The 140451-nt window shown below is 38.7% G+C and overlaps 7 protein-coding genes, 2 long non-coding RNA genes and 1 pseudogene across 12 annotated transcripts; 3 read left to right on the forward strand and 7 right to left on the reverse strand.

Annotated features, from left to right (window-relative positions):
* Positions 1–3797: 3797 nt before the first annotated feature.
* Positions 3798–6476, reverse strand: LOC121763634 (plasmodesmata-located protein 7-like). The gene is made up of 3 exons (XM_042159694.1): positions 5644–6476; positions 4207–4320; positions 3798–4043 (listed from the first exon to the last, which is right to left on the reverse strand). The coding sequence occupies exons 1-3, from the start codon at positions 6380–6382 to the stop codon at positions 4036–4038; spliced, it is 861 nt and encodes a 286-aa protein (XP_042015628.1). The 5' UTR covers positions 6383–6476; the 3' UTR covers positions 3798–4035.
* Positions 6477–10929: 4453 nt separating this feature from the next.
* On the reverse strand, positions 10930–13604 carry LOC121763841 (nudix hydrolase 18, mitochondrial-like). Its single transcript, XM_042159929.1, has 5 exons — positions 13321–13604; positions 12015–12129; positions 11667–11750; positions 11471–11599; positions 10930–11388 (listed from the first exon to the last, which is right to left on the reverse strand). Exons 1-5 carry the CDS (start codon positions 13434–13436, stop codon positions 11272–11274), a joined length of 561 nt encoding a protein of 186 aa, XP_042015863.1. The 5' UTR covers positions 13437–13604; the 3' UTR covers positions 10930–11271.
* Positions 13605–34642: 21038 nt separating this feature from the next.
* LOC121765078 lies at positions 34643–35212 on the forward strand. The gene is made up of 2 exons (XR_006042714.1): positions 34643–34760; positions 34904–35212. It is a non-coding gene; the product is annotated as an uncharacterized LOC121765078 (long non-coding RNA).
* A 14725-nt stretch (positions 35213–49937) lies between these two features.
* Positions 49938–56637, reverse strand: LOC121765017 (annotated as a pseudogene).
* Positions 56638–61319: 4682 nt separating this feature from the next.
* Positions 61320–81072, forward strand: LOC121765152 (protein SPIRRIG-like). Of its 4 annotated transcripts, none has more exons than XM_042161190.1 (19): positions 61320–62037; positions 64343–64412; positions 64531–64616; positions 65066–65201; positions 65290–65346; positions 65873–66046; positions 67229–67420; positions 67543–67608; positions 68388–68502; positions 68783–69948; positions 70068–70767; positions 70852–70954; positions 71055–72157; positions 72283–73933; positions 74084–77134; positions 78041–78349; positions 78510–78816; positions 78911–79057; positions 79517–81072. In XM_042161190.1, the coding sequence occupies exons 1-19, from the start codon at positions 61841–61843 to the stop codon at positions 80693–80695; spliced, it is 10809 nt and encodes a 3602-aa protein (XP_042017124.1). In that variant the 5' UTR covers positions 61320–61840; the 3' UTR covers positions 80696–81072. The 4 variants fall into 4 exon arrangements, with proteins under 4 accessions (XP_042017124.1, XP_042017127.1, XP_042017125.1 ...); XM_042161193.1 differs by having other exon boundaries at positions 72283–72724; XM_042161191.1 differs by lacking the exons at positions 61320–62037; positions 64343–64412; positions 64531–64616 and having other exon boundaries at positions 65067–65201; positions 65962–66046.
* Positions 81073–82665: 1593 nt separating this feature from the next.
* On the forward strand, positions 82666–85827 carry LOC121765118 (pentatricopeptide repeat-containing protein At3g63370, chloroplastic). Its single transcript, XM_042161155.1, has one exon. The coding sequence runs from the start codon at positions 82689–82691 to the stop codon at positions 85482–85484; it is 2796 nt and encodes a 931-aa protein (XP_042017089.1). The 5' UTR covers positions 82666–82688; the 3' UTR covers positions 85485–85827.
* A 119-nt stretch (positions 85828–85946) lies between these two features.
* On the reverse strand, positions 85947–94290 carry LOC121765117 (protein transport protein Sec24-like At3g07100). The gene is made up of 14 exons (XM_042161153.1): positions 94154–94290; positions 91775–92947; positions 91549–91684; positions 91200–91390; positions 90302–90409; positions 90019–90222; positions 89591–89822; positions 89279–89428; positions 88901–89057; positions 88495–88622; positions 88013–88335; positions 87761–87934; positions 86490–86730; positions 85947–86366 (listed from the first exon to the last, which is right to left on the reverse strand). Exons 2-13 carry the CDS (start codon positions 92909–92911, stop codon positions 86497–86499), a joined length of 3174 nt encoding a protein of 1057 aa, XP_042017087.1. The 5' UTR covers positions 92912–92947; positions 94154–94290; the 3' UTR covers positions 85947–86366; positions 86490–86496.
* Positions 94291–97407: 3117 nt separating this feature from the next.
* Positions 97408–99071, reverse strand: LOC121764108 (pectinesterase inhibitor 10-like). Its single transcript, XM_042160180.1, has 3 exons — positions 99052–99071; positions 98412–98903; positions 97408–98312 (listed from the first exon to the last, which is right to left on the reverse strand). Exons 1-3 carry the CDS (start codon positions 99069–99071, stop codon positions 98252–98254), a joined length of 573 nt encoding a protein of 190 aa, XP_042016114.1. The 3' UTR covers positions 97408–98251.
* A 10335-nt stretch (positions 99072–109406) lies between these two features.
* Positions 109407–113227, reverse strand: LOC121765736 (calcium-transporting ATPase 12, plasma membrane-type-like). Its single transcript, XM_042161945.1, has 2 exons — positions 111341–113227; positions 109407–111251 (listed from the first exon to the last, which is right to left on the reverse strand). Exons 1-2 carry the CDS (start codon positions 112803–112805, stop codon positions 109672–109674), a joined length of 3045 nt encoding a protein of 1014 aa, XP_042017879.1. The 5' UTR covers positions 112806–113227; the 3' UTR covers positions 109407–109671.
* An 8562-nt stretch (positions 113228–121789) lies between these two features.
* On the reverse strand, positions 121790–125317 carry LOC121765724. The gene is made up of 2 exons (XR_006042857.1): positions 124811–125317; positions 121790–122268 (listed from the first exon to the last, which is right to left on the reverse strand). It is a non-coding gene; the product is annotated as an uncharacterized LOC121765724 (long non-coding RNA).
* Positions 125318–140451: the final 15134 nt, after the last annotated feature.

Consider the following 140451-nt stretch of genomic DNA (forward strand, 5'->3'; position numbering starts at 1 on the left):
TGGATTAAAACTATAATCATCTTTTTAAGATGTGGTTTTCAGTCCCATTCATTTTAGCAATTTATGCATTTGATCACGGTTTAAACCTTTCGTTAACGGATCCGCTAAGTTATCCACTGACTTTACATAGTCAACTGAGATAATGCCACTTGTGATCAACTGTCTTACGGTATTATGTCGCCGACGAATATGTCAAAATTTACCATTATAAAAGCCACTTTGTGCTCTACCTATAGCTACTTTGCAATCACAGTGTATCAATACTGCTGGCACTGGCTTCTTCCAACATGGAATACATTCTAGGAAATTTCTGAGCCACTCGGCTTCTTCCCCTGCTTTATCCAATGCGATAAACTCAGATTCCATGGTGGAACGAGCAATACACGTCTGTTTTGTTGATTTCCACGAGACAGCACCACCCCTCACAGTGAACACATACTCACTTGTCGAAAATGAGTCTTTTGAATCAGAGATCCAATTTGCATCACAGTACCCTTCAAGTACTTGGGGATATCTTGTGTAATGCAACCCAAAGTTAATAGTATACTTCAAGTATCTCAAAACTCTACACAGAGCTTTCCAATGTTCCTTGCTTGGGTTGCTCGTAAATCGGCTCAACTTGTTTACAGGACAAGCAAGATCAGGTCGAGTACAGTTTGTGATAAACATCAAACTTCCTATGACCTTTGCATACTCTTCTTGAGCAACAGAATCACCCATATTCTTGCTCAGATGGACATTGAGCTCCAAAGGAGTCTTTGCTGGCTTACAATCAAACGAGTTGAATTTCTTAAGCATTTTCTCAACATAATGAGATTGCGTTAAGGCAATTCCCTCATTTGTCCTCAATATTTTGATTCCGAGAATCAAATCAGCTAGACTCATATCTTTCATATCAAAATTTCTTTTCAACATGTTTTTTGACTCGTTAATAATGGCACTATTGCTGCCCATTATCAACATATCATCAACATAGAGACACACAATAACAAACATGTTATCTGTGTTCTTATTGTAAACACACTTATCACACTAATTAATAGTGAATCCATTTGCCAACATCACGTTGTCAAATTTCAAATGCCATTGTAACGGTGCTTGCTTCAACCCATATAATGACTTTACCAGTTTGCATACTTTACGCTCTTGCCCAGGCACAACAAGCCCTTCGGGTTGTTCCATATATATTTCTTCTTCCAGATCACCAATCAGAAACGCAGTTTTCACATCCATTTGGTGAATCTCAAGATTGTGCAGAGCAGTAATTGCAAGAAGTTCCCGAATGGAAGTGATTCTCGTAACAGGTGAATAGGTATCAAAAAAGTCATACCCTTCTTTCTGCTTAAAGCCTTGGACAACTAGGCGAGCTTTGTACTTATCTATAGTACCATCGGGCTTATATTTCCTTTTCAGAATCCACTTGCACCCTAAAGCCTTACAGTCTTCAGGCAAGTCTACTAACACCCAAGTGTTATTTCTCATGATGAATTCAATTTCACTGTTGATAGCTTCTTGCCACCACGCTGCGTCTGGGCCAGACAAAGCTTCCGCCAATGACTTTGGTTCACCATCCAACATGAAAGTTATGAAGTCTGGACCAAAAGTCTTAGCAACTCTAACTCTTTTACCACCCTTGGTTCTTCATTCTCAGGACTTGACCTCGTTTCTTTTGGAGAATTAGAACTAGTGGCTTCATCCACCATTCTATCACTAGAACGATCATCTTGCTTCTTGCAAGGAAACACATTCTCAAAGAATACAACATTTCTAGATTCAATTATCGTTCCTTCAGCTACATCAGGTATAGCTGACTTATGAACTAAAAAACGACAGGCGTTGCTGTTAAGTGCATATCCAACAAAGATACAATCCACTATTTTAGGACCAATTGTAACTAGTTTTGGAGGCGGCACTTGTACCTTCGCTAAACACCCCCACACTTTGAGGTATGTATATGAAGGTTTCTTTCCCTTCCACAGTTCATAAGGAGTCACATCCCTATTTTTGAGTGGAATTTTGTTCAGGATATGATTCACTGTTAACACAGCCTCCCCCTACATGTTCTGGGATAAACCAGAATTAATCAACAGAGCATTCATCATCTCTTTAAGTGTTTGATTTTTTCGTTCAACAACTCCATTAGATTGGGGAGAATATGGAGCCGTTGTTTGGTGAATTATACCACTTGTATGACATAATTCTGCAAACGGGGCTACATACTCAACACCTCTATCACTTCGAACACACTTAATTCGACAATTAAGTTGATTTTCGGCTTCATTTTTGAAGTCTTTAAACACTTCAATTGCCTCATCTTTACTTCTTAATAAGTAAAGGTAACAATACCTTGTGCAATCATCTATAAATGTGATGAAGTACTTTTTACCACCTCTAGTTTGCACAAATTTACCACCTCTAGTTTGCACAAATTTTAAATCACATACGTCTGTATGGATTAACTCTAGAGGTTTTGTGCTCCGTTCTACCGAGCGAAACGGTAGCTTGGTCATTTTTGCTTCAACACAGACTTCACATTTCTTTTGTGAGTTAAACTCGTGAACTTTTAGTAAATCAAGATTCACTAATCTTTTTATAGCATTTAGATTTACATGTCCCAATCTATTATGCCATTCAAGCAAATAAGAGGATGCGTCATCTTCCTTATTGCTTATTCCTTTTCCACGGTGAATGACCGTAACATTTAGCTCAAAATCACATTCACTAGGTGACCTTCACCTATGAACTTTCCATACTTGGTCAATATAACCTTTTCACACTCAAATTCTAGTGAAAATCTATGATTTACTAGAAGTAAGCCTGACACCAAATTATTTCGGATGTCTATAACATGCAGCACATCCTTAAGGGTAAGAACCTTTCCTGATCCTAATTTTAGGAACACATTACCCACACCAACCACCTTAGAAGAGGCTTGGTTTCTCATACGTACTTTTCTACCTCCAACAGATTTGTAAGTAGAAAAAACGCTTCTCTCGGAGCACACGTGACATGTGGCACCAGTATCAACAAACCATTCATTTGGATTATTACCATGGTCCACGTCGGAGACCATTGCGATCACCTCGTGATCTTTGTTGTTTATAACAACACTTCAAATAATTTGCACAGTTTTGTTTCCAACAATAAGTACACAATTATATTGAAACAAATGTGCATTGATATATTCATCAACCCATGCATCCCAATTACTACTACCAAATCTAAATTGGTCTTACTTGTTAAATGACAAACGATAAACACAATTCTCAAGAGAATGGATCTCAAGGAATTAACCATTTCGTAGCCCATGAACATTGCGACTGTTCGTTTCTTCATTCCAGCTTTGGTTGACATGATTTCAGCAAGAGGACAATATCTCGTCTTGCGATTGTTGGAAATATTGTAGCGTTTTACACGGGCAAACTCTTGCTATTACAAAAGAACCAAAAATTAGAAGGGAAATAAAACAAAGTAAATGCAATAAAAGGAACAAGATGCAAACTATAGTCTTCTTTAAGTCGAGTCGAGGTATCCCTCTCTCCGCAAGACGAGATACGCCCCGGCTAGTGCTCACGGATTGGCGCAACGTCCCCAAAGATGAAACGACATTCCTCCTATCGAGTTGAAGCACCTCAAACTCGTAGGCTCCGACGAACTTGAATTGGAGGCGAGAACCGAGCAATGCACTGCTCCTAATGATGCGAACTAGAATGCTTGAGAGCTAGAGAGAAGAGAGAATGATTTGTTGGTGTGTCCTTCCTCTCTACAACTCTATGCCTTATATAGGCACAAAAGAGGACATGAAAGGTCTTGATAATAATTCACCATTAAGCAAACCATTATACAAAAGGTGGTTACAAGGGATGGAAAGCCAAAGGATTGGCCACATCAAAAGTTTCCTCATGTTACACGTTTCTTACAAGTTTTTCATTAATTAGACAACACACACTTTGGAGTTTGTCCTTAACTGGAAAAGTAAAATGGCCATCGAAAAGCAAATCCACATAGCAACTTTGGGATCCCTTAATTTATCACTTATTTCCCTGTGATGAAAAAGAGAATTACAGTTTAATCAGTGTTAGCACATAAATAACTAATAAGCCTATTATTAAAAGTAGCGCTTGATTAATTAGAAGATTGAGTTAAAAGAGAGAAATACAGTAGTTTAGAGTAGAGTTTAATTAAGTTATATAGAAATATCCTCACCATTTCTACTAAACAATCGGCCGAGGAAAGTGAGGAAGATGATTAGCAAAGCAACACCAGCTAGTAATCCAATGATCAGAGCAAATGTCTTCTCCGACTCACTATGTGGGGATTCTGTGGAAGACAAATATTATACTCTTTTCTGTTTTCTAAAAACAGAAACTTTTGAAATAGTACGAATTTTTAAAAAAATTTAGTAAGTAAGAGAGATAGATAAAAACGGACTAAATATTATACTTTTCCGTGTGAGAGACAAATGAGTCTCACCTAATTAGCGAGAAAAAAGTTTCCTAAAATTAAAAGATCTATTTTGAAAAAACGGACTAAAAAGAAAAGTTTTGAATTTTAAAAACTGGAGGTAGTAGTTAATATGCATTAGAAGTTTAAAAATGGCAAGTCGCAAGAAAAATCATCAAATTTGGTCAATTTTTAGTCAATCTTGTAGTAACTTTTAAAAATGGCTAATTATATTACTTCCTCTGTCCTATAAAAACAGTACACTTCTATTTTTGGCAACAATTCTTTCTCTCTACTAAGGTGAACTTCATTCTCCATTAATATACTCAAATAACTTTTTCTACTAATTATTATGCATTAAAACCCGTGTCATCTCAAATGTCTCTATTTTCATAAGACGGAAAAAATATTTTTGATATATTTTTTATTAATTTTGAGAGAAGTTATGTATAATGTGGCAAATAAAAAATACTCCCTCCGTCCTTCAAAAATTGACAAATTTGTATATGTCATGAGTTTTAATTTGCAATTGGTAAAGTAAGCAAGAGATCGAAAAAGTAAGAAAAGAAAGAGGGAAAAGGTAGTGGAAGTAATGTTAGTGAATTGTGGGGTCCATATTATCAGTGGTGTAATTGGTTAAAAACTTTGCATATTTAGACTTTGTCTAATTTTGTCTAATTTTAAAGGACGACCCAAAATGATAAAACTAATCTATTTTTTGGGGACATAAGGAGGACTTATTAAAACATAATGCATTGTCTTATGTGCATAGTATTGATTGTTTCAAAGACGAAGTTAACACAAACCAAGTAAAGAACTTAGGATAAAATGTAGACTTCTCCCTAGTTAAAATGACATACTCTCTCTGTCACGGAATAAGAGTCCTATTTAGTTATAACACGAATTTTAAGAAATGTAAAGAAAAGTGAGTTGAAATATGACTCTTCTTGTGGGACGGAACGAAACGACAAAATATGACTCTTATTATGGGATGGAGGGAGTATATCACATTTTCTCTTTCCAATAAATGCATTAATTAACAATTCTTAAATTTTTTTTGAGTTAAAATGACACATTACATTTTCACTTTCCAATAAAACACATTAATCAACAATTATTAAATTTTTATGACGCTGGAGAAATTCGTTATTTTAGCTGGGATAAAGAGATTGAAAAATAAAATAAAGGTTTCCTTCTTACCATGGTTGGATCTTGCATAATTTTGGGCCCCACTAGTGGTGTACCTCGCATAACACTTACCCAAGAACATATCCCCAAACACAGCCCCGCCGCACTCCGCCTTCAACCGCCGTATCGCCTCCTCCACGCAGTCCTGACACTGCCCCGCAGTCAGGTCTCCAACGCACTGCGCCACGCCACTCACACCCTCAGCACCCCCGACCCGATACGGCCCCCCGGACCCACCACACATCGCCGCAAGCACAGTGTCTCGGCTGCCCATCCGGTCCGCGTCATCGCCGTCAGACGGACGGCACTTCCTCATCGCGGGCGACTTGTCCTCGGTCCCGATGAAGGAGGCGTTGTCGTACTTGACGAAGCAGCCCTCGAGCTGCATGGAGCCCCCGCAGGCGAGGGGGCACGTGGAGCCGAGGCGGGTGACGGCCCGGGCGACGCAGGTGGCGCAGTCGGGCATGGAGAGGTCGGAGCGGCACTGGTAGAGGCCGTAGACGACGTCGTCTTGTTGCGGGCTCGCGCCCGTGATGGTGAAGTGGTTGTAGGAGGAGTATGTGGCGGAGTTGAAGAGGGATGTGATGAGGGAGTTTAGGTTGGATTGGTAGGGTGAGTTTGGGGTGTATTTCATCAGAGAGCACCCGCTGTAGAGGAACGAGTCTGGTGAAGAATCTGCAGTAATCAGAAGTAGGAAATGCAAAGGGAGTAGAGATGCAAACCGGCCAACTGTGCATACATATTTGGCCATGTTTAAGCTCAATACTACTACCAGTATCTCTATGTCTCTGTGTGAGTGGAGTGGACAGAGAGAGATGTGTGATCGATGAAACAATAATGTTTCGAGTTTTATCTTATTCTAACTTGAATATTGACTTTATATACTAGTGTTTATTGTCAAATAACTATTATGTAACATGCGACATTTAATCCAGTTTTTTTTTAAAAAAATTTATCATTTATTAATTATCTCACTTTATTTTTACCATATTAGTAGCGGACAGCACATTCCATCTAACTCATGTTCCTTGCATTTTGTTACAATACTAAAATACTTATATCATCATCCACTAACTTTTTCAACATATTTTTCTTTATATTTTTAAAAATCCATGTTAGGTCAAAGTGGGACGCGTATTGAGGGATGGATGAAGTACATTCCTTAAATACTTCATCCATCCGCCATTATATGTCTCATTTTAACTTTTTCATTCATCCGCCATTAAATGTCTCATTTTAACTTTTTCGTCCACCGCCAATAAATAATTTCACTTCTACTACAATATTTGATTATTTGGTAAGTGGTCCCTACATTCCATTAACTCATTCTACTTACATTTTATTACAAAACCAATATATAAAAGTAGGCCTACTATCTACTAACTTTTTCTCCCACTTTACTTTATAAAGGCAAACAATTTCTTAAAACCCGTGCTGATCAGATATAGGATATTTAATCATGGACGGAGGGAGTACACATATATAATCAAAATTAGATTATATGAAATATGCATGTCAAAATATAACCATATATATCAGATCTTTACTCCAATGTCAGATATCAGGTGAATGGAACAGTGGATCAATCAAGTAAATGATATTAGATATTGGAGTAAAGATTAATACCAAGTTACTGTCACCGGTTCCAACCATGCATTATGGCCTTTGCTCATGTTTACAGATGCCTGGAAGGTCATTTTTCTGTACTATTTTTATGTCCTTGATTGCCTCGGCCGATGTTTCTTAGGCTAATTAAGTTGTTAGCATTGATTTACTTTTTGTTGTTTGGTTGGGATGTTGTGTTTTTTTCTAATTGTAGTTTTTTTGTTTGGTTTTGACTGTTTGTCTCGAACCTTTATTCACCGTATATGCTGGCTCGAGTCTATTTCTATTAATATAAAATATATTTCGTGCATATTTCGATGCACATCAAGAATACATGCATCAGTGCACAGTGCACCACACCTGTTTTGGTGATCAACATACATACACTACAATTTTATAAATTAAGTATGTTCATCTACAAACCTAAGAAATGTCTCAAATTCATATCCCATCAATATCAATATTTCTATAAAGTTGAATTTATTGCATATGATTCTTCAAGTACCATGATTTATATGACATGGCTGATTAAGTGGTGGAGTGAGTATAGTTGTAGTTAATGCTAATAATACTACTCCCTTCATCCCATTTTAGGAGTCGGTTATCTATTTTAGTCCGTCCCACTTTCGGAGTTCATGTTAGAATCATTCATAATGGGTAATAGGTCCCCACATTTCACTAGCATCATTCCACTCACATATTATTACTATAAAACTACTCCTAATATATAAAAATGAGACTCACATTCTATTATCTTTTTTACCAACTTTCTTATATATTTCTTTAAACATGTGTCAAACTCAATTGGAACTTTTAAAATGGGACGGAGAGAGTATTATACTAATTGAATTATAGAATCCAATCTACATAATCATACGTTTAAGTTGTCTCAATTGATTTACCTCTTTTGCGTGATTAGTAAGAAAAAGGTTAATCAATCAATATAAAGTTGTAAAGCTTAGACCTTCAAAAGTCATATTTATTACCTCTCATTATTTATGGTCCACATATAGTACTAGTATATATCTACGTCACCCCATTTTCGATCTGTTGTTTCAATCAAGCATGTATTGATTCCTCATGCAAAAAAGAGTCCACTTACATAGACTACCTTTCCCATTGTAAATAAGTACTACATCCGTCCCCCAAAATTCGTCCCAGTTTGACCGGGCACGAGTTTTAAGAAATATAATGGAAAGTGAGTTGAAAAAGTTAGTGGATTGTGGGACTTACTTATATATATTAGTTTTATAATAAAATGTGAGTATGAATGAGTTGGTGGAATATGGGACCCACTACCAAAAATGGTAAAAGTGAAATGGGACAAATTTTGGGGGACGGACGAAAATGGAAAACTGGGACGAATTTTCATGGACGGAGGTAGTAACAAACTTTGTTGAGTAATGACAAACATTACCAACTGTACCATCGCACATTAACAAACTTATCACGTACGTTTTTTCAGCTGGAATTCCATTAAAACAAATCGAAAAAACAAGTTGACACCAAAATCGATTATCATCTAAAAAGAAGAAAATTATATCAATATAGACACTCTACCAAAATGTTCATTTATTATTTATTATATCTGTATTTTAAAATGTAAAAAATCTAAACTTTTAGAATTTCACAATAAAATGAAAATTTGCAAAAGAAAATAATAAAGTGAAAAATTACATTTATTTAATGTGATATAAGCTTTATATGCAAAGTAGATTTATTCAGGAAAGTTAAGGGAAATTTAAAATTTTCAGTTGTAAATTGTAATAGATGAAATAGTGGTTTGTATAGTGAGATGGAAATGACTAAAACATAATTGAATGTATGAAGACATGAAATTCCAAGAGTACTACATATATTTGAAGCAATTTAACTCATACCACCACCCTTCATTTCATAACGACTTAGAAATACATGCATGACTGAATATGAAAATACTCATTTGACACTGTGCGAACATATACAGATATACTCTGAAATATTGTGAAGCCATTATAGTAACACATGTTGATTTTCTTTTAAAAGACCCTTATATTTTATGAGCTAATGTTCAACTGATCATTCTAAGTTCTCTCATAATCCACCATAGTTGAATATTGTAAGATCATCCATAATCTTCCGCTCATGTCGGGGAGATGACTACCTCCCACGATCACTCATAACTTTATCGCACCGGGAAGGTGGCCTCCTTCCACACACATTTAATCGGCCAACTCTAGGAAGACCGCTAGTCTATTGTATACTAGTTCAAGTAGGATTTGTCACCATTAATAAGCATCTATGACAAGATATGTGCACCGTGAACCCTAAATATCCTTTGAGTAAACAATGGACATGTGTTTGAATTCTTATAGAAAACTTCATATAAATATTTCCTTTTGAAAATATTTTAGATTTTTATCTACATCTTGGCTAGAAAAGTCTAGCTAGTATGCTTTTGAATTTAATATAACAATCTTCACTTTTGAGTTCGCCTTTCTTGTGACCACCCTAGCGTTTCGAAGAAAAATGTAACAATCTATTTAGCTTCAAGGTGAATTCTACAATAGTATGATGTGTATCTATCCTTCTGGGGATATGCGTTCTATACTTTCCCTGGCTTAGACAAGCTTTAGTTATTGCGCTTTAACTGATTAAGAGATTTAATTTATAGAGCAATTATTTCATGGATTAATTACTTACGACTTTTAATTAAATTGGAATATTTGAATACTTAAGGAAAAATTAATCAAGGGACTGACTATACCAAGCCTATATTATACTAAGTCAATGGGCTATATTTAATTAAACAATCGTCATTAATTTAATTTCAAGCCCATAACTTAAAAGTACAGGCCCAAATAAAAATTTCGGCCATCAAAGAATGTTTCTTGGCCAATTCGAAAAATTAAATCATGGGCCCAAAATACTAAATTCAGTGGAAGCAAAAATAAAAGGCTTTGGTTCATGCCCAAGGCTGCCCAGGTGATGGCATAAACTGACTCATCCTATTCATGGCACAAGAAAGTTTTATCCAGAAAATGTAACTAGGTTAAGGATTTAACCTTTGTAATAGATGTATCAAGAGACCAAATATTATAAAATAAAATGAGTATTCCTTACTAGAGCATTAACATTTGCCTAGACCATGTTAGATTGCTAACTATCTTAGATTGCTAATAGCTAACAATGTCAAGTTGTCAACGGTCTATGTTATACTCTCTTCGTCCGCGAACAGGAGTCCCGATTCATTATTATTTTAAATATAAAGAGATCTCACGTTCCACTCACATATAATTTAAAACTAGTATATACAAATTCCTATTCACAGACGGAGGGTGTAGATGTCTAACATGAAGACATTTGTATGTCAACAAAATTTAATTGATATATACAAACCTCTTCGTGTTGACAAGTAAAAGTTCTGGTTGGAACAACATGGCCGTTATTCTATCATTCTCCCGGTTAATTTTCCATCATAACTTCTTTCAAAGAAATAGAAAAAACAGACAACAGTTCTTCATCACATTATTAGGATAAGACAACTTACCACAGAGAGGAACAAATCTTACATACTTTTGCTCATAATTGCATTAACAGAATGTTTTAACGAACATAAACAACAAGTTAATCATCACCATGTATACACATTAGCAGCAATTGTAAACTAAACTCCATGGAAAGAGTTAACATGGGAGACCAAACTCATGAGCCTTGTATTGGCTAAGGACGTGTTCATCGCGATTGTTCGCCCGAACATAGACATTGCTTTCATCACTGCCCTTGTCATGATACTAATGCAACCAACAAGGACAATGATGATAAATGATGATGTAGTTCAATTACATTTGCTTCGATGAAGAAAACTTCTCGAAGACTCATTGTACATACCATAGGTTAGAATCGGACTGTAAAGAAATTATGTCGTTCGACCAAATCTCGTTTCATTAAAATAGAGCAAACACGAAGCATATCATCTAGAAAAAAGGGGGTGATAGACATAGAGCTTGATTCTATACAAGATTCGAAGACAATGAAACGAGAGTTAGCTCGCTACTACAAGTTAGATTTCGTGTCTGCTTTCGCTTGCGCTGAAAGACGACTAACTAGCAACTCCAACGCCTCCTTCATCCACCAGTACTGGCAAACCTTCTTGGCTTCCCTCACACTAACCTGTTTAGTACATCCATTCCATTATGCGTCATAAAAAGTTGTTTCAGAGAATATACACGAACGAAGGTGTAGACGAGCATACCCATAATCTTTGACGAACGTCTTTCTCAGGCCAAAATTCGAGCTGCTCTTTCACGAGCAACGGAAACATGTGACCCTCATAACAAGTCTCACTGCTTTTGCTCTTGAAATTCCACTTCCCCAACTTACACTGAGCAATCCTTCAACGTTTCAATAAAACATCCAATCTATTTAATCTGATTAAGCGAAGAACTAACCTCAACATCTCCGACCACGCCTGCCTCCTCCACTGTCTCGCGCAGCGCTGCAGCCTCGATCGATTCATCTATCTCCCAACCTCCCTGAGATCACAAGCTTATCCAATTCAACATCAACTATGTGATTAATCAACTGAAGACGGTCACTTCTTCTTTGCACTCGTTTTAGGAAAATCACAATAAATAGTTAAAATAGATAAAAAGTAAAACAAGAGAGAGAATAATATAGAATAAAGTCTTATCTACGTTATTCTCTCTCTTACTTTACTCTTTCTCCAGTCTTAACTATTTATTATGATTTTTCCAAAACGAGTGCAGAAAGGTAGTACAAGAGTATGAATTAATAACCTTTGGAAACAACATCCCTTTTTCCTTTCTCTGAGAAGTGATGACGAGAACTTCGATCTCTTCCTCGTCCACCACACACGGCGGCTTCTTCCCGCAGTATCTGTATGGAATGCATCTGCATAATTACTACCAAGTCAGTTCCAATCAATGTTTTAAAAACCGGATCGGACCGGCCGGTTCAACCGCGAACCGATAGGTGGTCCGGTCCGGTTAGCACTATAAAACCAGTGACATGTTCAACCGCCATGAACCGTCGAAACCAGCCGTCGGACCGGTCTGGCCGGGAACCGGAAACCGGTTCAGATGCTTTTCAAAATTTTATTCTAAAATTTTGGTCTTAATAGAGGTCGAACTCAAGACCTCCCGGTGAACTTACCAACAATTCTACCACTACACCACAAGGACTTTTTGGTAGTAATATGAACATAAATTATTTTCATATGTTAAACACGAAATATTTATCTATATAAACTAATAATTCGTGTTTAATACGTATATATGTATATTAAGAATATGTGATTAATTATATTAAAAGTTTGCTCCTATTTGATTATATACTAGGAGTATTTACTAAATATATGTTTTTAATTTATGTTTATTCATATATCGTTGTGTATAATATTATTTTGCCGCATTACTTTTTGAAAATAATACTATGAACTTATTTATTTTTATACATAAATATTAATATTTTTTTACAATAACTTACTACTAGTATAATTTATATATTTAATTATATTTGTTGATAAAAAATTAATAAAATTCTATCATTCACTAAAATATATTCTTTTTAATTTTATATTCTTTTAATATAATTCATTTTAATTTTATATATTCTTTTAAGAAATTGTTAATTTTAATATATTTCTTATATTTTAATTATACTTTTACAATCACTAATGTTTTATAATATAAGAGTTTATAATTATACATAGAGTTTAATACTAGTTTTTAATATTGTGTATTATAATTTATTATTGTATTTAAACTTAATGTCAATAAATATTCTAATATACTAGTACAAGACTTGTTTTCTATAATAATACTATTAAATGTATAATACTATAATATTTATTGATAAAACATTTGATTAAATTTTATTATTTACTACTAAATAAATAAATATATATATAAACAGTATTCCGGTTCAACCAATGGTTCGACCAGTGAACCGGTTGAACCAGTGAACCAGTAATGACGCTGGTTCGCTTGCCGGTCCGGTTTTTAAAACATTGGTTCCAATCCAGTAGATGGGTGTATGCAATTATTGTATGTTCTTATATGCACAAAATATAGAGAGGCTGACCCGACAACTTGGCGGTGGCCGAGAAAGTTGTAGCGCTGCATATGGCGGCCGGTGCGGGAGACAAGAGCAACCATGTGCTTGAGTTCCATGCTTGGTGGCTCTTGTTCTTTTCCCATTCCTTGCAACTATTAAAGTGTAAACCAAATTTAACTAACTAAATGATAACAACATGCATTTTGGGAAAAAGTTATCCAACAAAAGGAAAAGGGGGGGAGAAATTTGTTGGGAATGAAGTTAGTTCGCAGAAGGCACAATATATTGAAGACAGGACAAGAAGACTTTGCCTTCACATTTATTGTTTTACTCGGAGACCGTTGGATGATGATATAAAGACAGTTTTAAAGACTTCCCACCCACGAAAAAAAAATTGAAAATAAATTACTCATTATAAAAAAAAAAGGAAATGAAAAGGCTCTAACCCGATTGTCACGCTCACACACGTGTCAACTTCTGTTCATTCTTGCAGCGACTCTGAAAAACATTACATTTAGTCATTTTCGATATTCACATTTACGAAGAGAAAAATCATATCATACCAAAATTTCCACCCAGATCTTTTGTTCCCATGTCTATCGTATCCTTTTTTTTGTTATATTTGACTCTTATTAGAAGATATTCTCTTTTACTATTATTTGTTTAAAATACATGCGAAAATGATATGTCTTGCTTAGGGCTAAGAAAATATACCGAAATACCGCACTTACCGTACCAAAAAAATACCGAAAATACCGAATTTTCGGTATACCGTACTTTTCGGTACGGTATCATACCGTACCGATAGTTTTAGGTACGGTAAAGGTATGCATTTTGTATATACCGCGGTATACCGCATCATACCGCAATTGCGGTATATACCGTAAATAATACGGTATACCGCAAATACGGTATATACCGCGGTATACCGCATATTGCGGTATACCGAAATCACGGTATGGTATACCGACAAAAGCGGTACGGGAACGATATCTAAATTTTGGTATACCGACTTTTGCGGTATACCGACAAAAGCGGTATGGTAAAGGTATGGTTTTTGGTCATACCGCAAGGTACGATACGGTATGCGGTATGACCATTTCGGCGCGATATACCGTATCGTTCCAACCCTAGTCTTGCTTAGTCTTGGGACGAATGGAGTATCTCTTTTTTCAACGTTTTAGATTAGATGACTTGTCCCGATTGATAAGTTTGTCATCTGCAAAAGAATAACCAATGATTGAAACTACGCACAGTCGTTTGGGCCAATCCTATCAATTTAAGGGCTAATCGAGTGTCGAATTTAAATTTAGGTATTGAGTTAGCTCATAGGTTTTGGGGTGTATTTCATTTGTATTTTAATTAATACGTTGCATATATATTTATTATTTAATATATATAAATGTTATGAGTTGTAGAAATTTTAATTTTACATTTTCAATGTTTTAATTATATTTTTTCATTTTATGATATAACTATAATAATTTTTAATTATATATCATTATTTTTTAAAAATAAATAATTTTTTTTAATTTATTAAAATCAAAATATAAATGCAAAAACTGATATAAGTAAATTTATACTACTATTGTAGATATCAAACAACAAGGTAAAAAAAATTTGTTTGGTCTTGGTTTTGAAGAAAACAATTTTATATGAGGGCATTAAAGATTATAGTGAATAAATAAATTTAATGTATAGAGTGAGGATGAGTTATAATCATATTATATTATAAAATTAATATTATCTGTTATTTTGTAGTAGAGGAGTTACTTTTAAGCATGAAATTTAAGAAGTTGTATTAAAAATGAGTTAAAGACTAAGGTAGGAAAGGAGTAATAGAGAGAAAAAATATGTTATTTTTACCAAAAATAGAGTATTTCTTTTTATTTTATTTCATTTTTTTAGTTTGTTTTCTTCCTTTAACATACATTTTTTTATTTATTTTCTTCATTTAGCATGCAAAATAAAGCAGTGCCTAGGACTAGGAGAGGATTAGAGTGTGGAGTAGGTGTCGCTGACGCGTCAATTGTGGACTACATTTGCATTTCAACGAGAACTTATCATCTTGTGGTAACATAGCATCATCAATCACTATCAAAATTAAATCATCAAAATTTGACGATATTCGCTCTCTACTTTTCATGGAAATAAATTTACAGGCATGTAATAAAGCACACACCGCCCAACCTATTAATAATAAGAAACCCTCTTTTATAACCAAACAAGCGACACAAAGTTTGTGAAGTATAATTAAAGTGTAAACAAATTTGAAAAATTAGACCTTATTCACAATAAAAGGATACACGAAAATCGGGTTAGAAATACTAGGTTGTGACTGTATTTCGTTTTCACTTCTACATGAAGCCAAACTTATTAGATGGAACAAGGTACTAGTAAAATATAATACTCTGATCTTATGTAGTAGAGGTATTTTCATTTCAATATCAAATTTAAAAAAATTGTTCAAGTGATTTAAATAAAAAATGGATAAAGCAGAAATGAAAGAAGGGTGAAGAGAGAATAAAGTAAGATAGAAGAAATATATTGCTTTTTACTAAAAGAAAATGACTCGGCTACAGTGGGACAACAAAAAAATAATACTCCCTCCGTCCCATGCTACTCGCACTTTTCATTTTAGGCCGTAAATTTGGGATTGATTTTTTTGTGTAATTAAAAAAGAATTTTAGGTGTAATGAGACATCACTTAATAAAAGAGCTCTTAACTTAAACTAACATATTAATTAAATGCATTAATTCTAACTTAAATTATAAATAGTGTAAGGACTTTGTGACGAGCCGAAAAGCAAACGTGCGAGTAGCACGGGACGGAGGGAGTACAACTCAGCTGTATAGGAATGGAAGGAAGTATGAGTTACTTTAAAATATGATTTATCTAAGATTAATTAGTCTAATATGAGAATGTGAGATGGATAATCATGAAATGTAATCTTAGTTCTATGAAGATTGATCAAGATATATTGCCATTGCCCAAATTTTTAAAAGAAAAATCAAGCAAATGTAATTTTAGTACTATAAAGATATAAAGATTGATCAAGATATATTGCCACGGACTGAATTTTTAATAGAAAAATCAAGCAATTGATAAAAATAGACACAACTCTCTAGTTAATTGTGCATAAAAGTGATAATCTAACGACCTCTTAGTATATACAAATAAATCGTGCTTAGTGATTGCATTTTTTTGTCTTTTACTCATGAACGCAACTTCCTTTTTGGCATTATTTTCTCTTTTTAAAAATATAATACTACTACTACTGAATTTTTATATAGAGATATGTGGATACGTCATTTTTCTTGAATAGGGAAAAGATTTGAAAAGAAATGACAGCATGTGTGGACATATATTGAGTTAAAGGTACAGGTTTATTTACATTAATTTCAATTTATGCAATATAGTATTTAATATATTTTGATCGTGTTATCTTATGTCATATTTTTTTGTTCCGTTATTTGCCTCATTAATTCAGCCACAATTTCATTCACTTTTCAGTTTTCACCATATTTTTAATATGTTGGGATTCGCACACACAAGGCTTTCACACACTCAAGAAGATCACACACACACTCACTGTTGTATGAGATCACACAATGCAGAAACACACACACTCACACTTTGAGTATTGAAGATGATAATCTTGGAGAGAAACTGGAAAACTCTTTATTGATTAAACTCTTACTCAACTACATACACGGTTTATGAGCTATTTAAAGCTCTACAATCAAGTAGCAACTGCTACTAACTAACTACAAGAAGAATCAAGAAAGCAAGAAGAATAACCGCTACACCTCGGCTAACTAACTGCTTCTTCCTTCTCGGCTCAAGACCGAACTCCCTTTTCGGCTCAAGACCGAACTCACTTCTCGGCTCAAGACCGAACTCACTTCTCGGCTCAAGAACCGAACTCCCTTCTCGGCTAGTTCCAGCTCAAAGCCGAGCTTACCGAACTCTGCCTTCTTCTTCCAACTGAAATGAGCACTCCATTATTACAATTCTCCACCTGAGGGCTCATCTCAGTTCTTGCACAAACATTGATCAACTTCTTGCAATGATCAAACTTGTCTCTACCTAGAGACTTTGTTAGCATGTCAGCCGGATTGTGCAAGGTGTTAATCTTAATCACCTTCACTCTCCCCTTCTCAATCTCGTCTCTAATGAAATGCAACTTTATGTCTATGTGCTTGCTCCTTTCATGAAAACCCGGATGTTTAGCCAAGCACATAGCTGAGCTGCTGTCACAATGAATCACCATTGTCTTTTGGTCAAAACCAAAGTCAGAAATCACTCCCTGAATCCAAAAACTCTCCTGTACAGTTGCAGTGAGAGCTATATACTCTGATTCTGTTGTTGAGAGAGCAACAACACTTTGCAAACCTGATTTCCAGCTGATTACAGTTCCAAACATGGTGAAAAGATAACCTGTTTGGGACTTTCTGTTGTCCAGGTTTGCAGCATAGTCTGCATCACAATAGCCCTGCACAACCTCCTCAGATTCACCTTCCCAGCCATTGAAGACAATTCCCCAGCCACTGGTTGACTTCATGTACCTCAATATCCACTTAAGAGCATTCCAATGCTCCTTCCCCGGGTCAGCCATGTATCTGCTAGTCACTGAGATAGCATGTGCCAGATCTGGTCTGGTACAGATCATAGTATACATAACACTTCCAACCACACTAGCATAAGGAATAGACTCCATCTCCTCAGCCTCTTGCTTAGATTTAGGGGCCTGCTCCTTTGAAAGCTTAAAACTCTGGGACAGAGGAGTTGATGCAGCTTTTGCATTTTCCATTTTGAATCTCTGCAAAACTTTCTCAATATAGTCAGTTTGCAGCATCCACAGCTTCTTGCAGCCTCTATCTCTCTGAATATGTATGCCTAGGATCTTCCTTGACTCTCCTAGATCCTTCATTTCAAAGCTTGACTTCAGATCTTGTTTAACTTTCTGAATTTCTGTCATAGAAGGCCCTGCAAGTAGCATATCATCCACATAGAGTAATAGGTAGGCAATGGGAGTCCTGCCTGCCTTCTTGATGTAAATACAATCATCATATTCTGACTTGGAGAAGCCAATCTTCTTCATCTGTGCATCAAACTTCTTATTCCACTGTCTAGGACTTTGCTTAAGTCCATAAAGACTTTTCTGTAACAGGCACACCTTGCCTTCTTCTCCAATCTTCACATAGCCCTCTGGCTGTTCCATGAAGATAGTTTCCTCTAGATCTCCATTGAGGAAGGCTGTCTTCACATCAAGCTGTTGTAGCTCCCAGTCAAGCTGATTCACCACAGCCAATAGGATCCTAATTGAAGTGTGCTTCACAACAGGTGCAAACACTTCATTGAAATCGATTCCCTCCTGCTGTGTAAAGCCTCTAGCCACCAGCCTTGCCTTGAACCTGACTCTATCCTTATCAGTGGTCTCAATCTTTCTTTTAAACAACCACTTACAGCTTACCAGCCTCCTTTCCTTACCATCTGTACTCAGCTTGGATTTGTCCACCAAAATCCATGTTTTGTTCTTGAGTAAAGACTCTATTTCCTCATTCATGGCTTCAATCCATCTTTCTCTATCTTTACTCTGCATAGCTTCTTTATATGTGAGTGGATCTGCACCATCAATACTTTCAGCTGCACACAGAGCATAATACACAACATCAGAGAACTTTGTTGGTGGCCTTGTTTCTCTTCTAACTCTGTCCCTTGCAAGCTGATAGTCTCTGATAGAGTCTGATATAGACTCACCAGCCTGGTTGCCCTGAGTTGGAGCCTCTTCTTTATCTGAATCAGACTCACTCCCTGAGTCAGTGACTCCACCTGCTCCTAGGCCAACCCCCACAGGCTCCACCTTGAAGAAATCACCCTCATCTTCACTGGAGTCCAGCTTATCTTTCAGGTATGGCATCTGATCCTCCAAGAACACCACATCCCTACTCACCAAGACCTTCTGCTTACCGGGCTCAATACACCAGAGCCTATACCCCTTAACACCCCTCTGATACCCCAACATAATACATTTCAGAGCCCTAGCTTCAAGTTTGCTTTGCCTAGCATGAGCATAGGCCACACACCCAAACACCTTGTACTTTGAGTAGTCACTATGAGCTCCATACCACATGTAATCAGGAGTTTCAGATTTCAGGGCAGTAGATGGGCATTTATTGATGAGATAGGCTGCTGTATACACAGCCTCACCCCAGAACCTGCTGCTCAAACCAGAACCAAGAAGTAGGCACCTCACCCTCTCTAGGATTGTCCTATTCATCCTCTCCACAACACCATTTTGCTGAGGATTACCAGGAACAGTACGGTGCCTCTTCATACCCTTCTCTTTACAAAACAGATCAAACTCAGCAGACAAGAACTCTAGGCCATTGTCTGTTCTTAAGCATTTAACACTTCTACCCTTCTCTAGCTCAACCTCCTTACACCATATCTTGAACTTTGTGAGTGTTTCAGATTTTTCTTTAAGAATATATACCCACAACTTCCTTGTATAGTCATCAATGATAGCTAGATAATACTTTCCTCCACCAATTGAACACACCGGTGAAGGCCCCAAAGATCACTATGTATGTAGTCTAAAGGGGCTGTAGAAGAGTGAATACCTGTAGGATAGGGTGCCTTCTTTGCTTTTCCAAGTATACACTGCTCACAGGGGTCCATCTTGTTGAAATCTCCAGAGATCAGGCCCTTCTTGATGAGTTCTTTCAAGCTTCCTTCTGCTGGATGGCCCAGCCTCTTGTGCCATAGCATTAGGGAATCATCTGACACAGCATTGCTTTCTCCATCAACAGCCTTAGCCTTCAGATAATAGAGAATATGCTCTCTGTCAGCCTCCATCATCACTGCATCTCCAGATTTAACAAACAATTTTCCTTGACTCATCAATATGGTGAACCCCCTCTGCTCCAGCATTCCCAATGAGATGAGGTTCCTCTTCACTTCTGGAATATACCTCACCCCAGTCAGGATCTTCACAGAGCCATCTTGTAGGCTTAGCTTTACCTTCCCTATTCCTCTGATCTGACAAATGTGATTATTTCCAAGAACAACCGTACCCGATGCTTCTTGAAGATCATGAAACCAGCTTCTATTGGGGCACATATGGAAGCTGCACCCCGAGTCCATTATCCACCTGTGACTGACCCCACTGTCACTAATATTCATGAGTTGAGCCGGGGGATCAGCACTCTCCACACAATCAGATTGGTTGTGTCCCTCAGAGGCTATCTTTCTCTTCCATGCATGACAATCTTTCTTCAAATGTCCAGGTTTCTTGCACCAATAGCAAGCTCTGGTTTCCTTCTGAGCATCAGAACTTGAGGGTTTAGGGCCCTCAAACTTCTTATTGAAGTTCTGCTTCTTGAACTTCTTCACATTCAAGGCCTCTGCAGCTTGAACATTGGAGCTTGCAGAGCCTCTGTTGGCTGTCTTCTGGAGTTCTTTGGCCATCAAGGCTGAATAGACTTCTGCATAGGTGATAGGTTTATCTCTTCCATAGATAATTGCATCACTTAACTGGTCATACGAGCTAGGCAAGGCATTCAATGTGAGAATGGCCTTATCCTCATCTGAAATCTTGACATCAACAGATCCCAGGTCATCAATGATCTTGTTGAACTCCTCTAGCTGCTCAATGATGGACCTATCTCCAGAAAAACTATAGGCATACAGCCTCTTCTTGAGATACAGCCGGTTAGCCAAGGATTTGGCCAAGTAAACTTCATCCAACTTGTCCAAGATCTCCACCGCAGTCTTGGCTTCTTGAACATCTCTCAAGACCTTATCTCCAAGGCACAGAATCACTGCAGAATGTGCCTTGAGCTGCATCTCCTCCATCTTTGCCTGAGCTTTATCATCAAGCACTGGAGCCTTTCCTTTCTCCTCTGGTTTTGCAAGAACTGCGGCCAAGCCTTGTTGAATCAAAACCGCCTTCATCTTCATCTTCCACAGGCTATAATCATTCTTGCCTGTGAACTTTTCTGCATCAAGCCTTGCTGCCATCTCTGAAACCGTTTGATCCTCTGCAAATCAGCTTCAATATCCCTTCCCGCAGACGGCGCCACTTGTTGGGATTCGCACACACAAGGCTTTCACACACTCAAGAAGATCACACACACACTCACTGTTGTATGAGATCACACAATGCAGAAACACACACACTCACACTTTGAGTATTGAAGATGATAATCTTGGAGAGAAACTGGAAAACTCTTTATTGATTAAACTCTTACTCAACTACATACACGGTTTATGAGCTATTTAAAGCTCTACAATCAAGTAGCAACTGCTACTAACTAACTACAAGAAGAATCAAGAAAGCAAGAAGAATAACCGCTACACCTCGGCTAACTAACTGCTTCTTCCTTCTCGGCTCAAGACCGAACTCCCTTTTCGGCTCAAGACCGAACTCACTTCTCGGCTCAAGACCGAACTCACTTCTCGGCTCAAGAACCGAACTCCCTTCTCGGCTAGTTCCAGCTCAAAGCCGAGCTTACCGAACTCTGCCTTCTTCTTCCAACTGAAATGAGCACTCCATTATTACAATTCTCCACCTGAGGGCTCATCTCAGTTCTTGCACAAACATTGATCAACTTCTTGCAATGATCAAACTTGTCTCTACCTAGAGACTTTGTTAGCATGTCAGCCGGATTGTGCAAGGTGTTAATCTTAATCACCTTCACTCTCCCCTTCTCAATCTCGTCTCTAATGAAATGCAACTTTATGTCTATGTGCTTGCTCCTTTCATGAAAACCCGGATGTTTAGCCAAGCACATAGCTGAGCTGCTGTCACAATGAATCACCATTGTCTTTTGGTCAAAACCAAAGTCAGAAATCACTCCCTGAATCCAAAAACTCTCCTGTACAGTTGCAGTGAGAGCTATATACTCTGATTCTGTTGTTGAGAGAGCAACAACACTTTGCAAACCTGATTTCCAGCTGATTACAGTTCCAAACATGGTGAAAAGATAACCTGTTTGGGACTTTCTGTTGTCCAGGTTTGCAGCATAGTCTGCATCACAATAGCCCTGCACAACCTCCTCAGATTCACCTTCCCAGCCATTGAAGACAATTCCCCAGCCACTGGTTGACTTCATGTACCTCAATATCCACTTAAGAGCATTCCAATGCTCCTTCCCCGGGTCAGCCATGTATCTGCTAGTCACTGAGATAGCATGTGCCAGATCTGGTCTGGTACAGATCATAGTATACATAACACTTCCAACCACACTAGCATAAGGAATAGACTCCATCTCCTCAGCCTCTTGCTTAGATTTAGGGGCCTGCTCCTTTGAAAGCTTAAAACTCTGGGACAGAGGAGTTGATGCAGCTTTTGCATTTTCCATTTTGAATCTCTGCAAAACTTTCTCAATATAGTCAGTTTGCAGCATCCACAGCTTCTTGCAGCCTCTATCTCTCTGAATATGTATGCCTAGGATCTTCCTTGACTCTCCTAGATCCTTCATTTCAAAGCTTGACTTCAGATCTTGTTTAACTTTCTGAATTTCTGTCATAGAAGGCCCTGCAAGTAGCATATCATCCACATAGAGTAATAGGTAGGCAATGGGAGTCCTGCCTGCCTTCTTGATGTAAATACAATCATCATATTCTGACTTGGAGAAGCCAATCTTCTTCATCTGTGCATCAAACTTCTTATTCCACTGTCTAGGACTTTGCTTAAGTCCATAAAGACTTTTCTGTAACAGGCACACCTTGCCTTCTTCTCCAATCTTCACATAGCCCTCTGGCTGTTCCATGAAGATAGTTTCCTCTAGATCTCCATTGAGGAAGGCTGTCTTCACATCAAGCTGTTGTAGCTCCCAGTCAAGCTGATTCACCACAGCCAATAGGATCCTAATTGAAGTGTGCTTCACAACAGGTGCAAACACTTCATTGAAATCGATTCCCTCCTGCTGTGTAAAGCCTCTAGCCACCAGCCTTGCCTTGAACCTGACTCTATCCTTATCAGTGGTCTCAATCTTTCTTTTAAACAACCACTTACAGCTTACCAGCCTCCTTTCCTTACCATCTGTACTCAGCTTGGATTTGTCCACCAAAATCCATGTTTTGTTCTTGAGTAAAGACTCTATTTCCTCATTCATGGCTTCAATCCATCTTTCTCTATCTTTACTCTGCATAGCTTCTTTATATGTGAGTGGATCTGCACCATCAATACTTTCAGCTGCACACAGAGCATAATACACAACATCAGAGAACTTTGTTGGTGGCCTTGTTTCTCTTCTAACTCTGTCCCTTGCAAGCTGATAGTCTCTGATAGAGTCTGATATAGACTCACCAGCCTGGTTGCCCTGAGTTGGAGCCTCTTCTTTATCTGAATCAGACTCACTCCCTGAGTCAGTGACTCCACCTGCTCCTAGGCCAACCCCCACAGGCTCCACCTTGAAGAAATCACCCTCATCTTCACTGGAGTCCAGCTTATCTTTCAGGTATGGCATCTGATCCTCCAAGAACACCACATCCCTACTCACCAAGACCTTCTGCTTACCGGGCTCAATACACCAGAGCCTATACCCCTTAACACCCCTCTGATACCCCAACATAATACATTTCAGAGCCCTAGCTTCAAGTTTGCTTTGCCTAGCATGAGCATAGGCCACACACCCAAACACCTTGTACTTTGAGTAGTCACTATGAGCTCCATACCACATGTAATCAGGAGTTTCAGATTTCAGGGCAGTAGATGGGCATTTATTGATGAGATAGGCTGCTGTATACACAGCCTCACCCCAGAACCTGCTGCTCAAACCAGAACCAAGAAGTAGGCACCTCACCCTCTCTAGGATTGTCCTATTCATCCTCTCCACAACACCATTTTGCTGAGGATTACCAGGAACAGTACGGTGCCTCTTCATACCCTTCTCTTTACAAAACAGATCAAACTCAGCAGACAAGAACTCTAGGCCATTGTCTGTTCTTAAGCATTTAACACTTCTACCCTTCTCTAGCTCAACCTCCTTACACCATATCTTGAACTTTGTGAGTGTTTCAGATTTTTCTTTAAGAATATATACCCACAACTTCCTTGTATAGTCATCAATGATAGCTAGATAATACTTTCCTCCACCAATTGAACACACCGGTGAAGGCCCCAAAGATCACTATGTATGTAGTCTAAAGGGGCTGTAGAAGAGTGAATACCTGTAGGATAGGGTGCCTTCTTTGCTTTTCCAAGTATACACTGCTCACAGGGGTCCATCTTGTTGAAATCTCCAGAGATCAGGCCCTTCTTGATGAGTTCTTTCAAGCTTCCTTCTGCTGGATGGCCCAGCCTCTTGTGCCATAGCATTAGGGAATCATCTGACACAGCATTGCTTTCTCCATCAACAGCCTTAGCCTTCAGATAATAGAGAATATGCTCTCTGTCAGCCTCCATCATCACTGCATCTCCAGATTTAACAAACAATTTTCCTTGACTCATCAATATGGTGAACCCCCTCTGCTCCAGCATTCCCAATGAGATGAGGTTCCTCTTCACTTCTGGAATATACCTCACCCCAGTCAGGATCTTCACAGAGCCATCTTGTAGGCTTAGCTTTACCTTCCCTATTCCTCTGATCTGACAAATGTGATTATTTCCAAGAACAACCGTACCCGATGCTTCTTGAAGATCATGAAACCAGCTTCTATTGGGGCACATATGGAAGCTGCACCCCGAGTCCATTATCCACCTGTGACTGACCCCACTGTCACTAATATTCATGAGTTGAGCCGGGGGATCAGCACTCTCCACACAATCAGATTGGTTGTGTCCCTCAGAGGCTATCTTTCTCTTCCATGCATGACAATCTTTCTTCAAATGTCCAGGTTTCTTGCACCAATAGCAAGCTCTGGTTTCCTTCTGAGCATCAGAACTTGAGGGTTTAGGGCCCTCAAACTTCTTATTGAAGTTCTGCTTCTTGAACTTCTTCACATTCAAGGCCTCTGCAGCTTGAACATTGGAGCTTGCAGAGCCTCTGTTGGCTGTCTTCTGGAGTTCTTTGGCCATCAAGGCTGAATAGACTTCTGCATAGGTGATAGGTTTATCTCTTCCATAGATAATTGCATCACTTAACTGGTCATACGAGCTAGGCAAGGCATTCAATGTGAGAATGGCCTTATCCTCATCTGAAATCTTGACATCAACAGATCCCAGGTCATCAATGATCTTGTTGAACTCCTCTAGCTGCTCAATGATGGACCTATCTCCAGAAAAACTATAGGCATACAGCCTCTTCTTGAGATACAGCCGGTTAGCCAAGGATTTGGCCAAGTAAACTTCATCCAACTTGTCCAAGATCTCCACCGCAGTCTTGGCTTCTTGAACATCTCTCAAGACCTTATCTCCAAGGCACAGAATCACTGCAGAATGTGCCTTGAGCTGCATCTCCTCCATCTTTGCCTGAGCTTTATCATCAAGCACTGGAGCCTTTCCTTTCTCCTCTGGTTTTGCAAGAACTGCGGCCAAGCCTTGTTGAATCAAAACCGCCTTCATCTTCATCTTCCACAGGCTATAATCATTCTTGCCTGTGAACTTTTCTGCATCAAGCCTTGCTGCCATCTCTGAAACCGTTTGATCCTCTGCAAATCAGCTTCAATATCCCTTCCCGCAGACGGCGCCACTTGTTGGGATTCGCACACACAAGGCTTTCACACACTCAAGAAGATCACACACACACTCACTGTTGTATGAGATCACACAATGCAGAAACACACACACTCACACTTTGAGTATTGAAGATGATAATCTTGGAGAGAAACTGGAAAACTCTTTATTGATTAAACTCTTACTCAACTACATACACGGTTTATGAGCTATTTAAAGCTCTACAATCAAGTAGCAACTGCTACTAACTAACTACAAGAAGAATCAAGAAAGCAAGAAGAATAACCGCTACACCTCGGCTAACTAACTGCTTCTTCCTTCTCGGCTCAAGACCGAACTCCCTTTTCGGCTCAAGACCGAACTCACTTCTCGGCTCAAGACCGAACTCCCTTCTCGGCTCAAGAACCGAACTCCCTTCTCGGCTAGTTCCAGCTCAAAGCCGAGCTTCCTTCTTCTTTTTCTTCTCGGCTAGTTCCAGCTCAAAGCCGAGCTTACCGAACTCTGCCTTCTTCTTCCAACTGAAATGAGCACTCCATTATTACATAATAAATGACCAGTGACCACCTAATTAATGATGGGCCTATTTTTCAACCACTTCGACATTACTGATTTTACAATTTCTTACTCGTTCTGTCTCATATTACCTGTGCCGCTCTTTTCGACACGGAATTTAAGAGAGTTGAATTTTGGTGATTTAAATAAAGTAAATGAGAGAATAAAATAAGAAGAAGAGAAAGTAAAGTAAAGTAAAGTAAAGTAAAAGAAAGAATAAAGTAGGCGAAATTAGATTTTTGTTTTTAGCAAAAAAAAAGACTCAAATAACTTGAGACAATCCAAAATGGAATATGATTCAAATAACTTGGGACGGAGGGAGTATTAAATATATATCGATGGCTTATTATATGATCGAAGATTTTATACTTCATCCGTCCCACAAGAATATGCATTATTTCTTTTTTAGTCCGTCCCACAAGAATATGCATTTTCTAATTTTAGAAATTTTTTTCTCTCTAATGAGGAGAGACTCATTCTTCACTGACAATACTTTATTTACTTTTTTCTCTACCTCTCTCTCTTAGTAAAATTTTACATTAAAACTTATGCCGAACCCAAAATACATATTCTTTGAGGATGGAGGGAGTATATCCTCTTCATTTATTTAAGAGTAAAGGTCAAAATTGGTCCTGGACATATAGCCATTTTACGATTTTGGTCCTAAACATTATCTTTTGGATTTTTTGGTCCTGCACATATGGACATTTGATCATTTTGGTCCTCCGTCAATATTTCCGTTAAAAACTAACGGTCAACATTATCTTTTGGATTTTTTGGTCCTGCACATATGGACATTTGATCATTTTGGTCCTGCACATATGGAATTTTGATCATTTTGGTCCTCCGTCAACATTTTCGTTAAAAACTAACGGTCAATGGCCGATTTTTGACTAAAACAATGGGTTGGGTCGGGTCGTGTTTGGGTCGGGTTTGGGTTATACGTTAAGAAAAAAATAATATTTTCTTAAAATCTAAGCATAATATTTTCGTTAAAATCTAAGCATAATATTCTTAAAAAATTAATTAATATTTTTTAATTAATAAAATTAAAGTATAGTATTTTTTAATTAATTTTTTCATGAATTTGAAGAAAATATTATGCTTAGATTTTATTAGAAATAATTTTTTAATTATTTAATTTTATTATATAGATTTAATATTAATATACTTTAATTTTATTATTTTGATTAAAAAATGATTATTTTAATTTGGTAATTTTTTATTTTATTGTGTAATATCATGTTTAAATCGTATAATAACATCATGTTTTAGTCGTTATAATATTTTTAATCAACAAAAATAACTAAAAATTAAAGTTTTATAATTTTTAATTAATAAAAGATAATTATTTTTTTCTTAACGTGTAACCCAAACCCGACCCAAACACGACCCGACCCAACCCATTGTTTTAGTCAAAAATCGGCCGTTGACCGTTAGTTTTTAACGAAAATGTTGACGGAGGACCAAAATGATCAAAATTCCGTATGTGCAGGACCAAAATGATCAAATATCCATATGTGCAGGACCAAAAAATCCAAAAGATAATGTTGACCGTTAGTTTTTAACGAAAATGTTGACGGGGGACCAAAATGATCAAATTTCCATATGTGCAGGACCAAAATGATCAAATGTCCATATGTGCAGGACCAAAAAATCCAAAAGATAATGTTTAGGACCAAAATCGTAAAATGGCTATATGTTCAGGACCAATTTTGGCCTTTACTCTTTATTTAAATATCAAAACATACAAAAAGGTTTAACAAACTAATGCTTTTTTAGTATGAGGGACACCATCCAACATGCATGATATATTGGAATAGTTAACTAAAATATTATTGGCAATTTTGTCATCAAATTCGAAATAAATTATAGTTAATGAAATACCAGGCATATTCCTTTACAAATCTCCTTTTCTATATGGTGGAGATTGGGTTGTGATTTATATATAGGGACGAGAAAAAATATCGAAATGCGAAATGCCGATCTTATCGTATCGAAAAAATACCGAAAATACTGAATTTTTGGTATACCGTGATTTTCGGTACGGTATGATACCTTAAGGTAAAGGTATGAATTTTTATATACCGGCGGTATACCGCGACATACCGAAATTCGGTATATACCGTAATTTAAGGTATATATTGTAAAATATGAATATAATAATATATAAAATATAGTATTTTATGGAGTATATTTTTAAATTATAAAATTTATTGTGAAATATAATATAATATTAATACAATATACTAGTATTTAATACCGCGTATATTATTTAAATTACTATAAAATATAAATAGTATTCTAAAAACTCAAATATTCAATTTTAATTGATGTTGAAAGTAAGGTATACCGCAGAAGTATGGTATACCGAACTTTGATACGGTATGCCGAAAATGAGGTACGATATCGTTATGAAAATTCTCCATACCGAAAATAAGGTATACCGAAGTTCGGTATACCGAAAATTTTGGTAAGGTAAAGGTATAATTTTTCGCATACCTAATTTACGGTAAGGTATACGGTATGATGATTTCGGTAAGGTATAACGTACCTACCGAGTCCTATTTATATCTGTAACACTTTAGTTGAGCTTTACTGTTTGGTGGAAAAATGTTACCTACCCAATCCTATTTATATCTGTAACACTTTAGTTGAGCTTTACTGTTTGGTGGAAAAATGTTACTCCACGTGAGTAAGAAATTATATAGATTTGTCTTTTATCAGAAAAATGACACAAATTGAAAATTCAGGCAAAACAAAAATCCAAGGGTCGACCCTTTTTACAAAAATTCTTACAAAAATCTGAAATAATCATCAGTAAAAAAGAGTGCTTGCCTTGTACTTAACATTATGATACTTAAATAATCTCTCATTCTTTACGCAAAATAAGGATTTGAGTATTGAGAAAACTCTCCATATTTCAAATTTGATTAATTTGCATTGATTCATGGGCAAAAGTTACAATGTTGAGCCACTAATTGTATATTTTCCACCAAAACTATCCAAAATTGTTAGAAGAGTCCATGGAACTCATACATATATCACTACAACGAAAAGAACAACTAGAGATATTAATTAATGGTATTAAAGATGCTAATTTATGCTTCTAATTATACCACTAACACTTTATAAAATATCCTTATTGTTAATGTCCAACTAAAATTAGGGGATGCAAATAGACATGCCCACCGGTTCCGGTTCCGGCGGTTAACCGCCGAACCGGAACCGGCGGTTCCGGAACCGGAACCGGCGGTTCCGGAACCGGAACCGGAACCGGCGCAATATTCCCGAACCGGAACCGTCGCAATTCGGTTCGCGGTCCGGTTCAGGTTCAAGATATTTCGAACCGGAACCGTCACCGAACCGGCGGTTCGGGACGGTTCGGAACCGGCGGTTAACCGTGGAACCGCCGGTTCCGGCGCTTAAATCGAGGCAGGGGGATGGGGGCCGGTGGTGATCTTCAAAACCGGTCGAAACCGCCGGTTTTTTCGGCGGTTAACCGGCGGTTAACCGGAAAAACCGGCGGTTAACCGCCGGTTTAGTGGCTTTCGAGGAGGCGCGGAGCACGAGGCGACAATGGAGCAGCTTTTGCAGACGGTTCGTTGACCGAACCGGCGGTTTTATTTCGGAAACCGGCGGTTTTGGCCCGGAAACCGGCGGTTCCGCCGGTTCCGGCGGTTTTCCGCCAAAACCGCCGGTTTTGTGAAAATTCAAATTTTTTTTTTTTTTAAAATTTCAAATTCGAATTCTTCCATTTTCCCCCTCATTTTTTTCTATAAATACCCCCCTCTATCCTCATTTACATTCACCCCACTCTTGTGTTAATAAGAGTTTCTCTCTTCAATCTCTCAATTCTCTCTCTTTGTCTCCAATTTCTCATTTGTGCTATTGTGCTTCCATTTAATTACGCAATTGCTACTCTTATTACGCATTGTTATACACTTATACAGTTATACTTGTTCCCGTAGTTCTATAAGTTGTCTTTCTTTCTCAATTACTAAAACAAAAAAAAATATATTATTCCATATTTCTACATTTCTACATACCATTCCAATATGTCTTCATCCCGAGAAGGTCGTGTTGATAAGGGAAAGGGAAAGGCCAAGAGGCCATCTCGGAGATCCGTTATTGATGAAATTTCTCAAATGAACATGGATGAGTGGCAGGTTAATATTTATTATCTACTAATTTCATTAATTTTGAATTACATTTCATTATTGTTCATAATTTTATTTTGTATTTACAATACAAATATTATTTTGTAGGCTCGAGAAGAGCAAGATGTGGCACATGCTATTGCTCTCTCTCGCTCTCAATACCAAGGCGATGCTTATGTTGGTACCGGTAGTGGTGCTCCCGGTCGCGGTGCCTATTCCCAACAAAGTCCAACCCCCGTGAATGTTGATGAAGACGATGATGATGATGATGATGATGATGAAGACGATGATGATGTCCGAACCGGAACCGCCGGTTTTCGAACCGTGGACATCTCTAGATGCAAATAGAAGTGTACTAAAAAGCAAAATATTAATATAATTTGAACTCAATTTAGAAATGATTTTTTTACTAAATTATAATTATTTTTAAAAAATTCATATAATAGTAATTGCGTCTCAATTTCTATTTTTTTTAAAATAATAAATTTGTTTAGAGGTATATTCTGCTTGGGATTCATTACTTATTTAATATGGAATAATACAATTCAAAAGGAAACATTTGAACAGCATATATACTAGTGCAATATAGATTGAAAATATGATATGGACAAAAAATTGTTTTATACAAGAGATTGGGGTGATTTTAAACTTCTCGCTTATGTCCAAAGTATCTGCCAGAATCCATATTAATACAAAGTAAGAGCATCTGCAATAAGAATGCACCAATTACAGCTTAGCAACAATCTAGCCTAAAATTCCTCCTGCTGCAACATTAAACCCTCCCATTTATTCATTTTATCAAATTAAAAGAACAAATACGAAATTAAATTGGATAAAAAAATTAAGAAAGTTCAAACATAATACAATAAAAAAACAAAAAACAATTCTACAACAATTAAAAAAAATCTACTACAATTCAAAAAAAAACTTTCATCTTCAAGTTTGAAAACACTGCCCGGCTCACTCAACGGAGCCCTCTCCACCATCCCCAACGGTATCCTCAGTGGCATCCCCGACATCGGGTTCATCATCGTTCACGACGTGGACTTCATCACGTGTCAGCCATGTAGGCTTTACCGCGTCATATTGACGAGGTGTCATTCCGCTTGGCTCGCTGATATGGAAACGTTGGTGCTCTTAAAAGATCTAGACCAACCAACCTTGGGTCGAACCCAAGCACCGATCCCCACGACCAGGCCCAAAGAACAGTCCAAAGACCACCCAAAGACCAATTGTCAAGATCCAATGACACGGTCACGAGCTCGGGCTCGAAGCTCGCGGCACGCGGCACGCGGCACGCGGCTCTCGGCGGGCTGTCGGCGGCGCGCGCGGGCTCTACTGCCCATCTTAGTGTCACGACCCAATTCTCATTAAGGATAACAAGAATGGGTGATTCGCGACTAATGGGGGATTAAAGAAACGGGGATAGAAAAAGGGGTAAAATCTGAAGAACTTATCGAAGGACAACTGTGATATTACCAAAATAACAGTCGAGTATTTGGTACAATCTCAAAATAGAATGTTTGATATGTCAACTGAATCAGAGTTCAATGATGAGACAAATACTATTCTCTTTCAACAAAACACAGTGGAATAGGTCCCAACTGAACGACTTCGTGTATGAAGACACGAATCGTCGAGATATCCACAGGCTTATTTAATAGCATCGACTCCGATCAATCTTTTCTACATCCTGACGTTCAACCTGCACGTTTATAAATACATGCAGGGCTGAGTACAGGAGTACTCAGTGAACACGTGCCGAAAACAAAACATACAATATAAGTTGTCATCCATCCACAGTATCACCCGGGGGTTTTTCTTAAAAGGCCCGAGCATACTAAATTCTTTTGTGATCTTAAAAGTCCGACTACAGTCTAAGTTCTTTTGTATTCTGCCATGTCTGAGAAACTAGTGTGTCGTGAAGGTGGCCACCTTCAACGAACACCCTCGCCGGCCAACCTCTCTCTAGGATGGCTCACAGCTCTTGTGCACTTAATTCCGAATAGGATTTGCGGTCCTATTGGGAACCGAATTCGTTACTAACCTTTTGGCATCGCCAAAAGTCTCGGCATATAGCCCTATCAGACAGGTCTCAAAAACAAATATTTTCTGGCATGACAACAACTTTAAAAGAGATGATCACATTCTCATTTTTCAGAAAAGATATTTCATACTTCAAAACATTTGCTTTATATCCACACTATAGTGCTGGATATTAAAAGAAAGCCCACCTCTTGTGCTTATCTTCACTTAAATTCCTCGTTAGGCCTCTCTTGCCCTTGACTGTTTTCTCCCTTGAAAATAGCGTAACACGCTAATTAGTACTTGAACTGTTTTTCTGAAAAAGAATGCATGCATCCTACAGGATAGCATCTATATCTTAGTCTCGGCTTATAGGATTTTTCCTTAAATCCTAACTCGGCTTTACTGCTCTGCAGCACTTAATCAATTTCTTTTACTTCTTTTGGAGAAATTCTATTTTCTCAAATAATATGGATTCTTAAAATCCCTCCTTAAACTCCTTTTTCTTTGGATTTTTCTTAAGGCTTCTTAAGACCTCTTAAGGCCGCCCATGGCGTCGCGGGGCAACGCCGGTCGGCCCTCGCTTCCCAAATTTTAATATCTCCCTTCCTCGGAATAAATTATCCGGAAATTAAATCCTCAACTTTCGAGTCTCCCACATTAATACTTTCTTTCCTCGAAACTCAATTTATTCGGAAATTAATTTAATTAAGATCCAATCTCAAACTTTAAATTAATTCCACTCTAACAATATCTAAATCTCTTCCCAAGACAATTAATCGAAGCCCTCAAGTTAATGGCCCAACTATCAAATTATTCAAGAGGCCCAAACAAAAGAAATATGGAAGCCCAAAAATATACTCCCTTCTCCATCGACATCATCCCTCTTCCCAAATCACTTTCCCAAATCAAATCCCTAAAAGAAAAATTGAGGAGAAACGGCGGTTCCTCCCTTCTTCTTCCCTCTGCGACATTATCACTCCCGACGGCTTCCGGAGTCTCATCGGCGTATGCTGCCCCTACCTTGATGGATTTTCAGAGTCCGTCGGGTGCTCCCTCCTCAATCGTGTTCTCTCCCTCACACGAGTTCAGGGAGTCCTCAGCCGCTCGACGAGCAGGGCTGCCGCCTGCTGCGTCGCCAGCCATCGCCGCCTCCGTGTTCCTCCGAATTGCTCCGTCGGGTTCCCCGGGAGGCAGCGTCTCCGGCCCGCTCTCGACCTCCCTTCGATGGTGTCGACACTGGATGCTCCATCGCGCTACTGCTCCGGCAGTGCCTCCGTCCTAGCCGGATCTCTCGGAGCTCGTCGTTGCTCGTCCGCCGCCGGACAGCCCTGCCCACCTAAAGCTAAGTCCTTCTCCCCTACCCACGTTACTTAGTGTTCTTTACTGGAGTTAGCATTTCTCACTTTTCCTTGGTTATTAGTGTTGATCTTCTCATCTTGGCAGTAGCTATGTTTTGAGTTTCAACGATGAAGTCTTAGTATGCATAGCTCACTGGATTGAGCAATAACTTTGGTATTTTGCAAATTATGATGAGGTTATACTTGGTTGATTGTTACCGCCGATGTTGATACTCATCCTATGTGCTACTTACTTGGGCCATTATTGTGAGGATCCTAATTAGCTTCTATGTTCTTGGCTATCTACTTGGTCTATATGATGCGATGGTGTGGTGTTGTGGGGATTACCTCACTTGGTGAATCCTCGGTTTGTGCGGCTGTTGTTTCGTATTGCCGCTGCTCCGCGCCGCCGCTCCTCACTCCGCTGCACTCCCTTGCCTTGCGAGAAATTTGCAAAATATGTGTGTGGAGTGGGAAGGGGAGGGCGGTATTTATAAGCCATTCCTTTGGCTTCTTGTGGCAGCTTATGGGGCATTGAGCTCCTATTTTCGGTATCAAGCTCAGCCCCCTTTTAAGATGGATGATTGTGCTCTTTATGCTATTTTGGTGATTGTTTTGGTTGCTTCCTCAGGGCTGCTACATCAGCCTCGGATGGTGGGAAAAGAGGGTTCTAGATCAGCTTATTTTGAGCATAAACATTGGCTCCATTTACCATGCTCATTTGTTCTAACTTGCACTTTGGTGTAAGGTGGAAAAGTGATAAGGTGGTTGTTTTATAGTCTATTGTGGCAGCCTCTTGGCCGTACCATTCGGCTGGCTCCTTCTCCATTCCCAATCGAGCTTGCCTCTCCTTTTTCTTTTATTTTATGTACCAAAATTTGATACCTTCTTTGGTGATAATTTGTAGGTACCATGGCTACCCATGTTTGGACTCTTGTGGGTGCCAAAATCGAGGGGAGGAAGAGGAGAAGATGGAAGTAGGAGTTGACTAGTATACTACTTGTCCCTTTGCCAAAATAGTATAATTGCTAGAGTGTAGTGATGGAATCTTCAAAGTGAAGATATTGCATTCCAAAATTGTTATGCCTCATGGTGAAATTCTTATATGTATAGTCCTTTTCCCAATGTACTCATATACTACTTGTAATTCCATCATTCTTGTATATCTTGTACTCTTCAACTTGCTTATTAAATCGAAGTATAACCTCCACTTTTACTCTTTGCTTAAATTCTCCTTGTATTTCGTTTCCTTCAAAATCGATACACTTTATTCCAACGTTTGGAATTACAACAGAAAATCCTACGTTCACACGCTTTCTGAACGAGAATTTCTCGAGCTAGTAAATCCGACTCAATCCAATTAAAAGGAATAAAATCTGGGGCGTCACATTCCACCCTCCTTAAATGAAATTTCGTCCCGAAATTTGTACGGCTTCACTCGAACAACTCGGGATATCGCTCCCTCATCTTGTCTTCCAACTCCCACGTGGCCTCCTCCTGCCCGTGGTGTTCCCAAAGTACTTTCACTGAAGAAATGGATTTATTTCTTAACTGCTGCACCTTCCTGTCCAGAATTGCCTTCGGTTTTTCCTCATAGCTCAGATCCGGGTTTAATATCATCTCTTCCTGATGAATCACGTGCTTCGGATCAAACACATATTTCCTAAGCTGGGATACATGGAATACGTTGTGAACGTTTCCAAAACTCGGTGGTAACGCCAATCGATAAGCCACGGGTCCAACTGCTTCTAGGATTTCATACGGTCCTATGTATCGGGGTCGGAGTTTTCCCTTGACTCCAAATCTAGCTATCCCCTTCGAGGGCGATACTTTCAAGAAGACTTTATTTCCCACTGAAAATTGCAAGTCAGTCCGTCGGACATCCGCATAGGACTTTTGCCTGTCCTGAGCCTCTTTGATTCTTTCTCTGATCTTTCTGACGATTTCTATCATTTCCTCAATTACTTCCGGACCCAAAATTTTCCTCTCACCGACCTCGTCCCAATAGAGGGGTGATCTACACTTCCTCTCGTACAGTGCTTCGTACGGAGCCATATCAATCGTTGCCTGGTAACTATTATTGTGGCAAACTCTATTAGTGGTCGTACTTGTTCCCAATTGCTTCCTCTATCAAGCACTACTGCTCTCAGCATGTCCTCGAGTGTCTGAATTGTTCTCTCCGATTGTCTGTCGGTCTGTGGGTGAAATGCCGTGCTAAAATTCAATTGTGTCCCCAGCTCTTTCTGTAAGCTCTTCCAAAATCGGGATGTGAATTTGGCATCTCTATCCGACGTGATCGTTGCCGGTATACCGTGCAGGCGAATGATTTCCTTCACGTATATCTGGGCTAACTTCTCTGATCCGTACGTGATAGGGATTGGTATAAAGTGAGCGCTCTTAGTGAGACGATCGACTATTACCCAAATTGCAGTATTTCCTCTCTGAGACTTTGGCAGTCCCGTCACAAAATCCATGGCTATGTGTTCCCACTTCCATTCGGGAATTTCCAACGGCTGTAGCTTTCCATATGGTCGCTGGTGTAGTGCCTTAACTTGTTGACAGGCAAGACACCTCTCGACGTAGGAAGCTATATCTCTCTTCATGCCGTCCCACCAGAATTTCTTCTTTAAGTCTTGATACATTTTCGTACTCCCTGGGTGGGCGGTGTATGGGGTATCGTGCGCCTCGCTCATTATCTCATTTTTGAGCTCCTCTTGGTCGGGCACACACAGTCTCCCTTCAAACAGGAGCGCATTGTCTGCCTCCTCCTGGAAATTCTCTTGTTTGCCTCTTCTCGATTTCAAACGCCACTTCTCTAGAGTCTCGTCCCGTCTCTGGGCCTCCACAATCCTGGCCCTTAAATCGGGAACAACTACTAGAGTCGAAATTATACTTTCCGTCGTTTCGGGCGCTTGCACCATCTCCAAACTCATCCTGTCAAATTCTCTTAGCAGTTCTTCTTCCTGGGTGAACAGGACTGCTAATTGGTGCTGACTTTTACGGCTCAACGCTTCTGCCACGACGTTAGCCATGCCCGGGTGGTAGTTTATGCCACAGTCGTAATCTTTTACCAGTTCGAGCCACCTTCTCTGTCTCATGTTCAAGTCCTTTTGCTCGAAGAAATATTTGAGGCTCTTGTGGTCCGTGAAAATCTCACACCTAACTCCATATAGATGGTGTCTCCAAATTTTCAACGCGTGAACCACTGCTGCTAGTTCTAGGTCGTGTGTTGGGTAGTTGAGCTCGTGTGGTCTAAGCTGTCGTGATGCATAAGCAATCACCTTTCCATTCTGCATCAACACACACCCAAGACCGCTCTTGGAAGCATCCGTATAGACAACGGAATCCGTCCCTGATTCGGGGACTGCTAGTACGGGTGCACTGGTCAATTTCTCCTTTAGTAGTTGGAAGCTTTCCTCGCACTCGGGAGACCATGAGACTTTGGTTCCCTTCTTGAGTTGCTGAGTCATTGGCCTGGCGATTTTGGAAAATCCCTCAATAAACCTTCTGTAGTAGCCAGCTAGTCCGAGGAAACTTCGGATTTCGTTAGGCGTTGTCGGCGCCTTCCAATTCCGTACTGCCTCTACCTTGGCAGGATCCACTCGGATTCCTTCTGCTGTCACAATGTGTCCGAGAAAATTCACCTCTTTGATCCAAAATTCGCACTTGCTGAATTTGGCGTACAGCTTTTCTGCCCGTAGCGTTTCTAGGGCAAGCCGCACGTATTCCTCGTGTTCCTTTTTGTTTTTTAGAGTATATCAACACGTCGTCAATGAAGACTAGGACAAACTTGTCAAGATCTGGGTGAAAAACGCGGTTCATCAGATCCATGAATACTGCTGGTGCATTCGTTAGTCCAAATGGCACCACAGTAAATTCATAGTAACCGTATCTAGTTCGGAAGGCCGTTTTGGGCACATCCTCTGGCTTAATTTTCAGTTGGTGATATCCTGACTTCAGGTACATTTTGGAGAACACACTGGCTCCCTTGAGCTGATCAAACAGATCATCGATCCTAGGTAACGGGTACTTGTTCTTGAGAGTCAACTTGTTAAGCTCTCGGTAATCTACACACATTCTCATGGTTCCGTCTTTCTTCTTGACGAACAGCACAGGTGCTCCCCATGGTGAGACGCCGGGTCTGATGAATCCCAGGTCCAGGAGTTCTTGCAATTGCACCTTGAGTTAATCCAATTCCTTTGGAGCCATTCGATACGGTGCTTTCGACACCGGGGCGGATCCTGGTCCTAGATCTATCGTGAATTCCACTTATCTGTCTGGCGGTAGGCCAGGTAGAGTGTCAGGGAATACGTCCGGGAATTCACGAGCGATCTCGACTTCCTCCAATTTTCTGTCATCTTTCTCTTCTTTGTTCAAGTAAGCAAGGTATGTCGGGCATCCCTTCTTTATCAACTTGCTGGCTTGCAGCATTGATACTACAGACTTTCGGGTTCCCATGGAGATTCCGTGAAAACGAGTGGTTTCTCCTTCGGGGTTTCTAAAGGAAATCTGCCTTTCCTTGCATAAGATGGTGGCATGGTTTTCAGCCAGCCAGTCCATTCCTAGGATTATGTCTACATCCCACATAATCATAACACTGAGGTTGTTTGCTACAACCTTAAGTTCACCCAGAGAGATTCTAAGTTCGAGCAAGTACGAGATATTTCTATTCTTCCTCCTACTGGGGAAACTACTTCCATCCTATGTTCAGATTCTTTTGTATCGAGTTTTAGAGTAGTTACGCAATGAGCAGATATAAAAGAATGCGAAGCACCAGTATCAAACAGAAGCATAACGGGTGTGTTGAAAAGCTTACCCATGCCTGCCAAATTTCCCTGGTTCAGCTCGGGCTGCTTCTGCCTCATTGCATAAGCTCGAGCCTGTGTTGGGAGTTTCGGCCTCTGCTGTTGATTCCTTGGTATCTGCTGTGAATTTGATCCATCCTGGACATTCATTGCGCGCAGTTGCGGGCGCTGAGCTGACGGGTTAGGTCTTGCTCCTGTCCCTGAGTTCTTGCTTGGACAGTTCTTAGCAAAATGTCCAGCTCTCCCGCAGTTGAAACAGGTATCAGCCCCTGCCTTGCAGGTGCCTCCATGCAGCCTGTTGCATCTAGGACACGGACTGGGTCCTGCCACATTCCCTTGGACTGATCCAGGGTTAACTTGGTATCCGCCATATTGTGGTTTGCTTGGTCCGTAACCTCCTCTTTTTAAATCAGGTTGAGCTCGTGGTCTTTCCCACTTTCTCTTGTCCCTAGATGGTTGGGACTGAGTAGGATTCACGGCTGGGGCAGTCTTTTCCCCTGGCATGGCTGCCTCGATGTCCAGTGCTCGTCCTAGAGCCTCAGTGTAGGACAGTCCTCCGTGGCTAGCCAGCGTCATGCGTATCTCATGTCTCAAACCAGTACAGAATTTCTTAGCCATCTTGGCATCGGTATCTACCTGATCTGGGGCGTACCGTGCCATCTCACAGAACATTCGGTCATAGTCTGTCACCGACATTCGTCCTTGCTTCAGATGATAGAATTCAACCTCCTTTTTCTTCCTGTAGCTCTTGGGAATATACTTCTCATAGATCTCAGTTTTAAATTCTTCCCAAGTCATTTCCTCTACATGCATTGGACCCATAGTCTTTTTCCTTACTTCCCACCAGAAATCTGTGGGTCCAGTTAATTGGAAAGTCACACAGGACAACCACTCCTGGTCCGTGCAGTGTAAAAAGTTAAATATGCGTTCCAGTGCACGGATCCATGTTTCTGCCACCACTGGGTCTCCCAACCCGTTAAACGTTGGTGTGTTCTGTCTCAGAAACATTTCCTCAATCCGACGATCATGTGGTTGTGGTGGTGGTGGGGGTGGTGACGGTGGTGGAACTGGCGATGGAGGTGGTGTTACTCCATCCCATTCCTCTCGTACTTCCCCTTCATAAACCGGAAGGTTGTTTCGGGCTTGTCCTCGACCCCTTCCACGTCCTCGGCCTCGTGGCCTGCCAACTCTTCGTGGTGGCATCCTGGGGTTTATGAAACTCCTTTAATAAATGCACAACATTCGCGATGGCTAAACAGAAGAACGTGGATTTTTCCGAGATATAAATGAACACTGCTTTTCAAGATAACGAGATTTCATATATATCGTAAATCGAGTACATCATCAAGAAGTTTGCCTCGAGAGGTCTTTTTACAAAAGAACGCACATCCAAGTACGCATCATGAAGTTCCGGTACTACGGAACATCACCAAAAGTACTTAGCCACTGCCCTTCTAACAGCTCGGGCCTTACGTGCTAATCAAAACAGTCTGCTCAAATCTCCAAAAGAAAACACTACATCAGAACGCCATCATACTAGGACGTTTCTGATGGTACAATCCACCTACCGCTCCTCATCAGATCCTAGAGAGCTCACTCCCGAACTCTCCTCAAAGTCATTATCACTATCCAACACCAGGATAGGGTCCTCAGGTACTGCCCCCGGCATGTCCTCGTGCGCTGGGAGTGGAGCTGCGACTATGGGGAAGAGGATCTCCTCTAGCTCCATCTCAACGCGGATGGCCTGCAGCCAAGCCATCCTCTCTTCTGATTGCCGGCGGAACCTGGCACGGAAGTCCTCCACCCAAAGATGAGCTGGTGGTGGCTCAGGTGCCTCGACTGCCTGTCTCTCCATCTCCGGGGCCCTCTCCTGAGCTACCATGGTACGAGTCATCCGGACCCCCTCCGGACTCTCATCCATGTCGGCGACTACCATCGGGGCCTTACCTCGCCCCTCTGGATCGTGCCTAGCCCTCTCTGGCTCCTGCGTCCTGGCTGTCGGGACGACCCCGCCTCGTGATCGTGGCGGCCCTGGGTGCTGCCCTCATGAGGGGTCGACATGCTCCACTGAAGTAGGGGTGGTGGAAAGTCACCCTCCGCAATCGGTGGAACGTCCTGGAAGTGAACACACTGTAGGAAGATGAAGGATATGAAGCCACTGAAATCTCCAATCATCTCCTGTGTGTCGACCCTCCGGTAGATGTAGCTACTCGACATCCAGGTGGCCCAAACCCTCCACTCATCGGGGAGTACTGAGACCAACTGGTGGATTCCGTCGAGCTCAGATGTACCGTACTAGTGGGTCCTCTCCCACAGCACGAAGAATCTACTCAAGATCGGTAGTATGCCCACTCCATCAAGCGGGCGATAGGATCGGTATGCACGAAGCAGATACTCTGCCAAGCTCTCAAAAGTATCAAGCGTAGGTCTGGCTGGGTCCTGTCCCTCCATCTGCACGAGGGTGGATCCGGGTCAGAGAAGGCTACGCAAGATACAGAACGCGAAAGCACAACGTAAAGCGATGCATGCGAGTCTAAGGGGGTCATCCTCTAGGGCCACTATACTGCTTGATCTAAAGTCATCAGACTAAGTTCTCATCTCAAACTTATTGTTCCATAAGGCTTTTGTGGTGAAGAACACCATTTCTTTGGATTTAAACGGGTGACTTGGTCACCATAAGGGTCCATCTTGTGCTATTCCCTTATTGCACCGTTCCTTGTCTTTCTGTCTCAACAGTTGCCCCTCTTGTGCCCTTATGCACTGGGCGTTGGCTTTTCTGGTGAAAACTCGTGTTTCCTTGGCTCACTCTTTCATACTCAACCTTGTCTCACCCTCATTTCAAAAACAAATTGCTCGGGAAAGCAATAATAGGATTTATGGTTCATCCCTTGTAGTTCCAGTTTGAACTACATCATTTAGGAAAAGTACTTGTCCTTTCTCTGTCCTTTCTATTTTCTCTACGAGGTGGGCATCCTCGTCGCACTTTGTGTAGTTATTTCAAAAGTTTTCTTTCTCTTTCGGCTTTCAACTTGGTTGAACGTCCTGGAGTATTGATCGAGTCGATTGCTTGGAAGGATCTAGCGAACAAGTCTAGATCTCGACTGAAGAAGTGTGTGGATATCAGAGTAAGAAAGAAACTGTTGCTCTGATACCACTCTGTCACGACCCAATTCTCATTAAAGATAACAAGAATGGGTGATTCGCGACTAATGGGGGATTAAAGAAGCGGGGATAGAAAAAGGGGTAAAATCTGAAGAACTTATCGAAGGACAACTGTGATATTACCAAATAACAGTCGAATATTTGGTACAATCTCAAAATAGGATGTTTGATATGTCAACTGAATCAGAGTTCAATGATGAGACAAATACTATTCTCTTTCAACAAAACACAGCGGAATAGGTCCCAACTGAACGACTTCGTGTTTGAAGACACGAATCGTCGAGATATCCACAGGCTTATTTAATAGCATCGACTCCGATCAATCTTTTCTCCATCCTGACGTTCAACCTGCACGTTTATAAATACATGCAGGGCTGAGTACAGGAGTACTCAGTGAACACGTGCCGAAAACAAAACATACAATATAAGTTGTCATCCATCCACAGTATCACCCGGGGGTTTTTCTTAAAAGGCCCGAGCATACTAAATTCTTTTGTGATCTTAAAAGTCCGACTGCAGTCTAAGTTCTTTTGTATTCTGCCATGTCTGAGAAACTAGTGTGTCGTGAAGGTGGCCACCTTCAACGAACACCCTCGCCGGCCAACCTCTCTCTAGGATGGCTCACAGCTCTTGTGCACTTAATTCCGAATAGGATTTGCGGTCCTATTGGGAACCGAATTCGTTACTAACCTTTTGGCATCGCCAAAAGTCTCGGCATATAGCCCTATCAGACAGGTCTCAAAAATAAATATTTTGTGGCATGACAACAACTTTAAAAGAGATGATCACATTCTCATTTTTCAGAAAAGATATTTCATACTTCAAAACATTTGCTTTATATTCACACTATAGTGCTGGATATTAAAAGAAAGCCCACCTCTTGTGCTTATCTTCACTTAAATTCCTCGTTAGGCCTCTCTTGCCCTTGACTGTTTTCTCCCTTGAAAATAGCGTAACACGCTAATTAGTACTTGAACTGTTTTTCTGAAAAAGAATGCATGCATCCTACAGGATAGCATCTATCTCATAGTCTCGGCTTATAGGATTTTTCCTTAAATCCTAACTCGGCTTTACTGCTCTGCAGCACTTAATCAATTTCTTTTACTTCTTTTAGAGAAATTCTATTTTCTCAAATAATATGGATTCTTAAAATCCCTCCTTAAACTCCTTTTTCTTTGGATTTTTCTTAAGGCTTCTTAAGACCTCTTAAGGCCGCCCATGGCGTCGCGGGGCGACGCCGGTCGGCCCTCGCTTCCTAAATTTTAATATCTCCCTTCCTCGGAATAAATTATCCGGAAATTAAATCCTCAACTTTCGAGTCTCCCACATTAATACTTTCTTTCCTTGAAACTCAATTTATTCGGAAATTAATTTAATTAAGCTCCAAGCTCAAACTTTAAATTAATTCCACTCTAACAATATCTAAATCTCTTCCCAAGACAATTAATCGAAGCCCTCAAGTTAATGGCCCAACTATCAAATTATTCAAGAGGCCCAAACAAAAGAAATATGGAAGCCCAGAAATATACTCCCTTCTCCATCGACATCAACCCTCTTCCCAAATCACTTTCCCAAATCAAATCCCTAAAAGAAAAATTGAGGAGAAACGGCGGTTCATCCCTTCTTCTTCCCTCTGCGACATTATCACTCCCGACGGCTTCCGAAGTCTCATCGGCATATGCTGCCCCTACCTTGACGGATTTTCAGAGTCCGTCGGGCGCTCCCTCCTCAATCGTGTTCTCTCCCTCACACGAGTTCGGGGAGTCCTCGGCCGCTCGACGAGCAGGGCTGCCGCCTGCTGCGTCGCCAGCCATCGCCGCCTCCGTGTTCCTCCGAATCGCTCCGTCGGGTTCCCCGGGAGGCAGCGTCTCCGGCCCGCTCTCGACCTCCCTTCGATGGTGTCGACACTGGATGCTCCATCGCGCTACTGCTCCGGCAGCGCCTCCGTCCTAGCCGGATCCCTCGGAGCTCGTCATTGCTCGTCCGCCGCCGGACAGCCTTGCCCACCTAAAGCTAAGTCCTTCTCCCCTACCCACTTTACTTAGTGTTCTTTACTGGAGTTAGCATTTCTCACTTTTCCTTGGTTATTAGTGTTGATCTTCTCATCTTGGCAGTAGCTATGTTTTGAGTTTCCACGATGAAGTCTTAGTATGCATAGCTCACTGGATTGAGCAATAACTTTGGTATTTTACAAATTATGATGAGGTTATACTTGGTTGATTGTTACCGCCGATGTTGATACTCATCCTATGTGCTACTTACTTGGGCCATTATTGTGAGGATCCTAATGAGCTTCTATGTTCTTGGCTATCTACTTGGTCTATATGATGCGATGGTGTGGTGTTGTGGGGATTACCTCACTTGGTGAATCCTCGGTTTGTGCGACTGTTGCTTCGTATTGCCGCTGCTCCGCGCTGCCGCTCCTCACTCCGCTGCACTCCCTTGCCTTGCGAGAAATTTGCAGAATATGTGTGTGGAGTGGGAAAGGGAGGGCGGTATTTATAAGCCATTCCTTTGGCTTCTTGTGGCAGCTTATGGGGCATTGAGCTCCTATTTTCGGTATCAAGCTCAGCCCCCTTTTAAGATGGATGATTGTGCTCTTTATGCTATTTTGGTGATTGTTTTGGTTGCTTCCTCAGGGCTGCTACCTCAGCCTCGGATGGTGGGAAAAGAGGGTTCTAGATCAGCTTATTTTGAGCATAAACATTGGCTCCATTTACCATGCTCATTTGTTCTAACTTGCACTTTGGTGTAAGGTGGAAAAGTGATAAGGTGGCTGTTTTACAGTCTATTGTGGCAGCCTCTTGGCCGTACCATTCGGCTGGCTCCTTCTCCATTCCCAATCGAGCTTGCCTCTCCTTTTTCTTTTATTTTATGTACCAAAATTTGATACCTTCTTTGGTGATAATTTGTAGGTACCATGGCTACCCATGTTTGGACTCTTGTGGGTGCCAAAATCTAGGGGAGGAAGAGGAGAAGATGGAAGTAGGAGTTGACTAGTATACTACTTGTCCCTTTGCCAAAATAGTATAATTGCTAGAATGTAGTGATGGAATCTTCAAAGTGAAGATATTGCATTCCAAAATTGTTATGCCTCATGGTGAAATTCTTATATGTATAGTCCTTTTCCCAATGTACTCATATACTACTTGTAATTCCATCATTCTTGTATATCTTGTACTCTTCAACTTGCTTATTAAATCGAAGTATAACCTCCACTTTTACTCTTTGCTTAAATTCTCCTTGTATTTCGTTTCCTTCAAAATCGATACACTTTATTCCAACGTTTGGAATTACAACAGAAAATCCTACGTTCACACGCTTTCTGAACGAGAATTTCTCGAGCTAGTAAATCCGACTCAATCCAATTAAAATGAATAAAATCTGGGGCGTCACACTTAGTCCACTAGAATTATTACATGTAATAATCCTATTTATTAAATATTTGTTTAATAAGTTTGTTACTTTCTATGTGAGATAATTAACTCACTTAATTAAACTCATGAGTTCTCTCATAGCTCAATTAAATAGCTCGCAATTTTGCACGACTTTAATCTATTATTTTCCACTCATCGGGATTCGGATTTGAGAAAATGAATATACCACGGTCATCTATTCCGAACGTAGATCGACGCTATATCATTTAATTTCACAAAATTAAATGTCTCGTTGGAAATATTATTGGTCAAAGTCCTTTGACCGGGCATACGATTCCGAACAGTATATATGTTCTAGCAATTCTTAATTTCTAAGTATTATTCTTGAATTCTTCTAGTGAATTATCTTGTTGTTGGTTGGAAATTTGGGATTGATAATTTAAATTGGATTGTTGATGGGTATGATTAAATAATTTAAAATTTTTGGAAATTTGGAATAAGAGATGATAAAATTTTTGCCAAAAAAATAAATGACTTAACTACCTTGAGACATGAAGAGCATATCATTTATCGCTTTATAATAGTCTCCTTTGATATTTTGGTAAGTCCCACGAAATTAATCTATTTTTACTTTTATCAATTTTTTTCTTTTTTAAGAGGTGTGCCTTATTCTTTTTTAGTAATATTTCAATCATTTTTTTTCTTTTCTAATTACTAATTTATTATTAAAATGTGTCATTCTTACGGTCTACATGTTTAAGTAAGAATGGTGTATAAATTAAGTTGCTAATCATTATACAATAACTATTTATTAATTATATTTTCAAATCAATGGAGAATCCTAATAGCATAAAGGCAATATTAATGATAGAAGGGCCGTTGATAATTTCACGTGGAAAGTACACCTATCTGGGGAACACTCTTCATTTTGTAATTAACGAAATTAAATCGTTATTAGCGCACTGTCGGTGTTATTCTCATAGAGACAAAATATTTTTCATTCTTACACTGTGTTTTATTGCATTATAATCATCTCCATTTATTTTAACTAGATATGTCATATGTCTACTTTTGACATAACATATGAACAATAATAATAATAATAAATAATATAATTTATATCATCATGCTACATGTTACTTTCCCCGTCTCGACTAAAATAACATATTTCTTAGTCGACACGGATCTTAGGAGTTATTTGTTAATATAGTTAATTAGATAGAGAATGGGTGTACGCATCAAATGCAGAAGGAAAGAGAATTGAATATTTAATTGGAGAGAGAGAAAAAAAATAGTTGTGTGTATTAGTTTGAGAGAGAAAGTTGCTAAAAATATAAATGTGTCATTTTAATTGGGACAAACTAAAAGAGAAAGTGTGTCACCTTAGTTGGGATTGAGAGAGTACATTACTAAGTACTCCATCCGACCCATATAAATAGGTCATATTTCATTTTTCGTTCATCCCAAATAAATAGTCCATATCCATTTATGGTAACTTTATTCTTTTTCTCTTTTATTTTATTATTTATGAGTCAATCATTTAATGTACAATTTCAACTGTTTTTTACTTCTTTCTTATTTTATCAATTATACATTAAAAGTTGTATTAATTCTAATGGACATAATTCTACATGGGACAGAGGAGTAAAATACAAGACAAAATTCGGAATAGTAAGAGCATCAGCAATGGCCCCCATCCCGGCGGATGTCCGATCGGCGTGCCGGACGTCCGCGCAGGACGTCCGCCATTAGGCGAGAGAGGCACGGATACGGACGTCCGCTGCGGACACCGGAGTTCAACGGCGTCCCCGGGACGTCCGCATTGCGTTAACACGACGGACGTCCCGATTTTATTTTATTGTTTATTTTTTTAAAAACTATATATGTTTTAATTTTTAATTTTTATTTTAATTTTAAATTTTTATTTTTATTTGGGAGATTTTTAAGGAGTTTCGAACATTGTAAATTAGTCATTCGACTATCAGAAATTATATTTCTAGATGAATTTTCTACACAACAACTTTAATGGAAATAAAAAATTTAGGGTTAATCCAAACTTATATTTCCAAATTTATATGATATCTCATTATGACAATATTGATCAATCAAGTTAATCCAATTACACTAAAATAACCAACAATATATACGGCTCTTTGAACTATGTATTTTTGTTTTAACTATGCATTTTTTAGAAATTATGTATGTTTTTTTTTAATTATGTAACTCTTTTTTTTTAATAGAGTGGTTGCATTTTTTCTGTTTTTGTGTCGAAATTTTAATTCCGTAAATTGTTTAATTTCGGAAATTGTTTAATTTGTGAATTTGTGAATTTTTATTATTGTGGGAAGTCCGTCGGAATGTCCTTAGGGATGTCCGCTATTGTGCAGTGGGATGTCCGTATGACGTGGCATCCGCAGTGGAAAGTCTGTATGACGTGGCAGGAGGTGTTCCGCACCACGGCCGATGCTCTAATAATAGAAAATGAGGAGAGTTTGTCCCCTAATGTGGAAATTGCCTCGAAAAGGACACCCATTTGTTTAAGCTACCAATAATTAAAGATAATATTATACTTATCTCCAATACCCATCGGTGTGAATATATTTGATTTAACAAAGGTAGTATAGTATTATTAGTTGATCGGAATCATTTGTGTGATGTAGTTAGGGTGGCTACATGCTTCAAGATCAAAATTTAATACCCAAAAATGCAAACCAATGCTAGGCCGGCGACCGGCATGAATCTTCCTCGGCTCTATATTATAAAATAAGCTTAGAATCATCGAAACAACCAAAATTAAATTGCAATGGATAGAAACAACTGGTTTTAGATTTTGCCGGACTCTAGTGATGCTCACAATCTATTAAATATATGAAACAAAAATTCAAAGTTCAGTATAGAATTGTACTCCATTTGGCATTTTTATATAGTACAGTAGTATGATTTGAGTTATATATTTTGCGCAAAATCTTTCCTTCAAAGTTCAAAACTATGCTTTTTATCCAATTCAATATTTTTTTATTAAACGTTAAGATGAGATCAAATACATGCGAAATTAATACAAACAGAATAATCATATTGTAAAGCTATTTTTTTAATCTAAACAGGCGCATGTGTCAATTGTTATTGTAAAGAGAAACCGAAACTGAAAATAAGTAGGCCCAATCCAATAGAATTTGGGCCTAAAAAGAGAAATGGATGAGAAGCCTTGACAATACTTACCTAGTTACATTTCTCATAGTTTGATTATCGATTAATTATCAATTAAGTACTAACCGAAATAATTAAAGTCGGTTGTCAGTTAATTGTTTACTGTGATTCCTCATAAATTAGCTTCTTCGATGCTCGATAGTCTTACCACTTTTTTTTCCTTGCTTCTCCATGTACCTCCAACAAATGTGAAGTACCATGTCGTTAACTTACTATCTATGGAATTGCTCGCCCACTCTATACATCGGTGTATCTGTCAATCTCAAAACCTTGTATTTCGCTATCTTGTTTTGCCTTGCACTCGTCTTTTGTTCAAAATCTAAAATCAAACAAATTCACCATTTTTTAGTACAACCTCTGTCCCAGCTAAGATGACACACTTTCCTTTTTAAATTATTCCAAATAAGATGACATGTTTCTAATTTTGGAAACTCTCTCAATTTGATACACCAACCACTTTTTCCCTTTCCAGTTAAAATATTCAACACTTATCTCTCTCCAATAAAATTCATTAACAAACAATTCCTAAAATCACGTAGCGACTAAAAAATATATCATCTTAGCTAAGACATGGAGTAGATTTTAGTAGTTTTAGCAATTAAACCCCTCCATGTGAGATCGATACCTTTTGTACTACATTACACGTCTATATACTTACAGAAATAGTATTTTTAGGCATTTATTACTTGTTTTGTGGATTTAATTTACATCCAAAAAATCAGAGCACACTCCATAGAGTTGTACCTGATTGGATAGAATTTGCTTCCTAAAGACCACCCGGTCAGATCCCAAGAGGCAAACTCTAGAGAAGTCCACTCGACTGGCTAGGATTTCACCCTTGAGTGGTCGGGTACGAAAAGGATCAAAATACTCCCCTCATTCCATGTTAATAGAATTATTTTTCTATTTTGAAAGTTCAAAGTTAATTGAGTCATTTCTATTTTTGGAAAAAAAATTAACTCTCTATTTTACTTTATTCTCTCTTCATCTCTCTTACTTTATTCACCATCCCTAACACACTATTCTTAACTATGGATCGAAAAGAAATGCCTTTATTAACAAGGAACGGGGGGAGTACTTATTTTGACATATTTTTACCTGGAGTACAAAATACGGAGCCTAAGGCACAGAAAAGGGAGTACCCCACTTTCGTATTCACGTTTACGCTACAGAACATCTCTCTCCATCCAGAATAGAAGAAGACATAACCAAGCACTAAATTTCCCAATCATTCCAAATAATGGAGGATTCAACCACAATTTCATCATCCAATGGTGTAGTAGTTTAGTTTTCATGATTCAAATACATTTATTACTTTTCATTTGAACATGAGTAGTTAAATCAAAAAGAATATCTTGATGTCTCAGCAGAAATTGTAGTGCAAAAAGGGTATCAAACATCCATATAGATTGCAGTTATGTTGCCATTTATGAGCAAAACAATATGGCATAGTGCAAGGGGGGGTTACATGTTCTCTCTCACAATGAATGCTAAAAGAAGATTCGAAATGGCACCTTAATAGAAATGCCGGGACTACACTCATTTCTTCAACAAGGCACTGCTGCACTGCGCCATGATCTTAGACGCTCTGGTAATGGAGTCGGTCATATAGAAGTTCTCTATAGCAGCTGTGAAAGGAGCAGCATCGGGCTTCTCCTTGACTTTCTGGTCTCAATGCAGAAGTTGAGAATGCAGCTGGCTCTCTCTCATCAACCCGCAATAGGTTGCTTATTCGGGATCTGATTGCACTTAGGTTGTCGTATGGCAGAGCAACACCTGCCACCTCAGACAATGCTCTAACGATTTTCCAGTCATCTCTAGAGTCACCAACGGTGGGAACTGCAGGTACAGTACTTTGAGCACACCCTTCAGTATTTGAATATGTGCCTTCTTTTTCAGTGAAAGCTGATGCTGGTAAAATAACATTGGCCCGATACACACCCCGATCACCGTGGTGGCCTTGGTATACCACGAAGGCATCTTCAGGGGTTTTGTCCAAATTTACGTCATCTGCACCCATTAGATAGACGAACTTGGCGGATTCAATGCTATTTTCTGATTCTGCTACGAGTCCAAGATCGAGTGCAGCAGCTTGAGCAGCATTAAGCAACAACACATTCAGTCCATTCCATTCAGGCCTGACTGCATTTACTTTCTTGGCAATGGTCTCAACCACCGAGAAAATTGCATCCTTGTCCTTCCGTCCGAAAATTCCAGCACCAACAATTATGACAGGGTTTTTAGCATTGGATAGGACAGAGTAAAATGGATGGCGTCCCTCGGCAAGCTCAGTCAGTGTTTCTGGACCTGTTCCCAAATGCTTGTGAGCATAGTTCAAATCGGCTGGAGGGCCCACATATCCAACCTCTGCATTAGTTGCTTTAATTGTTTTGCAAATTCTAGCATTCACCATGGCAGCTTCAACCCTTGGCTGAAAGAGAAAAAATAACCAGATTGAGGTGACAGCAAAAGAGTGTCCAAAGAACTGTATATACATATATAATGAGGTTGGTTATTATGTGTCCCCTTCTTACCGTGAGTCCACTTCTTATTACTGCACTGTGCGCATAAAATTACTAAATTCGTGGAACAATTTACCAAACTCAAAAAGTAAAAAAAAATGCCACCTTCAGGACATTCCTGGTAAATTCATTTATTTAATTCAGTAAATTATACTCCCTCCATCACATAATAGATGGTACACATGTGTAATGGCATGGGATTTTAGGAGGTATTATTTTGTGTGTTAAGTGGAAAGAGAAAATGGTAAATTTATATTAATCTGAGAGGGAACTTTTTTCCAAAAAAGGAAATGTGACATCTTTTGCTGGACAAACTAAAAAGGAAAGTGTGACATCTATTATGGGACGGAGGGAGTACATCGGATTCAATAATCTTTGTATGTCAGGTGCAGTAATAAAAAGCGAACTCACGGTCTCGTATAAGAAAGGGATTCATCTGATTTTATAAACGTTTATGATGTTCATCAAAAACTCATGAATCTACCTTGTCATTGCGGCATTGCCTGACATGCATGCACATTAGAGGGCTGTTAGAAGTGTGCATGAAGTTGAACAAGTCACAGCATGCAATGTGAAGCTCGTGGATGGACAATGTGAAAATGATCTTGTGTGTTGTGCACGAGACATCTCCCCGGACAGCCTGGCACCAGCTCATTCCACACGAGCCAACTTAGCACGAGCCAAGGTCGTGCCTGTACCAGAAGACACAGCTAAGAGTGTGGACCACATGCGTACCAGTTGGAGAGACGTGTTGATCAAAGGAGTAAAGAAGGAAGTACTTCAGCGTAGTTAGTTATGATTAGACTTGTTAATCTTGTTTTATCTTGTACGATATTGATTAGTGTTTGAATCTAGATTGTTCGAATGTCATGTATCAGCTCATTGAGCTAAGTTCTTCATGCAATGAAACAGTAAGCTTCCATATGAGTATTCTCTTACAAATGTTGCTGATTACTTTCTTCTTCATGGATTTCATCGCACGTTTTCAAGGGCATAGTTCATGCAGTGGCTAGCCATTTCTGTTCTCAATAAACATCACTATGGTTCACATATCATAATATCCTTATATCATACTAATGTTACCATCTAATTTTATATATAATCCTATTAATCATCTCGAGGGCCTAACAACATGAAGTTAAAGTTTGTAGCTAGACTTCTAAAACGAAACCATTGTGAACTAAGTTCAAGTGTCAGAGACTAATTCAATAAAATGATACCACTCCAAGTTGAGCTATCAGAAAGTGTGATACTAAAGGGATTGAGGAAATATTAGACTGGGTAGTAAATTTATTGGAGTCTATCAGTTATTCAGAAGTGTTGCTTCAAGTTCATTAGCCATCAATATCAATGAGGAATAAAATTTACCTGTGTACCAACTAAGAGAAAAGCATCAGCTTTCTCCAACCCACTAATGCTAGTGTTCATAATATATCCAGATCGCAAGTCAGCATTCGGACTGGGGCCATTTCCTTCATACCAAATGTTATCTGACCCCATCTTGTTCAAGAAATCCTTTAGTGCTATCATAGATTCAGCATTCGAAAGCTTACCAGCAACACCAACAATTTCATCCGGTTTAACTTTGTGGATTACCTCCGCAACCACTGCAAGTGCATCATGCCAGCTCACAGCCTTAAAGCGCCCATCTGCACCCCGAATCATTGGATCATTTAGCCTTTGCCTCTTCAGGCCATCATAAAAGAACCGGGTCTTATCTGATATCCACTCCTCATTGATGTCCTGCACACATGCACCGAATGACATATAACAACAAATCCTAATGCATGATAAAATAAATGTAATACTGTAAGTCATGACAACTGAAATAAGTCAAAAATAAACGACAAGCAAAATTTAAAGATGAAGAGTTCGAGACAAGCATGTTGGAAGTTGATGCAAAAAATCAACACAGACAGAAATAAATTAAATAAACATTTCACATTCGAATGCCAATTATCTGCTAAGATGTTGATGATTCATGATTGCACCCTGATTTTGATATTCGGTAAACAATAAAACAGCTGACCTAGTATCATTAAACTCTCATATTAATCGAGAAAATAATAAGTCACAACTAGACAGAGATAATCTTTATTAATGGCGGCTTATGGAGGTCGACCAAAAACCTGCCACGAGGTTATGGTGGTAGGCATAGCGGAATATGGCAGTCGATAAATAAATAAAATAATAACAATATGAAATATATAATGTTAAAGTTTAGAAAATGATAAAAACATAATATCAAACCTTAGAACAACAATTAAAACATAAAGTCATAAATAATTACTAGTACATAATATGTCTAATAATTGAATTACTAGAACAATAATTAAAGTGTAAAGTCACACATCAATACATATTATGTCTAAATTCAAATCCTTAATCCTCGTCAACCTCAACAATCATCCTCAACAAGTCCACATATTAAGTCATACAGTTTTGGTCATAGTTAGGAAAGCATAAAGCGACAATCTTCCAGCTAACTAGTCTTCAATCTTCATAATCAAAATCCAATAAGAACAGAATGACAGCATGCATAAAATGAGTTTAAGCCTTCTAAGACGTAATCACAGCTTACCTCATTCAGCCGAGGAACAATCCGCATGACCTCGGGACCTCTACTATCGATGCGAATATTTGAACCAACAGCATCTGTTATATCAATGCTTTCTGTTCCTTTTAGCTCCCAATTACGGGCTTTAAAGGCAAAAGGCTTCGATGTCAGGGCACCTACAGGACAGATATCTATTACATTGCCTGACAATTCACTGGTCATAAGTTTCTCAACATAAGTTCCAATTTCTTCTCCACTGCCACGACCCCAGCATGCCAAGATCTGGAACACCAGCTATTTCTGATGCAAATCTCACACACCTATTTAATAACATGCAACACATGAGAACAGACATTCAGCTCAAAGCAATCAACAATAATTACAGATCCACGTCTATATGTGTCAGGAAAAATGATTATCATAGAAAACACAATCCAAAACTGAAGAGGCAGGGATCACTGCAAAGAATTTCTCTTTATTCGCCATTTTTATGTTTCTTCTCTTAGTATTTGGGCAACGAGACACAATGGGGGGAGAGGCTGAGCAGAAACCAGCAGAATTAATAAGAAAAAGAAAGCTTCAAAAATCCAGACGCAGACAGGTGGAGAGCTTTTCGCTGGCAACTCACTTCGACACATTTCCTTCTTTGCTCCACAACACAATTTGAGTATTTCTTTTTTCGTGTTATGAAATTATTTCTCGCACGCCAGATCCAAAATCTGGATCAAGGTCCTTCCATAACAAGATTTATTTAGATATCCAGCCAACCAGTTCAGTCACTTTCTCAGGTTTTCTACTCATGCTAATTAGCACTATTAATTCTCTGATGAGAACTATTTTCATATCCTTATTTTGGTTCCAATTCTCATTTTATAATTCAGGACAATGAAATATTTGGATCCCACCCCCTAGTGACCGTATAAAGAGAAATTTGCAAACTTAGTGGACAGGTACACATTGCAGCTCTATATATAAACCCTAAACTGAAATTACAAGTGCAAAGTGCAAACTACAAACAGATTCGCACCTGGTACACTGGATGCATCGAGTCATCACTGTCTTAACCAGAGGGCCTAGGTTCTTATCAACTACTGATCTCTTCGTTTCAGTAAAACGACCACGATCAGACCCAAAAGCCATGGACTGATCCTGGAGATCACACTCTCCACCCTGGTCACAGATTGGGCAATCCAGCGGATGATTCATTAACAGAAATTCCATCACTCCTTCCCTCGCCTTCTTTGCAAGCGGTGTATCTGTCTTGATTTTCATTCCTACGAGACAGTAAATAATTAATGTCAAGCCAAGCATATAAACATTGAAAATTAAAATGTGAAAAATTGAGTAAATGATCAAATTGAACAGCAATATCAGTATTACATTCACTGAATAGAAAACCAGCTTATCGCTCTTCACTCTCATCATATAAAGCAACACATATCAATCAATTAAAGCATTTTGTACCTGGAAGAGCGGGCATCGCGCAGGAGGCGACCGGCGGCTAAATTCCAAGAAACTACCTCTGGGGAGGTAGTATCCGCCATTTGTTCCCGCAAAAAAAAAAGTTTCCAGAGAGGGGAAAGACGCGATAGCTTGTCGCGTGTTTACTTATAGACGCGTCTTCCTCTCGCGTCTCTAAAATGAAACACGCATGACGCATTAGCGTCTCTAAACATACTCTCAACAAGATCAAGGCAAGCATTATTTTCTCCATTCAAGGATGTATGTGAAGCTGGCGGCTGTGCAACTTCCAAGCGAGAGAGAGGGCCGGTTCCAATAAATGTGTTATTTCCCAAGAAATTGGAATTATCTTCATCCATTAATTCGGCTGAGCATTTTATGAAGCCCACCGCCTCATTCCCATGCGCATTCACTACATGACTGTCATTCCCACAATTTTCAAACCTTTCCAAAGCATTGGAATCAGCATGATCATTAAATTCCAGCCCACAATTCATAGAACAAGACTTGATATTCTCGGCGTCATCATTAAATTCCAGCATGATCATTAAATTCCACCCCCTTCATCTGTATCAACCTCTTCAATCTCCTCTATCATTCTCTGCAAAAAAGCTTTCTTCATCTCCTCCACTTCCTCTAAGGTATGTATAGCCATTTCCTTCGACGCAGCAGACCCGTTTTCCATACCAGAACTTTCATCTTCATCGAACATAGCAGTATCTTCATCACCCTGTCTACACTCGGCGGCCAGAGGCTTTGCCGTAGGATCTGGCAGACGTCTTCGCGACGGGTCCGCCATTGACGGAAGAGGGCAGAAGCTTCGAAATTTCATTCATTCAAACACGCATGAGCAAATCGCGTGTTTAATTGAAACACGCATGAGCAAATCGCGTGTTTAATATGGATACACGCGTGAGCTTCTCGCGTCTTTCCCCTCTCTGGAAACTTTTTTTTTGGGGGAACAAATGGCGGATACTACCTCCCCGGAGGTAGTTTCTTGGAATTTAGCCGGCGACCGGCTTGGGCGATTTCTCGACCTCGACAAGGCACATACGGCAGTTTCCGGCGATGGAGAGGCGGTCGTGGTAGCAGAGCCTGGGGACATCGACGCCGGCGAGCATGCAGGCCTGGAGCACCGTCATCCCCTTAGGGATTTTGACCGGGTAGCCATCGACGAAGACTTCGATTGCGTCATCCGGATTGGGGAAATGGACGTGGGCGCCGGCCACGGGGTTCCTCTTGGGGAGATCTGGCTCCGCCGCAGCTGCCTCAGCGGAGTTGTGGAGCTCCGGGGTTGTGACGATGGCGCGGCGGAGGTGGCGGGAATTGGGGGCGGCGAGGCGGGCGGGTCGGAAAATGGCCCGAGAAGCGAGGTGACTCAGCCCCATTTTTTGAGTCGGTTAACGATTGCAGAAACCGGGTTGGGGAGTGTGGAGTGATGTAGTTGCCACGATTCGATTGAAGGGAATTGAAAGAAAGGAAAGGGGGAAGATCCGGATTCTTTACGGGTCAACTTGGTTCTTTACGGGTCAATTTCTACGGGCAAAGATTATTAGATTTTGTCCAATATCCAAATTCCAATCGTATGTTGAAGATAATATATGATTATATTTATTAATTTAAGTGACAACACTTTACTACTACCACTATTTTTTTCTTCTCTCTTATCCACTTTTGTTCACAAAATAATATTCTAATTTACTTTTTTGAACGTCCATAATTTAAATCTCTTTTTTTTCATATTTTAGTTAATGGAGCCACACTCTACTAAACTTAGTACTATATATTAATGGTATCTATATTCAACTATCTTTTCCCACCACTTTCCTCCTTCACAATTCTTAAATTGTATGACAAATTAAAATAAAACTTGAACAGATAAAATATTTTCTTAATTTTATATTAAAATTCATTTCATCCATTACTATTACTCTTTGTGGACAAAGATAATACTTAACTTTATTTTATGCAAAAAATCAACTTGCGTTCATCCATTCAAATAATAAATATGTTTAGTTTGATGCTTAAACTGAGAAATAATAAATTTATATTCCTATTTAATTAATAATTTAAGAACGTGTAAATTCAATCGTTTGATTGATTTGTTTTATATTTTAATAAATTTTATAACTTTACATACTATATATTTTATTTTTGAATAATCAAAAGTGTAATATTCAATAAGAAACATTAGTTTTATTTTATCAAATTTGGACTGTGTATATTATTATCTTATTTTTTTCTCCTCTCGCTTATTTTATTTTATTATATTATATTATATTTTTACCTCTTATTCTATTCTATTCTATTCTTTTCTTTTCTTTTCTTTTCTGTCTCTTCTATCTTCTCTTTTACGGTATCAGTATTTTTAAAATTGTGTGCCCAAAAACAACTTATGGAACTTCGTAAAATAATACTCACTTAGAGCATTAGCAATGGGGCGCCCTAAGGCGCGCCACGTCAGCAGTTTTATCCTCCTACCTCCCCATCTGCAGTGGGGCGCCCTAAGGTGCGCTCTATGGCGCGCCACATCATCATTTTATTGTTTTGTTTTAATTAATTTAACTGTTTTCAAATAACAAGTAACGAGTAAATAAAAAACGGTCTAAATAACAAACGGCGAAGTTTTAATAAAAAAAAGTTACATCATTGAACTAAAAAAAAAAAAAACTAAGTCGAACCAATTCCCAACTTCCGACGCAGCTCATCGAGTAACGCCCGGAGATATTCGGCTTCTGTACCCGGCTAATGCGCCCCTGCGCTAAACGTAGGACTATTGGGGCTTGAATCCATTTCGTAGTAATTATGTAAATGTAAGTTTCGAAAATGAAATCGCGTGAAATGAAATGTTACAAATGAACGGTATTTATAAAAAAATGAAACTGCGTGCCATCGTCCGCGGTCGATCGTCCGCGACCTCCACAATGGGGCGGACGATGGCGCGGACGATGGCCATCGTCCGCGCTATCCTCCGCGACCGAAGTATAGGGCGCGACTATTGTCCGCGCCCTATGGCGCGCACCCGGAATGGGTGCGGACGATGGATGGCGCGGACGATGCGCGCCATCGGGCGTGCCATCGTCCTCCCATTGCGGATGCCTTAGGACTACATTGGCATGTGGAGTAGGATATAAGAAATATATACTTGTGTGTTTCATCATTCATGTTGCTAGTGGAATTTTGTTTCTTTATTTGTTTTTATATATCATAGATTCATGGCAATGTCATAATCATCTTCATATTTCTAGAAAAGGGGAATTATTGGTTTGTAGATTAAACATTAAGTGAAATATTTATGTGCATATTAACTTATTTTTTCAAAAACATATTTGACAAAACACACGTACAAAGTTGAAAATTAAATATTAGTCAATAATAGTCTTATACTATGATCATATGTATGCGTTGCAATATAGTACTTATAACATCAAATGTATTTAATTATATTTTTAATTGAATTACTACAATTTGCTAGTCTATATTTGTTCATTTGATACATTAATTTTGAAAAAGACTCAAAATATATCACATACTCCATTCCATGTGAGCCCAAAATATGGCTAAATTCTATTGGCTAATTGAAATAATAATTGCGAAAGTGCGTGACACAAACAAAATCAAGAGTTGACGATATTGCTCTAGTTCTTGCTTAGATTAAGAATCATTCTCACCTAACATAAGCCTCACTTGCTAATAAAGAAACAACATGAGTTATGGGTGTATTGAATTGACTTGATCACCCATTTTTCGAAATGTTTATTCAAACAATATTAATTGGGAAACTTCTTCCTAGTGATTAGATGCTGGGTCATGCTCATCTTCCTACATTACCAATCTTGGTTGTTGATATGGACAACGATTGACCCTTCAACCTACTTAAATTTTCTCTTTTACCATGTCAATTTTTATTGTTTGAATATTACGATTAATGTGATAATGTCCCACTCACTCTTTATGTTAGGAGTTTGTTTCTATCTCTTCTTTGGTAGTACTAATTAATATGACAATTTTAGCTTGATAAATCATTATATCATGAAATTAAAATTGACAGATTTATGTTTTATACTAGTATAAGAGAGTAGCGACAATATTTCACGTTATTATGCTTTTGTTTCTTTCCTATTCGAGCTTATCTAAAAACAGTACTAAAATCGACAAAGGACAATAATCAATTTCCTAAGTTAAATAGTATACTGAGTGAAAATAAAAGTAGTCATTTTCACATAACAAAAGTAAATGTAGTCAATAGTATAAAAAGTAAAAAATATCCAAATTTACTATTTTATTCTCTAGTCAATTTATTTGATTTAGTCACAACTTTGAAGACTATAAGATAGTATAATTCAAAATTGAGATTTATTTTTAGCTGTGAATTGTAGAACAAAGTGATTCACAACTAAAATAATTCATGAAATTATGGATTACAACAATAAATACTTCACAGCTGAGAGTATGTAGGATTGTGAATCGTAGCACAAAAGAATAATTCTCAAACGTGTATTTTTAATTGTGATTTACTATTAAACAATATCATCAATCCATGACCAACGCATAAATTGATTGTGAATGTCGATAAAATCAGGTTGGCTATGGCTAAAGAGTACTTTTATAATCATGCAATATTTAACTACTCCCTCCCTCTACAAAAAAAAAATTCCTGTATAAATGACATGAATTTTAATAAGAAATTGATAAAATAAAAGAAAAAGAGAAAAAACTATAGTATAAAGTAAGAGGGATATGGAGAAAAAAGTAAGTAAAATATGGAAGAGAGGAGAAAAAGTGGAATAACGTATGAGAAATAAAATTTTCATTTTTAGAAATGAGACTATTTTTTGTGAACATTCCAAAATAACAAAAATTGACTATTTTATTGTGAACGGAGGGAATATTTTTTTATTTAGTGGCTAATATTTACTCTTGTTTATGACAATGAATTACTTTTAATTTACTTTAGTAATATCTAACTTTAAGGAACCAAAGTTGGCGACATCCTAAAACTTAATGAGTAGTGTTAAATGGCCACATTATGGCTAGCCATAAAAATAAAAAAATAATAAAAGATAGTGTATTTAATGCCATTTCATTGAAATCAATACTTCTAAAAAGTATCAATTTTATTTGTACAATTTTACTCTTAGTTATGAAATATAAATATGAAGAGACTAGAATTTATTAAATTGGATCATTAGTTAACTCATGTTGCATGAAATTTATATAAATAAAAATTAATATTTATTAAGGTTAAATGATAATTAATTTAATTATTTCTTATATTTATAATACCAACGCATCGTGGTAATACTTTTATCTTTCATATTTACTTAAAATACTCTAAATGTTTGTACATTTACAAATAAGTAAAATTGAGCTTTGATCAATATACTTATTTATATTAATAATCATGGGTTAATATTATAAATGATCACTAAACTACAGAGCATGTATCAAATTAGTTCCAAATAAATTTATTTCATAACGAGTACAAAACTTTATTGATTCCAACTTGGTATAATAGGAAAACATTTTTAAAAGGTCAAAATTTTAATCTTAAATTAAAAAATAGTGTAAAAATAAATTATTGAAAACATAAAATTAAAAAAATGAATAAATCTAAGAAATACGTATAAAAGTGTAAAATTTGAATTAGAGAAATGAAATAAAAACAACTAGAATTAAGTAAAAGGGTAATAGTGTAAAATTATTTGAGCATTAAATGACTTATTTGAAACATTAATTCTAAATTTACTAAAATGTCATTTTATGGCCAGCCATAATGTGGCTGCATAGCATTTCCCAAACTTAATACCCTGTCATCCAACTAAGGATGTCTATCAACCCCTACATGTCACACATGCCCTATGCTCCCCACGGTGTCGACACCCTACTACTCGATACAATTGTTGTCCCAAATTCATCCGGCTAACGAGCAAACTCCAGATGAAATTCCGGAGCAAACCTCGGAGACAGTTCATGGAGTCAATTCCGATCCTTGTCATCCCCTACTTTTACTCGAGACGTACAAATTGTTTACTTCGAAAAATCCGGTCGTGGAAAAACCAACGAACCAGCAAGGTTTTTTTTAGAGAGGTGGCTACGAAAGAACTCCCTAAGCCACGTGGCATATTTGAATGTGCTGCCAGCGTGGAATATCACGAGTTTTAGGAGTAAGGGTTTAACTATAAAGGGAAAAAAGATGCAGTATATTGTTTAGAGAGAGAAATAAAGGAGTTATAGATACAGAGAGAGAAACGAGCGCGAGAATCCGTCCGGAATCAATAGAGCAAACGCGCTGCCATTTTCTTTTCTTTTCTTCTTCTCTTTTGCTTTCAACTCCCAATTTCTAGGGCAAAATCTAAGATTCAAGACCGCCTCGATAATCTATAAGAAAATTGTTTGACTGCCATTTTCTATTGCTCCCTTCCACTTCCCAGCCCTCACACAGGCATACGCATAACATACTCCCCATAGATTGAAGTAGTATTTTTCTTCTTCTTTTAATATATTCATACATACCTCTGTTTTCTACGGATCCTGCCACTCTCAATCCCTAGTCCGACTCCAGTTGATCACATTTTGTTTTTGGCTGTGTCGAATCTTTTATTTGTTCGAGTAAATTAATCTGTGGGATGAGCTGGGAGATCCTTCTAGACATAATTTAGATCTGATTGCTGATGTTTCGTACTAAAATTTGAATCTTGGCTCACGGATGAGAGAGCTGTCTTGTTCATCTGTTCCATTTAGTTGAGACATATGTTTGGAAATTCGAGTGGAAAGAAAGCGATGAAATGGGTATCATTGCTTAAAGACTTCAAGGAAAAAGTTGGTCTTTCCCCGCCTCCGCCATCGGCCCCAACAACTCCGTCTCCGCCGCCCCCGAGAGATAGAATCAGCAGCAATGCTAACGATTTGTCGCCGACCACCCCTGACTTTTGGTCATTGCCTTCAAGGTTCGATTTTTATTCAACCAAGGAACTTCGACTGTGCTCTGACTTTTCTTTTTCTCTCTCTTTTGTTGCCAAGATGAACTAATCAACTGCAGTATTGTGAGCTCAAGGAGCTACCAACGCATTTTTAGTTGTTTGGAGTAATAAGTTAAGTAATAGGTTGAATACCTCTTTCAAATTTCTTTTTGGAGCTAGTGCCTCTAGTTTTTATTTGAGTCTATTTGTTGTTGATTAGATAAGTCCCTTAACCACTGTACTAAAAGTGACGTGTTAGTTTTAGTGTATAAAGATTGATGATACTTGTTTAGTTGTTAAACTTCATCTACATGCCTGGATTAAATTGGAGAAAGAGGTTTGGACACCATTTCATCTTTAATGAAAGAGATAGTGAATTTAAAATGGCGTACTTTGGCCACTATCCACTATCGGCTTTGTTGTGGTTTCATTTAGCAAATAAATATGCTCATCACCAATCAGTGGTAGAGGATAAACTTTGGATCTAAACATTAATTTACTGGAAGTAGTACTAGAGGTATTTCTTTGTTTCCATTGTGAATTTAATTCCATACAGAGAACTGCATTGCATGATTGGCAGCTTTTAGATGCGAGCGTTTGCAGTATGCATTGAACTTTTATATTGCAGTATATATAACCGTTCTCCTTGTAGATTCTTAAGGAATATGTAGCTGAGTGAATATGTATAATATGTGTAGCTCCCAGGTGAATATTCTAGATTTAATGGTGATGAAACGACTTAGAAAAATGTAAGAATAATCTTCTTATATTTGACTTGAGTCTGGCCTATTTTTCTTGGAGATAATGGGCTTCAATCTGGGAAATTCTTGTAAGTTCGTACTCCTATTAAGCATTCATTAGTGAGGTGCAGCAACCTGCTCTCTTTCCAATCATGGAAACAATTCTCTACATTAATAGCTGTTATGACCATCGGTCCAATATTCAAGAACTTGATGAACCTATGAAGCTTCAGCAAGGTCCAGCTATCATATTAGCAGGGCATTCACTCTCTGTGATTTGATGGGATAGGCTATGTAATTCTATCCTATCAGCTGTGCAGTTCAAAAGATGAAACCTTATGATGTTTTGAAGTGTGTGGTCCAATTCAAAGTTTACACTGGATGTGGCATCCTGCATCATAGGTGGGAGGAGCAGTCTGGATTATACTTGTAAGTTATCATCAAGATGATACAATCAAAAGCGCTTCTCTCTTTTGGCATAGGACTGGTAGTTTCCCTCCAAAATCAACTATTCTCTTCAAATTGAGGGGTTGCCAGTTTGCATTCTTCTCCACTTCATAGATCTCTAGAGTCTAGACAAACCCTTTCTTGGCCTGAACCAGATCTCCTGTATACAGCGTGACCTACCATTCAAGGAGACCCATGTTATGATTGGTTCTATGTGATGGAAGGAACTTCGAATCAGTTGTCTATTTTTTTAATATCACTAAACCTTGAATCAGTTGTCTATTTTTTTAATACCATTTGCATTCCCCATTCCCTAAACTTTTTAACTTGTAATGCATTGAAAGGATGCTGAGATATATAATTTGCTAACTGGCATGAGAGGCTTAGGGGATTGAGTGATAGAAGGGGTAGAGCATCTAGGTTCCTTTTTGTATGCCTTTCTGTAGGTGTCTTTTATATTATATCAGGTTGTAATTATCCTTTATGAAACTGATCCAGAATGTAATACATGTGATATTGTTTAGCTGACATCTTTACACTCATATACTTGGAGGATCAAGATCACATATTTATACTCTGTTTGTGGGGTAGAGTATTGAAAGAGCCAGCGATGCTATAGTCCCTACCTAGTTCAAGAAGAAGGTTGAATTCTTTGAAATTTGGTATGATAGCTGATTATTTGGGAATCACTGTCCATGCAATATTTAAAGAATCATGTTGAAGAGATTGAAGATCAAGTTAATATTTTATGTTTGACATTATTCCACAATGGAGCTTAATGTTTTCATGAATCTAATATTTGGTACTCTCAAGTCTTAAGTTCTGGCTTTAGTAGATTTTTGAGGTACTAGATGGAATAGTGGTTGATTGAAAACCGGAAATTTAAGTTCCAAATATTGAGAAGAGTATTTATTGCTACATTTTTGTTTCCTCTAGTAGTTTTTTTTTCATACTGTATTCCTCTTGTACTATATTTATTCTTCTAGAGCCTCCAAATTGTTTCCCTTACTATTTTGTATTTTTTTTGAAGTCTGGTTTCATACTTGGCTGTGTGAATAAAAGAAAGGGATAAAATTCTTGCTGCATTTTTCTTTCCTTTAAAACAGAGACAAAGATGAACTGGAATTGGATTTCAAGAGATACTGGGAAGAGTTCCGTTCCTCCAATTCTGAAAAGGTGTGGTAACATGTCATAGGATGTCTCAATCTTTATTTATTTTGGTTGTGTTTAACTGCTGCATATACTAATGCTAACACTGCTGTTGATATATTCATCATTTCATTTTCTGTCTCAGGAGAAGGAGAGGGCCTTGACTTGGACTGTAGAAATTTTTTGTAGATTAGAGAGAGAACACAAAAATGTCGCCCATTTATTTTCCATGTAAGTGAGACTTTTCTTCTTCACTTCATTTTCATGTAAATACATTTCAAAATGCATTTGACTGGATGCAGATAGCTGCTATCTGATATGCTAAATATTGCGTTGCTGCCAATTTATTCTAGCTTTTTGAAGAACTGACTTCAACAGAAGTTTGGTTTATATATTCTAGAAAGTTTAAATGGAACACTCCTATGAGAATGATACTATAGTACAATGAACTCAACACACCATAGAAACTAATTCCGAAATCTGTCAGTAAAATTATATAAGACATGTTTGTTACCTTCTCTAACTGTTTACATAATTCCTGGAGATGCACTATATACTAAAATTAATACGATAAATCACTATGTATCTTATCCTCTACATTTTTTTTCTCTTGCTCTTAGAGTTCAACTTTTGAGGCCAGGATGATGTTTATTTTGATAACTGAGCTGCAATTAATACAGATTGGTAGAGACACACATTTTTTCGTTTGTTGTGGGAAGGGCTTTTGTTACTGATATAGACAAGCTGAAGCTTAGCAGTAAAACAAGAGCGTTGGAAGCTGAGAAAGTTTTATTATATCTCTCAGAAATTACAAAGGTATTTTACGGCATATACACGTATAAGGTATTCCTATTTTTATGGGCCATGTTCTTCAATCACAACTTATGCCCATAGTTCACTGCAGGATGGCATTGCACCTGGTGCAAATCTATTACATGCAGTGGAAGTCCTTGTATCGGGGGTTTGTTCTCTGTCCCATATGAAGAGTTCAATTAAATAGTTTGGGTTTTACTCTCTTTTTGATGCTCCATTTGAATATTTAGGATAAGACAAATTCATGATTTCTATGTCCTAAGTTGACACAAGTTACATACTTACATGGATATTGTAAAAGAATTAAAGGACCTGGGTAAATATTCCATTTTCAAAATTGCCAAGATTTTGCACCTCAGGCAACTTGTCAATTTTAATCAGTTCCCATTATTTCGGTTGAAGACGTGAATAAAATCTGATACATAAATGTTATGGCTCCATTCATGACATTGATATCAAATAGCCAATGTCAATTTGTGTATTCTGTATGTGGCAAATTAGGCTTTAATATATGTTAATGGAGTGTAAATTTTCTCCATGTTTCCCACTGAATTTCATGACTGAAGATAGGCTTTGGGTTATATTTACTTGTGCAAAAAGCGGACTTTGTTTATTGTTATCTTTATAAGTCTACTTGCTTGTTTCTCATGCTTTTGATGATTTTTGTATTGCAGCCAGTTGATAAACAATCATTTCTTGATTCTGGGATCTTTTGCTGTCTTATTCATGTCCTAAATGCTCTTCTTGCTCCTGATGGTGGCAGTCATTTGAAAAAGTCAAGTCACAGTGAAGCCTTGTCAACATTTACTGAAAAAAATGATGAAACCAGACCTGCTCGCAAGCTTGAGGTTGTTTTTTCCACCGTTTTATTTTTGTACTTTATAATTGAATTTTGAAGTGCTATGCGACTCTATTTACATATTTTATTCTTTGGCATGCACTAGCGATAGTGGTTTTCTAAGTTAATTTGTTAGCTGTGTTGTTATAGGTTCTGAGAAATCTTGTCTTCCCTAGGGGCTAATAACCTTCTCCATTTCTGTTGAAACTGTAAAGTACCTCCTGCATGTTGAATATTTAATATTATGTGTTCTATCATTCTATGACAACTTCATTCTTAATTGAAATCCACATATATTACTATTAACTTGAAATCAGATGATTGTTTTTTCAGATAAGTTCAAGTTTTTATCAGGCAAATTACAGGAACACAAGCTGTTGACTATTCCCTTTTAAGGAGAATGAGTGAATGAATCTACATTAAAACATACTTTAATGTACACATGTCATTTTTGCAAACTGCTTAGCATAGTTATGAAAAGTATGCGACTCGTGTGTCCCATCATGGTGAGAGCAGTTATGTGCCATAAAGAATCTAATCTTGAATCTTTTGATTTAAGTGAAATGCAAGTTTGATAAGAATCAAAGTCTTAAGGTGTCCTCTTATACTAATACCTAAATAACTTTAAATGAAGCTGCATGAGTTGGAACATTCCTTATAAAGCTCATTTTTTTTCTGATGTCATAATCTTCACCATGCTGGTCAATGTTGCTCAACCTTTAGGGCCTGAATCACCAGTATGATTGCTTTTCATTTCTATTTTGTCATATGATGTTTGTAATTGGGTTATAATGCTTAGTAAAGAAGAATTTCATCTGTTTTGCATTACTCTTATTATATATTGCAGTGCCCGTAGTTTGCTTTTGTTTTTTATGTTTGTAGCAGTAGAACAAATTGTGATTTCTCCCTTTTTTCTGCATGTTCATTTTTCGATTCTTTGAATTGTTTGACATTGTTGATGAAAAAATCAATATTAATGCTGTGGTGCCCCTTGTTTTTCACTGCATTTATTTGGTTGTTATATAATTTGATGCTCAGTATCCAAAATATTAGTTTTCTCATCACTCTAATATCAAAGTATGATCAGAAATCCACTAACTGGGGAGTTGGTTTCCTGGTTATCTTGTTGCTTAATATACAGGGCCTTTTTATTAATAATGAGATATCTTACTCTGTCAAACTTTTTGGTCAGGTTGAAGGCAGTGTTGTACATATTATGAAAGCATTGGCTAGCCATCCTTCTGCCGCTCAAAGTCTGATAGAAGATAACTCACTTCAATTACTGTTTAACATGGTTGCCAATGGTTCTTTGGTGGTGTTCTCTCAATTCAAAGAAGGTCTAGTTCCTTTGCATGCCATTCAGCTTCACAGACATGCCATGCAGGTAACAGAATACTTCATCTGGTGTTGGAACACCGACTGGTTTTTTGTACATAAAACATCTTGAAGCATGACCCCTTTCTGCCCAAATTAGTCAACTGATGACTCACTTGCTAATTGTTGCAGATCCTCAGTCTTCTTTTGGCCAATGACAATGGTTGCACTGCCAAGTACATACGCAAGTATCACCTGGTATATATTATGTCTTTGGGTTTGTTGAGTTATAAAGACATAAGAGGGTGTAATTGTCGTATTCTCCTTGAAATAATTTTCATTGTTTGTTTGTTAAAACTTTTCAATTTCTGAGAATTGGAAGTCTCTTGAATTAGTTTCTGAGAGCTAACCAGTTAATTTTTATCTTTTTGGAGCCAGGTTGACTTGATAGTCTCTTGAATTAGTTCCATCATACAGATAACCTTGACAACTATATTCTTTTTTGTCTATCTACTTTATCAAATAGTAGGAATACCTTTTCTGTTGTAAAACGACAGCAAATGACAATTAATTAATGCCCTGCTGTATGAATGACCTATATAAAGGGAGGGACAGAGAGTTATAATCAATGTCGAACTAATTTTAAAGACCGAACTATTGAACCCGTCATGGTTAGCTTGTTTTAGGTCATTGTTAGTTTGTTTTAGGTCATGCTTAGGTTGTTTTAGGTCATTTTATAAAATCCGGATTTGAAAAATACGGATGTCATTTTAAGATCATTTTAGGTCATGCTTACATGTGACACAATTCTTTTGGGCACAGGTTTTTAGGTAGTGGTGTTTAGTGGTTAAATGAAGAGAGAAAAAATAGGAGAGAGGATAAGTAAGAGAGAGATAGATTGTTGCTTTTTTTCCATAAGGAAATGTGTCACTTATAATGGGGCGACCCACAAAGGAATACGCCTCACTTATTGTGGGACGGAGGGAGTATAATCAAGTTTTGATTATAAAGCTGCTTCTTTTCTTTCTTTTTGGCAGATTAAAGTTCTTCTGATGGCTGTAAAGGATTTCAACCCTGATTGTGGGGATCCGGCCTACACTATGGGCATTGTAGACTTGCTTCTTGAATGTGCTGAATTATCTTACAGACCTGGTAAGGTTGTATATATTATATTAAAAACTGAAATGAACACAAAATACTTTTTTCTTCTTAATTATAATCTGAAAAGCTGCATTTTTCGAATTATCCAAAACATGGTTTGCTTGCTTTATTACAAAAAAAATGATAATGGAGTAGTGTACTTTTTTAGTGAGAAGTGTAGTGTGGCCCAACTTGTCATCATTGAGTCTGACGTATATACCAAATTTCTCAATTGACTTGGATTTAATTTTCTTCACTTTTATTATCATTTGCCATTTTTTATTTTGTGCAGAGGCTGGTGGTATCAGACTCAGAGAGGATATTCACAATGCTCATGGTTACCAGTTCCTGGTTCATTTTGCCTTGACTCTGTCAGAATACAGATCTGGCCAGACTTTCTACTCCATTACATCTGAAGATTCAGCCAGTTCACTTGCAGATGAGGGAGTGGAGGGGAAGAGCTCAAACGAAGATATAGGATTAAAGAACTCGCCGCACAGTCTCTCACCAACGCTTTGTAGACTCCTTGATGTCATTATTAACTTCGCCCAGATAGGCCCCTCAGATGTTTCAGAATTATCTGGAATAGAAGCTTCAAAAAGTTCTAATATAAAGCCGAATGGGCATGGCAAAGGCCATACATCATCTAGTGATAGACCAGTGGATGACATTTGGAAGAAGGATGAAGGCCAAGTAGGTGATTTAGAAGCCGTACAAATGCTGCAGGACATTATAATTAAAGCAGAAAGTACAGAACTGCAGACCGAAGTATTGAATAGAATTTTTAAGATATTCTCAGGTCATCCTGAAAACTACAAGTTGTGTCAGCAATTGAGAACTGTTCCCCTCTTGATCCAAAATATGGCTGGTTTCCCTTTGTCTCTACAAGAGATAATCTTGAAAGTTCTTGAATATGCTGTTACTGTAGTGAATATCATCCCTGAACAAGAGTTGCTTTCACTTTGCTGCTTATTGCAGCAACAAAAATCTGCTGAATTGAATCATACAATTCTGTCCTTTCTCGTGAAACTCTTATCATTTGATCAACAGTACAAGAAGATCCTTAGAGAATTTGGTATGATGGAGTTTCTATTGGATGATCTGAAGCAGCATAAATTTTTCTTAGGGACTGAGCAGCTAGCTGGCGTCCATGGTCAACTGGAGAGAAATACTAGCCCAAGCAGCTTCAAGAAGGACTTGGATAGCAAGGGTGCAATTCTTTCTTCTCCAAAACTCTTAGAATCTGGTTCTGGGAAATTCCCTCTTTTTGAGGTAGAGGGGACAATTGCTGGTGCTTGGGATTGTTTAGTCTCGTTGCTAAAGAAAGCAGAAGCTAATCAAGCATCATTTCGTTCTGCTAATGGGGTCTCTGTTATACTTCCTCTTTTGGCCTCTGATGTACACCGCCCTGGTGCCCTGAGAGTATTGTCATGTTTGATTATTGAGGATGCTAAACAGGTGAGGAAGTTCTTTATTCATTCTTCTAATCTTTTAGTACCTCTTTGGTTTAGTTTCAAACTTTTTAATTAACTAAGTCTACTGTATGAATTTGACATTTTTTTTCCTTTTTCTGTCAGGCTCATCCGGAAGAATTGGGCGCTATGGTTGAAATTTTGAAAAGTGGAATGGTTACAAGTGATTCGGGATCTCAATACACACTTCGAGATGATGCAAAATGTGATGCTTTTGGAACATTATGGCGCATATTAGGAGTTAATGGCTCCGCTCAGAGGGTTTTTGGTGAAGCAACTGGGTTTTCTCTTTTATTGACCACACTTCACACATTTCAAAATGACGGTGAACAGAAAATCCAGCCATCGATATCTTTAAGTGTCAAGGTGTTTACATATATGATGCGTGCCGTGACAGCAGGGGTTTCTGGTAATGCAGTGAATCGGATGAAACTACACACAATAGTGGCATCACATACCTTTTCTGATCTTTTATGTGATTCTGGACTCATTTGTGTTGACTATGAACGGCAAGTCATACAATTGTTTCTTGAACTTGCTGTAGAGTTAGTTCTCCCACCATTTTTAACATCAGATGCAGCAACAGTAACTAGCGAGATGCAAAATGAAACAGCTAGTTTTCCTTTGATTACACCATCAGGTTCTTTTGTCCCTGACAAGGAACGTGTGTATAATGCTGCTGCTATCAGAGTGCTCATACGCGCCTTATTGCTGTGCACTCCAAAGGTGCAACTGGAATTGCTTAACCTTATTCAAAAACTTGCTTGTGGCAGCTCCTTCAACAAAGAAAACCTCACATCTGTAGGTACGAATCCACTAAGTCAAGTTTGAATTCGTTATTCTGCTGATTGTAGTGTCACATGCACTAATTTTGTTCCTCTGCTGCTAGGTTGTGTGCAGCTTCTCTTGGAGACAATTTATCCCTTCATTTCAAGTGCTTCTCCTTTGGTTTCTCATTCTTTGAAGATTGTTGAAGTTCTTGGTGCCTATAGGTAATGCCAATGACTAATTTGGGCAGGAATGCATCTGTATTTGTTAGGCCATTGTATAACAAATTTTATTAACCTGCGGTTGCAACATTTTGATTGACAGGCTATCAGTACCAGAACTTAGAATTCTTATCAGGTATATATTTCAAATGAGAGTAGAAAGTTCTGGTCGTTGTCTCGTTGAAATGATGGAGAGATTAATCCTTCTAGAGGATATGGGCTCAGACGATGTATCTCTTGCACCTTTTGTGGAGTTGGACATGAGCAAGACTGGACATGCTTCCATTCAAGTGCCATTAGGGGAAAGGTCATGGCCTCCGGCTGCTGGTTATTCTTTTGTTTGCTGGTTTCAATTTCGAAATCTTCTAAAATCATCAGCAAAGGAGAGTGAAGCTCCTAAAGCTGGATATTCTAGAAGGCGCAGCTCATCGATAGGACAGCAAGTTCTTCGAATATTCTCTGTTGGGTCTGTTGAAAATGGAAGTACTTTTTATGCAGAAGTACTTTTGCAGGATGATGGACTTATAACTCTGGCAACAAGTAACACTTCCTCCTTGACTTTTTCTGGTCTTGAAATGGAAGAGGGTAGGTGGCATCATCTTGCAGTTGTGCATAACAAACCAAATGCTTTGGCTGGTCTGTTCCAAGCTAGTGTAGCTTATGTATATGTTAATGGAAAACTGAGGCACACTGGAAAACTTGGATACTCTCCCTCTCCTGCGGGTAAGTCTCTACAGGTAAATATTGGGACACCAGTTGCCTGTGCAAAGGCTAATGATTTGTCATGGAAACTCAGATCTTGCTACCTTTTTGAAGAGTCACTCTCACCAGGTTCCATATGTTTTATGTACATTCTTGGAAGGGGATACAGAGGACTTTTCCAAGATAGCAACCTATTGCAATTTGTTCCAAATCAGGCATGTGGAGGGGGAAGTATGGCTATCTTAGATTCTTTAGACACAGACTTGTCTTTAACTGCTACCATGCAAAAGCCTGACAGTGCTGGCAAACAAGGCATCACTAAAGTGGATCAAAGTGGAATTGTTTGGGATTCTGATAAATTGGGAAATTTATCACTGCATTTGTGGGGTAAAAAACTGATATTTGCATTTGATGGTACAAGTACAGAAATGTTCCGAGCATCCGGAACTTTATCCATGCTCAATCTAGTCGATCCTCTTTCAGTTGCCGCTTCTCCTATAGGGGGTGAGTGACTTTTAACTGTTTAATTCATTTGTAAGATGACATGGCATGTCCAATCATTTCTAATATACTGTTGCTTTTATTTTATACTAATGTTTTTTAACATTGTTTTTTTGGATTCCTTTCAGGGATACCACGCTTTGGCAGACTTGTTGGAGATATATATGTTTGTAAGCAGTCTGTCATAGGTGATACTATACGCCCCATTGGTGGCATGGCTGTTGTACTTGCACTTGTTGAAGCTGCTGAAACAAGGGACATGTTTCACATGTCGTTGACATTGCTTGCATGTGCCCTTCATCAGAATCCTCAGAATGTTAGAGACATGCAGAAGTGCCGGGGATACCACTTGCTGGCTCTTTTTCTTCAGCGCAAAATGTCATTGTTTGACATGCATTCACTTGAGATCTTCTTCCAAATTGCTGCATGTGAGGCTTCATTCTCCGAACCAAGAAAAATTGAAGCGGTGCATAATAACCTCTCACCTGCAGGCATCATTAATGAGTCCAGCTTTGAAGATAATACTTTATCAAAGTTTCGTGATGAATTTTCGTCAGTTAGGTCTCCAAGGTATATTGATGATTTTTCTGCAACAAAAGATTCATTTAGTCATATATCGGTGTTGGAAAGTACATATATACAGACAGAGACATCTAATTGCATTGTTCTGTCTAATGCTGATATGGTTGAGCATGTGTTGTTGGATTGGACCCTTTGGGTGGGAGCTCCAGTCCCAATCCAAATTTCTTTACTTGGATTTCTTGAACATCTTGTCTCCATGCATTGGTACAGAAATCACAATCTGACAATTCTTCGCAGAATTAATCTTGTTCAGCATTTGCTGGTTACCCTGCAGAGGGGTGACGTTGAAGTGCCAGTGTTAGAAAAATTAGTTGTTCTGCTGGGTGTCATTTTGGAGGACGGGTTTCTTTCGTCTGAACTAGAGCTAGTTGTGAGATTCATGATTATGACATTCGATCCTCCTGACCTAACATCTCGTAATCATATTATGCGAGAAGCAATGGGGAAGCCTATCATTGTAAGAAACATGTTACTAGAGATGCTAATTGATCTTCAGGTGACAATTCACTCAGAGGAGTTACTTGAGCAATGGCATAGAATGGTTTCGTCGAAATTAATCACTTATTTTCTTGATGAAGCTGTTCATCCTACCAGTATGAGGTGGATCACGACCCTTCTGGGTGTGTGTCTGACATCATCTCCTACATTTGCACTTAAATTTCGCTCAAGTGGAGGTTATCAAGGTTTAGCAAGAGTGCTTCCTAGTTTCTATGATTCTCCTGATATATATTACATTTTGTTTTGTCTGATATTTGGGAAGCCTGTATATCCGAGATTACCAGAAGTGCGTATGCTTGATTTTCATGCACTCATTCCAAGTGACAGTAGCTACGTAGAGTTGAAATTTGTAGAACTTCTGGAATCTGTTATTGCAATGGCAAAATCAACATTTGATAGGTTATGCAACCAATCAACACTTGCCTATCAAACTGGCAATCTTTCTCATGTTGGTGCTAGCCTTGTAGCAGAACTCACGGATGAGCATGTAGATGTATCTGGGGAGCTCCAAGGTGAAGCTCTTATGCACAAAACTTATGCTGCTCGCTTGATGGTTGGAGAGGCATCAGCGCCTGCTACTGCCACTTCAGTTCTCAGATTCATGGTTGATCTTGCAAAAATATGTCTTCCTTTTTCTGTTGGCTGCAGACGTATGGAGTTTCTTGAAAGCTGCATTGACCTCTATTTTTCCTGTGTCAGGTCTCAGACACATTTTCATGCCTACCCTCTAACATAATCAACAATATGCAGCTATTAGTTACATTTGATGCATGTTGTATATGGGATCATCAACTTATTGTGGCTTTAGCTAATTTATTTGTTTTACTAAGTTTCTCTTTGTAAATCCAGGGCTGCGCATGCTGTGAGGATGGCCAAGGAACTCTCTGTAAAAACTGAAGACAAGAATTTGAATGATGGTGAAGAGGATAGCTGTAGCTCCCATAATACTTTCTCTAGCTTGCCTCAAGAACAGGAACTTTCGGCAAAGACCTCTATTAGCGTAGGGAGCTTTGCCCAGGGGAATGTTAGTGCTAGTTCAGACGATATTCCTGTTTCCCCAAATAATGTGGCTAGTGAAAAACCAAATATCGGTATCGTAGAAACACAATACCAGCTAGTGAAAGAAGACACACAAGCTGCAAGGAATTTTGATGTTGAAGTAGTTGAGCAGGCATCCCTTGCCACTTCTGGCAGCAATGAGTTCAGTTTTCATGATAAAAAAAGCACATCAGATCCTAGTCATCAAAAGGATTTGCATAGTACTTTGTCTTCCACTATGCTGGAATCTCCTGTCATGTCTGAAAAATGTAATTCTTTGATCTCACCGATCTCTTCTTCTTCTCCAGTTTTAGCTTTGACATCTTGGCTTGGGAGTTCCAGTCGAAATGATCTGAAATCCCAGTCTGCGCGATCCATGAATTCTTTTGTATCATTGAATGATAGCAATCATACTCCCGACTTAAAGCCTTCTGATCATACTAAACCTAGTACAAACATGTTTGCGATCAGTCCAATGCTTCTGCTGGAAGTGGATGATTGTGGCTATGGAGGTGGTCCATGTTCCGCTGGTGCCACTGCAGTTTTAGATCTTGTAGCGGAAGTTCTTGCTGATTTTGTCACTGGGCAAATGAAAGCTGCATCAGTTGTTGAGACCGTGCTGGAAAACGTACCTCAATATGCTGACGCTGAATCTATTTTAGTTTTTCAGGGCTTATGCCTTACTAGATTAATGAACTTTCTTGAGAGACGCCTCTTACGTGATGATGAGGAAGATGAGAAGAAGTTAGATAAGACCAGGTGGTCCTTAAACCTGGATGCACTGTCCTGGATGATAGTTGATCGTGTATACATGGGAGCTTTTCCTCAGCCAGCTAGTGTATTGAAGACTCTGGAGTTTTTGTTATCCATGTTGCAGTTGGCAAATAAAGACGGACGGATTGAAGAAACAATTCCAGCGGGCAGGCTCCTTTCTATTGGGAGAGGAAGCAGACAACTTGATACTTACATACATGCTCTCTTTAAGAATACAAATCGTATGATACTGTTCTGTTTCCTTCCATCGTTTTTACTCACCATAGGGGAAGATGATCTTCTTTCACGTCTGGGTCTGCTGAACGAGCCCAAGAAAATATTGTCTGTTTACCCATCACCAGTGGAAGAAGGGGTTAATGTTTTCACCGTGTTGCAGTTACTGGTTGCTCACAGGAGAATAATATTTTCTCCCAGTAATCTTGAGACCGATCTGAATTGTTGTCTCTGTATAAATTTGATATCCCTTCTCCACGATCATAGACAGAATGTCCAAAATGAAGCGGTTGATATTCTCAAGTATCTTTTGGTACAACGAAGGGCTGCACTTGAAGAATTTTTAGTTTCCAAACCTAATCAAGGATCTTCATTGGATGTTTTGCATGGTGGTTTCGATAATATTTTGACTGGAAACTTATCTGGATTTTTTGATTGGTTTCATAGTTCTCAGTCAGTTGTTAATAAAGTGTTGGAACAGTGTGCTGTCATTATGTGGGTGCAATATATTACAGGGTCAGCAAAGTTTGCTGGAGTTAGGATAAAGGACATGGATAGTCGCCGTAAAAGAGATATGGCAAAAAAAACAGGGGACTCATCGAAAGTGGAGCATAAACATTGGGAGCAGGTGAATGAACGGAGAATTGCACTTGAATTGGTTCGTGATGCCATGGCTACTGAGTTGCGTGTTATCCGCCAGGACAAATATGGATGGGTGCTTCATGCTGAAAGCGAGTGGCAAACTCACCTCCAACAACTAGTACATGAGCGAGGAATATTTCCGATCAGCAGATCTTCTACCAATGAGGAGGAGCCTGAGTGGTATCTTTGCCCCATTGAAGGTCCATATAGGATGCGGAAAAAGCTTGAACGGTGTAAACTAAAGATTGATACAATTGAAAATGTTCTGAATGGAAAATTTCTGTTAGGGGAAGGAGAACTGTCCAAGGAGAAAATTGAAGATGAAGATCATGCCTCTGATACTGAATCAGATTCTTTTTTCAATCTATTAGCTTCCAAGCCAAATGATGAATCTTTTAGTTCTGAATTATATGATGAATCAGCTTTCAGAGAATCAGAAGATGCTGGGGATATAGCTTTTTCTGGAGTTGGATGGAATGATGATCGAGAGAGTAGCATAAATGAAGCAAGTCTGCATTCAGCTACTGAATTTGGTGTCAAGTCAAGTGCTGGATCCACTCAAAGAGCTGAAAGTGTTCCAGGAAAGTCTGATTTAGGCTCCCCAAGGCAATCTTCTTCTGCAAGAATCGATGATGTCAGAGTGGCAGAGGATAAATCATATAAAGAACTAAATGATAATGGTGAATACTTGATCAGACCTTATCTAGAACCTTCCGAAAGGATCAAGTATAAGTACAATTGTGAAAGGGTTGTAGGCCTTGACAAACATGATGGCATATTTCTAATAGGAGAACTGTCGCTGTATGTCATTGAGAACTTTTATATTGATGATTCTGGGTGTATACATGAAAAAGATAGTGAAGATGACCTTTCTGTCATTGATCAGGCTTTGGGTGTACAGAAAGACTTATCCATTTGCATGGATTCTCATTCCAAATCCACTATGTCGTGGAGTGCTACTGCAAAAGCCTATGTAGGGGCTAGGGCCTGGGCATACAATGGTGGTGCCTGGGGGAAGGAAAAGCTGGGTAGTAGTGGTAATGTGCCTCATCTTTGGCATATGTGGAAGCTTGATAGTGTCCATGAGCTTCTAAAGCGTGATTATCAGCTGCGGCCGGTTGCTATTGAGGTTTTTAGCATGGATGGTTGCAATGACCTATTGGTTTTCCACAAAAAAGAACGAGAAGAAGTTTTCAAAAATCTGGTGGCCATGAATCTACCTAGGAACAGCATGTAAGTTATTTAGCTTTTTCTGGCTCGGTGGCTTCATACTTCATATTTTACCTTGATTTTCATTACTGCATCTATTGGCAGCCTGTTGATTATGTTACTATAACTTTTGACCAGCTATGGGTCCATTATGTTTGTTTATACTGATATTTTTTTGAAGGGGATTGAAGGTAAGATTTTACTCTATCTTACAACAACATTAAGAAAAGTAGTTTAATCAGTTGTTTGACTTTTTTGTATGACTTTTATTTCTGGAGATGGATCGATAGATATTTTGTTTAATTTGGTGTTGTGACCATAGACTTTTTGTGAACCAGAGCATGGATCGATAGATATTTTGTTTATAGGTTAGACGACTTAGGTCATTGAATATTGTCACTGACACTGCCTTGCAAAGAAATTTAAAAGTTTGGAGTTGTATTGGATTTAGCTCTCTAGAGAATGCTTCTGATTATTCTTTGCTGAATTGGTGGCTGTATGGATAGAAATACAATCATGGTCCTATGGATTTGATTTCCTCCAGAAAATCTTGCTGGATATGCTCTTTTCCAGGAATTAGTTCTCCTATGCCCACTTTGATACTAACAAAAAGTATCTACTAGGATATATGCCTGGTTACAGTACTCTGGGAAGGGTGATGCCTATCTACCTAATACTCTGTTTATTTATATCACTGTCTAAAAGTATCCTGCTATATATTGGCTTAAATGATTTTGCTTCTACTTTGTGCGACGATTCTCATAATTGTAAGCCTCTTCATTTAGTTACTTACTCTCAGCTTGTCAGAAACAACTTTTATGTAATGTTTTTTGGTTATATAATGTGATATTTACTAATTTTTTTTGTTAATGGTGCTGTTATGCGTACTATCCTCAATGAGCTAACATTCAGGATGTATATAATTTACAGGTTAGATTCCACAATCTCTGGATCAACAAAACAAGATAGCAACGAAGGTAGCCGTCTTTTCAAGGTTATGGCGAAGTCCTTCTCCAAGAGATGGCAAAATGGAGAAATTAGCAATTTTCAGTACATCATGCATCTTAACACACTTGCTGGCCGTGGATACAGTGATCTTACACAGTATCCTGTGTTTCCGTGGGTGCTGGCAGATTACGAGAGTGAAACTCTTAATTTCTCAGATCCAAAAACCTTTCGGAAACTTGATAAGCCAATGGGTTGCCAATCATTAGAAGGAGAAGAGGAATTCAGGAAGAGGTTGACAGCACTTTTATTAATTCTTTACTCCCCAATGTCATTGTCCTCTATCTCTTCATTTCCCACTCCTCTTCAGTCTTCCCCATTCTTGAAATATATATGTATATTTTCTAATATGTTCTCTCTCTCTCTCTCTCTCTCTCTCTCATGTCCCATACAGATACGATAGCTGGGATGATCCAGAGGTCCCCAAATTTCATTATGGTTCTCATTATTCTAGCGCGGGGATAGTTCTCTTCTACCTCCTACGCCTGCCTCCCTTCAGCATGGAGAACCAAAAATTGCAGGGTGGACAATTTGACCATGCTGATCGTCTTTTCAATAGTATACAGGATACATGGTTGAGTGCTGCTGGAAAAGGCAACACTTCTGATGTCAAGGAACTAATTCCGGAGTTCTTCTATATGCCTGAGTTCCTGGAGAACAAGTTCCAGCTAGACTTTGGCGAGAAACAATCAGGCGAGAAGGTACATGGAAGTATTTCAAAATGTTGGGGGAGTTGGTTCCCCAATTTGACATTTTCCCTGCATTAGTTTATATCTGAGTTTGAATATTGTACAGGTTGGCGAAGTTGTCTTGCCTCCATGGGCCAAGGGCAGTGCTAGGGAGTTCATCAGGAAGCATAGGGAAGCTTTGGAGTCCGACTACATTTCAGAGCATCTGCATCACTGGATAGATCTTATTTTTGGATATAGACAGAGAGGGAAAGTGAGTATCCTAGAATATTCTCCATGATTGTGCTGAATTATGTTTTTTATGACCTTAGTATTTGGATAGTCTTACATTTACTTCAACTTGTATGTCTTGTGGGTTTCATTATGATCTCTTGAGTGAGTAAACACTTATTGCAATCTATGTGATCAAAGTCATCTTGAAAAATAATCTATTTTGGGTTCTGGAATAGGAGAATAGGATAGTGAATTTCATATTAAGTCGACCTATATCTTTTTTGGTCCTTGGCTATCGGCTTCTTTGCATTAAAGCATTTCCTCATTGGAAAATTAAAAGGATAACTGGTATTTGAATGGAGGCCTTGCATTATACAGAATGGATATATTGGTAGATGCATCATCTGTCTTAATGTGTAAAACTTCTGCTGTTAGGTTATTTACTTTGTATTCATATAAATATGGTTTTTTCTTCAAACTGATGATTTTTGTTTCCCAGGCTGCTGAAGATGCTGTTAATGTCTTCTACCATTATACATACGAAGGCAGTGTTGACATCGATTCAGTTGCAGATCCTGCTATGAAAGCTTCAATACTAGCACAGATTAATCACTTTGGACAAACACCAAAACAACTCTTCTTGAAGCCCCATGTCAAGAGACGAACAGATAAAAGGAATCTCCCTCACCCACTTCGGCATTCTGAGCTGCTTGTTCCTCATGAGATTCGCAAGAGCTCGTCTCCTATATCCCAAATTGTGAATTTTGGCGACAAGGTTCTCATTGCTGGTCCAAATAATTTGCTAAAACCAAGAACATTTTCTAAAAATGTCGCATGGGGTTTTCCTGATCGGAGCTTGAGATTCGTAACCTATGATCAAGAACGGGTTCTTTCTACTCACGAAAATCTTCATGGGGGTAACCAAATCCAATGTGTTGGTGCAACCCATGATGGTCAAAGTTTGGTTACCGGGGCTGATGATGGCTTGGTCTGCGTTTGGAGACTTGGCAAAGATGGACCTCGTGTAGTTCGACGCCTACAGTTGGAGAAGGCTCTTTGTGGCCATACTGGTAAAATCACCTGCCTTCACGTTAGCCAGCCTTACATGATGATCGTGAGCGGGTCTGAGGATTGTTCGGTAATAATATGGGATCTGAGCTCTTTGGTTTTCGTGAGGCAGCTGCCCGAGTTTCCTTCACCGGTGTCAGCAATCTACGTGAATGATCTGACCGGAGAAATTTTGACTGCAGCAGGCGTGATGCTCGCCGTTTGGAGCATCAATGGCGATTGCCTTGCAGTGGTGAACACCTCACAACTCCCATCCGATTCGATCCTCTCCCTCACAGGTAGCACTTTCTCAGATTGTATAGATAAACAGTGGTATGCATCTGGGCACCAAAGTGGTGCAGTCAAAGTCTGGAAGATGGTTCACTCTTCCAGCGAGGAGTCGAGCCAAGCCAAACAAAATACTAGCCCCGGAGCTGGTCTGGGACTTGGAAGTAAAGTTCCCGAGTATCGGCTAATCCTACACAAGGTGTTGAAGTCCCACAAATTCCCGGTGACGGCCCTTCACCTGTCGAGCGACCTAAAACAGTTATTGAGTGGGGATTCGGGAGGCCACCTTGTTTCATGGACGTTACCAGAGGAGAGCTTGAGATCCTTGATGAACCATGGCTGATGGAGCAAGAGAGTGGTGGCGGGCGAAATCTTCTCGGTTGCCTCCTTTGGTTTGCAGGCAGATGAGGTGGGTGTACCGGAATGTCTTAGGCGAGGAAGAACAAACCGAGATTGACATTGCCGGTGTACTACAAGGACGAAGGAGAGCTCAACCTCTGAGACGTGGCGAAGTGTGTCGTGGTCGGAGGGTGGTGCAGGTGGGTTGCAACAAGAGTGTGGCTTTTCTGCGTGGAGGGGTGTGGTTTTTGACACTGTAAAATTATCTTGTACAGATATCATATCGTATGTATCAAAGTGTTTGAAGGAATTGTAAGAGCGCAAATTTTTCTGCAATCCTTGATGAAAATGAACCTTGGCCGGTTCGTATAGTAATATATATATCACGTCTCTCTAAACTTTTTTTTTATTGGTAGATAAGTGGAGTATAAACTTTAACGAATGTGTCGCTAGACTCAGACTCAAAATCTTCTTTGGCTTCGTAACATTATTATAGGATTATGATCATTAATTTATAGCCATTCAAAATTAATAATTCAAAATTAAAATTAATTTATAACCATTAGATTAAGAGATTTAGTGGATAAAATAATGCAAGTGGATTAATGTCAATTCTTATATAGTACATAGTAGTAGTTAAAATTAATCATTTTCTCTTTCTTCAAAATTGTTTAAAATTTTAAATTTACATAACTTTTCCATTTAAATTATTGTTTTTTAATTAAAAATGTATCAAATTTATGGCAATTTTATAAGTATTTCAATTAAATCTCAATTGCATTTGTTCCGACAGTGATCGGATGATGAAATTTTATAGATGAAATTTTATAATTATTATTTCAACTTTCGTATATGTTGATAAACAGAAAACTTTGTTGAAGTTTTCGTGTATGTTGGAATATTTATATCATTGTATTCATATTTTAAATACACTATGTTGATATCAGAAAAGCCACGAAAATTATTATATTATGACAGATTGACGATTTTACTATTTTATTGATATTTTGTCTACTATTTATTGAAATTTGTGAGATTTAATCTCATCTACTCATATTAACATCTAATGGTGTAGAATTGATGTTAGATGTGTATTGAAGTATCCATTTCAACATAACTCATTATATTATTATCAATGACATGCTTCCTTCATCAATTTGGACCTCACGTAAATTAGTAACCTAATATAGAGAAAAATGATCGGAATATAATTAAACAATCTCGAGAAACAATTATGAATATCTATAATAAAAATAAAGATTCAAAAAAGTAAAATACTTAGAATTTATCAAAATATAAATATTAATTTGAAGGAGAGTGTTATATTGCTAACTCATAACTTAATTGCTAATTATAATTAAATAATAACCCTTAGATATTCAAATCAAGGGCCTGGATCATCAGTCCCGAAATGTCAATACGATCAACAAAAAAACTTCAATAATGGTATTAAGGTCAATTTACAACAAATTAGTTGTAACTAACTTTTGAAAAATATCACATAACTTTAAAACGCATATAACTTTCTCGATTTAAATTATTTTTTCGCGCAACATATATCAAATTAAAGATAATTTCATAAGGATTCTAACGAGATCTTACTTGCATATGTACCGATGTCAAACTTTGAAAAAAAAATAAAAAAATTTTAATTTTTTCGTACAACAACAAATGTCAACATAGTATATAAAATATGTCAATATAATACATGTAGAATGTCATTATTAAAGCAATGTGTTGACATTCTCAAAACATTGTGTTAATATTTTCAAAACATTATATTGACATTTTCATCCAAAACCCTAATTTGATAGTTTTATTTATCTTTTTTGATTTAATTAATAAAAATTAAAATTACACATGTCAAATTTTAAATTACTAGATTTTTAAAATCTTATGATCTTAAATTATTAAATTAGTTGTACTAAAGAGTGAGTTAGCAACTCCCCTTAATTTGAATTACTATATTTTTGTTCCGTGCATAAGAGAAGAGAATAATGGCGACAGTAATCCCACACATGCAGTTGAGCTCCGCTTCGATCTCACCACCACCACCATCACCATCACTTCCCTCTCTAACCACATTCCCACTTCTCAAACTCCCGCGGAGATCCACCAATCAGCGCTACCCTCTTGTCTCATTCACCCATAAATTGATTTCTAGCGCCTCAAACAATTCTTTGGATGAAACTTATGCTTCCCTTCTTGATCACTGCGCCGCCCAAAAATGGCTATCGCATGGAAAACAGATTCACGCCCTCATAATAAAGCGTCACAATGTGGACGATTTCACCTTCTTGGCCACCAAGCTTGTGTTATTCTACGGAAAATGCGGGTCCTTGTCGGATGCCGAAGAACTGTTCGACCAAATGCCTCAAATAAGCATTTTTGCTTACAATGCACTGCTTGGTGCTTACGTTTCATACGGGGAGACTAGGAGAGCTATTCAATTGTACGCCGATATGCGGTTTTTAGATGTTCGTGTAGATGCACATACTTGTAGTTCTGTGTTGAAGGCCTGTGCTGGAGAGGGAGATGCGTATTGCGGGAGAGAGATTCATAGCTACATGATAAAGTTAGGGTTTTTGTCTAATGATATTGCTGTGAATTCACTTGTTACTGTCTATGCTAGGTGCGATGATTTAGGGGCTGTGAAGCTGTTGTTTGATCGGAGGAGTGGGAAAGGTGATGTTGTATTGTGGAATTTAATGATTTCTACTCATGGTTTGATGCTTTTTGGAGAAATGCTGAGTGCTGCTGTCACGCCCACCACATACACTTTTGTTGCTGCTCTTGGGGCCTGCAAAGAGCTCTCGTCAGGGGTTCAGATTCACGCTCTTATCTTCAAGTATGGTCTTTGTTGGGATAGATACGTTGCAAATGCTTTACTGGTTATGTATTCAGAATGCAGTAGAGTAGATGAAGCTGAAAGAGTTTTCATTGACACTGATGATGGGGATAGTGTTTCTTGGAACTCCATGTTAGCTGCTTATGTGCAAAATGGCCTTTATGATGAATCACTTGATTTGTTCCGTGAAATGACAATGGATGGACGAAGACCTGACAGGGTTGCAGTTATCACTGCTCTGTCAGCCTGTGGAAGATCACGGAAACTGTTGAACGGAATGGAAGTTCATACCTTTGCTCTGAAAAATGGATTCGACTTGGATCTTCGAGTTGGAAATACGATCATAGACATGTATGCAAAGTGTTGCAAGACAAGATTTATGGACTCTGCTTTCTGTAGGATTTCCCAAAAAGATTTTATTTCCTGGACAACGATCATCTCTGGCTATGTTCAGAACAATGACCACATGAAGGCTTTGGATTCGTTTAGGGATGTGATGAATGAAGGTATTTGTACAGATAGATTGATGATTGAAAGTGTTCTCATTGCTTGCCGTGAGTTGAAAAGTATTTCAGCAGTGAAAGGAATCCATGGTTATGTAGTGAGGAGAGAATTATCCGACATTGTAGTGCAGAACACTATTGTGGATGCATATGGAGAGTGTGGAGAAGTGGATCATGCAAGAAATACCTTCGAACTGATTGAAATGAAAAATGTCGTTTCTTGGACTACCATGGTTGATTGTTACGTTCAAAATGGACTTGCAAGGGAGGCACTTGAAATTTCTCATCGAATGGTAAGACAAGGTGTTGAGTTAGACTCCATTGCAGTTCTGAGCATTCTCTCAGCTGCTGCCATTATATCAGCATTGAGAAAAAGTAAGGAAATTCATGGGTTTTTGGTTAGGAGATGCTTGCATTTTGAGGGGTCCACTGCGAGCTCACTTGTAGATATGTATGGGAGCTGTGGTGCTGTAGATGATGCACGTAAGGTATTCGATTGTGCAGAAAGTAGAGATTTGGTGTTGTGGACGAGTCTGATTAATGGGTATGGAATGCATGGTCAGGGGAAAATGGCCATTGAATTGTTTAGAAAGATGGAGGCTGAGAATGTGAGTCCTGATCATATCACGTTTCTGGCAATTCTATGTGCTTGCAGTCATTCTGCGTTAGTTGATGAGGGCCAGAGATTTTTCAATACTATGCGTTGTCAATATGGCTTGGAACCATGGCCTCAACACTACGCTTGTTTGGTTGATCTCCTTGGACGAGCAAACCGTTTACAAGAGGCTCTTGAACTAGTTGAAGCCACGGAAATGGAGCCGACAGCTGCTGTCTGGTGCGCCCTTCTTGGCGCTTGCAGAATTCATTCTGACATGGAAGTAGGAGAAATAGCTGCGAGAAAGCTTCTTGAAATGGAACCAAAGAATGCGGGAAACTATGTGCTTATTTCCAACATGTTTGCAGCAGCAAAGAGATGGGAAGATGTTGAACAAGTGAGAATGAAAATGAAATTTAAGGGGCTTAAAAAAGACCCCGGTTGTAGCTGGATGGAGATTGGAGATAGGCTGCATACGTTCATCACAAGGGACAGATCTCATCCTCAGTGTGATGAGATCTACAAAAAACTTGCAGAGATCACTGAGAGTTTAGAGAGAGGTGCAAGTTATAAAGCAGAGACGAGTTATGTATTGCATGATGTGGAGGAGGTAGAGAAAGAGAGGATGCTTCATGGCCACAGCGAACGGCTTGCTCTAGCATACGGCTTGCTTACGACTCCCCACAGAACACCTATCAGGATCACAAAGAACTTGAGAGTGTGTGGCGATTGCCATACTTTCACAAAGCTCGTCTCCAAGCATTTCCAGAGAGAGATAGTTGTGAGAGATGCAAATAGATTCCATCACTTTAAAGACGGTTCTTGCTCCTGCAAAGATTTTTGGTGAACCTTCAACGTTTTGGCAATGCCAACGATTACAATGTCTTCTGTGCATGCTCTCGAATCTCACCTAACGTGGCATGGATCGGGACATCGATTGTGGATAGGAGGATTTTATTTCCAGGTACGTATAGTCTAATTAATTGCAGAATAAGTAATTTTCTAACTTTTTAGTACACAGATAAAAGTGTTGTTTCATTTGTTTTGCTAATGAAATGAAATGCCATCAACATTGTAAAGAAGCTCTTATTCTAATCTTTTAGCAGTTATTGCTCCTGTTGCCACTCTTAACTTTCCTGCAAAAGTATTGAGCTTCAAAAAATGAAGAAAACATGTTTGTTTATATTATTGTGATACTTGCCTTTGAACCCTTTCTTATATATGAAAATTGGTAGAGTATTCATTAACCAGCAAAATGAAAATGGTCCCAACTCTAAACTAAAGGCAAAAGATCAACATTACACGCATATTCCACATACAACAAAAATATTTAAAAGAATATTGTTAATATATATCTAAATACACATCCCAAAATCTGGCTGTCTATTACAAAAATAAATTGGCATGAAATTACACTAAATAAGTAAAAATTCATAAACCCAAAAAGCACTGTCCAGCTAAACAGAGATGATGAATATAATAATGGATTATCTCTTGCATTTTCCAAAACTAGCTGCTACTCCAGAATCCATTTCCAACACAAAGCCAGCATATATTTCATCTCAAAATCCAGTGATCCACAATTTGGAGACATACATGGACATCTACATCTTCTTCTTTCCTTTATTTGCCTTCAACGGCATTCGCTTCACGACCTTGACCGTCTGGAGTTTGAGGGGCGAGCTACTGTTTGCTTTGCAATTCTCACATGACCGTAATAACAAATTTCCTGTCAGTATCAATCGAGACAGTCAAGAAATCAAGGAGAGAGAGAGTATACCATAGCCATCCCATCCCCAAACCAAGAAGAGAAGAGAGTGGAAATTTTGGAATTACATTGTAAGATCATTACCCAATTATTATGCATTTTGTTGAACTTGCCGAGAAAGTAGCAACATCCAGTCAGCATAACCATTGGCACCACCAGTCTGGTCCTCGACAAGACTTGTGAGTAGGAAGAAACCTTCTCTAGGTTGATCACCCTGCCTCACAAGATGGCATAGCTGAAAATATGACGGATCGCTCTTCCTATATTGATTAAGAATCTCTATGATCTTTCTAGACACATTGTTGTCTCTTTGGGAAATGCTAACCTGGATCCACAACCAAAGAGGAAAGTATCTTACAACAGGATACAAAGGCAAAAGGAGAGTAACATCTAGAAAGAAAATACTGAAATACAATTTCACATAAAATAAAATGTATTCAATGTCAGTTACAGAAAATTGCAATATTAAAATTGAAGACAATTTCAAGACAGCTTAGTATGACTGATAGTCAAACTATGGGCTAGAAACACTTCAGGTTATAACAAAACCCACTACTCAAAATTCTGTGCAATTTTATATGTTATGCAATTTTGGTACAAACAACATACCAGCAAATTTAGTCCATTTGTGTAAACCAGAACTTTAAAATAAACAATTTAATACATCAATCAAAATTTAATGGCCATGTTTTGTTTTTTTAAGAAATTATGCTATTTTTCATTTGTAAATATATTTTATCTTAATTTACAATTCAGTTACTCTGTCAAATGCGTTTAATTTATGCAAATCATAGTTTATAAAAAGAAGAACCAAGTGATAAACATATGCACAAACTGAGTTTGAAAGGTTAAGTAGAGGATAAATGTGGGAGAAACTACAAAGTTGGTGTAAATTGTATTGGGACTCTATTCATTGCACCAAATCTGGCATTGAATTTGGAGTTTAGGAAGTAAGGTCCTTGAAAGTCCCAGATGGCATCCCCACTTCTATGGTTCAAAATAAGTGGTAGATTCAGGAAAGTAACACCACTTTGGAAAATGCAAAAGGTTACAAACTAAGCAAAATCAGAGAATGACACCATGGATTTTGTTGGATCACAACTATCTAACAATTATAATATAAAATCTCATGTTGCCTCTTACTCGAGATTTTCAGCGTTTTAACAAGGCATTTTCTACAAAAAATTCTTAGTTCCTATCCAATCTACTTACGAACAGCAAAACCAATGCTAAACTATGACTATACATTTCGATAGGGTACACGTAGGAAAAGTAAACAGACAATGCTTGCGTGCACAGGTAAAGTAGTTGCAATACAGAATTTATTAGAATTTATATAGGTCAAGGAAGTTCACCTTTGAGAAGTCTGTGGCAAAATCTTCCCCAACCAAATTCTTAGTTATGTCAGGTGAAAGTGCTTTTCCAAACCATACAACGAACTGGAAACCATCATCAAAGATATAGAGACCTCTGGTGTCTAAGCTCTCTACAGTTAGTGGAAGCCTCTTTTTGGTGTCAAATTCTTCAGTCTGAGGAGACGTAGGCAATAGGTAAAATACATACCAAATCATACTCTAACAAAGGAAACAAGAATGCAATAAACTTACTTTTACAAGATACTCATCCACACGAACCAGGTTAGGATACAGAAGTTTCAGCAAACTTTTAACTGGTAAAGCCATCATGGTGTAAGCCGCAGCACTTCGCTCATCAAGCTGCACATCAGAATACCCACCACGGAGGGATAGTGACTTGCACAATGCTAGTCCATACAATGGTAAGAATTTTAGTGACTCGGGGTAGATCATCCTTCCAGACAAGCGATGTTGAACAGCATAAAGATTTCGATATTCCCTTAAAGCTTTGACAATACGATGTTGAATGGCATTCCGGGCATCTTCCAACTTGGATGACAAAGTCTTTTCAATTGCTGCAGATGAATTCACGTTAAATTCAAACCAATGTTCGTAGATGGGTATTAAAAAGAACAATAAAATACAGTTATATCTTCTCAATTATGTTTCCTTCTGATTGTGGGGAGAGGTTTGAGGAATGTACAAGAAGTTGACAGAAAAACAACCATCCTTACCTAGCCTGGAGAACAAAGAAATAATTGCTCCAGTGTCAGCCAGGCGGTACATCTCTCCCAGATCTGCAACAACTGGAGCAGCTGCAGTGTGTACCCTAATACGCCTCTCTCCAGATGATGATGTATATCTTTGCAAAGGTTAAGGCTTTTAGTTCGCTAAATTGAAGGTTATGAGGATGGCCCTAAAGATTCCTTAAGCATAGACACTTAATTAATAAAAATGAATGTGGAGTAGACAGCAGAAGCAACTTTACAAGAAGAAAATATGGGATACCAGAACACCAATAGTTCTCTAAAAAGAAGAAGAATTTGCCTTGCATGTTATTGAAATACAGAAACTGAAAGTTATAAGAACTTGCAAGATATCAAATAGATAGTTACTGAAAAAATGGTTAGATAAGGATACAGTAATGCAACTTGAAAGTAGACAGTCTGGGTAGTCAGCAGTGTCTCTTCAAGAGACAATTGTGCTGCATAAGCTTTATCACAGTCAACAGCAGGAAGCGCGAGTAAGTCCGTGGATCTTAGCATAAAGTTCCCATGATAAGATGTGAAACGTACTCCTACAGACAGAAAAGAGCAAAAAGAAATACAAGCTGGCAGCATCAGAAGCTTATCCAACAATACAAAAAATAGCTGCATTGTGACACAGAGAGAGAGAGAGAGACAGAGAGAGAGAGAGACAGAGAGAGAGAGAGAGAGAGAGAGAGAGAGAGAGAATTTGACAAAGACTTTCTAGCAACTAGTTTTCACCAAGTTATCAAAGTGCTGCTTAAGAACCTACCTTTTCCACATCTTATCCGCATGACTGCTTCCCATGCAGTTTCTCTGGTAAGATCTCTGCTTAGCTCATGTTTCAACTTTTCTTTATGGATGCTAGCCTGGAAATTTGGATAATAGTACACCTGACCACCAGTATACTTTGCCAGTGTTCCTAGGAAACATCAAAGATGGCAGAGTTAAAATGAAATGTAACCATCATGTAGCAAGTCAAGACATCGGACTAGTTAGTTGGTTATATCAAGGCCTTGCAGCAAGTAGAAAAACTATTAAAGGTTCTAACTAAAATAAAAGGTTGAAGGAGTGTACAACATACCCAAAGATGCAATATCCGTGTACTTATCACTGAATGCATAAACATTTACAGCTATCTGGTACTTAGTGAAATCAGCAGCCATCTGTTTATAAAATGAATCTTCAGGTAATCGTATAGTATGCTCTTTATCTGTCCCATAAATTCTTATATCATCCCCACGCAGCTTAAGACGGCCAGCACCAAGAGATGGTAGAGTATTCTGGAAAATTAACAATTTACCGCCAAGTTGGCTCTGACAATTGAAATAGAAATTTTGTTAGTCTAGCTAGAGGAGAATAGTTTCCATAGGTACAACCCTCGAACATCAAACAGAAGATTAGTAACATGAATGCCAAATAGGAGAGGCATTAGCCATAGTGTTATTTCAAAATCTAGTTCTTAGTTACTGGTCATGGTTTAAATGGTGCAAGCTACAGAGGGAGACTCACCATAACCAAGAATGCGGCTTTCAGAGCCGGACCAAATGCGGATTCAACATTCATGTTCTCCTGGAACATAGAGGGCAAACTATCAAGGAATGCCTCCACCACACTCCTAGATTCTGACAAGTTGACTAGAAGATCATCTGGTAATGGAACAAATACATCATCCAAATCTGAGATAACCATCATCTGAGGCTGCGGCAATGATGACTGATGCAAGAGAAAGCCACCAACGTTATGTTAAGCAGGATAAAACTATAAAACAAAATTCTTATGCACAATCATTTACCTTCATGTTATAGAAATGTATGGTGCTGTCATAAGTTATAAAGCCAATTTGTGTTCGTGTAGAACCAGGTAAGTTGTCCAGACAAGACCTAATAGTCTGTGCCATAACCTGAAATACATTATTAGCATTTATTCAGTTAATAGAAGAGCTGACAAATAATTGGGATATAGTAGTAACTGTTTTATTGTTCCTGGAAGAAAGTAAATATTTCTTCAACCAATTTGAGGAAAAAAAAAACATAATAAACTAGATGTCTCAGAAATTACATAATATCAAAATAGCATAAGTATTAAAAACAGAATAAGTTTCGAAAAGCCAAATAAATTGTTTCATATCACCCACTAAATTGTTAAGCTTAAAACATCCATCAAAGAACCACCCTATTAACTAAACAATAGCTAAATAAAACCCTGAAAAATAATTATCAAGAAAAAGGCCATTCACGTCCACCGAGAGTGTTCGGAAATTAGAACTGGAACAGCAGATTCTGAAGATAATTTGCACATGCCGAGTAGCTAAATCTCAGGCGGGGAATTATGTAGAACAATAACAGATTCTAAGATAAATGTCAGAAAATACTTAGAAAAACAAATAAAGTCAGAACAACAAACTCTGGGCATTAACAAAAATTACAATTAGATCCAATTCTACTTTCACTCATACCAAATGCTTCGATTAATTATAGAATACAAATATGGCATAGTATCTGTACCGAACCTACAACCTCTTTGTCAAATCAAAATATTTCCAATACAGGGTAATGACTAATGATAGATTAGGTCTTATATAAAAGTAACGTATCTTACATCTGCTAGGCCGTAGACCTGTTAACTATACACTAAGGATTATGCAATTGCAAACGACATTTTAGTTGATTAATCAACACAATAAAAGTTACCTCAAGCATTCCACTTTTAACAGCAGATATTGACACATCGATGAGGAAAAAATACAGTGGCGGCATTGGAGGGCGGACCATGTACTCAGCTGGAGCGATAAACTCAACACTACCCTTTATAAGTTCAGGCCTTTGATCCAAATCAACTCTTCTGCCACTAGCATCCACTTGAGCAAAATAATCACTTGGAACTGCACATAAGAAGCTACTGGTAAGTGGTAACCAGTGCTGCACCTTTTGGAATTATAAAATTTAAGGAACCCAAATGAAATTCCCCTGAGATTTCTTCCAAGTTTTCCAAAGACTTAAAAGACCTAGTATAAAGTCTGGGAATGATTTACAATTTTACCATCATTTAGCAATGAACATATATTGCATCTCCACTTTCTTCCATTGTCTGTGAATGCGACATATGGATTTACATAAGTACGACACCTTCTACATCTAATGATTCCTGTGGAAAAATTAACTATTGGAACTTCCTCCTGAAAGTAAATTAAGTTGCAATTAAAACAAATAGATTGAAAATGACATATTTATACATATGTGAAATCAAGTTCTTAATAAAGACTAACCCCAGGAGGAGTTTCTGCCAGAGGGCTAACAACAGCCCCTATAGACAAATGCCACCGCGATGCCAATGATTGAGAATTCGGTATGCCACTTGTTGTCAGTCGCAAGAATCTAGAATTACAATTCATCTGGTACATGTCAGCAAAAGACTTAGGTTCCACATCACCGTCTAATGGCCTTGGTAAGGCTGTGATATCAAGTCCAGCATCAAACGATCCTGGTATGGATCCAAGAGAGAGCGAACTAAAATCCTCAGCCAAACCCTGTTGAGCAGCAACTGGAGGTGCTATGCCATGTTGCTGGAACTGGTTCCCTGGATAGATGCCAGATGGAGTCGAAATGGGTGGAATGGGAGCATAACCTCTTTGTTGAGCTAGAAGAGAAGTTGGAGGCGCTCGTGGACCATACCCCCCTTGTTGTAAAGGAAAGGAGGCAGACTGCAAAGGTGGACCATAACCTCCTTGTTGCAATTGAAAGGAGGCAGGCTGCATAGGTGGAGCTTGGGAGACAGAATTTGGTTGCATGGTGGCATAACCTGGATAGATACCCCTGCCAGTAGCATAAGATGTCCCAGGTGGTGGCGAAGAAGGCTGGGAACTAGGCCTAGGAGCTGAGAAGTGCTGATCTGCAGGAGGAGGGATATTTGGGTTAGGTTGTCCAGTTTTTAAGCTTTGAGGCGGAGACCCCATGGACACCAAAGGTGGCTGAGGCAGTGAAAATATAGAAGCAGGACCTGGAGGAGGAGGTCTGGTTGGTGGAGCAATACCAGGCCGGGCTGTAAGAGAGATGTGAGGAGGTGGTACTTGACCAGCCATGGGCATTGGGGGGTTTGGGAAACTCTGAAATCCTGAAATAGGTGGGCCACCAGAAGATGGTGGAGGAGGTGGGCGAACAACTTCATTAGATCTACTTGATGGAGGGGGTCTAAAGGCAGGGGCCTCCGTTCCAACCAGAGGTCCCCCAGAAAAAGGAGGTGCTTGGAAATTTGACGCTGCAGTAGGCCCTGGCCTAAAGATGGGTGCTTCTGATCCAACAACAGGACCAGACGATAAGAAAGGTGTTGAAGATTGCTGAGAAGCAAACGGTGTTGCAGCTGGTCTTAATGGATAGTTTCGAGGATTGGGATTTTCGGTCCCCATAAGCTTTAGCTTGACCACTAAGGAAATGGATGATTTCTGCAAGTCAGGAAGCACAAGTCACAAAATGCATAAGAAACAGAAGATAATTTATATGCACGGCGAGAGAAGCTGGGCAAAAAAAATCAGTTTTTATATAATTCCCTTGAAAATAAAGTAATATTAAGACCTATAAAGTTGGATAAGAAGCAAAATGATTTATCACTTAAAGTATAAGATAAATGCGATGAGGGGTCCTATAGGAGCAAAAGGTCATACACAGCATGACAATCCATTCTCTAACAATGTCAAAAGGTTTTCCATTCTTTGTTTGAGACCCAAAAAGCAACCTTAAGACCTAAGGCTATCTAGTATATGAATCAAGACCTATTGCCTGAAGCGCTGAACATAAAATGCAAATGTAGATGCATATATTCTCTTATCTAAGTAAGATGTAAAACTTAAAGATAATCTAAAGAAACATATATATCACAGCCAGGAATATAATGTATTGAACAATTTTCCAGAGAGAGGTCTTTGTTTCTCAGTAATAGTACTTAGACTAGCTGTCTTTACCCAGCCTCACCAAGTCCATAAATAGAGCTAAATACCCATGACCTTCTAGCCTCCGGCAAGCCCATTTTGGAAGTTGGAAGGTGAGGGATGAATGTGCTATCAATTCCACAAAGTTACACACAATGACGCTGAGTAAAGGTGCAGTTAAGGTAAGTTTTACTGTCATCCTTCAAACACTTGGGAAAACATGCCAAGTGTATAATTATGATGCAACACCATTCAAGCCAAATGAACCCGTGAGCTAAAAGTGTCGCATCAACTAGAACAATGTGCACCTGTATTGCCCTAGGATAACTTCTAACTAGTAACCTAACAACTAAAACACAACTTTACACGACCCAGTTCTGTCAAAGCTCTCCGCAAATCCGAATTCGCCAAACCCAGCCTAATAACCTCAACCAAATTAGTTCACAGACAGACAGCAGATGATAAAAATCCAAAATTCGGTGTTGACTGCGTGAACTCACGCATAACACATGCACTCAATTTCTCAGTTAGGAAAAATGGACATAGCCAATCAAGATCGGGAACACTGCCTATCCAAAGGTACAATCACAGTGATTCCAGCATAACATTAATCTGGCGAGTGAACACAAACAAAAATCGAAACTTGAATTAAAAGAAAGAAAGATTCGGCACTCCAACAATCCACCAACACATTTAATCGATAAATTCGGTAATTCCGAATACCTGATAGGAGATCTAGCCGCGGATAGCGCAATAGCAGAATCGAGTGCCGGCGATCAAAGAGAGGAAAACACAACGAACGAAGAGAGAGTAGAATTACTTTCGCTGTTTTAAGTTTTAACTGAAGACAAAGACACACTGAAAACAATTACTTCCAGCCACATTTTCTCAGCTTACAATATTCCGAATTTTACATTAAATTTCATTTTTCATTTTCCAATCAAACACTAATAAAATCCGTCACAAAATTTAAATCTTAAATTTAATTATAAAATTTTCATCTCATCATTACTTTATTTCTTCAATTTTATATATTTATTTAAAATTAAAATATTTATAAAGTAAATAAAATATTCTAACTTAATATCTATTCTTACAACTCTGATGAGTCTTGAATAGTTGTGTTTGAAAACTCTATTATGGGTCCTAATAGGCCTGTCAAAATGGATAGCGGGTATTAAATACCTGATATCCAAACTCGAAAAAGTTGGATAATTGCATATCCGAAACCCGATTTTTCAGATTTCGGATCAGGATCGGGATCGGGATCGGGATCGGGATCGGGTATTGAGAATTTTGGATTTCCGGGTATCGGATTACTCGATACCCGAATAGTTGTGTTTGAAAACTCTATATTTTGTCCTATGACAAGTGCATATTATCATGAATTTTCCTTACCTTTAGTGTGTGTTCATCTTTCTGGATATAGCAAGATTTACACTTGACTCTAAGTATTATTGAGTATTTAGTATGTTTGATACAAATTTTGTTGGCTCTATATATAGCCGCAGTATGTTTGATACTCCCTCCGTTCCAAGATAAGCGATTCGCTTCTTTTGGACACATGAATTTAGATAGTGTTGTTTAGTGGTGTAAAAAAGGTTGCTAACAATGTAGATTAAGTGATGTATTTTTATTTTTGAATTTAAAATAGATAGAATAATATATTGTTTTTAACATTATTTATTTATCTCTACTTATTTTAAGTTGTGCATATTTCTAAGTAGTTGTACTGACATTAAAATAGTCAAATCAAATGTAAATTAAAATTTGAAATTATTGATTCACATCAAACGTTGGCACCACACTTTCCAAGTTACCATACAAAATTTTCATTCAAATTCACCAAAAAGCTGACATTAAATAATCAAACCCAAGTAAATTGAAATTTGAAATTTTTGATTCACATTAAAAGTTGGGTGTGGCATCAGGACATGGAGAAGAGCTTCTCCGCCAGAATATTCGATCGGCACAACGAGGGGGCGGGAGGGGGAGGGTGAGAAACTTCTTGCTTTCCTTTTTCCTTGCATCACGGTGAGAGATTCTCCACCACCATCGCCACCGACAGCAGACTTATAGCATCCATGGACATATGACAAGATAGGGCGAGTGAGGGGGCGTCGGGGGTTAACCCAACCGTCGTCGGATGGGTTAGGTTCCCCACTACCAGCAGATTCGTCGGAAGCCATTGATTGAGTGAGAATTTGAATAAGAAATGTTAGATCTATTGGTTTTTTTTTTTGCAAGAGGCGGATGGACAGAAATGAGAGATTGAGTGGGAAGAGAGAGAGACGTAAAATGTGAGTGACTTTGGAATTGGAGTGTTGGGTACCGAATATTTTAGAATACATTATTTTAATGCTAATTGTAATAAGGGCATTAATTAAACTTAATCTAAATCATGTTTAAAATTCTTAATTTTTATTATATATAGAAATGACTCAGGTATGATGGGACACCTAAAGTGGAATGTGAGTCACGTATCTTATGATGGAGGGAGTACAAATTTTGTTGGCTCTATAGATAGCCATAGCCTGCACTGTAGCTCGAAGAAATCTCCACTTTTTATTTCTTTTTAAAATGTTGATATTTGTAGCAAATATTCGCATCAAGAATTAAGAATGGAATACCATTTCTATCCCTTCTTTTAAGAATTGCCCCCACCCCTACCCCGCAACTCCAGGGGCATAGTCGCCCACCCACAATAAAATCTAAATAAAGAAAAGCAAAAAGTAGTCAAAACTTGGCCTAATTCATGGAAACTGAACACCTATGAAATGGTTTAATTATATGGCAATAAGTCACAATTCTAAACAGCTTTCATTTCTAATAAAATCATCTCAAATAAAGTGAAGGTGAGAAAAAAATTTCTACTCAAACAATTCTATTTGATATATCCTATAAATCCTATTTGTCCTATATATAAATTTTTAACAAGTGGAAATATATATAGCACACTTCCAACTAAATATATAAACAATGAAAATACTAAATACGACAACATACTATTAACTTATATAGAAAATTTCTCCATATTCTATATATAATAAATAAATATATACAAACACATAATATATCTAAGGTTTTTCATTTTTCTATAGATTTATATATTAATCCTTTTTTACAATTATTATCAAAGACATCTTACATATAAATTGAGAATAATATCACGTCATCTATATATACAAAAAAATATAGACAAATATAAAGTGTAATTACTATAACTTTAACTTTTGTTCGCATTGAATATTAAAATACACTAAATTAACAATATAAATAATTATCAAAGACATCTTACATATAATTATTTGTATAGTTAATTTAATTTACACTAGTATTATTTATATAGTTAATTTAATTTATGCACTATATCATTCATACTAATTGAATTTTATAATATTATATGTTAACAAAATTAAAATTATAATTACCTTTTGTATGTATTTAGAATTTTTTGTATATGTAAAGAGAAAAAAGGTAAACTTCTAATATCTCAAAATGGGTAATGTGATTACTTTTCTGTATTTACGAGTAAGATAATTTTGATAATAATTATGGAAACCCGCCATGGGTTAGCGGGTTAGGGCCTAACCCACTGCCTGCCAGAAGCCCACCTCCCAAGACCTGTGCTGAGAGGTGTTGCAACTACACGACAGTAGTGGGATTTGATCCTTGACCGTTCACACAAATCTGCTCCTCCGAAACTAACTACGCTGCCCCTACAGACAAAATTAAAATAAAGCTTTGCTATACGTATTTCCACTTGTTAAAGATTTATAGGTATGTAACAACCTGAACTTTCGTACCTTATTATTATTAGCCTAAAGATAAATAATAAGTGATCGTTGAAGTATTCGAAATCTGCCATTTTCATGTATAATAATTGATCTTGGAATTATAAATAATCGTTGATTCGTTCTCGAACGAATATTTCAAGTAAAAAAAAAAGAAAAAAAATACATCAAATATGTCCGGCATATCTCGAAGTCCGCTAAATTACTATTATATAAATTTATCAAATCCTTATCTATTACAATTAGGGAAAAGTTCACGCAGCCCGTGTTCGTACTCCAAGAAAGTCTGGTACATCATCAAGGAAGACTATGGATGTTATTTGTTTTCCTACACCAAAGCCACGAACTTAAACTGCGTTTTACCTACACCAAATTAAACGAACAAGTGAACAAATACGCAAATAATTAATTTAATAAAAAAAAAGAGAGTGGGTAGATCCTAGAGGATCGACCTTTTCAAATACAACATTAAATGATGGATTTGCAGTAGATATCATCATATCTCTGACAGAATATTTGAAAGATATACTTGCCACTTGCCATCTTTTATAAAGATACATACATCACCAAATCACTTACTTTCACTCACATACATCACCAAATCACTTACTTTCACTCACATACATCACCACTAGATGTCCCAAACCTTCTCTTCAAACACACATCAACGAATTGAACGGGAGAACAAGAATCAGAGACGGGGGAGTTGCATATAATTGTAGGATCAAGTCTACAATCCAACACCACTTTTGTTCCCACACAAAAAGGTAAACACCAAATCCTTTTCTTTTCTTTCACATATGTACAAGCATATGCATATTAAACTGCATATTAAACTGAGAATAGAATTTTCCCATGTAAGATCAGAAACCACATTTATTAAGTAGTGTTTCACCGTCAGATCTTCCAAATAGCAAGATAATTACTCAAAGTCTTCCAATCTATATAATAGACAAACTAAAGTAAGCAAAAATTAGGAAAACTTATCTCTTGGGTATGAATCTGCCGGAGACAGATTCTCGGCAGCCTAGAGACGATGAGGGCAGCCCAACACCCTAGCAACTGCCAATAGCACAACCTTGACAAATCTACAATTTAAGAACACCAAACTTTTAAATCCAAGATTTAATCTTTAGAAAATATAACAAAGGGGAAAAATGATAAAAATAAATTTTGGCCTACCCTACCTGTCGGGAACGACGTCGGCGGCTGGGGGAAGTTCTCGGCGACGGCGGGCGCGGATCCGCGACGGTGGCGGATCCGCAGAGGCGTCGGCGGTGCGGCGGATTGGCGGCGCGAGCATAGCCGAGGGGGAGAAGAGAAGCGAGGAGAGGGAGAGAAGGGAGAGAGGGAGCACCGATCCGTTGCTGTCCGGAGACGGCCGGACTGCCGGGAGGAGGGCGGCGAAGCCGCTGCACCTGCATGCCGTCGGTGAAGGGGGAACCGAGGGAGAGGAAAGAAGTGGGGGAGGGAAGGTGGGCGACGGAGGCGGATCCGCTTCGGCAACGGCGGCGGTGCGGTGAAGAGAAGAGAGAAGAGATGAGAGGGAGAGAAGGGAGGGAGAAAGGAGCGCCGCCGCTCCGGCGGCGCTGGTAGGGCGGTGGATCGGCCGCGACGGGGGAGAGAGGGGAGAGAGAGGGGCTGTTGTCGTGAGATTGAGGAATGGGGGAGGAAGAAGACTTAGTTTTTTTTACATAGGGTTTTATTTGGGCTTATTTTACTTGGGCTAATGAATTAAATGGTTTTGGGTCATGAATATAATTAGAATAGGTTATGCAAAATAAATCCGAGCCCAATCCCCTTCAAATTAATTTGGGGCTGCAATACATAGTGAGTGTGAGGCCCATTTTCGAATTTATTTAATTTTCGGGCTTAATAAATTAATTGGATGATCTATTTAAGTTGGGCTCCACTTAAATTGTTTTGGGGCTTTAGAATAATAATTTGAGAGATAAGGTGGAGAATTTGGGTTTTGTAAATAAATCATTGGGTTGATAATTGAATTAATTGTGGGGAATTGTTTAATAAATTTTAGAATATTTTCCAATGCCGAAATAAATATAAATTCTCGGTGGGAAATTATTACGATAAGTTAATCATGGGATTAAATAAATTTTTAGGAGTTATTTAATTAATTTTCGAAATAATTTTGAAATATGAATAATTTATCCCATGTCCGGAAAACATACAATTTTTCTTAACAAAGGGAAATAGTTGCGATAATTCAATTATGCGCTTAAATAAATTTTGGGATTTTTGTTCTATATTATGATGGAAAATACGAGGTGCCAACGGAGGAATTATGGGCGTAAGCGGCCGACCGGCATCGCCCCGCGACGCCTCGGGCCCCCAATAAGGAAATGGAAAGAAAGAGGGAGACGATGTTCTCAAGTCACAGAAATAATTAAGTTTAATAAAGAAGTGCTATTAATTAAATTTCCCAATTTAATTAATATGCAAGTTTCTAAAATTTTCTAACGGTGAACAAATGATAAAAGAAATAAAGTAGGGGCATGCATTCCTATAAGTATGTGAAATTCTCGAGTCTTATTAGTACGTTGTTTGTTTTCAAAAGGCTATCTCCGTGAGTTAGGGGTGGAGTCAGGAAAATTCAAGTAAAAGAAACTAAACGATCAAGGTGAGCTTTCTTATACTAAAAATACAAATCGTATTTTATGAAAACACGAACACATGTTCGTGATTTTAATGATGTTGTCTTGCCATAAATGTTTTGTATGATGCCTATCTGTTTGGCTAAGGCCAAAGAATTTATGAATGATGATATATTTGAATCGAATTCGGGTCCAAGTGAGGGTGGTGTCCCCGCTCGGACTAGTGTACACAAGCTACCTCTGTCATGTTGGGCAGAGCAGGTGACCGAGGAAGGTGGCCACCTTCCCGGCACAAGGATACCTCTGACATGTTGGGCAGAGAAGGTGACCGTGGAAGGTGGCCACCTTCCCGGCACAAGAATACCTCTGACATGTTGGGCAGAGAAGGTGACCGTGCGAGAACACCATCTCGACGGCACAATGTGATCAGATATGGCTAAGTACCGGAAAAAGGGGTTGCAACCCAATGTGAATATTTTTAGTAAGCTCGGGTCTTTTCAATAACACCCCCGAGTGTTACTGTAATGATGGCTTGACAATATTTTCAAACGTATATGTGTAATTTTCGGCAATGTGTTCACTGAGTACTTTTTGTACTCAGCCCTGCATATATTTATAAATGTGCAGGTTGAGCAGCGAAGTGGTGGAAGAAGTGCTATTGAGACAAGACATTTAATTCAGTCAGATTTTGACTCTCGGAGGTTCATGTCTTCATACATGGAACCGCGTTCATTTGCTTCCGTTGTGCATCTTAAAAGACTCAAGTCTATTTTGTTCAAAACTCTGATTTTATTTCGAGCTATTCCCATTTGTTTCGAGCTATGGTCGATTTGTGTTGTTTTCCCCTTTCTTCCCCGCTTCTTTAATCCTCCCCTAGTCGCGATCAACCGTGTTTTCTATCCTTAGAAAATGCGGTCGTGACAGAGTGGTATCAGAGCATTCTATCTCGCTCTGAACCCGAGAGTCTTCTTGGAAAATCTTTGGTCTAGCCTTGTTCCACTAGACTGTCTAATCGATGAAAATGCTCTTAGCACTCCCACCAATCGCGCTCAATGAGGAAAAATGTAACTTGTTCTTTTTCAAAAGAAAGTCAAGATGTTTAAAAGTTTGAATTAGAAAAATAACTCATGCAGTTGATTTGAGTGGACAGATGAAAATACCAGGTTTAAAGAAAGAGTTGATGATTCTTGATTTGGTAGAATGCTTAAAGAAAGAGTTAGTATGTCTTTTCTTGGCTAAAGACTGTGAATGCATGAATAAAGAAGTAACTTTCCCAAATGGAAAAAGGTACTGAAATATGAAAGTATAAAGTATACGAGTCTAGTACCAATTGTTGAAATGATGTCTTGTTTTTGAGTTTTTGAAATGATACCTCTTTTTGAGTAGACATGGGGAAATCGAAATTTCCAAGAACTTAGAATACTTAGTTATTCGTTCCTTCTAGAACACAATATGAACTCGAACTTAGAAGTACAGTATGAACATTTCTCGCTTTCCCGAGCGATGAAAAGAAAATGACGCGATAAGAAAGAAACTTCGTCACGAGAAAAGCAATCCAACATAGAACAAAACGATGTTTCTAGAAAGATGGTAGGGATTAAATGTCATTTTCTACGTCCCAGTGACATGAATAATCTGGGTTAACCATTGTCTTTCTGGACAATTCAATCACTCCAAAGGATCATACCCTTACCTTTGATCCAACTAAGCGATGTACACATACATAGCAAGAGAATATGATTACAATGTAAACAAAGAACCTAGCTCTACAATATAAGTAAACAGAAACGACGTGTTACGAGGATGAACGTTATGACGAACCAAGAGTACCAAAGAGTCGTAATCCCCACATATGGTCATCTGACGTGATAGTAAAGTGAAAGTAGCTTGTGACCAAAGTTTCTCATAACTCATTTACAATCCTCTATAAAGAGTTAAACAACGGAGTATCACCATCGTAGTTAACCAAGAAGATTCATCAGCAACGCTTACTTGGATTCCCATGAATTTCATTTTCTCGCATCCCCCTTGATCAAAATACTTTTGTTGAATTAAGACCTTAAATGACTCCTTTTGCAAGGTAATGTGCCATTATTTTCCCTCTTCTATGTCAGGGTTGTGAATCACTTTCAGTTTTGAGCTTGCTCCCTCATGTTTTCTGATAACCTCCAGTGACTACGGTCCTTCTTTACTCGTTCTGTATAAAAGCAATACTTTGACTCTCTGAATTCTTGCCACCAAACTCCTATACTAGGAGTTACTTTATTTATAGCCTTCAGAATGATCATGCTTCTTAAGCAATTGTTTCTTCAATGATAATATGTTATTCAAAGATCATTAGTGGACTTTTGTGTGTTCAAAAGTGCTTCTTGACAAGCTCTTTATTTTATATGAGTATTTCCCTCTTATTAATTCCACTACAATTATTCCATCATGCTTTGAGCTCTTCAACAACTCCAAGTCTAGCAATTTGTTTTCTCCCTGAACTAGTTTGCTCTGGTGGTCTTCTCTACTAGTTAATTTCCGTGATTTGGTTATAAACTTTGTGAATTCATTAACGTGATATAGTATCGCGATGTTGTTGACCAAAAAGGGTAGTTCCTTGATTTTCTTCTTACTCAAATCCACTTGAGACCAATCATTTTCAGTCTTACTATATTGGAACAGCCATCTTGTGAGACCTTAAACCTTTTAATTTGACCCTTTGTGTTTTCAGACATACTTATGGACAAGCTCTTTGTTTTACATGAGTACTCTCATCTTCTGAATTCAAATATGACTGTTGTCTCTTGATTTGAGCTTTTCTGCAAGCTCCATGTTAAAGCTGGCACATTGTTTCTCCCTTGGCTAGTTTCCTCTTGTTGCCCTCTTTATTAGTTAGTTTCCCTGAATTACTTATAAACTCTAAAAATTTCATTGATATGATCTTCTATCACAGTGTTGTCGAGCAAATTGCAATTGTTTGTTTTTCCTCTTCTTTTCAAATCCATTTGTAACCAACCATCTCAGGTCTTCCTGTTATCATCTGGGGATACTTGAAACTTTTCTACTTGATTGTTCATTTTGAATATTATTGGCAACCTATTGTTGACATCTACATTCTCTTCCTCATACCCTCACTTTCGCAATTTATTCCATCTGACAAGCTCTTCCCAAAATAAAATTCTCAAGTTCTATGGGTATAGCTCAAGCCCTTTGAAGTTGTATCTTTTCTTTTCTGGGAGTGAGCATAATGAGCCCAATTGAGCCTAGTCCTTGCACTTCATGAAAACCCTTGTTGCAAGCTACTGGTGAAAGTTTGTGGTGAACCAAACACTCACGTAATTGAAATAATTATAATCGTTTTATTTTCATGACTACCTTGGAGCCCACACAAAGCAAGAACGATTCGAATATTTCTCTTGGAATCCCAAATTTAGTTCCTATCAAAGTTAAAACGGTTAGATCAACTCTATATTTCCTCGCGTGAGACCCTATGAAATTCTAGAGAAAGTGGGCCCAGTAGCATATCGCTTGGCATTACCACCCAACTTTGGGAACGCACACAACGAATTCCACGTCTCCCAACTTTGAAGGTACGTGTTCGACCCAAAACATGTGATGCACCACGAAGAAATCGCTCTAGAACCTGACCTGAGTTACGAAGAAAAGCCGGTGGAAATACTAGATTGAAAGACGCAACGCTTCGGAACAAGTCGATTACTACAGAGAAGGTTTTGTGGAAAAACCACGGACCAGAAGAGGCAACATGGGAGCTAGAAGAGAAAATGAAGGAGAAATATCCCGAGCTTTTTGGTCTAAATACTTCCTAAATTTCGGGACGAAATTTCTTTTAAGGGGGGTAGAATGTAACAACCCGAACTTTCGTACCTTATTATTATTAGCCTAAAGATAAATAATAAGTGATCGTTGAAGTATTCGAAATCTGCCATTTTCATGTATAATAATTGATCTTGGAATTATAAATAATCGTTGATTCGTTCTCGAACGAATATTTCAAGTAAAAAAAAAAGAAAAAAAAATACATCAAATAAAAATTTATAATGTCCGGCATATCTCGAAGTCCGCTAATTACTATTATATAAATTTATCAAATCCTTATCTATTACAATTAGGGAAAAGTTCACGCAGCCCGTGTTCGTACTCCAAGAAAGTCTGGTACATCATCAAGGAAGACTATGGATGTTATTTGTTTTCCTACACCAAAGCCACGAGCTTAAACTGCGTTTTACCTACACCAAATTAAACGAACAAGTGAACAAATACTCAAATAATTAATTTAATAAAAAAAAAGAGTGGGTAGATCCTAGAGGATCGACCTTTTCAAATACAACATTAAATGATGGATTTGCAGTAGATATCATCATATCTCTGACAGAATATTTGAAAGATATACTTGCCACTTGCCATCTTTATAAAGATATACTTGCCACTTGCCATCTTTTATAAAGATATATACGATTATGCAAATCACTTACTTTCACTCACATACATCACCAAATCACTTACTTTCACTCACATACATCACCACTAGATGTCCCAAACCTTCTCTTCAAACACACGTCAACGAATTGAACGGGAGAACAAGAATCAGAGACGGGGGAGTTGCATATAATTGTAGGATCAAGTCTACAATCCAACACCACTTTTGTTCCCACACAAAAAGGTAAACACCAAATCCTTTTCTTTTCTTTCACATATGTACAAGCATATGCATATTAAACTGCATATTAAACTGAGAATAGAATTTGCCCATGTAAGATCAGAAACCACATTTATTAAGTAGTGTTTCACCGTCAGATCTTCCAAATAGCAAGATAATTACTCAAAGTCTTCCAATCTATATAATAGACAAACTAAAGTAAGCAAAAATTAGGAAAACTTATCTCTTGGGTATGAATCTGCCGGAGACAGATTCTCGGCAGCCTAGAGACGATGAGGGCAGCCCAACACCCTAGCAACTGCCAATAGCACAACCTTGACAAATCTACAATTTAAGAACACCAAACTTTTAAATCCAAGATTTAATCTTTAGAAAATATAACAAAGGGGAAAAATGATAAAAATAAATTTTGGCCTACCCTACCTGTCGGGAACGACGTCGGCGGCTGGGAGAAGTTCTCGGCGACGGCGGGCGCGGATCCGGGACGGTGGCGGATCTGCAGAGGCGTCGGCGGTGCGGCGGATTGGCGGCGCGAGCATAGCCGAGGGGGAGAAGAGAAGCGAGGAGAGGGAGAGAAGGGAGAGAGGGAGCACTGATCCGTTGCTGTCCGGATACGGCCGGACTGCCGGGAGGAGGGCGGCGAAGCCGCTACACCTGCATGCCGTCGGTGAAGGGGGAACCGAGGGAGAGGAAAGAAGTGGGGGAGGGAAGCTGGGCGACGGAGGCGGATCCGCTTCGGCAACGGCGTCGGTGCGGTGAAGAGAAGAGAGAAGAGAGGAGAGGGAGAGAAGGGAGGGAGAAAGGAGCACCGCCGCTCCGGCGGCGCTGGTAGGGCGGTGGATCGGCCGCGACTGGGGAGAGAAGGGAGAGAGAGGGGCTGTTGTCGTGAGATTGAGGAATGGGGGAGGAAGAAGACTTAGTTTTTTTTACATAGGGTTTTATTTGGGCTTATTTTACTTGGGATAATGAATTAAATGGTTTTGGGCCATGAATATAATTAGAATAGGTTATGCAAAATAAATCCGAGCCCAATCCCCTTCAAATTAATTTGGGGCTGCAATACATAGTGAGTGTGAGGCCCATTTTCGAATTTATTTAATTTTCGGGCTTAATAAATTAATTGGATGATCTATTTAAGTTGGGCTCCACTTAAATTGTTTTGGGGCTTTAGAATAATAATTTGAGAGATAAGGTGGAGAATTTGGGTTTTGTAAATAAATCATTGGGTTGATAATTGAATTAATTGTGGGGAATTGTTTAATAAATTTTAGAATATTTTCCAATGCCGAAATAAATATAAATTCTCGGTGGGAAATTATTACGATAAGTTAATCATGGGATTAAATAAATTTTTAGGAGTTATTTAATTAATTTTCGAAATAATTTTGAAATATGAATAATTTATCCCATGTCCGGAAAACATACAATTTTTCTTAACAAAGGGAAATAGTTGCGATAATTCAATTATGCGCTTAAATAAATTTTGGGATTTTTGTTCTATATTATGATGGAAAATACGAGGTGCCAACGGAGGAATTATGGGCGTAAGCGGCCGACCGGCATCGCCCCGCGACGCCTCGGGCCCCCAATAAGGAAATGGAAAGAAAGAGGGAGACGACGTTCTCAAGTCACAGAAATAATTAAGTTTAATAAAGAAGTGCTATTAATTAAATTTCCCAATTTAATTAATATGCAAGTTTCTAAAATTTTCTAACGGTGAACAAATGATAAAAGAAATAAAGTAGGGGCATGCATTCCTATAAGTATGTGAAATTCTCGAGTCTTATTAGTACGTTGTTTGTTTTCAAAAGGCTATCTCCGTGAGTTAGGGGTGGAGTCAGGAAAATTCAAGTAAAAGAAACTAAACGATCAAGGTGAGCTTTCTTATACTAAAAATACAAATCGTATTTTATGAAAACACGAACACATGTTCGTGATTTTAATGATGTTGTCTTGCCATAAATGTTTTGTATGATGCCTATCTGTTTGGCTAAGGCCAAAGAATTTATGAATGATGATATATTTGAATCGAATTCGGGTCCAAGTGAGGGTGGTGTCCCCGCTCGGACTAGTGTACACAAGCTACCTCTGTCATGTTGGGCAGAGCAGGTGACCGAGGAAGGTGGCCACCTTCCCGGCACAAGGATACCTCTGACATGTTGGGCAGAGAAGGTGACCGTGGAAGGTGGCCACCTTCCCGGCACAAGAATACCTCTGACATGTTGGGCAGAGAAGGTGACCGTGCGAGAACACCATCTCGACGGCACAATGTGATCAGATATGGCTAAGTACCGGAAAAAGGGGTTGCAACCCAATGTGAATATTTTTAGTAAGCTCGGGTCTTTTCAATAACACCCCCGAGTGTTACTGTAATGATGGCTTGACAATATTTTCAAACGTATATGTGTAATTTTCGGCAATGTGTTCACTGAGTACTTTTTGTACTCAGCCCTGCATATATTTATAAATGTGCAGGTTGAGCAGCGAAGTGGTGGAAGAAGTGCTATTGAGACAAGACATTTAATTCAGTCAGATTTTGACTCTCGGAGGTTCATGTCTTCATACATGGAACCGCGTTCATTTGCTTCCGTTGTGCATCTTAAAAGACTCAAGTCTATTTTGTTCAAAACTCTGATTTTATTTCGAGCTATTCCCATTTGTTTCGAGCTATGGTCGATTTGTGTTGTTTTCCCCTTTCTTCCCCGCTTCTTTAATCCTCCCCTAGTCGCGATCAACCGTGTTTTCTATCCTTAGAAAATGCGGTCGTGACAAGGTAGGACGTACAAAATAGAATTACTATTTTTTTGAGCAGGATTTTTTCTCATTATACACACCCTTTAATTGTTACGTGAATCAATAACACCACCCTTTTTTTTATCACCCCTTATTATTATTCTCTATTCACGATTTCTTAGGTGTTGCTATTAACAATAAAATTTTTTATATTACTATATATTTCATAAACATAATGACATTGTTTTTCTATCCACATTAATTGCCACTTAGACCATGTTTAGTTGATGGGAAAGTAATGTTGGCAAAGAAAATGATTCATGCGAAAATGAATCCCTGGAATATGATTCTTAACAACTTTACTTTCATTTGTTTGGAAAATATCAAGATTTTAAATTTTATACTTTGATTTAAATATTATTAAAAATATAATAACTACTATTTTATCAACGAAATAATAATAATAACTATATTAATATTTTTCAATAACTTATTACTTAAAAACATAATGATGATGATAATAATAATATTATTATATTTTTTACTATTATGGATAATTTAAATATGAATTATCTATCATAATAAACATAATACTATGTAATTTTAATTATATTTATTTATTGACATTATAATTATAAATAATATGGAAATAAATATTAGTATGAATATAATTAGAGTACAGTTTATTGATATTATAATTGAATTAAACTTATAATTTGTAATATCACTGCGACTTGTTGATTAATTATAAATTTATAGCATAATAATGTTAATAATTACTCCATCCGTCCCACTTTAGGAGTCATACTTGCTTTTCTTCACTCGTTTTATAAAAATGATAATAAATAGTTGAAGTGGAGAAATGGTAAAGTAAGAGAGAGGATTTTATAAAACAGGTGCAGAAAAGCAAGTGTGACACCTAATGTGGGATGAGGAGTATTATTTATTATTATACTATGATTTATAATTTAATTAATTATGTTAGAATTATTTAAGCAATTACTAATAATTACTCCCCCCGTCCCACAAGAATATGCACTCTTTCCTTTTTAGTCCGTCCCATAAGAATATGCACTTTCCAATTTTTGAAACTCTTTTCACTTTAATGAGATGAGACTCATTCTCCACTAACAATACATTAATTACCTTTTCTTCTACATTTCTCTTACTTTTTCAATTTTGCATTAAAACTTGTGTCGAACCCAAAGTGTATATTATTTGGGGACAGAGGGAGTGTTACTGTTATGATAACAATTATTGTAAACAATATAATAATAATGTAGGTATTACTAAATAGTCATAATAGCAATTATTTATAATTTTCAATTACTTAAAAAAATTAATTATAGTGATAATAACAATAATAATGCACTCTATTAAATATCTAAATATGTAACAATCCTAAAATTAGGAAAAAAAACACCTAAGAAAAGTTAGGATTTATGATTCAGAAATCTAAAAAATTGTACTACTTTCCTTATTTTCAGGATTCTGATTACTTTCCCAATTGATTAAAAATCCAAATTAACGCATGAATTTAAAATTTAAGGAATCAGATTACTTTTCTAGACATGATCCTGACAACCAAACATGGTCTTATTATTCACATTTGTGAAAAAATTACAGTGATATTCAATTTTTACATTTATTTGAAACTTTCAAAATTTGTGTGGGAACCGAAAATACACTCAAAATTTGTTTATTCCGTTAGTTCGGTCTTAAGTTTCAAATAGTAGAAGTAGAATAATTAATTTTCAAATTGTCGAAAGTAGAAAGTAATATACCAGTACTTATTAAATTGAAGATACCTATGTAAGTACTTCAAATCACTGATATTGAATATATTTTTTTCTTATTTAACGTTGTCACTGTATATTTGGAAAACTTAAATCGAATAAATTATTTACTTCTCTAAATAAAAATCACTGTAGGAATAACAATTTTTTTAAAAAAAATACTACTAGTATAGACAAGGCTGTGATCAATACCAAACAAGTCTTAAATTTTAAACGCCGAACAACATCATTATAAGATAACATTGAGTTCATTATAATGAACTAATGACAAACTTATAATGAGCTTCAAAGTTTTAAATTACGCTAGAAGACGTCATTGTTTTCAAATCTCTGAATTCCCTATAATAAACTACAAATAAAGTTATAAACTCCACATAGTTTGATAATAACGTGTTTGGCGTAACGTTTAAAACTAATTTGATACTCCATACAACCCAGTATAGACAATGCAATAGAGATCCTATATTAAAATCATTTTTCATCTTCTTATCTCCTATGATCAATATCCGTCACATTCATAAATGATTTTATCGATATGTATGTAACGGGTATTGATTATACGGGAATAGAACATGAAAAAGAATTGATAACATAGGAACCTAAGTAATATACAACATACATACCTCTACAAACATAAACAAATCTAATGCCACAGCCTCAAGTAGTTTAGGAATGGTTTGTCTGAGACAGGAACAAGCTTCATCACCCAACCAATTGGCCAACTCACAGCTGCAATAGCAACACAAATCCCCCATTGCCCCAAATCCAAACTAACTGTATCAGCAAATTTCTTGAGAAACTCCACCATCACAAACTGCAGCACAATTGTCACTCCAATGATCCCCACAAACAGCCTATTCCTGTGAATCCCTTTAAACACATTCTGCTTCTCCAAACTCCTAGCATTGAACTCATTGAAGATTTGGCAAAGCACAAATGTGTTGAATATGAGAGTGTTCTTCACCTCCTCGTTCACCTCGAAAATCTGCTTCCCTCTAAACTGCAAGATTAAGAGAATGGCTATTTGATACAGTGCCTGAGGCAACAGGTTCCTCCACATGCTGTTAGTGATTAGTGGCTCGGTCCGCCCCACTGGGGGCCGGTGCATGAGCTCTTTCGTTGGGCGCTCTGTGGCCAGTGCCAGAGCGCCCAACGTGTCCATGATGAGGTTCACCCACAGCAGCTGCACAGTGGTTAAGGGCACGTCCCCTGCTGAAACAGCTGCGACGAAGTTGATGACCAACGCTGCAACGTTCACCGTGAGCTGGAACTGGATGAACTTCTGGATGTTGTTGTACACGCACCGCCCCCACAGCAAGACCGTGGCAACGGATGAGAAGTTGTCGTCTAAAATCACAATGTCTGAGCTCTCCTTTGCCACCTCTGTCCCTTGGATCCCCATTGACAGCCCTACATCGGCTTCCTTCAATGCAGGCGCGTCGTTTGTTCCATCTCCCGTCACTGCCACTACCTCCCCTGCTTGCTTCAAGCATCTCACCATGAGAAGCTTGTCCAATGGGGAGGATCTTGCCATTACTTTAATGTTCTTGATCTTACGCCTCCTCTCTTCGTCTGTATAGTTTCTGAACTCAGCCCCCTCCACCACTTCCCCGTGGTAGTTCGCGTCTAGTATCCCACATTCTGTTGCTATGGCCTTGGCCGTGAATATGTTGTCCCCGGTTATCATCTTGATGTCGACTCCTGCGAATCTGCATGACTCGATGGCCTTCTTTGCACCACTTCTGCACGGATCCTTCATCCCAACTATGCCAAGCAGTGTTAGATTTTCCTCACTTAGAATGTTTTGAGAGATGGTGATTTCATTTGATGTAGATTCATATTCTATTTCCTTGCAAGCAAATGCAATGCATCTGAGGCTGCTTGCTGCCATTCCCTGTATGATACTCTCGAATTCGGTCATTTTGTCCTTGGTCATGGCGTTGACTTCGCCCGTGTGCTGGTAGTAACTCGAGCACATTGCTAGCACCATCTCTGCAGCCCCTTTCCAATGCACGTAGCTGCGGTTGTGGACGTTGCTCCTGATTGAAACCCCGCTTCGTTTCTTGTCCGAGTTGAAGGTATCGACGTGGAGCACTGTGTAGCTCTGCTTCAGCTTCTCAATATCCATTCCCAAATCTTCAACAGCCCAAGTGAGGATAGCCTTCTCAGTTGGACTGCCAGAATACTCAACAGCATTTCCTGATTTAGGCCTATATATGCTTCCTACATTTGATTTTTATTACTTTACATTAGCCCAACTTATTATTACTACAACACAAAAACTGCATTAGTATACATACATAAATACATACCAGTAGTGTTGAAGGCTACTCCTTGGTAGAAGAGCTCGCGGAGATTGTGGGCGATGGTATCATGTCGAATCTCTTTGCCTCCGAGGCAGAACTTGGTGACCTTCATCTGATTGAGTGTCAAAGTCCCAGTTTTGTCTGTGCATATCACAGTTGCTGATCCCATTGTCTCACAAGCAGAGAGCTTCCTCACCATTGCTTGATCCGCCATCATCCGTTTCATCGAGTAGGCAAGCGTCAGCGTCACTGCCAAAGGCAGCCCCTCGGGTATGGCCACAACAACAATGGTCACTGCAGCCGATACAATCCTCAAAACTGAGTTGAACACGTCGTTCAAGTCCCTATCGACCCCATTGAACTCCTTGAATCCGTTCGCATCCTCCGTGTTGCCTGTGAAGTAACGGACGAGCATGACTAGGAGCACGAAGAAGGCCACAGCTAGGCCGACCTTCCCGATGGTAGACGTCAGCCTGTTGAGGCGCTCCTGGAGGGGCGTCTGCTCGTTGGAATCGCGAGTTATGGAGCTCATCATCTCGCCCCATGCAGTGTCCATCCCTACGGAAACCACCACCATTTTGCCATATCCATCTGCCACTTTGGATCCGGACAGCAAAAAAGGGTGGCGCGTTGAGTCCACCTCCACGTGGTCGCTCTCCCCAGTCATGCTGGACTCGTCCACCTGGAATGAGTGGCCATCCACGAATAGGCCATCCGCGGGGACCTGATCACCGGTGTTCAAGAACACAACATCACCAACCACGGCATCAAATATGGAAACATGCTGCCTCCTCCCCTGCCTCACCACACCAATCTTGATGTTGTTACTGATCTTAGACAGCTTGTCAAACTGCCTCTCCTGGCGGAAGTTGCTGGCCGCGGAGACAGTCACCACGAGGAACACAGCCACGAAGATGCTCCCCCCCTCGTACCACCCCTCCTTACCCCCATGCTCACGGATGCCAAACGCCAGCGACAGAGCTGCGCATGCCAGCAAGATGAGAATGGTAGTATCCCTAGAAGCCTCCACCACAAAGTAAATCAGCCCCTTCGGCTTCGCCCTCACATACGTGTTCGAGCCAAAGGCCACACGACGCCTCCTCAAATCCTCCTCGTCTCCAATGATGCCACTCTCAACGTTGGTCGAGAGAAGCTTGGCCACGGCTGCAATGCCACCAAAGCCATCCAAATTCTTGGCCTTGACCATTTCAGCAAGCCTTTTTTGATCAATCACTACATCATCATCGAGAAAGCTCTTGATTTCAAGGATAGCGTGACGAGGAGGAGAGCTTCTGAGTTTGGCCTTGGTCGAAACAACGCGTTTGGCCATGGACAGCGACACGTATATGACAATGCAAGCAACCCTCCATTTCCTCTGAGATTTTGTGATAGGGGAAGTGCTAATAGCCTGCAACACTGACTGGATTCCACCATAGTAAACCTTGGTTGTATATTTGAGTTTGCTTGCCATTCTGTTTACTAATGGAGGGAGAGCAGTCAACAGAAAGAATTAGACTTCATTCATTCATAGTTTGTTAGTCTACTTTTATAGAAGCCATTCACGAAATTGCCAAGAAACTTCAAATGTAAAACTGATTTATCCTTCTTCCGCCTACAATCAACCAAAATATGTGTGAAGAATGATATCTCTTACATACTATAAATGTGAGTAACTTTAACATGATTTTCTCATAAACTTAAAGATGAAGTTATCATTCGACAGAGTATGTATGTAATGAAGAAGAATAAGAAAGCGGTTGATATAGTTAGTTTATTGCATGAGAAGCTAGCTAAGTTTTAGATTCAAAATATTTGTCAACATATGTTTGCGCTGTTCAATTAGGATTTGAAGTTTGAATATTTCAAAATTCATCTTCTTATTCAACATCTTTATCTTTCTTACTCTACTTATCAAATTGCAATTCTCTTTATTGAATGTTTGTTTAACAGAGTTTCCTGTATTTGAATCTCTTACTTTAAGAAAGCCGCCGAAACTGTGATCCAAGTTGCTATAAAAAATAAATGTCACTATTAAATTGCTAGATTAATTTTATGAATATCAAAATTTGTACATAGTTGACGGGAGCATCCACAATAGCGCCTAGCGCACCGCCTAGCCGAGCGCCGGCGCTAGGCGGTGCGCTAGGCGAACTATTGCAGCCGCCTAGCCGATTTCGCGGAAAAAAACCGCCTAGCGCTCGGCGGTTCCGCAGCGCTAGGCAGTGCGCTAGGCGATCCGCTAGGCGCTATTGCAGCGTCCGGATCGCCTAGCGCACCGCCTAGCGCGAATTTTTAAATTTTTTTTTTATTCCGAAACACTATATATACGCAACTTGCCTGTCATTTTCATTCGCACCACTTGTATTAACGAGTACTCTCTCTATCTAAATTTCTGTACAAGATCAATAACGGTAAATGGATCTCAACAACGAGCCTACTTCAGGGAGTAGCGGATCTCAAACTCCCCCGATCCCCGTGGGAGGTGGATGGAGTCAGATGCACCCGAGTCAGATGCACCCATACTACAACATGTACCCGTGGCAGCAGATGGTGCCCGGGATACCAGCGGGGAGGAGTCCGTCGGGGGCGTTTCCGGCGATGTCGGGGTGGGCACCCAGTGTCCAGATGCCGGGGTGGGCACCCGGAATGCAGATGATGCCCGGGGGGGTACCGGCGACACAGGGGACGCCGGGGGACGTCTATCGCCCCAGTGTTGATTTTTCGACTGGTTCGTCGCACACATCGACGCCAACGGAGGCTGCGCCTCCGGCCCAGTTTGACACTTTCTCCTTCGATGACTTGGGGATAGATCTTTCCGGTATTCCGGATGCTCCCGTTCAAACGGGGGCGCAGGGCGGGGTCGGGGCGCCCCAAAGAAGAAAGGCAAGGGGAAAAGGGTCGGCGAGTCCTCGTTCGTTTGTTTGCTCGCCGTACTCGCCCGGTTCCCACGACCTCTCTGAGACGGCCCAGGAGGTCCCGACCCCTCGTTCGTTTGCTCGCCGTACTCGCCCGGTTGGGCACAGGCGGGCTCAACGGGAGGCGATGGGGGTCGCCGGGGGTTCACAGGAGGTCCAGTCGGCATCCCCCCTTGGCCAATCCACAACGGATCTCAAATTCTTCGCGCGTCAACAAACGCGCGCTCAGATGGTCAAGACGATGGCCGAATGGCGGACGGCGGTGGACCCCGTGGAGAAGAGTTTGCTTCAAACATTGCTCCTGAGCATGCAGGAGGATTTGGAGGCGGCACGGAGGGAAGCTGCCGGGAGTAGAGGCGACGGCGACGGAGGCGGAGGCGATGGTGGCGACAGCGACGGAGGAGACGACGACGGCGACGAGGAGTGAATTATTGTACTTTTTTTAATTATTGTACTTTTTTTAATTATTGTAATATTTTTAAATTATTGTACTTTTTAAATTTTTAATCGTATTATTAATGTTTCCCGTATATGTCTCGTAAATTAAATTCCGTATATTGTGTGATTGTTAATTATGTCATTTTATATAATTGTTATTAGTGATGTGACTATTGATGTGACTGAGCTATTTATGATGTGGCTAGGCTATGGCTGGGCTATTTATGATGTGGCAGGAGGATTTTTAGTGCTGATGATGTGGCAGTGGCTAGGCTATGGTTGGGCTATTGCTGGGCTATTCCTATTGTGGATGGCCTAAGCAATGTTTAAAATAACTTGAAATTAAATAGGAAACAAACTAGATAGTGGTCAGACAAAGGAAAACTAACTAGCTGTCGGTGATTTTAGATTTGGCTGACTCTATTAATCAAGTGGTTAATTACTCCATAAAACAATGTGTAATTTGTGACATAATCCAAGTACCACGGCATGGAATAAGAGGAGTATTCACTAACATCATCATTTTTAAAAATTGAAACTAAGAAAATAGTAGTCGTAAAAGAAAGGAACATTTTACAAAGTTATGATCTCCATAGATATTTTCAGTTTTGTATTGAGATAAACTATTAATTTACGGACAACACTACCATAGACTAGAGTACAAAAATTATTATTATAATCTTGATATCTACTTAATGTATTACTAAAAGAAGAATTATTCGCCATGAAAATAAATTCATAATAACAATTGCCATCATTGCCTTGTCAAAAATTAAATTGTTTAAATATTAATTCTTAATTATATACTACTTCATTTTTTGCAATATTAAATGATTATACAAACAAATTTCATTTTCTAACACAGATACCGCAATTACGTGTACACAATGGGATATATATGTTTAGACATATCCATTACGACTTACTGACTTAGTAATTGTTTCTTTTATCACGCATATTTAGCAAAAGATGTGTTACACATCATCAATCGATAATTGGATATACTATTATTACTACTAACAAAAATGCTAGTCTATTATTATGGAAATGTAACAAATCGGATTTGAAGTGGGCTTGCTTAAAGAATCAATCAAATTTGGAATTTAAATTTTAGTTACTTGAGACTAGAGGAAAAATTAAATCTTCCATTAGAAACTAGGTTAATTAAAACTTGATAGCAAATAGATCAAATTCACACGTCACTATAATAAAGCAAACTATGTTTCCGTCAAAAATGTAGATAAATAAATCACTAGCAACTTTTTTTGTTAAGAAATTAATCATTGTAATTCTATTTAATTTTGTGTTAATATATTATTTTATGCCGTCAATATGAGAATACCACAGATAAATTAACTACAAGTTAATGGAAGTCATACAAATATTTAGAAGTATTCTGTAAAAATCCAATCAAATAGCGTCATTGCCGACTTATAGGAATATTAATTTTCACACGATAGAAAAATAGATAGAATTGACATGGAAACAACTAATGATGTTTGTTTCATCTGCTGGACTACAGTACCTAAAAAATTATTAACCAAAATTTCTACATAGCACTAAATAATAATCAACTCACATAAAATAATTTACACGAATATATGCTAAAACTACACACACCGAACTAATTGCTGCACTAATTGAGCTGGTTTTCTGCCGCGTTAAACATTTTAAGTAATTTCACATACTCCTCCGTCCACAAAAATAAACAAGGTTGTAAATAACACGAATTTTAATACGTAATTAGTCAAGTAAAAGAAAGGGAGAAAAAAATGGTGAAAATAGTGTTAGTGGATCGTGAGATCTACATTTAGAATGATGTTAAGGGATAGTATTTATTTAAGACTTTCCATATTTAGAATTGGTCTAATTTTGGTGGATATCCAAAAATGATAAAATTAACTATTTTTTGTGGATGGAAGGAGTATTTGAAAATGATTTCTTCCGTTCCCATTTATCTTATTTTATCATTTCAATATAACTTCTTCGGTCCACCATTAAATAATTTTTCTACTTATTCTTTTAAATTTCTTAAAATCCATGTCAATCACAGGACACTAATTGCACACTAAGAGAGTATATAATTCAAGTAGTATTTGATTTAAATATTTCTACACGAATTCAATGAATATTAATTAATTTTTGTTAACCACCCTATATAATAAAAGGGTGACACTTGACACTCACGTAATCTTGGAGTTGAGGCGCTAAATATCCGTTGAGAATGCACTTAGAGTATCCACATCCGTGCTCTTGCCAACGAGCACGGATATGGGCCCGGACTCACTTTTTCTGCCTACTCTTAGGCAAAAGCACAACACCCACATTCGTGCTCTTGCGCAAGGACGAGCACAAGGGTCCCAACATTCCATTATTCAATTTAAATAAAAATATTTCCACAAAATTAAAATACATTAAAAATAGCCAGAATAATATTACAAAATACATTAAAAATTAAAAATTACATAATTAAAATCCTAAAAAAAATTACATAATTAAAATCATAAAAAATAAAATTACATAATTAAACCCCTAATCAATAAAAAATACATAATTCAACTCCTAAAATAAAAAAAAACCACTACCCGTGGCCGAATTTCGCTCAAATGTGTTTGATTAGGTCTTCTTGTAGCTCAACGTGGGTTCGGGTATCGCGCATTGTGTGCCTTGTTTCGATCCTCTCACCCACCGTCGTATGCACATCACGGCGTGGGGGAGACCTCGTGCTTGAGCTTCCGGCTTCATACTCGTCGTAAAAGCTAGCCGCCCTCGGTCCTTCGTCGGCTATAATCATGTTATGTAAGATAATACATGTGTACATGATGTCGGTGATATTTTTCACGTACCACAGCCGAGACATGGCCTTCACAATATTGAATCGGGCTTGAAGGACCCCAAAAGCTCTTTCGACGTCTTTCCGCGCGGACTCTTGACGTTGCGCAAAAAAAACCCGTCTCGGGTCTTGCGGGTTGCTGAGCGTCTTCACGAAAGTCGACCACCTTGGGTAGATACCATCGGCGAGATAGTAACCCATGTGGTATACATTTCCGTTGACGGTGAAGTCGATTGCCGGTGCTACACCATTCAACACATCATTGAAGAGGGGTGAAGAATAGAGTCGTTGTTGGATCCGGCAACACCGAAATATGCATGCCAAATCCATAGGCGGTAGTCGGCGACCGCTTCAAGGATAAGTGTTGGGCCGCCGCCTTTGAGGCCGCTTAAGTGTTGCCCCCTCCAAGCAGTCGGACAATTCTTCCACCTCCAATGCATGCAGTCAATGCTGCCAAGCATACCAGGAAAGCCATGGACTGTTTCGTGAAGACGAAGCAACCGTTGGCAATCATCGGTGGTGGGTGCCCGAAGGAATTCATCACCGAAAGCTAAACGAACGCCCTCGCAAAAATTTTTAAGACAAAAGATTTCAGTGGACTCACCGACATGCAAATACTCGTCGAAGAGGTCGACCGTTTGCCCAGTAGCGAGTTGTCGGATGGCACACGTACACTTCTGCAACGACGAGAGACTTTGCCGACCGGCTGCATCTGGACCTGTTTGGAAACATGCGAAAACGGCGCCTAAAGTAATCTTCCGGAAACCGCGGCTGGTCGGAAAAATAGTCGGCAACGAGCCTTTCGTGGGCTCCCTCCCGGTCACGATGAATGTAGCAGCGAGTTAATCTAGTTGGTTGAGGAGGAGGGGCGGGGGCATTCGCTGCGACATATGCTTCATAAGCGACACGATGTTGTTCGTAGTATTCTTGTTCTTCGCGCTCCGCTTCCGCAATGAGATGGGTGAAATCTATTTGAGGTTTTGAGTGAGAGATGAAGGTGTAGATAAATTGTATGTAAAATATGAATGAGAGATGATTTGATGTGAAAAATGGATGATGAATGTGTTCATTTATAGATGATTTTGGAGAAAAAAATAAAAAATATTAAATAAATACAGAAAAAGGGCAAAAAACGGCCATTTTTTGGGAATTGTGAAAAAATATATATTTTTTGTATTATTTTTTATTTTTTAAAAAAAAATTAAAAAAATAATTTTCCAACGGATATGCCGTTGGCCAATCAGAACGCGTCACGTCGCCTGCTCGCTGGCACGGACGTGCTCGATGCATCGAGCAGCGTCGTGCCAGCAGCGCGACCGCAGCGGCGGACAGCGTCTCTGTGCCGCTGGCACGGACGGACGGACAAAAGCGTCCCTGCTCGCCAATGTGGATGCTCTTACGATTGATTCCACCAAAAATATTTCAATTAAGAAATAACCAGCGTCTAAATCAACATACCTGCAGTGAAAAATATTTGAAAATGACTCTTATTATACATCAACTAATAAAAATGACTAAAACATAAAATAGTCAACACAACTAGACAATATTGTCAAAAAAAAAGTTCATTTTCCTAACAAAAACTTTCACTAAGAGCATCAGCAATGGAGGAGGCGTCAAAACCGCGACGCCGATTTTTCGCCGACGCCGGTTCTGACGCCGAACCATTGCGACCTGCGTCGGCGAAATCGGCGTCAATTTCGGCATACCCATGCCGATTCGTGTGGTGACGCCGGTTCTAACGCCGATCCTCACGGCGCCATTGTAGGCCTTGGATCGGCGTCAGAATTTAAATTTTTTTTTAAAACACTATATATACGCGCTTTGGACGTCATTTTCATTCGCACCACTTGTCGAAGATGAAGGTGTACAACTGACTGATTGGGCCAATGACGATGATGAAGCCGGTCCAAGCCACGGCGTCGCCGCCGCCAACGTACGAGGTGGGGTACCTCACGATGAAGAAGCCCTCCTCCAAGCACATGCAGACATGCGTCAAACGGAGGCTCATATTCGACTCCAAAAGGATTTAATTGAAGAGTTGTGGGCGCGGTGGATTGGAAGACATTAGTCTTTATTTAAATTTATGTAATTTTTTTAAATGTATTTTTTTAAAATTATTGTACTTTTTGAAATTTTAATAGTATTATTCAATTTTCATGTATTTATCTCGTAAATTAAATTCCATATGTTGCTACAATTGTAAATTAAATTTATATAATTGTTATTAGTGATGTGGATAGGCTATGTGAGGACTATTTGATGTCCAGTTGCATGTCCAGATGATGTGGCAGGAGGATTTTAGTGCTGGATGATGTGGCAGTGGGAAGACTATGTGAGAGCTATGGGAGGTCCTAGACCATTGTGGATGCTCTAATATGAAAGGAAGCCAACTAAAAAACAGCAAGACGACGCCGGAATTTGAAAAACTTGCTTACCTATGTTAACGTAAACAAGAGTTACGAAGGAAATTGCAAGGAAATTTCCCCAGCATTAAACAAGACGCTGCTATCAAATAAAAAGTCCAAATTTGAAACTTCCCAGTAATTTCCCTTATATATTCTTTTCATGAATATGCCTATACAAGTGGCCAACTTCCACAGAAAGACTTGTACCAAATCATGTGCTAAGTCAAGATCCATGCAGCCAAATAGTGCCATCGATTAGGTTACCTTTTTCCAGCAACCCTATTCTCAATTCTCTTTAACTACATCAAATCACAACGCAGAATACACAGACTGTACTCCATTTCCCACCAAAGTCATTAACAAAGCCTAACTAGCATCTACATCTTTCTCCAATTCCTTTACTTTTGGAGTTAATGAGAACGGTTAATATTCAACGACTAATTTCCACATCGCTTCACTTTCTCATTCTCGCATTATACAAAGCAAAGCGTAAAAACGCATGCAATCAAGTAATGAACTACCCAACCGACGAATAGGAAAAATAATTCTCCATTCGATAATCATTCCACTGGGAACTCTCCAAGGAAGAAAAGATTCACCAACTAGAATAATATACCAAGAAAGGTTCAGCTAGTGTGCAACACAAGCAAGGGAGAACAAATCCACAGATCAATATCAAGGGGAGAAAGAAATACCAAAATCTACACATTCTATCTTGCACAAGTCTATAGACTAAGTTATTTAGTGGAGTATCAAATTAATGGATATACATCAAGCACCAGCATCCTTCCAAATGGATTATGAGTCAATAACCAACTGGATGCAACCAAATTTCCAAACATCTTACAGATAGACTATGTCAGTAACCAGATAGGTGCTACCCAATTTTCAAACGTCTCTTGGAAAAAAAACCAAGGAAATTAATCAGCAATATACATATATATTCTCAAACACTATTTTCAAACTCAAACATTAATACTTAACACTTGATACCTATATGCAGCCATCCATTTTACCTTCTCAACTGTCAAGACTATTTCATCAAATCCTAAACATTGTTCTTAAGAAGATCAGGCTAATGTTTCAATCATCACCATCAAACTTCTTTAAAACCATCTATTAGTTTATTGTGATAAGCTACTACTTTATTAATGTGCCAACTATTTTTGTCCAAACTCTCAACAACTTACATTCAGTATACAAAAAAACAAATAAAAATTCACCTTCCATGTTCCCCAGTAATCGATATACTTTGATGAAATGCATGAGATGGTTCTCATCAAGTATCCAAGTTGTATTCTAATTAATGCTCAAGTACTCAACATAAAACATGTATAGGTTATAGATTATTATGAAAGCATCTACAAATTCTCAGTAACAATACTACTCACTGAGTCAAGCACCAATCTGCTGCAATACCATTTTGTTAAAATAGTGTGCCCACACTACAGAGACTCAAAATGCATCAGAAAGTTTCTTCATTAAAGCCAGAACTCTGGACTAAGGGTATGAACGATGGCAATACTTTTAGAAATTGTCTAGATAAACGGGAAAATATATCCAGAGTAATATTCAAATAAATCAGACAATTTACTTGCTAGAAAACCATGGATAAGGTCATAGTTATAAATATCCCGCTCTTCATGTAATGAATTCTATTTTGTTTGTTAGACATCCCAATGAAGGTCCAATATTGTTAATCTAGCTTACAAAATTACTAAAACAAGCCAAATCCTAATTAAAGCAGATATAAGATCAACAACTATCGCTACTAGGTTTGATGGTTGAACCACCAAGGAGCAAAGATAACTAGTTTTACCAGCCCATCAGCAACATCTTATCTTACACTATGTCACAACAATTACAAAACAACAAAATATAATAACATTTCTGCCAAAAAGTAACCATCATGCTGAAGAAATGATAAACAATACATAATTAGGTTTTCTGATGCAAGGAAAAAAAAAGTCAAAATGATAAATACTTGTTTTAAACCGAAAGCTAAACTGAAGCTGACATACTGATGGCTCCACAAGTGTTTTCTATAAACTATAATGCATCTTATCTTGACTTATGTAGAGCTGAATTAAGATGCACCTAAATACAAGCCTATAGAGTACCAGATCTGCAGGGCTTGAACTCCACTTCAAACATTAAATTCGTCATCACCAATAGTAGTGATAAATGTGAGACTTGCATGAAAAAGAATCAACAGAAATCCCAGCTATACAAATAATGTTATTGTTTCACTAAAATATGACTTTGTGTTGAAGGTTATGTACTGGCCACTTCATGTATCTCCCAAATCCCAATAAACTGTCCATATGTCACTCTAAAGCCCTGCACTTTGGTGGCATACAATGATTCTACAGTAAAGATACAGAATATTTAACAATTATAGGACCATGCATATTGACAAGCCTAATATGAAACTGGTATATAGGTAATTAGCTCAAAATCTGGATATAGTGCAACCAGGTCTAAAACCTTAGTGAAAAATAAGAGATATTCTAGTTACACTGCAGGGAGAAAACCAAGATTATCAGCAGCTAGATGGAGAAGGATAAAAGCAACCTACTCAATAGTATAAGAAGATAATATTGGAAAACTAAGTTAGTTTGATGTACACTGTACAGACAACACTAAGTTATGCGAGAATCATGTATCATACACAAACAACAATTATTCCAGAGAAAATGCTTATGGATTGTGTGATCGTTTTAGGCATTATCTAATAAAGTAAACAGTAAAAGCCAAGCATGACACAAGGACTAGAAAGTATCATTGACAATATATCAGCATTATACATGAAATAGCCAAAATGAAGAGGTTAGTTAGATCAATGAAAAACCAAGTGGCGTGATAGGGATTAGTGACCAATAAACCGTGCATTAACCAAAAAACCAAGTGGTGCCATCTCAACTACAAACTAACACTTGAAGTATATGGCCATAAATTTCAGAAATCAGATGACAGATAAAGACATTGATAAGAAAGATGATTCTTCTCTCTCTTTCAAGATTTCAATGAATAAATTCAAAAGAGAAAAAAAGAAACAATATATTGCACATGTAACTAGAGGAAAAAGACATAGGTGAATAATTTTTGCAATTTCAGATTTTCATTACTATGAACTTGGATAACATTAAACATTGGAAATTATGTCAATATTTTATCTAAAACATTTCAGAAATCTAATTACAAGTTCATGATATCAGAAGCAAGAATCTTGAAGAAGATATAGACCTTTACTATAAGAGCTCTAAATAACAGGAGATTCCTGTTCTGTTTATATCAATGATATACATCTTCATAAGTCTGGAAGAATCATGCAAAGAAACAGACATTTGTTTCCAGAGAACTTTTAAATTGAACCATTAAACTAAGCAACTACCACGTAGCTAAGAATGTAACCCATTACAGGCATCTACTGTTCGCCCCAAGAAAGTAGTTGCAAGTTTTAGTTAGAAAACAAGCATTGACACTTTTGAAATTGTAATAAGCTGTTGAAAAAAAGGGTGGTAAATTGGTAATGGTGGATGCCAGCCCATAACGTGGAATCAAAATTGTAGACTACTAGAGCCATCAACTAATAATTCTAATAATCAATAGATAGCAATGAGGTCTCCTCCTCTCCTTCGAGCATAGTAAATAGAACAGGTTATATGGATGCATGTAAAGATGCAATTGATATTATTCAAACAACAATAAAGGTTCCTTTAAGCTCATTAGGGGCAGCAGTTTATTTGAATGCAAAAGCATGTTCATGCAACAATCTATGAACTTATAATAAGCATTCCTCAAACATGGTAAGTTGTATGTATTTATATCTGGGTCCATTTAATCTTTCGTGACCCATGATACTATTGTGAATCGTAACAAAGGTGAAAATGAAGGGTGTTGATATTTCCACATACCCATCTTACATTGCACAAGGAAAATACACAACCATTCAAAGGGTAGAAGAACATGAGTTTTTTAGCCTAATCTGGAAGCTTTATGTCTGTTCAACTACGACTGAATGGTTTCCATGAACTTAGAGATTTGTTACTCCACATTTTTAACAAGATAACTGGCTTCAACTAACCTTGGGGCAGTTCTTGATGACTCATTTTATACATATCCCACATGACAACAAATGATAGGCTCAAGAGATTACCTGGATTTTGCTCTTTAGCAAAGTCTAGTCTCTATTGTGTTAAAATACGAGGTCATTTGGCAATTTAAGCTGAAGAAGGAGATCTAAAAGAGGGTAGCTTCAAGTAAGATGAGAGCTAACCTTATTGATTTGATAGAACAGTGAACACTTACTAAAGTTGTATTTTCTAATATGTTAGAACTGTTTCCACATTCACCAGCCTTCCTTCTATGTTTTCTAGAACAATTGGCTTTAGTAGTCCAGCCAGCTTGATATCCAACAGACAAATAACCATGTCCTTCATTTCTAGAGTCATCATTCATCAACTAATTTTCAATTTATAATGTTGGGAGGTTAATAATATTCAATTCTTAACTAAGCCAAAAATCTCAAATTTAGTGGAATGTATCTTCGACGTCTTACATATGCAGAGTCTAGCTAGCCATTCTTTGAAGGCAGAGACAGTTAACCATAACATGAAGTACGTTAGTAAACACCCAGTCCATACGAACACCTAATTCGAAGTCATAAAGAAATGAAAGCACTAACGGCTATAAGAGCACAGTAGTAAATGCAGTACAATACAGCAATATATCAGATGCAGATTGCCAATAACAAACCACATAAAAAAATATCAAACTCTACTAATCATAACAGTTCCTAAAACATCAAACAAATGATCTGCACCTGCAAAATCAAAGTTTTTAGAAACATTTAAGACTTTAAAGACGGAATGAAGCTCACAGTTAGAGTTGCACCAACCCTGACGCTCCAGAAAATCTCAACTCTTACAAACCCGAGAAGTGCGCATCAGAGCCACAAAAACTGACACTAAAGTCTATATCAAATGCTTCTCATAATTGGAACCAATAAATCCTTAGTAACCTCGCCTAAATTCATGCCCCAAAATCCAACCCGTAACTATTTTCATCCGCAAAACATACCGTCGAAATCAACCTAGAAACATGATTCCAATCCACAATCGCATCTCGCCTTGGCAGCTGCGAAACAGGATTACATCTCAATCTCCTCCTCACACACGTCCCACTCCTTAAAATCCTGTTTAGAAAAATTAGTTTCCTGGAGGGGGGTTTGCATTTGGTAGAAGCCGAGATGGAGCACCCGATTTAGTCGCGGCAGTTTCTAAAGGCGAGGAGATATGGAGCTTTGATTGGTCCGGGGTGGGCGGGGAAAAGGGCTTAGGGTTACGCCGCCGGATCGATAGTTTTGGTGATGCATATGCTAGCTTGTGTGCCGTTGTTTTCAGTTACCAACTGCCCCAAGTTTTTGTTTGTTTGTAGAATCTACTGTACACGGATTAGGATTAGGATTAGGATTAGGATTAGGATTAGGATTAGGATTAGGATTAGGATTAGGATTAGGATTAGGATTAGGATTAGGATTAGGATTAGGATTAGGATTAGGACTAGGATAGCCAATTTTTAATCTCTCTGTCACCTTTCATTGTTTATAGCATCATAATCCAAAATCAAGACCAAATTTCTACTATTAGATTTCAAAATGAGTGGATGAATCATACGAATTTCAATAAATAGTAGATAAAATATCAACAAAAGGGTAAGATCGTCATTCTATTATCATATCATAATTTTCGTGTTTTTTTTATATCAATATAGTGTATTACAAATATCAACACAATGACATGAGTATTTTAACACAAATACACGAAAATATCAACACGGTTTTATTGAGATTTTACATGCATTATATTGAGACTTTACATGCATTATATTGAGACTTAATAATTATTTAAATTTTAAATACAATCTACTTGACATTATATCAACCATTAGATCTCATTATATCAACCATTAGATCTCCTAATCTAATAGTTAAAAATTGATCTTAATTTTATATTGCTAATTAGTTAGCAATTGAACACGTCTCTTACGTATTGTTATTGCATTGAAGGATAAAGTCTGGCATTACCAACTCAAAATAAATATTCTAATCTCTATATAATACGTATCCGTTAACTTAATATTTAAAACTTTTTTTTTTCATTTTCGTAAACTATTATACATTCACTCACCTTTTTTTCTTATATTTTTATAGGCAAATGAACATAAATTTAAAGACCGTGTCATCATAGACTCGAACTCAAGCATTACTACTCTATCACTAGATCAATTCACACGTACAAAGAGTATGATCAAGAATAGTATAATCACGAAGAAACGACCCGACATTTGTTGGGGAAAACTGGAATTACAAGAGATAAACAATACCGGACGTAATACAACCCAAGAAGGAAGAACTAAAAACTGAAAATTACAATGAATTCGAAACTGTAAACTGGAAATAAAACTTAGCCGAGTCGAGGAGGCCTTTTTTCGCAAGACGAGATACGCCCCGGTAGTGCTCTCGGTTTGGCGTGTCGTCCCCAAAGATAAAACGGCTACGTCTCTCGTGAAGCAGCACCGCAATCAACAGAGCTCCGACGAACTGGAAGAGGAGAGGGCAGAGCTTCGGAAGAAAGACTGTGCAGAGAGTATGATGCTTGTGTTCTAATTGTTCTCTTCTTGTTCTATATCCTAATGCAAGGAATGACTAGCCTATTTATAGGCATGGTCCACTGCGGGGGTCAACTCAGCCTTGATGGCTGTCATCATTGCTCATTATGGCGGGCCTGTAATCGCCGGCCATTACGAGTTTGAAAGCTGGAGTGGTCGACGTTGAATCTAGACGTTGTATACGTCCTAGTTCAACCGTCACATGTGGACTTCATGAAGCGACTTGATCAAGACACTGATCAAGCCATCGCTCAAAGTGCAGCAGACCGAGTTGATCAAGTTGTTGATCAAGGCGTAGCTTGTCAAGTTGATCAGGCTGCTGCCCAAAACTGAGGTGGTCCAAAACATTAAGTCTCGATCCAGGGACAAGCCTAAGAACCAAGCCCAAAGACCAATTGCCAAGATCCAAGTTCAAGACCAAGGGCACGGGCACGGGCACGGGCACGGGCACGGGCACGACTCGGCTCGGCGCGCGTGTGCGCGCGTGTGGGCTCTTTCACCCATCTTAGTCCATGATAATTACTAAGTGTAATTCGTCACTAAATAAATACACATTTAAATATGTGTCTCATCTCCTATGTGGGATAATTAACACTAGTTAATTACTCCCTACACTTTCAACTCATAGCTTTATCAAAAGCTACAATGTGACCAACTTTAATCCACTATTTCTCACTCACCGGGAATTGGATTTGAGAAAGTGGATATACTGCGGTCATCTACGCGGAACGTAGATCGATGCTATATCATTTAAATTTCCAAAATTAAATGTCTCGTCACATTTATTATTGGTCAAACTTCATTGACCGGACATCTTAAAATCAAGATTCCAACAATCCCCCACATGAGTGGAAATAGCCAAATGTATATGCATGCAGACACAAGCTCAACCCTCACGAGGTATATAAGCATAAGGATATGTAGTTTTTGGCTTTGAACCCTCCATAGTCGACACCATCGGATACACATGCGGCTTAGTAGCACGATGCCTTGAACTAATCCCCCACGTCGTGCACCGAGACAATGGTGTTGACGCTTAAACACCTCAACCTCATCCGTTCTCACGTTTTGTGTCCATTGCGGTCTTGGACACCACTTTGGATTCATAAGTGCGTTTTATGAAGTGACCACACTTCACACTTACATAGGTAATTCTTAATCAAGTACCTTGTCATACTCGGTCTCTTTGAGAACTCCATCTCTTTGAGATCCTTAAGAACCATTAAAAGTCATAGACTTAGCCTTACCACTTAGGCAGGTTTTTCAACACTCTATTGCTCTTTAGGGAATAGATATAGTTAGTGTTTCTCATGAACTCTCATAGCTTAGTTGTCCCTTTGAACCAAGTTCTTGGGATCTCCAGTCATCATGGTTGGGTTACCACTATGACAATTCTTTAGTTTGTGGATTTCAAACTCATTCCCTCCAGCAACTTATTCATTTGATCACGGTTTAACCCTTTGGTTAGCGGATCCGCTAGATTATCTATTGACTTCACATAGTCAATTGTAATCACCCCTGTTGTGATCAAATGTCTCACGGTGTTATGTCGTCGACGTATATGTCGAGACTTACCGTTATAGAAGCCATTGTTTGCCCTTTCAATAGCCGTTTGGCTATCGCAGTGGATCAGCACTGGTGGCACTGATTTAGACCAACATGGAATATCTTCAAGGAAGTTCATAAGCCACTCGGCTTCCTCACCAGCCTTATCTAAGGCAATGAACTCCGATTCCATTGTTGATCGGGATATGAATGTCTGTTTTGTGGATTTCCACGATACAACACCACCCCCAATAGTAAAGACGTATCCACTTGTTGAAAGTGAGTCTCTATTGTCGGATATCCAATTTGCATCATAGTACCCTTCAAGTACCGGGGGTACCTCGAGAAGTGTAGCCCATGATTTTGAGTATGTTTTAAATATCTCAAAACTCTCACAAGAGATTGCTCGTGTAACGACTCAACTTGTTCACAACACTAGCAATGTCAGGTCGAGTGAGTCAAGTACATAATGCACCCGATGACCCGTGCATACTCTTCTTGTGCAACGGGCACGCCTTTGTTCTTGCTCAAGTGAACGTCGAGTTCAATTGGAGTCTTAACCGGCGCGCCATCATAGGCTTTGAATTTATTCAATATCTTCTTAACATAATGTGATTGTGTTAAGATGATTCCATCAGACGTTCTTAGAATCTTCATTCCAAGAATTACATCGGCTAGACCCATGTCTTTCATGTCAAAGTTTCTCTTTAACATGACTTTTGTATCGTTAATTAGTTGAGTGTTGTTACCCAAGATTAACATATCATCAACGTATAGACACACTATAACATGACCGTTATTAGTGCTCTTGATGTAGACACATTTGTCGCACTCGTTGATTTTAAACCCATTTGATAACATCACATTATCAAACTTCAAGTTCCATTGCAATGGCGCTTATTTCAATCCATATAGAGATTTTACGAGCTTGCATACCTTTTTCTCTTGTCCAGGTACTACAAACCCTTCCGGTTGCTCCATATGGATTTCATCTTCTAGTTCACCATTTAGAAACGCGGTCTTTACATCCATTTGATGAATCTCTAGATTGTGCAATGCAACAATAGCGAGAAGCACTCAGATAGATGTAATCCTTGTTACAGGTGAATAGGTATCGAAGAAGTCATGTCCTTCCTTTTGTTTAAAACCCTTTACTACTAGTCGGGCTTTATACTTATCCACTGTTCCATCGGCCTTAAATTTCCTTTTAAGTACCCATTTATAACCTAGAGGTTTCGCACCTTCAGGTAGATCTACCAATACCCAAGTGTGGTTTAGCAAAATTGAATCAATTTCGCTTTGAACAACTTCTCTCCAATGTAGCCCGTCTAGGCCATCGAAGGCTACTTTTATAGATGTCGGTTCTTCATCTAACATAAAAGCAATGTAGTCAGGACCAAATATTTTTGGTGTTCTGACCCTACTACCACGTCTTAGTACTGTATCCTTTGGATCGGGTCTTGCACGCTTGCACGATTCAGGTTCCTCATCCACTGATTTAGGACTAGTGGTTTCATCCTCAATTCTTGTCTCAGAATTGGATGCTACGTTTTCCTTCCTTTTGCAAGGAAACGTATTTTCAAGAAATACCGCATTTCTTGACTCAATTGTTGTTCCCACGGTCACAGTCAGTATTTCAGACTTGTGGACAACAAATCGATATGCACTACTGTTAAGTGCATATCCAATGAAGATACAATCAACTGTTTTAGGTCCAATTGTAACTTCCTTGGGCGGAGGAACCATCACCTTCTCCAAACACCCCCACACTTTGAGGTATTTGTAGGATGACTTCCTTCTCTTCCACAACTCATAAGGAGTAACATCTTTTCCTTTGAGAGGAATTTTATTCAAGATATAGTTGGCTGTCAAAACAGCTTCTCTCACATGTTATGTGGTAATCCTGAAGTCAGAAGCAGTGTATTCATCATCTCTTTTAGAGTTCGATTTTTGCGTTCTGCAACACCATTATATTGTGGTGAATATGGTGCAGTCGTTTGATGGATTATACCACTTGCGTTGCATAACTCCTCAAACGGAGCTACATATTCGCCTCATCAATCGCTTCGAATCGTTTTGATTTTACGACCAAGTTGATTCTCAACTTCGTTCTTATAATTTTTGAACGCTTCTATTGCTTCATCTTTACTTCTTAAAAGATAAATGTAACAATACCTTATGAAATCATCTATGAAAGTGATAAAGTACTTTTTACCACCTCTAGTTTGCACCATCTTTAAATCACATACGTTCGTGTGAATTAATTCAAGGGGTTTAGTGTTTCTTTCAACTGAATGAAACGGTAACTTATCCATTTTGGCTTCAAGACAAATATCACATTTATCTTTACTATAAACTTCATTTGCCTTTAGTAAATCAAGATTTACTAATCTTTTAATGGCGTTTATATTTACATGTCCCAATCTACAATGCCACAAGTTTGAATACTCAATCAAGTAAGAGGAAGTAGACGCTTTGTTATTGATAGCCAAAGGCTTGGGACCATGGCGCGTGGCCACACTAAGCTTGAAAAGCCCATCGGTTACATAACCTTTTCCGAGGAATTTTCCAAACTTATACAAAACAAACCTATCAGATTCAAATACAAGTTTAAAACCCTTATTAACTATTATTAACTAGTATAGATCCAGAGACTAGGTTCTTTCGGATGTCGGAGACATGCAGCACATCCTTCAGCGTGACAGAGACGCCAGACGTCATTTAGAGGATCACATCTCCAGTTCCTTTGACTTCGGATGATGTTTGATTCCCCATGTTGATCTTCCTCCCATCAACAGGATTGTAAGTTGAAAACTTACTCCTATCGGCACAAACATGAGCAGTTGCTCCAGTGTCGATGTACCAGTTGCTCCAGTGTCGATGTACCAGCCTCCCTTGTTTTCAATCAAGTTGGCTTCTTCGGTGACCACAACGATGAGGTCATTTTCGTCCCAGTCTTTGAACTCTTTTTCAACGACGTGGACTGTCTGCTTCTTCTTCTTGCTGCGGCAATCTTTGGCAAAGTGGCCAGTTTTGCCACACTTGAAGCATTCGCCTTCAAATTTCTTTGCAGGTTGCTTTCCTTTCCCTTTTATCCTTTTGACTTGGACGAGGGCGTTTGTTGGAGGGACCGCCCCACCCCAACAGATTGGCTTTGGCTACAAAGGGGCCATGGCCTCTAGCCTTTTGGTCGTTTTTGCGCACGTCAGATTCAATGCGCAATTTCGCGATCATTTCTTCAAGGGTCATCTCCTTTCGCTTGTGTTTAAGGTAGCTCTTGAAGTCCTTCCAACTAGGTGGAAGCTTCTCAATTATCGTGCCAGAAGTAAAAGCTTCCGGCAAGTTCATCCCCTCGGTGGCGAGTTCGTGGATGATTATTTGAAACTCTTGTACTTGGTCTATCACTGGTCTTGAATCGACCATTTTGTAGTCCAAGTACTTAGCTATTACAAATTTCTTAGTACCAGAATCATTGCTACGGTACTTCTTCTCTAGGTTCTCCCACATTTGTTTAGATGTGGTTACATTAGAGTATACATTGTAGAGGCTATCATCTAGTGCACTTAAAATAAAGTTTTTACATAGATAATCCCTTTTGTGCCATGCATCGTAGTCGGAGAAGACCTCCAATCTAGTCTCTTGATCGCTTGGCCTGGGTGGCTTGCCTTCCTTGACGAAGTGCAGGACCCCCAATGTTGTCAAGTAGAACAACATTTTCTGTTGCCACCTCTTGAAGTCAGATCCTCCAAACTTGGAGGGCTTCTCAGAGGGCGGCATCATTCTCGGCATTAAAGGCACCGAGCTTGGTCCATGATATGAACCATTCAAGTTGACTCCACTTGAGTCAGCAACGTGGTTGGGCATTGAGCCCCCACCATTCATGTTGGGCATAGAGCCCGCCATGGTCGTACCAGCCCCGAAGGAACCAGCACCCGCGTGAGACCCGAAGGCCCCAGCATTTGTGTCAGACCCGAAGGCCCCAGCACTCGATCCATTAAAGGATCCGAAGGAACCACTAAAAGTGGAACCAACCGATCCACTCGAGGTGGATCCACTAGTGGGCCCAATGGGGTTAACAAACTCCCAAGGGGTTGTTGATGAAGATGGATAGCTCCCGGAATGGGCATCATCGTCGGAATCGACGATGTGTTGACCGGTGCAGTGGTCGACACGGTGGATGGAGTTGTTGCAGCAGCGGTGGTGGCAGCGACAGTGTTTGATTCAGTCGACATCTCCAGCAAAGGTTTTAAGTTTCGATAGTGATTAATTTCAGTTAAGGTCCGAATCCTTCAACGACAAGTATATCTCGTCTTGCGATTGTTGGGAAAAACTGGAATTACAAGAGATAAACAATACCAGGCGTAATACAACCCAAGAAGGAAGAACTAAAAACTGAAAATTACTATGAAATCGAAACTGTAAACTGGAAATAAAACTTAGCCGAGTTAAGGAGGCCTCTTTCCGCAAGACGAGATACGTCCAGGTAGTGCTCTCGGTTTGGCGTGTCGTCCCCAAAGATAAAATGGCTACGTCTCTCGTGAAGCAGCACCGCAATCAACAGAGCTCCGGCGAACTGGAAGAGGAGAGGGCAGAGCTTCGGAAGAAAGACTATGCAGAGAGTATGATGCTTGTGTTCTAATTTTTCTCTTCTTGTTCTATATCCTAATGCAAGGAATGACTAGCCTATTTATATGCTTGGTCCACTGCGGGGGTCAACTCAACCTTGATGGTTGTCATCATGGCTCATTATGGCGGGCCTGTAACAGCCGGCCGTTACGAGTTTGAAAGCTGGAGTGGTCGACGTTGAATCTAGACACTGATTAAGCCATCGCTCAAAGCGCAGCAGGCCGAGTTGATCAGGCTGCTGATCAAGGTGTAGCTTGTCAAGTTGATCAGGCTGCTGCCCAAAACTGAGGTGGTCCAAAACATTAAGTCTGGATCCAGGGACAAGCCTTAAAACCAAGCCCAAAGACCACCCAAAGAACAATTGCCAAGATCCAAGACCAAGGGCAAGGGCAAGGGCAAGGGTACGGGCTCGGGCTCGGGCACGGGCGCGGGTGCGGGTGCGGGTGCGGGCGCTGGCAGGGCACGGCTCGGCTCGGCGCGCGTGTGGGTTCTTTCACCCATCTTAGTCCACGATAATTACTAAGTGTAATTAGTCACTTAATAAATACACATTTAAAGATGTGTCTCATCTCCTATGTAGGATAATTAACACTAGTTAATTACTCCCTACACTTTCAACTCATAGGTTTATCAAAAGCTACAATGTGACCAACTTTAATCCACTATTTCTCACTCACCGGGAATCGGATTTGAGAAAGTGAATATACTACGGTCATCTACGCGGAACGTAGATCGATGCTATATCATTTAATTCTCCAAAATTAAATGTCTCATCACATTTATTATTGGTCAAACTTCATTGACCGGACATCTTAAAATCAAGATTTAAACAATATTTCCTAAAATAATAAATTAAATAAAAGAGAAATACATGTGATTTGAATATGTAATTTACATGTATCCCCTATAATTAATATTGTAGTTGGAAACATTCACCAGGTAATAATCCCTTGTACTTCTCGTAATCTTGGCAGTAATCATACACCTAAGATTTATTTTTAATCAACTCCATTTGGTTCTGATCATCAAGCCCGAGTTCGGAGGTTGTACCTGTCGCAGCAGCTGCCGTACAATTAGCGATGCTCATGCTTCCTTGGAATTTGCACGCACGCGCCCTAAATCTACGCAGCTTGGTGATGAAGGGCGCTTTGCTCCAATTGATCGATTGGACAACTGGCCCAATTTTTTTATTCGATCGGTTGGACCACTGACCCAAATTTTAAGCCCAAATATACTGTTGGGTCAGTCATTTTTTCGATTTCAGCCAAGATATACTGCTAGATCAGTTAAATTTGACCCACAGTCGGCGACCCGCTCTGATACCATGTTAGAGCTTGATTGGGAAAAAATATTCTTATTCATTACATTATGAACATAGAGGCTACAATATTATATAGGCTAAGATATTCTATAAATAAGGTAAACATAAATTATAATAATTACTATGCTATATTTATGGCACAATATTCTCCCTTATAATTCTCTTGATTTACTGTGATCTCGTGTGATCTTCGTGTGATCTTATAACACTCCCCCTCAAGCTAGGTAGTGAGATTCTCAATACTTAGCTTGCACAGTACTTCGTGGAACGACTTCGAGTTCATCGTCTTTGTCAAAATATATGTCAGTTGATCTTCAGACTTAACATAAGGCATTTCTACTACTTTGGCTTCAATGTTCTCTTTGATGAAGTGTCTATCTACCTCCACATGTTTGGTTCTGTCATGTTGTACCGGGTTTTCGGAGATACTTATGGCCGCCTTATTGTCACAAAACAATCTGCAAGAAAGAGCCGGTTGGAGATCCAATTCTGTCATCAACTTTCGTAACTATAATATCTCTGTCAGTCCACTCTTGATTCCTCTGAACTCTGCCTCTGCGCTAGATAGAGCTACTACCTTCTGCTTCTTACTCCTTCATGTTACGAGGTTCCTCCCCACAAAGGTAAAGTACCCGACAGTGAATTTTTGGTCATTTGGGTTCCCTGCCCAATCTGCGTCAGTGAAGCCATGTATCTCCATGTGTCCATGTTTTGCAAACATAAGTCCGTGTTCCGCCGTTCCCTTCAAATATCGGACAATCCTCAAGACTACTTCCCAATGTTCCTCTTGAGGTGCATGCATGAATTGGCTTACCACTCCCACTGCATATGCAATATCTGGCCTCGTATGAGATAGATAGATGAGCTTTCTCACTAGTCGTTGGTATCTCCCCCTGTCGGTTTGTCTTTCCCCTTCCCTTATCTGTAGTCTGTGATTTTGCACCATCGGGGTATCTGCGGGTTTGCAGTCGACCATCCCAACTTCTGCCAATAGATCGAGTACAGATTTTTTCTGATTTATAAAAATCCCCTTTCTTGACCTTAGCACCTCAATTCCCAAGAAATATTTGAGAAGACCGAGATCCTTCATCTCAAATTCATGAAACAGATTCTTCCTCAGTTCGGTTATCTCTTTCTCATCATCTCCGGTAATGATCATGTCATCCACGTATATAATCAAACACGTGATCTTGTCGTTCTTCTTCTTGATGAACAATGTATGGTCTGAATTACTCTGCTCGTAGTCGTACTTCTTCATCACTTCTGTAAACCTACCAAACCATGCCCTTGGGGATTGCTTTAACCCATATAATGTCTTCTTTAGTTGGCACACTTCCCCATCTAGAAAATCTCCGTAGAAACTAGGTGGAGGTTCCATGTACACGGGTTTTGGCAATTCCCAATGGAGAAATGCATTGGTCACATCAAACTGATGAAGTGGTCATTCATTATTAGCGGCAACTGAGAATAGTACTCTGACATTGTTGATTTTTTCCACTGGTGAGAAAGTCTCATCATAATCTACACCATGAGTCTGGGTATATCATTTCGCCACGAGGCGAGCTTTGTACCTGTCGATAGTACCATCCGGTTTCCTCTTTATCGTGAATACACATCTGCATCCTACTGTCTTTACTCCTTCAGGTAGCTTGCTCCGTACCCATGTACTGTTTTTCATCAACGCCTTCATTTCAACCATCATTGCGTCCTTCCACCGTTTATGTTTCATTGTCTCTTCGGTCGTCTGTGGGATTTCTTTTTCTTCATACAGCGCAGCCTCAAACGCTCGAGCCATTTTGGTCAGATTCCCTTGCACGAAGTTTGCCACGGCATAGCGACTCTTTTTCCAATCTTCTCTGGGGAGTATCGTTTCGGTGGAACTCCCCTTGTACTTCGACAAGGGAACACGTATCTTCCTGTGTCTCCATCAACTGTATTGTCTTGAGCCTCTGTTTCAGTAGGGTCAGTGGTAACTGGAATCTCAATTGTACTCGGTTCAGATATTACCTCGAATATCGTCAGAGAAGGATCGCTGGGGCTTGGTTGAGACCTGCTCGGCGGAAGTGACAACTGGATCTGTTGGTTCCTCAATCGAGGAGCTTGGAACTGGCACAACCCAACTTAGATAGTCTATGGTACTATCTGGATCGCTCTCCCCTAACTACTAAGGTGGGTGTGGTAGAAGAATTCGGTTTCCAAGAAATTGCAGTTCATGGTGGTAATGATTTTTTTGGTGTTGGGATCATAGCATCTGTACCCCTTTTGGTTCACCTCATATCCCACAAAAACACATTTTATTGCACACATGGAGAGTTTCGTTCTTTCATGTTTAGGTATGTGAGCGTAAACGGTACACCCAAAGACTTTAGGGGAGAGGCTGAGGTAGTCGGGGATTTGGGCTTGTTTAGACAGGATATCGAGGTGGGGTTTTCATTTTCAGGATTTTGGTCGGAAGGCGATTGATTAGATAGATAGATGTAGCGACGGCTTCGGGCCAACAAAGTTTGGGGACCTTGGATTCAATCATAAGGGCTCGGGTAATCTCTAGAATCACTCTATTTTCCCTTTCTGCTACCCCATTCTGTTCGGGTGTATAGGCACAAGAAGTTTGGTGAATGATCCCATTATCTTTACAAAACTGGGTCATCGCACTATTAACAAATTCCCTCACATTGTCTGATCTAAGGGTTTTTATGGTGGTGTGGAATTGTGTTTGAATTAGTTTGAAAAAGGATGCAAATCTATCAAAGACATCTGATTTGTGTTTTGAAAAAATAAATCCATGTCATCCTAGTCCAGTCATCCACAAAAATCACACAATATCGAAAGCCATTTCCACCAACAATAGGCGTTGGGCCCCAAACATCAGAGTGTACTAGAGAAAACATAGACTGCATACGAGTGTTTGTAGGTTTAAAATTCTGTCTGTGGCTCTTGGCCAAAGCACAAGTTTCACAAGAAAAATCAGAAGAAATAGAGGTTCGAGTAAAGCAATTTAAAGTAACCAGGAGATGGGTGTCTTAGTCTTCGGTGCCAGAGCCAAGTTTCCTGTTTTGTGGATCCGTGAGCTAACATCACACTTCCATGTTGAGCTATCTCGTCCACGTAATAGAGCCCTTGCTTCTCAGTGCCACGCCCAAGAATCCTTCTTGTCTGAATATCCTGCAGAATACAAAAATCAGGGTGCATTAGGAGTGTGCAATTCAACTCCTTCTTCACATGACTTATCGACATCAATATTTGAGATAGTGTAGGGACATAGAGACAGTTCCTATGTCGGAGTGTGGGTGATATTTCAATCGTGCTAGAACCCACAACAGTAATTAATTCCCTATTCGCAGTTCGAATATACGATCTATCAGCATCTTCACTATAATCAATAAAATCATTTTTATCCGGAGTCATTGTATCAGTTGCCCCAAAATCAAATATCCAACCTTTCGATTTCTTTTCAGTGATGTCATAAATATGAAATGCAGCGGTATTTTGACACAAAATTGGGGTAGTTTTCGGAATTTTTAGCAACTGGGGGTCCCTTTTTAATTTTCCGGAAGTACGGGGTTTTATATAGAAGTGGATGGGGTTCTTTTTTTGTATTTTCCAAACTTGAGTGGGGGGAACTTATAATCTGCATAATTGAATTTAGGGTTTGGATATAATCCAAACCCTTTATTTCCTTTGACGCCGCCTCCTCCGATTTCCGTCCACTCAGCAAAATTTCCGGCACCCTTCACATTGCCGTCGGCCGATGGAGACTCCTGTCGCACCCCGGTTCCGACTCCGGTTAATTCCCCATGATTCCCGGCCTCCATTCACCGCGGGACCCCTTCTCTGTTTACGCCGATGGCGATTTTCGCCTGGGCCGGGAAATTGTTTGCCTTCTGTCGTTCCTCCCACCAATCCGGGTATCCGATCCGTTTGAAGCAATTTTCCCAAGTATGCTTCTGCCTTCCGCAATGGGAGCACCATAATTTCGAGGTGTCGACCCTGTTTCCCGGCCGACTGGTGGCCGCGGGTCGTGACGGTGGCACGCTGTTTCGGTGCGGCGGTCGTTGGTTCTGTACGACAAACCCTTGTCTGATTCCTCCGCCAAATGATGATTCTGTTCCACCGTTGGCTTCGTCGGTGGGTGAGGATGATGTCGGTGGTATGATTCTCCGTCAAGCCGCCTTCGTCTTTACCCATCCATACGCCGCCTCCACTGATGGCTTCGGTTCTTCCTTTAGAATCTCCCTTCGGATTGAATCGTATTCCTGATTTAGTCCGGTCAGGAATTTGATGAGCCATTTGGAGTTTGAGTAGTTCCGAAATTGGCCGATCCCCTTATCGCAACAGCTAATCGGTTGTTTCTGACTCCGATCTATATTGATCCACAATCCGTGAATCTTTCTGTAGTATGTTTCTAGATCCATGTTTCCTTGTTTGATGTTGATTGCGTTCTCTTCCAGGTCGTAAATCAGGTACCGGTCTGCCTTGCTTTCGAACGTTACTGCGAGGTTCTCCCATAAGGCCTTTTAGGTCTGGTGATGGGAAAAATCCGCGATGATTTCGTTTTCAATATTGTCGTCGACGATCCACGAGAACACTACAAGGTAGTTCTCTTCCCATTCATCGTATCCCTTGCTCCCTGGTTCTGGGGATCGTTTTTGATATGGGAGTAGGCCCCCCTTCCTCCGATCTTCACCTTGATCAACCGTGCCCACAATGGGTAATTCCTACCATTCAATTTGAATGGTTCTGTAATGCTCTTGTTGTTCCTGAGGCTTATTGCCTGTTCCACCTCCTTCGTATCTTCTGTGCCTGACATGTTTTGGTGTAGGTTCTGGATTCGTTGGATCGATTTTGGTCAAAAAAAGGGTCGAGAAATAGGTATTATCGGCTGTGATGCTATTTTTCTGAGCCATGATCGTTCTGCTCTGATGCCATGATAAAAATCGACGTGGGACAGTTATATGTTATTTTTCTAGTTTCAATTGTCAATAATGTCACTTCAATTTACAACTATTGCTATATGGTTTATGGCTTCCAATTTGTAGATAAAAAAGATCCAAAATTGAATTGATGCATTCAACCTTTAAAATAGTGAGTAGAACTGTAGAGAGACAATAATGTGTAATTATGGTTGCAGTCACGGTTTTCTCTACGATCGGAGGTACAAGCTATAAATATAGTTATAATCAGAATATTAAACTATTTATAAGTTTCATATTTTAAATTTTCATATAGATATTTTTTGGATGATTTTAGAATTATATTATTAAATTATTATAAAATAGAAATTCTAAAGTATAATGCCCCCGTTCCACGTTACTCGAGGTGTTTCTTTTCGGCACTAGATTTATGAAAGTTGTATTTAGTGAGTTAAATAAAGTAAATAAAATAGAGGAAAGAATAAAGTAAGAGAGAAAAGAATAAGTAAAGTAAAAGAAAGAATAAAGTAGATATGATTAGATGTTTTATTTTTAGCCAAAAAGAGAAATGACTTTAGTAACTTGAGACAATTCAAAATTAAATACGACTCAAATAACATGGGACAAAGGGAGTAATAAACTAAAATAAAATTTGGAGATAAATTAAAATTATGGTAACGGTAGAGGAGAGCCAATTATAATACAGTATATGATTCATAGTTGTTGATTTTATTTGTGTTTGGACTGGGTTGGTCTTAAGCCAGGGCTGGGCTTGAATAACACTCTAATTGGAGCGTACTTCAATTAATTGAGACGATGAAGTGTAGCTTAGTTGATAAGATATTTCTCATCTAACGATAGATCGGGGGTTTGATGGGGAACCATTATTGATCCTCTTAAAAAAAATGAAATACTTCAAACTAATTGAATCAATCCAAGTGACCAGCCGGTCCTTTGCTGATCCATACCGTATAACAATAACAATATAACATAGTTGAAAACTCATAACTACAAACAGATTCCCTTGAAATAATAACAAAGTGTCAAAATGATTCAATACAACTTCTAATATTGTGGGAAGCAAATTCATCATGTTTGTAACCAATTCCTGCACAATTGCACATCATTATTTGGTAAAGCTAATATTCAACAGTTGATAAATCAAAGATGCTAATATCGAGTTGCTTGATTAATCTAGAAAAAAGAAATTGCGCATGCGTATGGAATGTGATAGGCGCAATAAGCAAAAAAACATTAACAAAAATCACAATAGAGAAATTGGCGGCAAACAGAGAAAGAGACGTTTTTTTATGAACAACAATGTGACAAATCAAAACAACATTAGAATCCATCCCAACGAGCTATCGAACATTATTAGTATTATTTAGTATACTAATATTAACATGACAAAAAAAAAAGAAAAGAAAAATATCCTCCATCATCATCATC

The sequence above is a fragment of the Salvia splendens genome, chromosome 14, assembly GCF_004379255.2.
Source record: "Salvia splendens isolate huo1 chromosome 14, SspV2, whole genome shotgun sequence".
In the NCBI taxonomy this organism is placed as follows: domain Eukaryota; kingdom Viridiplantae; phylum Streptophyta; class Magnoliopsida; order Lamiales; family Lamiaceae; genus Salvia; species Salvia splendens.

Coding starts and splice junctions, on each gene's coding strand:
- LOC121765117 (XM_042161153.1), bottom strand. CDS start 92,911: ATGGGGACCGAAAATCCCAATCCTCGAAACTATCCATTAAGACCAGCT. Junction 90,410..91,199: donor TTAAAAGTGGAATGCTTGAG/GTAACTTTTATT, acceptor AATGTATTTCAG/GTTATGGCACAGACTATTAG. Junction 89,823..90,018: donor AAGCCGCATTCTTGGTTATG/GTGAGTCTCCCT, acceptor TTCAATTGTCAG/AGCCAACTTGGCGGTAAATT.
- LOC121764108 (XM_042160180.1), bottom strand. CDS start 99,071: ATGGGCCTCACACTCACTAT. Junction 98,904..99,051: donor ATGGGCCTCACACTCACTAT/GTATTGCAGCCC, acceptor AAAAAAACTAAG/TCTTCTTCCTCCCCCATTCC. Junction 98,313..98,411: donor GCCGACGTCGTTCCCGACAG/GTAGGGTAGGCC, acceptor CTTAAATTGTAG/ATTTGTCAAGGTTGTGCTAT.
- LOC121765118 (XM_042161155.1), top strand. CDS start 82,689: ATGGCGACAGTAATCCCACACATGCAGTTGAGCTCCGCTTCGATCTCA.
- LOC121763841 (XM_042159929.1), bottom strand. CDS start 13,436: ATGGGAAAAGAACAAGAGCCACCAAGCATGGAACTCAAGCACATGGTT. Junction 11,751..12,014: donor AAGGGATGTTGTTTCCAAAG/GTTATTAATTCA, acceptor TTGTGATCTCAG/GGAGGTTGGGAGATAGATGA. Junction 11,389..11,470: donor ACGTTCGTCAAAGATTATGG/GTATGCTCGTCT, acceptor TGTACTAAACAG/GTTAGTGTGAGGGAAGCCAA.
- LOC121765736 (XM_042161945.1), bottom strand. CDS start 112,805: ATGGCAAGCAAACTCAAATATACAACCAAGGTTTACTATGGTGGAATC. Junction 111,252..111,340: donor AGTAGCCTTCAACACTACTG/GTATGTATTTAT, acceptor AATCAAATGTAG/GAAGCATATATAGGCCTAAA.
- LOC121765152 (XM_042161190.1), top strand. CDS start 61,841: ATGTTTGGAAATTCGAGTGGAAAGAAAGCGATGAAATGGGTATCATTG. Junction 64,413..64,530: donor GTTCCTCCAATTCTGAAAAG/GTGTGGTAACAT, acceptor TTTCTGTCTCAG/GAGAAGGAGAGGGCCTTGAC. Junction 68,503..68,782: donor TGAATTATCTTACAGACCTG/GTAAGGTTGTAT, acceptor TATTTTGTGCAG/AGGCTGGTGGTATCAGACTC.
- LOC121763634 (XM_042159694.1), bottom strand. CDS start 6,382: ATGGCCAAATATGTATGCACAGTTGGCCGGTTTGCATCTCTACTCCCT. Junction 4,321..5,643: donor TTATGCAAGATCCAACCATG/GTAAGAAGGAAA, acceptor TGTCTTCCACAG/AATCCCCACATAGTGAGTCG.